At 41.4% G+C, this 144,179-nt stretch overlaps 2 protein-coding genes, 1 long non-coding RNA gene and 1 other non-coding gene across 8 annotated transcripts; 3 read left to right on the top strand and 1 right to left on the bottom strand.

Moving 5' to 3' along the window:
• Positions 1 to 8,437: 8,437 nt before the first annotated feature.
• ELAC1 (elaC ribonuclease Z 1) lies at positions 8,438 to 24,204 on the top strand. 3 transcript variants are annotated; one of them, XM_006051671.3, is made up of 4 exons: positions 8,438 to 8,589; positions 15,187 to 15,351; positions 21,176 to 21,643; positions 23,267 to 24,204. In XM_006051671.3, exons 2-4 carry the CDS (start codon positions 15,195 to 15,197, stop codon positions 23,731 to 23,733), a joined length of 1,092 nt encoding a protein of 363 aa, XP_006051733.1. In that variant the 5' UTR covers positions 8,438 to 8,589; positions 15,187 to 15,194; the 3' UTR covers positions 23,734 to 24,204. The 3 variants fall into 3 exon arrangements, with proteins under 3 accessions (XP_006051733.1, XP_044790663.1, XP_025129191.1); XM_044934728.2 differs by lacking the exon at positions 8,438 to 8,589 and adding an exon at positions 8,629 to 10,007; XM_025273406.2 differs by lacking the exon at positions 8,438 to 8,589 and adding an exon at positions 16,641 to 16,698 and having other exon boundaries at positions 15,231 to 15,351.
• A 36,166-nt stretch (positions 24,205 to 60,370) lies between these two features.
• On the top strand, positions 60,371 to 113,081 carry SMAD4 (SMAD family member 4). 3 transcript variants are annotated; one of them, XR_003105858.3, is made up of 13 exons: positions 60,371 to 60,790; positions 80,403 to 80,781; positions 81,639 to 81,813; positions 82,244 to 82,273; positions 87,064 to 87,276; positions 90,511 to 90,630; positions 90,727 to 90,843; positions 92,275 to 92,328; positions 98,499 to 98,682; positions 99,882 to 100,050; positions 109,900 to 110,038; positions 110,577 to 110,689; positions 111,547 to 111,685. XR_003105858.3 is itself a non-coding variant. In XM_025273100.3 (12 exons), exons 2-12 carry the CDS (start codon positions 80,533 to 80,535, stop codon positions 111,756 to 111,758), a joined length of 1,662 nt encoding a protein of 553 aa, XP_025128885.1. In that variant the 5' UTR covers positions 60,371 to 60,790; positions 80,403 to 80,532; the 3' UTR covers positions 111,759 to 113,081.
• LOC112581463 lies at positions 98,725 to 98,888 on the top strand. The gene has a single exon (XR_003106049.2). It is a non-coding gene; the product is annotated as a U1 spliceosomal RNA (small nuclear RNA).
• Positions 113,082 to 134,482: 21,401 nt separating the features above from the next.
• On the bottom strand, positions 134,483 to 138,892 carry LOC123331219. Its single transcript, XR_006547755.2, has 2 exons — positions 137,837 to 138,892; positions 134,483 to 135,192 (listed from the first exon to the last, which is right to left on the bottom strand). It is a non-coding gene; the product is annotated as an uncharacterized LOC123331219 (long non-coding RNA).
• Positions 138,893 to 144,179: the final 5,287 nt, after the last annotated feature.

Genomic DNA, 144,179 nt, shown 5'->3' with positions numbered 1-144,179 from the left:
TTTTTCACTTATAAAAGATTATCAAGTAGATATTTGTTCTATTATTATTTGTTTTATGATATAACTTACCCTATCTTTTGTCTTTTCTTTCTCTAAATTATCAGCCTCTGGAGAAATAAGATTCCACATTTTCCTTTGCAAAGGAGTTGCTAATGAATTAAGACCAAAGCATAATAGTTATTGAGGGGCATGGAGCATTATTTACTCTCAGATTACTGAAAAAGCCCAAGGGGGATGGCAGGGTAGTGGGAAAACTCTTGCCTTAGGAAAAGCACTTCATCTGGATGCTGCTGTTGCTTTTCCCAAGCCCATTCAGTATCCCTCAAAAATAACCTCTTCAAGCCCAGAACAGCTCCAGGGTTCTGTTAAATTGACCGAATCAGAATCAGCTCTGCTGAGCATACAGAATACTGGAGAACATTAATATAAAGCTCAAAGCTCTCTACTGGGATTCCACTTAAAGGGACTGTCCTAATGAAGTAGCACCAATATATTTCCAGCCAAGATAGGTACACGTGTATTGCTGACTTTATAGAAAACGGCAGAGATACTCCTTGTCTACTTCGGCTCTCAACCGATGTATGACTGGCATTTCGATGTTCATCCAGATTTTAAAAATATCAGTCCTCCACAGACAAGCTAAATAAGAGTAACATACATAATATTTAAAATGATCAAGACAGTTTTACTACAGAAACCTTACCCCTCATCTGAAATCAAGATGTTTTAATAGAAGTGGAGAAAAAGCTCAATGCTTTGTTCTGAATTTTATAAATTCAACTGGGCCTAATTAGGACACGATTCTTATTGCATAATTCCCTTAATCCTTGCCAGGAGTTACTCAGATAAACCAGTGATTAGATTTTAAAACAATAATTATTTTCCTTACATGGATACGGAAGACAGTGCCGCCTCTCAAGGAGAAAAAGGTCTGGAAATGTGTGCATAGTTCAGTGACATAAAATACACAAATTTAAGTCACATGACTTGGATGCTTTGCATCTTTCTGTAACAGCTTTTTGCCAGTAAACTGACTCTTTCTTTGATGTGGCTATTTAATCAAGCCTGTTTTTCCCAAATAAAGATGTATTTGCTACTTTGCTTTATGGGAAATTACCCCTACAATCAGCACACTTAAAAGTTTTAAGACAAAGGGGAAATTAATGGGTATTTATTCCCCAGTTTTCAGTATGTCCTTTTATGTTCTGGGAAAACTGTTCTCCTTGACTTTCCTAATTTTAAGTGTCATTCTAGCAAATCATTGATTCCTACATAGTCACTGAATTATCACCAACACATCAGGTATGTTCAGTTAGCAGATGATGATAAACTAAATTTTATGGATAGCACCTAGTCTGCTGGGCATTGTTCTAAGCGTCTTACGTGAGGCAGCATACTTAATCCTTATGACCACCTTCTGTCACTAGCCTCTCTCAGAGAAGGACACAGATGCACAGAGAGATTAAAAGATTTGCCCAAGTTCTCTGCTGGTAAGAGGCAGAGCTATGCCTCACCTCAGTCCTTAGTGGGGAAAAGGGGCCTCTGTGACAGGCGATTTTATCTGGATCTTAAATACCTTTTAGGAACTTATTTCAAGTGAAAATTTTTCACCTATTTTCGTAAGATTAGTCTTAGGTCCTTTTTCATGTGGTTTACTGGTTCATGTGATTTTTTTTTTAACTTTGTTCCCATTTATAATTCAAATACAGTATAAACCTATTTAATCCATTAGTCTTAAGCATTTTAAGTACTGAATGTAAACAATAGATCTGGTTTTGAATTTGGTAAATTACACTAAAACTTCCAGATCACTAACATCTTTTGATTTGGTAATCTTCAGAAATTACCACAAAAGGGCTTCCTTTGTAGCTCAGCTGTTAAAGAAATCTAACCTCTATGCAGGAGACCTGGGTTTGATCCCTGGGTTGGGAAGATCCCCTGGAGAAGGGAATGGCTCCAGTATTCTGGCCCGAAGAATTCCATGGACTGTATAGCTCATGGGGTTGCAAAGAGTCAGACAGGACTGAGTGACTCATTTTCACTCACATTTTCAGCTGCCAATCTTCAAAAAACCACCAACCGCTATCACTGTTTCAGTAGCACTTAAACACTTTGTATCTTGTTTTAACTTTCTTTTTTAAATTATAGTTGCTTAACAATGTTGTGTTGGTTTCTGCTGTACTACACTTTGTATCTTGACATCTGCCAATGTCAACGTGAATTGGGAATTGTAAGATGTATTTTTAATGATATCTATTATATGCATGTCTATAACTTCTTCCATTAAACTGTCATAATGGAAGATATTGATAGTAGCATCAAATGTATGCGGAATAAGGAATTTAGGAATTTCTGAAGCCTATTTTAGTTAAATATTTGACACTATAACATTTCTGCCTAATGTTTTATTAAACTTTGTCTAATCACCTTTAAAATTAACTGAAATTAAAACTGTGTTTTTGCAATTGATATTGTATTTCCTTTGGTAACATCTGAAGCATTCATTATTGACTTGAAGGGAGTTGCACATAGCAAAAGTCATTACCCTTTCTCACCTTTGTATTTAGAATAAGTAGTGTTGTGGTAATAGCCTATGGAAATACCAGTTTAAGGGGAAAGCCTTGTGTAGAGTGTATTATACCAGACTGACATATTCCAGATGCTTCCAAGAGTCAGTCTAAAAACTTCCTAATGGTATGAACTATTTTTTCTCATTTGTGATATATAAGTTCTACTGAAATGTGTGTATTTTCTTTTTTTAATGGAAGTATATAGTTCATTACAACATTGTGTTAGTTTCAGGTGTACAGCACAATGATTCAGTTACAAATAAATATATATATTCTTTTTCAGATTCTTTTCCCTTAGAGGTTATGACAAGATATTGAATATAGTTCCCTGTGCTATACAGTAGGTCCTTGTTGGTTATCTATTTTACATATAGCAGTGTGTATACATTAATCTAAAACTCTGAGATGTGTGTATTTTCTAAATAAATTTTTGCTATGTATCAAAAATGTGTTATGATCTTGTTTTTAAAGGCAGCTGTAAGGTATTATCTTGGTATTATCTTAAAACACACGCACTTGGTATTAAACCTTAAACGCACACCAAAATACTTGATCCCCTGAGAATATGCTGTTAGACTGAAGTTCACTGTAGACCTAGTGATTCTGCTCATCTTTTCATTTTCTTCTGTTTGTTTCCTTACCCTCTTTCTCTCCTTATTTTGTTTAATCAGAGGAGTAAAGGAATGATTTCTCACCTCTTCCCCCACCACATACACCTTCCCAGACCTTAGTGTTAGAATACTAAAGCCGAAAGACTGTATGTTGATTCTGTGATTAAGGGAGAAGATGGCATTAGAGCTCATGCTTACTGAGTGCTTCTTCAAGCCAGGCCCTATCCTAAGTACCTGATACTTTTTTACTCATTCAAGCATCACAACGAACTTCTGAAGTGTTGATATTTCCCCCATTTTACAGATGTAGGATCTGAGGGGGTCACATAGCTACTAAAATGCAAAGCCACGATTCAGAGCTCTTGTGACATGTTTGTGACAGAAACTTCAGTCCCGTTTAGACTCTCCTTCTCTTAAGCACAGCCCACCCTGCACAACAGGGCAGCTGAACATCATGGTCCTGCTGTCTTACTGAGTCAGAATCACTAACTCCAAGACAGCCTCAATGCTCCTGGCGAATCCCGGTCTGGTAACTCCGGTACCTTCCCTGCTGTCAGATCCCTGATGTTCTCCTGCATCCTAGCTCTCAAGACAGCCTTACTTCAATCTCACAGAGAAATGGGACGATCAGAAGAAGGTGTCCCCAAGCTCCCCTTCTCCTCATCTCTCCAGGAACCTTGAGAAAGTGAAAAGCAGTAGCTCCCGACTTCCAGGAGCTGACCTGATACTAGGAACTCACGGCTGAGCTCTCCTGTTGAATGGGATACACTCACTGACACCCAGAGTTCCCCCCGTGAGCTGTCCCTGCGGCAGTGAGTGATGGATATCTCACAGGACATTGACAAGGCGACTGTGACCACAATGGATTAAGACAAAAACAAGGTCACTCCAACATCACGTCTTGTTTAGTCACTCAGTTGTGTACAACTCTTTGTGACCCCATGAACTGCAGTATGTCAAGCCTCCCTGTCCATCACTAACTCCCAGAGTTACCCAAACTCATGTCCATTGAGTCGGTGATGCCATCCAACCATCTCATTCTCTGTTGTCCCCTTCTCCTCTTGCCCTCAATCTCTCCCAGCATCAGGGTCTTTTCCAATGAGTCGGTTCTTCGCATCAGGTGGCCAAAGTATTGGAGGTTCAGCTTCAGCACCAGTCCTTCCAATGAATATTCAAGGTTGATTTCCTTTAGGATGGACTGGTTTGATGTCCTTGTAGTCCAAGGGACTCTCAAGAGTCTTCAACACCACAGTTCAAAAGCATCAATTCTTCAGTGCTCAGCCTTCCTTATGGTCCAACTCACAACCGTACATGACTATTGGGAAAATCAGCATTGACAATACGGACTTCTGTTGGCAAAATGATGTCTCTGCTTTTTAACACACTGTCTAGGTTTGTCATAGCTTGTCTTCCAAGGAGCAAGCGTCTTTTACCTTTGTGGCTGCAGTCACCATCTGCGTTGATTTTGGAGCCCAAGAGAATGAAATCTGACACCATGTAGACCGTCACGTCTACACACGGGCAAAACCTGAGTATCATCCAAACCACAGAAATGACCTCCCTTTGCACCCAGAGTGATCCTTTTGTTAAAAACTAATAAACAGGGGCTTCTCTGGTGGTCCAGTGGTTAAGACTTCAAGCTCCCATTTCAGGAGGCCCTGGTCTGACCCCTGGTCTGGGAACTAGACCTCGCATGCCACAACTAAGACCTGGCACAGCTAAAGAAATAAGTAAGAAAAAGTATATATATTTAAAAAAACACATTGAGGTATCATATTTTAGAATTTGTTGTTCGGTCACTAAGTCATATCCAACTCTTTGTGACCCCATGGACTGCAGCATGCCAGGCTCCTGTGTCCTCTACTATCTTTGCTCAAATTCAAGTCCCGTGAGTTGGTGATACTATCTAACCATCTCACCCTCTCCCACCCTCTTCTCCTTTTGTTTTCAATCTTTCCCAGCATCAGGGTCTTTTCCAATGAGTCAGCTCTTTGCATCAGGTGGCTGAAGTATTGGAGCTTTCAGCTTCAGTATCAGTCCTCCCATGAATGTTCAGGGTTGATTTCCTTTAGGATGGACTGGTTTGATGTCCTTGCAGTCCAAGGGACTCTCAAGAGTCTTCTCCAGCACCACAATTTGAAAGCATCAGCTCTTCAATGCTCAGCCTTCTCTATAGTCCAACACTTTATCAACAGCCATTTTTCACCTTTCAGAACAGCTATCATCAAAAAAATCTCAAACAACAAATGTTAGCAACAGTGTAGAGAAAAAGGAACCCTCCTACACTGTTGGTGGGAATGTAAGTTAGTGCAGCCACTGTGGAAAACACTAAGAAATGTTGTGAGAAAATAGAGTTTTCTCAAAAAACTAAAGAAAGAACTACCATACGATGCATCAATTCCACTCCTGGTATTGATCCAAAGAAAAGTAAAATGTTAATTAAAAAGATACATGTATTTCTTCAATTAAAAAATAAATTAAAAAAAAAGACACATGTACTTGTGTTCACAGTAGTACTGAGAAATCTCCATATTGCTTTCCACAGTGGCTGTATCAATTTACAATTGCCAAGATATGTAAGCAACCTACATGTCCATCAACAGATGAACATACAGAGAAGATGCAGTATCTATATGATGGAATATTTGTTGTTGTTTAGTTTCTGACTCTTGTGACCCCATGGGCTGCAGCCTGCCAGGCTCTTATGTCCATAGGATTTCCCAGGTAAGTATACTGGAATGGGTTGTGATTTCCTTCTTCAAGAGATCTTCCTGACCCCAGGTTCGAACCTGCATCTCCTGTATTGGCCAGCGGATTCTTAACCACTGAGCTACCAGGGAAGTGCCACTCAACCATAAAAAGAGACGAAATTTTGTGTTTGCAACATGGACAGACTTGGAGGGCATCATGGTAAGTGAAAATATCAGAAAAGACAACTAATGTATGATATCACATGTTGAATGTAAAAAAATAAACTAATGAATATGACAAAGAAGAAACAGAACTCACATATATAGAAAACTATTAGTTACCAATAGAGAGAGGGGATAGAGAAGGAGTGAGATAGGGTTAACAGATTAAGATAACTATGTATAAAATAAATAAGTTACAAGGATATATTGTATAATACAGGGAACAAAGCCAGTATTTTATAATAACTGTAAATGGTTAATTAAGGGCTAGGTTATATTTGCAGGAGCAGGGTTCTAGGTGAAAAAAACTGGACATAATAACTATTGAAGATGAATGATGATTCTATATAGAGGTTCATTAAATGTTTTCTCAATTTTTGTGTATGTTAAAAATTTCCCATAAAGTTTTTTAAATGAACATAAAGCACTGTCTAGAATTCTCTAAAGCTATAATAACCTCTGAGAAAAGCGGTTGTAAGAAATCTTGATTGGGGTGGGCATAGGGGATGGTAGGTTTAAGCCCGGAACCTCTGGAATGGGCAGATCTATTGGGGGCACCGCTACAGGGAACCCCTAGCCGAGTTGTGGTCAAGACCTAGTTGTAGAATGTGTCTTCCTGAGCATTTCTCAGCCAGGCAAGTGTCCGAATAAACAACGTTCAAGGTCCTGTTTTTAAAATGTTGATAAACCAGTTCCCGCTTGAACAAATCCACCTTATTTCCTTATTTTTCCATTTCCAGGAGATTAATCCAAGTCTCAACCTTCCCACAAGACCCAGCTCAAGTCTAACCACCCCCTGCTTTATTTTTTTGCAAGGCAGTGGGGTCTTAGTTCCCTGCCAGGGATTGAACCGACCCCTGGCAGTGTAAGTGCAGAGTCTTAATCACTGGACTCCCAGGGAATTCCCTAACCCTTCCTTAATTTAATGATCTCCCTATTTTTGTCACTCTCTTTGTTTTCTCCTTTGCTCCCTCATTTTGTTAGTGACTCTCTGCTACTTCTTTTTCCAACCTTGGCGTATGCTCCTAAAACCAGGAACCATGACATATATTAAAAATTCATTATCAAAGTCGGATTCTCTCTCCACAAAGGCGGAGCTTAAGTAACGCTTGCATAAATAAAAGCTTTGAACAGGCCCAAAAGTAAATGATCCCACTCTCCAGGTAGTGTTTAAAACCCTCCATCCACAGCACTTCTAACCTTGTTATGAAGCTGCTGGATACTTTGACCACCTCCAGCATGTAAGCAAAAATCAGTACATCTGACACTACACAAGAGTGTGAAGCTTTGAAAGCTGGAGTTTGACCTGAATCCGTTTTTCCACCTGGGCCACGTGCAGTTTCGGCCGGGGCTCCTCACCCCACCTGTGCAGGAGGCGATGCTGTGGCTGTGCGCTCCTCTCAGCAAGTGAAAACACCGGCGACCCTGCTGCGGGCACAGCACCCGCAGCTGCGAATTTTTCAGGAGACATTCCGCGGTATCCCTGGAAGTGCAAAGTGGAATCGAAAGAAGACTTGGGATCTAGAGTAGGTTCTACTATGAACTTTGATTCCAAGGCACCGCACGCTTCCGTTTTTAGTGCTTCAGATAGATTCATCGCCATAAAATCACAGACTTTACACAAATATGCCAGAGCAAAGCATCTGGGAGAACGCTCTTGTTTGAAAACGTTCAGTTCAGTTCAGTCACTCAGTCGTGTCCTACTGAGCACGCCATGGACTGCAGCACGTCAGGCCTCCCTGTCCATCACCAACTCCCGGGGTTGACCCCAACTCATGTCCATTGAGTCAGTGATGCCATCCAACCATCTCATCCTCTATTATCCCCTTCTCCTCCCACCTTAAAACTGCCCCAGCATCAGGGTTTTTTTAAATGAGTCAGCTCTTCGTATCAGGTGGCCAAAGTATTGGAGTTTCAGCTTCAACATCAGTCCTTCCAATGAACACTCAGGGCTGATCTCCTTTAGGATGGACTGGTTGGATCTCCTTGCTGTCCAAGGGACTTACAAAAGTCTCCAGCACCACAGTTCAAAAGCATCAACGTTACATGGCAAAAAAAAAAAAAAAAAAAAAAAAAAAGCCATACAGTAGGGACTTCTCTGGCGGTCCAAGTGGTTAAGTAAGACCTTGGGCTTCAAGGGCAGGGGGTGAGGGTCTGATCGCTGGTTGCAGAACTAAGATCCCACATGCCCCCAAGCAGTGGCCAAAAAATAAAAATAAAAAAGCAACCCACACAGCAGACATTTTTCACCTCAGGCGCTCTGGTCTTCCCGGGATACCGCAGCCCTCTTAGGGGCAGTCCCACTCGCCGCGGGACAGAGCGGCGGACCCACAGCCCAGCCTCACGCCGGGGTCGCGCTCCGCGAAGAACCACCGAGCGCGGACCTCCGGCGCCTCCTAGAGCGGTGGGTCGCGGACTCGGCCGGCGGCGCACTTCCGCCCGCGCGCGTCGCCGCCCCGCGGACGGCCGGGCCTCGCCGCGGGCCTCGGGGAGTGGGTGAGTGGGGCAGGGCGCGCCTGAGGTTGGGGGCGGGCCGGGGTCTGCGCCACCGAGGCCTCCCCCGCGCCCGCCAAACCTGTCGAGCGCTCGGGCGACCCGCGGAGTCGCGGGTTGGGCCGGAAGCCGAGGACCCAAGCCGGGGAGCTAGGACGCGCCTTGTCCACCCACCGCCCCTCATCGCGCCTGCTTACCCCGACCTGCGGGCCGAGGACACCCTGCCCCGCGCCTCTGCCGCCTCCCACCCTCCTTTTGCTCGATAGGCGTGGAGGAGCTGCTGGGCCGGCCGGCGGTCGGAGACCCGGCCTCTGGCCACAGCTGGCTAGGCCTTGGCCTCGCAAAGGCCACTGTCTGTGCAGAGGGCCTCGGCCCTTGCATCTCTGAAATGGAGGATGACAGGACCTGCCCTGCCTGCACCGCTTGGGTGGATTGCAGGCTTGGCACCGCCTCTGCCTGAAAACTCCTTCGGAGCCCGACAGTCTTTAGAATCTCCCGGGGAGCTTCCCCAGTGCTGAGAACCCCAGAACCACCGGGCGATTGTAGTTTGCAGCCAGGACTGAGAACCACTAGCCCAGAGTGTCAAGTGACCCTACCGAGCTCGATCGTGTGTTGTATTCTCGCTAGGAATGTGTACTATCAGAAAACAAACGGCTGAGTTTTGTTTTGTTTTGTTGTCCAAGTAGACAAGACCCAAAACCTGGTTTGCTTATTTATTTCCTAGTGGTGCATAACGCGCACCAGTGATTAAATTTCTGGTTACTTCCCAACCTAGTGGAAGAGTTTTGGTTATTTGGCTTGCTTTTAAGCTTTTTATTATGGAAACTTTTCAAATCTATACAAAAACAGAATTGTGTACAGAATGTACCAACTCATGTACTAATCGCTAATTGATCTAGTTTCATCTGGCACCCTCACCCCCACTGGATTATTTTAAAGCAAATCAAAATGTACCATTTCATCCATTAAATACTGGCTTATGTTTATACAACACAGTAACTCCTTGAACATAACAGCATTATCAGTCTCATAAGTCTCTTGTTACTCTCTGGTGAAGTTTGCATTTCCCCTGTTCTCTCATTTTTTTTCCCCCTCCCATCATCTGGTGGTCCAAATCAGGATTCAAACAAGCTAGACATGTTACGTTTGTTTGATGGCTCACATCTCTTTGTCTCCTCTCTCTTGATTATTATTTTTCCTAGTATTTAGGTTGTTGAAGAAGTCAAGCCATTTGTCCTGTACTGTTTCTTACACACTGAATTTTGCTTTTTCCTTCCCTGTGGTGTGCTCTAATAAACGTGTTTAGAAGACAGCCTTTTCCAGATACAGGTTATATTTTTTGGCAAGAAAAACCTCATCGGTTACTGTGTGCTTCATATTGCATCACGTCAGGAGTTGGATTAGGTCGTGTCTCTGTGGTGTTAAGATTGATCACTGGCTCTTTTCCATACAAATTGTATTGCAGGGTGACTGATTGATCAGGGAATTACAGAAGGATACTAATAACTACAGAAGGAATGAGAGAATATCACCTTTTGACAACCCCTAATGAAATAATGGTTCCTGGAAAGGATCACTAATGGTTGCCAACATCAGAAAAAGAGAGACAGCCAGACAGCGAGTGCTCCCTGGTGGAACTTCCCAATACCACTTGTTACATATTCTTAGGTGGTGGATGGGGGATAAAGAGGAAACAGGATTGACCTTGAGTTGATAATTGTTGAAGCTCAGTGTGACAGTACGTTATACTAATCTCTCTCCTTTTGTATGTTTGAAATTTTGCATAACAAAAGTTTTTTTTTTTTTTTTTAATTGACTTGTTGACTAGTGAGTTCAGGTCAGCCTGATCCATCCATTATAGTTCTCCACTAGCCTTTCACTAACTGGTTCTCAAAACTGACTGCATGTTAGGATCACAAGGGAAGAATTTTTCTTATTCAGTTCTAAAACACATGTCTCTTGTGGAATTTCCTGTTGATTCTGGGATGGAGCCCAGTGGTTGATGTTTTAAAAGATCTCCAGGTGATGAGTACTTCAGGATTCTGTACCACTGGCTTAGATCACTATCAGTTACACATGCAAAGTGTTTATATTCTATTACACCTTCTGCATTTATTACCTTAAATTTTTGACTTTCTGTATTCTCTTTACTCTTCTGGCTCTTGCAAACTGCAGTTCAATCAGAAAGCCTTTGCAAATTAAACTATAGCAGTATCAGAGGAAGTCTTGATCTTGGAAGTGAAAATGTTTAGTAAGGCATGGAAAGGTCACTAGCAATAACCTAAAGACTCATGTGTGGGGTGGAGAGATGTACCACCCACCTGCTGTGTGAGGTGTGGGGTGGGAAAAGGGAGCAGACTATACCCCCAATGGAAAGGGAGATCATAGTCAGAAGAGCATGTTTAGCTTTATGACACATTTTTTTTTAAGTCATGAAGTAAATTAAATGCAAAATAAAGTCAAATAGGTAAATGCTTCTTATTGCAACTAAAAACAATTCAAGGATTTTTTTAAAAAGTTAATCTCCACCACCATCATTTTAATCACCCCCGAGATAACCGTTGTAGCAGTACGGTGTATACTGTTCCTCACCAGACTGTCTCTGTCTTGCATAACATAGATGTTTGGGCATTGTTATAAAAATGAGATTATGCCATAGCCATCTGTAACTTTTCTCATTGTCATCCCTTCGGTGCAGGAGTCACAGACCTGGCTGAACTGTAGAACAGTTGGTTCATAATATGAATGTACAATAAAATACTCAGTTGTTTCCATATTGATATTTCTATCTATATATTCAGATGGTTTCCAAATTTTAGCCACCTTAAAAGTTTCACAGTAAATATCATTGTACATAGATCCTTTATTTCTGTAAGGTAGATTCCCAATAATGGGATTGCTGGATTAAAGTACGTTGCTATTAGCAGCCTCATTATTATTGGTAATATGTATTGCCAGATTACTCTCCCAAAACATAATAGCAGTTCATGCTTCTACCCCTAGTAAAATGTAGGTACCCATTTTTCCTTGTCTGGGTTAACACTGGATAGCATTAATATTTGCCAGCCGATGTGTGGCAAATAATGGCTCTTTTTTCTTTAATTTGCATTTCCTCTCACTACTGGAGGACTGAGAGTTTTCATGCTTATTGGCCCTTTGGATTTCTTTTGTGAATTTTCTGTGTGTGTTCATTGTTTTAGTTTTCTATTCTGTACTTTTCTTTTTTAATGCATTTGCTTGAACCATTTCTTAGGGCCATTATCAAACAGTACAGTTTTTTCCAGATTCTTTTTTTTTTTTTGGCAGGGGGAGGTCCTTTGACATTAAGAGTCTTTTGATATATGAAAATTTTTATGTAGTAAAAATGCCTTTTTAAAAGCTTTGTTTCATGTCTTGCCAGTAAGGGATTTTCATCCCCAAATTTGTATACATATTCTCCTAATTTTTTTTAACACTTTTCTTTGGACCTGAAAGGTCCACATTTAAATGTGAAACATTTAAATTTCTAAACCATGTGGAATGTATTTTTATATATGATGCAAGATAATCTTGCTTCACTTTTTCTGCAAAAATAACCAATTATGTCAGTGTCATTCATTTTAAAAAGCCACCCTTTTTACATTTCTGTTTTATATTGATTTCTGTGTGTGCCTGGGTTTATTTCCAGACTATCCCTTCTCTTACAACTTTATATTTGTGGCCAACAATATATCTTTACATTGTGCGTGATTAGTGTCATGTTACTACCTAGAAAAGTAAATCACTACTCACTACTCTGTATGCTTTTCTTGCCCATTCTAGACGTACTTTTTTTCTTTCATGTGATCTTTGGGTTACGTTTGTTCCAAGACGAATTGCACTGGAAATCTGATAGAATTTGCATTAAATATACATGCATTAATTATGGAAAGATAGGCATTTCTGTGATAGTAAATCTCCTATCAGAGAAGCTAATGTATTTCTCTCTTTGAGTCTTTTAGGGCCTGTTCCTTTTTCGTTAACTTTATTTCTAGCTATAAGACTTTTTTTTTCCTCTTGTGACTGAGGGTTTTTTCCATTTTTGCAAGGACTGAGAAAAGTTTCTGATAGGTTTCTTTCCCCCTGTAGATAGTATATTTATCCAGCTCCCTGTCAAGTTTTCCTGTTTTAGTAGTTTTTCTTAAACTTACATGTTTGTTTCCTTCCTTGCCATCCATGTGGATAATCTGTAATTGGTTATATATAACTTTGGCAAATAGATGGGGAAACAGTGGAAGCTGACTTTATTTTTTGGGTTCCAAAGTCACTGCAGATAGTGACTACAGCCATGAAATTAAAAGAGACTTACTCCTTGGAAGGAAAGTTATGACCAACCTAGATAGCATATTGAAAAGCAGAGACATTACTTTGCCAACAAAGGTTCGTCTAGTCAAGGCTGTGGTTTTTCCTGTGGTCATGTATGGATGTGAGAGTTGGACTGTGAAGAAGGCTGAGTGCCGAAGAATTGATGCTTTTGAACTGTGGTGTTGGAGAAGACTCTTGAGAGTCCCTTGGACAGCAAGGAGATCCAACCAGTCCATCCTAAAGGAGATAAGTCCTGAGTGTTCATTGGAAGGACTGGTGTTGAAGCTGAAACTCCAATACTTTGGCCACCTGATGTGAAGAACTGATTCATGCGAAAAGACCCTGATGCTGGGAAAGATTGAAGGCAGGAGGAGAAGGGGACGACAGAGGATGAGATGATTGGATGGCACCACCGACTCAATGGACATGAGTTTTACTAAACTCTGGGAGTGGGTGATGGACAGGGAGGCCTGGCGTGCTACAGTCCATGGGGTTGTGCGGAGTCGGACACAACTGAGCGACTGAACCGAACTGAACTGAAGTTTGAGTTTATTTTACTTGATGCATATCTCCTGTCACAGAACTGTATCAGAGGGGTTTCCCTGGTGGTCCAGTAGTTAGGAATCTGCCTTGCAGTGCATGGGGCACTGCAGTGAGAAGCCTGCACACCAAATGAAGAGTGGCCCCCACTTGCTGCAACTAGAGAAAGCCTGAGTACAGCAGTGAAGACCTACTGCAGCCAAAAAGCAAATCAATAAATCTTTTAAAAAAGGAACCGTATCAGAGATAGATATGCCCAAAAATAGTGAAAGGAAAAAGAGATATCGGGAGTTGGCAGAAATCTACACACTCCACAGGTTGTCACTTATCACTTGTGAGAGCAGAAGCCCAAGCGCTAACCCCTCATGGACCCTCTTATCAGGGGAGTGAGACAGTCCCTCAGCGTTCCTGTGTGTTATTCACATTGCTGTCGAGTGTTGTAGTGTTTTGTTGTGGTTTCTGATGGTTCAGAGAAAGGGCTGCTCACCATGAGCAGCTCACCAGAGAGAGATCACTTAGTGAGCATAATTAAGTTCTCTGTCCTGCCCAGAACCTCACTAGAGCTGTTTATTATTAGAAGGATTTTCAAAAAAATTAATCAGCAGGAAGTACAGAGTCCTTATATACCCACTCCCCACCCCACCCCCATCAGATTCCCCTGGTGCTGACATCTTACGTTAGTGTGGTTCAACGGTGATGAGCCAGTATTGACCCACAGTTTACATTAGGGCTCATTCACGTTTTGTGTTGTATATACTATGGGTTTTGACCAATGTATGATGACATGTGTCTGTCTTTACTGTATCATACAGAATAGTTTTACTGCCCTAAAAACCCCATCCCTCCCTCCCATCCCCCCCAAACCACTGTCTTTTTACTAGCCCCATAGTTTTGCCTTTTCCAGAATGTCGTATGGTTGGAATTCAACTACAGTTTGGTTTTTTTTATATATATATAATTTTTTGTATTTATTTATTTTATTTTGGGTTGCACTGGGTCTTCGTTGCTGCACAGGCCTTTCTCTAGTTGAAGCGAGCAGGTTCTAGTTGCTGTGCACAAGCTTCTCATTCTGATGGCTTCTCCTTTTTTCCGTTCCCAGGCTCTATAATACAGTCTCGATAGCTGTGGTGCACAAGCTTAGCTGCTCCACAGCATGTGGGATCTTCCCAGATCAGGGACTGAACCTGTGTCTCCTGCGTTGGCAAGTGGATTCTTTACTATTGAGCCACCAGGGAGGGCTTCCCAAGTGGCTCAGATGGTAAAGAATCCGCCTCAGTGCAGGAGACCTGGGTTCTATCCCTGGGTCAGGAAGATCCCCTGGAGAAGGGCATAGCAACCCACTCCAGTATTCTTGCCTAGAGAATTCCATGGACAGAGGAGCCTAGCGGGTTATGGTCTATGGGGTCACAAAGAGATGGACACAGCTGAGTGACTAACACTTTCAGTTTCACCAGGGAAGCCCTCAACTGTAGTTTTTAATTATCTGAGTTTGGCTTTTTTTTTTTAATTTATTTTTATTTGTGTGAGCAGTCATACAAGGTTTGGTAATTTGTAGCTTTAACTGGTTAAGAGTTACTAAAATCTTTCTTTAGATTTCTGTGGAAAACTATTAGAGAACAGGAATCCACACTGTTCTCAATGTATAGAAGTTGGATAACTGTGAAACTCACAAGAACCTGTTTTTGGTGATTTTGAGCAGTGATGTGTGATAATCCCTAAGTGACCTTCTCGTTGCAGGGTGGAAGATGTCTATGGATGTGACATTTCTGGGGACAGGCGCAGCATACCCGTCCCCGACCCGGGGTGCCTCCGCACTGGTCCTTCGGTGTGAAGGCGAGTGCTGGCTCTTTGACTGTGGGGAGGGAACCCAGACACAGCTTATGAAGAGCCAACTTAAAGCAGGTGAGTGTACATTCTCCTTTCTAATTAGGGCTGTCTCTTGCTCGTCTTCATTTTCTTGGCTGTCCTTGGGCCTTCTACTCAGAAGCAACCCCAGCAGTTGTACCCCATTTCAGTGCTGGAGCTCTGGCAAGACTTGGAAGGCATTCAGGCATCTGGCCACACCCAGATGCCTAGATGAACTAGCTGAATGACTACCCAACTTACTTCCTCCTTCTCCTTCCTTCCCTTCAGTCCTTCACTTTTCATTCTTCCTGTAAATTGAAGAGGAAGGATGTACATAGGCTTAGGGCATGGAGAATGGAGTCGGATACATCGGACATGTTAAAAAGACACGGCTCAAGCACAGGAACATACTTACTTCCCCCAGGAGGTGGGTGTAAGTATCAAAAGAGGGCAGTAGGTGTTCTGAGGAGTGAGTTGTTCTTTTCTGCTTGGGGTCATCAGCGAAGACATCTGAGAGGGGGTGATATGTGAGTTGTTGAAGGAGGAGGAAGGGCCTCCTGGGCTGGAGAAGAAGGGCATTCTGGCCAGAGGGAACCTAGCGAGCCTCGCCCCAGGCCCACCGAAGGGTCCAGTGTTCACAGAGCCTTGGCCCAGAGTCGGGTAGACCAGGATTCCAGTCCCAGTTGTGTCTCTGCTATCACCTTAGCAGATCAGCAAGCTTGAGTTTTTCTTTTCTCATCTTTAAAATGGGGTTAAAACCCCCCTATCAGGGCTTTCCTGATGGCTCAGCTGGTAAAGAATCTGCCTGCAATGCAGGAGACCCCGGTTCAATTCCTGGGTTGGGAAGATCCCTTGGAGAAGAGATAGGCTACCCACTCCAGTATTCTTGGGCTTCCCTTCTGGCTCAGCTGGTAGAGAATCTGCTTGCAATGCAAGAGACCTGAGTTCAATCCCTGGGTTGGGAAGATCCCCTGGAGAAGGGAAAGGCTGCCCACTCCAGTATTCTGGCCTAGAGAATTCCATGGACTGTATAGTCCATGGGGTTGCAAAGAGTTGGCACGACTGAGTGACTCACTTCACTTAAACCCTCCACTTAAAAGGGGTGATGTAAGAATTGTATACAGTAATCCCTTCTCTGTGTGGTTGTCTACTTCTCATCAGTTAAATCTCAACCCAAATGTTGTCTCCTCAAAGGCTTTCCCCAAACCTCTTGGGTTAAGTAATTTCCCCCTCACCCCAGGCATTCTCCTGCTTTGTGCTGTTTCTACTGACTTTTTAGCATCATCAGTGTCTAAAATTGTGTTACTCAGGTAGTTGTTTCTGTGTTCACTGTGTGTTCCCTGTAGGACTAGACTCGCTGAGCATGTGCGCACCTAGTGGATGCCTGGTGATATCTGTTAATGCGTGAGTAAGATGTTCATCGCTGAGTACCAGGCCTCTCACTTGTTAGATCTTGATAAATGGTAGTTACTGAAATTATTCCTATGGCTCATCACAGCACCTGGCATTTAATGACTAAAAGAAAGATAGCTGTAGCATCCAAGGATCCCTTGGTCTAGTGGTGGAGACTGACATGCAGACAGTCATGGTGAGATGTGATAAGTAAGAATAAAGACGTGTTTTCTAGCTACTTTTGAAGCACAAAGGAGGAGGACACTAACTGTATCTGTGTGTTCAGAGAAAGCGACTCAGAGATAGTAACAGTCGAGCGAGGATATAAGAGATGAATAGAAGTTTCTCTGGGAAGAGAAGCAGGGATGGATATTTAGGGAACAGATGACAGAGTGAGCAGGAAGTAAGGGAGTTTCCAGAGACATGACGTGTTTGGGGAATCCTAAGCCATCCAGCACTCTGAGTACTTGACTACAGAGATGAGAGACAGGAATGCTTAAAGTGAGGGCCGGCTGTGAAGACTTCTGCGGTATTCTAAGGTATCTGGGCCTTATTATTTAGTCTGTTGTCAACAAGAAATAAATACATTTTAATCCAAGAAATGACATGGTCTGATTTGTGTTTTAGGACAGTTTTCCAATAGCAAATGTATTGGGAGAGAGAGTGGCATCAGGCCCAAGGCAGTTGCATTCACCTGGTGAGAGAGAGATGAAGATGCTGGAGCAGAAAGTAGGAATAAGGATGAATTTGAGAGACTCAAAGAGATATGTGTAGAGCCAGCAGGAGACGTGACTGAGTGAATGTCTTAGGATGTGAAGAAGTACAGAATTACTCCAAGTTGTAGGTGGTGATGTCCCAGACCTAGATAGAGGGTTAGGAAGAGAACTGTTGGAGGAAGGAACCAGGCGTATCACTTGGGACAGGTGTACACAGTTCAACCCCAATCACATACTGTCTTATGTTGAAACCCTGTGGTCAGAGCAATGTTATGCTTTACTTCCCTGGGATCACACAGGGGTTCCTTTCACGAGACCTGGCAGGGTAGGCACACGCCAGAGTGGTGGCTGTAATATTTAGAGAACAGGGGTTGGGGTGGCAGGGTGATTAAAATAGAAACAAGTGACTGTTGTATTAAGAGGTGTGGGTTTAGGGATAAGTCTCCAGTTTTCACTCAGTACCTGCGTCAGTTATCTAATTCTGCACAACGGATTAAAAATTTAGTGGGTTGCTTGCATTTATTATCTCATAGTTTCTGTGGGTCAGGGACTTCAGGCCAGGCTTAGCTGGTTCTCTGTTCCAGGGTCTCAGCAGGCTGCATCCCAGGTCTCGGCCAGTGCTGGGGTCTCATTTCAGAGCTCACTCAGGTTGTTGGCAGAACCTTCTAGGTGTTGAACAAAGGCTGCCTGCGGCAACCTGAGGCCTGCTGTCGGTCCTGGTCATGGGGGTTTCTGCTGCAGGCTAGCCTGCTTCTTTTTACTGCCTGGAAGGGAGAAGGAGACTTAAGAGCAAGTCTGCCAGCAAGATGGACTCTTAGAACATAATCGCATTGCATCCCTGTGCCGTGTTTCACTGGTTAGAAGCAAGCCCCCAGTCCCACCCACACTCAAGGGTCATCCATGAAAATCATCCATGTTTTATATTTTGCAGTTATTTTTCAACAGATCACAAAGCTCAAGCTTTTTAAAATAAAAGTTTGGCCGAAAAATAGTAATACTAAAATAAAATCTAAAGGGAACTTTTAGCTTATTAAATTTTTATTGATTTAAAAAAAGAATTCCTGGCCTCAGGGAGGAGATGATATGGTAATCCCTGAACATCAGCTAAGACACTCTAGCACTTCTAAAGCCCCAGTCTCAACCTGGAATCCTCAGTACATCTTGGTTTCTCTCAGTAACCAAATATGGACCCATCACTGTTGGAGTGTTTGAAAGTTTTTTAGCTTATACTACCTCCTGGGGTAATAATATTTTATGGGTTTCATAAAGAAGTACTTTCTGTCTGTCTAAATATACTTCTTTCAACTTTCCATGGTCCTGATATCCAAGCATCTGATTAAAAAGTGTGGGTTTGTCATATCTATTTTTTTCATAATTTTAAAGGTGAGCTTAAGCTTTTTTTCCCCCTCAAAAATGATTACAAAAAAGTATTATACAAGTATAATTTTAAAATGATTATAATAAGTATACATGCTCATTGTAAAAGTTTAAACAAAGCAGAAAAATATAAATAAGAAAATCCCAAATCTCTCTCTCTGGTCAGTGAATTTTCTATACATATAGTTATGGTAATGGTGCAGGTATATTTGTGTGTGTGTTTGTATATAATTTTGCATAAATGCAATCAAACTATATTTGGTATGACTTTTTTTTTTTCCAATTGAATATAGTATGTATCAATAATGTAGACATTTTCCTACAGCAGTAAATATCAGTGCATCATTCCTTTGGGCATAGAGGATGCTTAGTCTTCTCCTCCTATATGGATGACATTTTCCCTGGTAATTTTCGTGTTCTTAAGTGAAAGGGAACTCAGGCATTTTTCTTTTTTCATTTGATAGCTTCCTCTTACCTTTGATAATTGTGGTTGCCATTCCTTCTCCCACTGAAATCAAGTTTCTTAAAAAATGAAATGTTTGTCTTCCATGAAACTGTGATAACTGTGGAAAGTTACTTTTTCTTACCTAACATGTCTTACTTGCTTTGAGTTCACTGATTGTTTGGTATTCAGCTTTGGCTGTGCTTTGCAGTAAATAGGGAGAGGCCCGGAAAGTCTGACTTGGCAGTTTTGAGGTCAGTGTGAGACCAGGACTCAACAACTGATGTAGTTCTTTTGTCTGCTGATTCTTTAGGTCCCACTTGGGAGGATGGGGGGCTGTTGGCAGCCCAGACAGCAGAAAAGGGGAAATGAAAGGGTTCCAGAAGTAAAAAAACAGCAAAAGCAAAGACTAAACAGCAAGACAACAAAAAGGAGCATGTTGGGGAAACTTTTAGTGTGCCTCCTGGGGATTCTCAAGGTTCAAGATCAGCCCCTACCTGGTCCGTTGTTCTCTGCTACAGTGCCTGGCTTGATGTAGTAACACTGAGAAGACTCGCTTGGAGCACACTGTTACCTGGATGTCACAGGACAGATCCCATCACAATAAACTAAATAGGCGGGCCATGAGCTCGGACTGGAAGCAGCTGTTGTATTAAAAATATGTTAATTGTGATTGTTACTTTCAAAAGGCTTTGTGGTGCATCTCTGAAAAATGTTGATGTGGCATCCTGCCATGTACCAGGAGTAAATTCAGTTTGTTGTTCTGTCACTCAGTCGTGTCTGACTTTTTTGCGACCCCCATGGACTGCAGCCCAGAGGGTGTTTCAGTCCATGGGATTCTCCAGGCAAGAATACCAGAGTGGGTTGCCATGCCCTCCCCCAGGGGATATTCCCGACCTAGGAATCGAACCTGCATCTCCTATTTTGGCAGGCAGATTTTTTACCTCTGAGCCACCAGGAAAACCCATACAGTTTACCGTTGGCTAAATCAAGTTACAGCCTAAGTCAATATGCACTGGAAGAGCTGCTCTAGTAGTTCAGCCCGAAAGGAAGGGATGGACCACGTGCCCTTACGTAACACTATGGGGGGTTTACCCTCGGATATGCAGTCCAGCATCTGTTGCCTCCTCCTCCTTGGTCCTTCACCTCACTCCCTTTCTCCCTACCTCCTTCTCCCTCCTCCCTGTCCTCCCCTCCCTCATCCCCCTTGCTTTTTCCTCCTTCTCCTTCTGTCTCATCCAGGCAAGCAGGCTCTGGCTTGGTTAGTTAGTCTTTGGCCAGTGTGGAGTCCTTAAAAGGCAGTTTTGGTTTCAGGCACTGGTCCAGTCTGTTGGAGCCAAAGGAACTTTTGTTAGCATGCTGGGAGTACATACTTGCTGTTCTGAGAGGGAGCAGCAGGGGGCAGTGTAACTGCCAGATACTTTCGCACTTGAGGCCTAGCTGATTACTGAAGTGAATCATTTTGGTACACATTTTCCTTTTCTCTTTTTTCCAGTGAGAGGACTTCCCTGGTGGCTCAGATGGTAAAGCATCTGTCTACAATGTGAGGGACCTGGGTTCGATCCCTGGGTTGGGAAGATTCCCTGGAGAAGGAAATGGCAACCCACTCCAGTACTCTTGCCTTGAAAATCCCATGGACAGAGGAGCTTGGTGCAGTCTACTATCCATGGGGTCCCAAAGAGTCGGGCACGACTGAGCCACTTCACTTCACTTCTTTCCTTTTCTCATTTTTTCAGTAAGAGGATGTATAGGAAAATACTCTTAAAACTGTAACAGTTTAATTTGAAGATGTTTTATGAAAAAAGTTGTATCTTATTAAAACCTTCCAGTGAAATAATACTTGTCTTTCTTGCTTCTGGAATCATGTAGAAAAATACATGCATGTTTCAAGCAGCTTTGTGTGGGTTTTATTTCTGAAAAATTCAAAAATTTGTTTCTCTGCTTCAATCAAAAGGGAGAATTACCAAGATCTTCATCACGCATCTTCATGGAGACCATTTCTTTGGCCTTCCTGGCCTCCTCTGCACAATCAGCCTGCAGAGTGGGTCCATGGTCACCAAACAGCCCATCGAAATCTATGGCCCTGTGGGGCTTCGGGACTTTATCTGGCGAACCATGGAGCTCTCTCACACGGAGCTGGTCTTCCCTTATGTGGTCCATGAGCTGGTGCCTACAGCGGATCAGTGTCCTACAGAAGAACTGCAAGAATCTGTGCAGGTGGATAAAACAGACAACCCCCCCAAAGAGGGAGAAGGACGAACTATCCTGTTAGACTCAGAAGAAAACTCGTACCTCCTGGTTGATGACGAACAGTTTGTTGTGAAAGCGTTTCGCCTCTTTCATCGAATACCCTCCTTTGGGTTTTCAGTCGTGGAGAAGAAACGCCCAGGTAAACTCAACGCACAGAAACTGAAAGATCTGGGTGAGTGTTTGTTTGTTTTCTCCTTTCTCCTCAGTTGAGTTGTTGTGAGCTGAAACAGTTAGAAGTGTCATAGAAACCTTCCTTTCTTGCTTCCCAGGCCTAACACTTAAACATTTTCTCCACTTACTTCCTTTTCCCGAAGTTTGTTTATTAAGGGAAATCTGTAGGGCCAGAAGATGCTATTCAGAGCAAAAATGAAGTATATATTTGAAGTCTCTCTTCAGCTCTCTAGAGGCACATTCTTGATCTGCCTTGTCTTCAGCTTTTCCTATCTTGGTTGGTGGGGTGATGGTGGATGTCTCAGGTCTGGGCTTTTATTTTCTCATGTCATCTTTTTGAAGTATGTTTGAGTGGCATCTTTGGTCAGATACTTTTCACCATAGTTCTCAACCATGCAACTGCAACCAGCTGCTTTCTGAGTTTTCCTTCTTTATTGACTTGGCCTAGTCAGTCAACTTTGATTAGGTTATTAGTAATTTGGTGTTTGGAACACTGCCTCAACCAGTTTTATTTATTTATTTATTTTTTGACTGCGCCAGGTCTTAGTTGTAGCACGTGAGGTCTAGTTTCCTGGGGAACGAATGCAGGCCTCCTGCATTGGGAGCATGGTGTCTTAGCCACTGAACCACCGAGAACGTCCCTCAACCAGCCTTATGTACCTGGGTTCATCACACTTGGAAGCAAGCATTCAAAGATTGGCCTGGGGCCCAGCCAAGGCCTCGTGCCTTCTCCATGCTAGGCCATCACACTCCCGGTCCTTCAGCGCCTCTCCCAGAGCGCCAGGCGCATCAGCCCGCTAGTGTCACCTCCTTCCTTGCCATGCCGACGACAGGAGCTGTGAAAAGCATGGCAGTGCTTTTTCATGTGTTCTTTATCTTTATTTACACAATCTCTTCTTTCTTCCCCAACTAAAACAAAGCACTAAGTAATGAGGAAAACTGCCTTAGACCAAAGATATTTTTAATATCTACAAACCTGTGAAAATACCAGTGTGTTGGGAAACTGTAAACATGATCCATGTTGGAATTAGTGAACATACGCTGTTTGCACGTATTGCCCAGAGTGATCATCAGGTGTTATTCTCGATTAATATGAGATTTAAGCCCAGTTCGGTAAGCATGGAACTGCCTCTGTTTAAAACGAAGATTGATTATGTGTAACTACCTGAAATTCTCCTTGATGTTGTGATCCAAACAGTCCCCTCTAACAATTTTTTTATTACGTTAATCAGTTTGTTGGTAACTTGTCATTAAAATTTTACCTGAAGATGAGCTTATTAAATGCAGCACACAAAAACTTATTCCCATGCACAGCAGAGGATCCCAGCTGTTACCTTGACTATAATAAGGTTTTAGGGGGACTTAAGAGCTTAAACTTATCTGAAATGTGTGCTTGGAAATGTTTTCAGTACTTGGACATTGCTAATATCAATAGCCAACAATGAACTTTTAAAAAATGTATAAATATCCCAGTTTCCCACAAGTAATAAAATATTTATAACAATTACGAAAAGAATTGGATGCCTTTTCCATTTGCTATTTGCAGTGCTGTTGAAACAGATACTCTTTAACAAGTCATAAATTCCATTCCCGTGATGTTTTGGTATCTGCCTCCATCTTTTAGGTGTTCCACCAGGTCCTGCCTATGGGAAGCTGAAAAACGGAATTTCTGTTGTTCTGGAAAATGGAGTTACAATTTCTCCCCAAGATGTCTTAAAGAAGCCTATTGTTGGAAGAAAAATCTGTATTTTGGGTGACTGTTCTGGGGTTGTGGATGATGCAGGAGTAAAGCTGTGCTTTGAAGCAGACCTGTTGATCCATGAAGCGACCCTGGATGACACCCAGATGGACAAAGCAAAGGAGCATGGCCACAGCACGCCACAGATGGCAGCAACATTCGCAAAGCTGTGCCAAGCAAAGAGGCTGGTTCTGACTCACTTCAGTCAGAGGTACAAACCAGTTGCCTTGGCCAGAGAAGGAGAAGCAGATGGGATTGTAGAACTTAAAAAGCAAGCTGAATCAGTGTTAGACCTCCAAGAAGTGACTCTCGCAGAAGATTTCATGGTGATCAGCATTCCGATCAAGAAGTGAAACCAGTATTCCTGAATGCATTCTGATGTGTCTGTAAATATGTTATTGAACCAACAGTCACATTTGGTTTTTTTGTTGTGGTGGTGGTGGTGGTCATTGTCATTTTGGTCTAAAATTATTTGAGTCCTCATAATCCTGAAAAGGATGGAGCTGCATTGCTGAACTAACTCAGCATTGAGAGGGAGCAAGCTTTTTGATAATAAATCACTTTAAAAAGAATGAAACCAGCATCCTTCTTAAAGTCCACATTTGACAAAATGATAGGCTATTCAGGTATACATGCTTTGTGGCTGCTGCTTCAGAGATTAGTCAATGCACCATGCAATCCTGGGCTTAGCTTCTATCTAGCTTTATTGCTGTTGTTGGCAAAGTATGCAGGACTCGGCCTTCCTGGCTAAAAATGGTATTTTGGCAGTTTGTGTTGAATCTGTTCATGTTATTAATAAAAGAGAAATGTAATGAGATATTGGATATGCAGAATTGAAGCTGGCACGTTAAATCTTGAATTCTTTGCTAGAAGACTGAAGGCAGGGTCAGGATAGGTATTTAGCCTTCAGTTAATATTTTATTAAACTTTGCAGTTTGCTCTAAACCCAGAGTTCTCGGAGGTGATACTGCTCCCTTAGATGGAAGTTTGAAGTTGTGGGATGTTTCTTGTCAAAACTAGAAGGGGTTACTACCAGCAGTTAGTCAGTACAGGGCAGGGTGCTGGATCGTAGGGAATTCTGGTCAGTCCTAAACAATGAAGAATTATCTCATCCCACAATGCATATTGCAGGTCTGCTGAAATACACATCAGGTTAAAACTTACACTCCTACTGTGAACATACTTTATAAAAATTCAATGACATAGGAGTTCAGGTGTTTTGGGGGCATGAACCACCAGTCTCCTTGCATGGTCCTGCAATAAACCTTTCTCTGCTCAAAAAGAAAAAAAAGAAATAGTGATGTAATGAGTTGAACTACGAGGTAAGTCAAATTCTGCAACAAATCCTAAAAAGCTAGCTAAGTGAATGAATATATTGGAATGTCACATCAAACATTATTTGTCAGAAATGAGCTGGGAGCTGGAGCTTGTGAATCTGGAGGTTAAAAAAATGACTGTCTGTCCAACTTGGGTTTAATTTATGTGTTCTGATAAATAATTCTTTGAGCACCATTTTAGTAAAATGTTCTTTCTAGAATAGCTTTTCCTGCTGAGTTGCCTTCCACATCCCTTCTGTCTGTCATGGGGTATCTCGGACTCATTTGCCCACAGTATTTCTCAAAATGTATTACATGGAAAGGTAGTCTCAAGTACTGATTCAGTCAAAAAGGTTCCCTAATCAGACTGGTTTGGGGACTGCTGTATACTGTGGGTCCCTCTGGCAGAGCTGTAATGCCCACCAGTGTATTCACAACAGCACCGCTTCAGTGATCACCAGGGCCAGTCTGTGATGCCAGAAAGACCTGAGTCCAGAGTCCCATTCTGCACCTCATGACGGTCCCTGTGTGCTCTGAAGCAGGGTCCTTAGATCTGCTGATCTTTAGCTTGCTCATCTCTAAAAGTGAGGAAAATAATAGTAAGACCTACCTCTAGAAGTGCTGTAAAGATTAAATAAAGACAGTGTATAAAAGGAGCATAGCACGTTGCTTCAAGGCACGAAGTCCTAAAGTACAGAGGCTTGTCAACTGAACCCCTTTCTAAAGTCCTATTTCACCATATACTGTCCGTTAACATCTTAAGAAGCTAGAGAGTTTTATAGTATACTTATTCAGAAATACTGTCATGGTGTATAGTACACTATTGGATTCCTCTGGTCCTGGGGCTTTTCAAATTGACTCCCGGAGGGGTCTGGAATCCCTTAAGTAGTGATGGTCTAGCTACTCAAGATCTCAGTCATTCTGAAGCAGCCTCCAGAATGGGCTGATTCAGCCCTGCTTTAGGCTCCTGGCCTGCCAGAGTACCAAAGTGGACCAGAACTAATGCATATCTTGATTTCTGAACTCAAGTCAAACCAGCATTTATTAACCTACTGTGTGCCTAATGGGCTTCCGCGGTGGCTGAGAAGTGAAGAATCCGCCGCGGGAGATATGAATTCAATCCCTGGGGTTGGGAAGATGCCCTGGAGGAGGGCATAGCAACCCCCTCCAGTATTCTTGCCTAGAGAATCCCATGGACAGAGGAGGCTGGCAAGCCATAGTCCACAGGGCCACAAAGAGTTGGGCATGACTGAAGCGATTTAGCACACAGGCACTCAACGTGTGCCCAAACCTGTACAAGAGGGAATGGCTAGTATTAGTACCTCTAATGCCTGGAGCTCTGGTCTGTAAAGATTGTAGTTTGGTCACCTCTACATTCTTGGAAATACCCACCCATACTATGCCCTCAGAAATGTATATTGAATGAAACAAGATCACAAGATTTAAGACCTAAAGTTTAGAACCTGTGCCTAGCCCATTTTACTGCTGGGTTTGTCCAAAACTGTAACTGCCTGATTGGTGGTATTCCATTTACTGTGTTGGGAGTAAATGAATACAAGACAAAATTTCAAGCTCGCTGTCTCAGTGGTAGAGACTAACAGGAAAACTCAAAGTGAATATGCAGTTCTTTCAGATCTTTCTGATCTTACAGCCTGTCACTCAGTTTTGCAGTTCCTGAGCATTATTTGATAGCTGACATGAGCTGTGCTGTTAGAATCTGGCTCTATTAATATATGTGGGCTAAGCCCTCAGAGAACACGGGAATGTGGAACAAATTGATGTGTTGGATTAAGTGTGGGGTATCAGTTCATGGCGAGAATTCTTTCTTGGACCCTCTTCTGGCCTAGAATTTGTTCTTAATGATAGGACACATTCTAAGAATTTGTGGAGCTAGAATTGAGTGAATTTTTTTTTTTCCCCTGTTAGGCTGGGCCATGCAGCTTGAGGGATCGTAGTTCCCCACTCAGGGATTGAGCCAGAGCCATGGCAGTGAAAATGCCAAGTCCTAACCACTGGCGTGCCAGGGAGTTCCCGAGTGAACCTTAAATTGGACTTCCCAGAGCCTATAATTTGTTCATGGTTATATGACTCTCTAGATTAGAATATGTGTTGTGCCCCAAACTTATTTGATCACTGAATCCTCTTTTGCCGAGGAGCATCTTATAACACGGAGAAATGGTGTTCCTTAATACTATTGAAAGTATTAACAGTCACCAACTATGTCTATCACCGACTTGATGGACATGAGTTCGAGCAGGCTATGGGAGTTGGTGATGGACAGGGAAGCCTGGCGTGCTGCAGTCCATGGGGTCGCAAAGAGTCGGACACGACTGAGTGACTGAACCGAATACTGTTGAAAAGCATTTTATTTATATTTTTTACCTGCAACTTTATTGAGGTAGTAAATTCCATGTCTACACCAAATATAGTATTTTCTTTGTCTTAAGCCAACTTTCCAATTGTCAGAAATTCATACTCCTGCTTATTTAGATAAAAAATAGGCACTTTTCTGTTTCTCAAAAGGTATTTAGACTTGCCCACATAGACCCCAAATCATCTGTTTTCAAATACTCATGCTTCATTAGTATACTTTTAATAAACTTTTAAAAGCAGCATATGCCCAGTGATTTAAAAAAAAGATTTCAAGAGAATAAGATGACTACTCATAATTCTGCAGGGGGCTTCCCAGGTGTTGCAGTTGGCAGGAGATGCAAGAGATGTGGGTTCCATCCCTGGATCAGGAAGATCCCCTGGAGAAGGAAATGGCAACACACTCCAGTATTCTTGCCTGGAGAATCCCATGGACAGAGGAGCCTGGCGGGCTACAGTTTATGGGGTCGGAAGAGTCAGACACAACTAAGCGACTGAGCATGCTCACACTCATAGTTCCACCAATTCAGAGAGTGATCCTGAAACTGAAATGTGAGTCAGCATCACTCAAGGTGGTACACAGGTGGACAAGTGTGCATAGGTAGACACAGATCCTTGGGTTCTAATTCCAAAGACTAATTCAGTATGTCTGGGATAGACCCCAAGAATCTGCATTTTTAATAAACCCCCCTAGGTGATTCTGAAGTATGTGAGTGGTAGGCCACATGCGGAGAAAAAGCTGTATTTAGGCACTTAGAAAAACTGAGGTGTACATAAATATATTTTATGTATTTAAACATGCTTATAGATGAATGTATATTACACACACGCATATTTTTACATGTAGGTTGACCTCAACTGTTTTTCTCATTTAACATGAGCATTTTCCCACAGCATTAACTGTTCTTTGAGAGCATGAATTTAATGATTTTAGATTATCCCATTCTATAGATGTAATATATGTTTTCATACTTTTGAGGCATTTGAGGTTGTTTTCCATTGTTATAAATAATACTGTCGTGAATATTCTGAGGCATAAATCTTTGTTTCTCTGAGTATTTCCTTAGCATTGATTTCTCTGGAGGTCAAAACATCTAACTTATTTTTCTGGACTCTGGTCAAGAATCTCTCACTTGTTTTCTAGCTCACACTGCGCAGCTGCAGGAGAGAGGCCTGTTTTGCTGCTCCATTGATAGATGATATTGAATATCTTCGATTAATGACCTTTCTAACACTTCTCTTCCCAGACATTTGTCTTATAAAGATTATTCTTGCCTGCTAGTGAAAACAATTTTATTATGTCTTGCAACTAGCACGTATAATTCAACTGTGATTTCCTTGAATATTCTTATGTCACCTTAAAAATGCAGTTCTTACGTAAAAGGTAAAAATCCCTACTGCTTCAAATATGCTCATGATAGATGTACAGTGAAGGTACTTTTGTCTTCACAAAGTTATATATTATGGTGAAATATATTGATCCTGTCATCACTGATTGATGGATTTTTTAGGTACTGAATGAGTCAGAGTATTTTTTTTTTTTTAACATGGGAAAAATAAAAAGGAAATGCAGGTGATGCTCATTCTTTGGCAGGACAAGGACAGAATTTGAGGGGGCTGTGGTGGGATGTGAGGTAAGATTGAGGAATTCTTTTAAACAGTGTTTAAAAACTAAAAAATAGTACATTAACCACACTACGTTTTTAAAGGGGGTGAGGTGGGGGATGATAGTGAATACCAGATGAATGGTTAAGAGTGGAAGAAGGGATCCTTAGCAAGGGCTATGGGAAGAACAGTGACGAGGACTGTCTTACACAAGCCTAATGGCGCTAGCGGCTTCCCTGGAGGCTCAGACAGTAAAGAATCTGCCTGCAATGCTGGAGACCTGGGTTGGATCCCTGAGTCCTCAAGATCCCCTGGAGAAGGGAATGGCCACCCAGTCCAGTATTCTTGCCTGCAAAATCCCGTGGACAGAGGAGCTTGGCAGGCTACAGTCCATGAGATTGTGAAGAATTGGACACAATTGAGCAACTAACACATGCGGTATTTTGAACTATTTGTGTGTGTGTGTGTGTGTGTGTGTGTGTGTGCATGTTCATTTAGTTTAAAAATTACATTAAAATACCTACACAACAGATGAAATGCTGCTCCAAATAAGTATGTCAATTGGGGTTTCCTTATGGGTGCTCCAGGCAGTTAACTGTTCCTTTCAAGACTTTTTAACATTCCAATCCAGTCCCCATACTGCAAAGAGGTTTTTTCAAAATGCAAATCTGAACCTAGTACCCAGATCTGAATGACCTTGCCCTACCCCCCTTTCCAAGCTAATCTTATTCTGCTTATTTTTGCAGCCCCAGCCATGTGGGCCTTTTAGTCCTTTGTCAGAGGTTTCTGTTGTTGCCCAGTCTTGGCACCGACCGCTCCCTGGGCCTGGACCCTGCTCCCTGGGCCTGGAATGCTTTCTCCTCTCCCCAGGTTAACCCTTTCTGAGCCTTCTGCTCACAGCTCTGCAGCCACATCCTCTTGGAAGCCTTCCCAGACTTCCCCACTAGGTAGCGTGTGACTGCACCCCACATTCCTGTTGCTTGTCACTTCGTATTCTCATTTTGTTCCTGTGAATATCCAGCTGATGTTTCTCTTTGCCTCCAGCACCGTAAGCTTCACAAGAGCAGAACTGTGTCTGCCTGTGCTTCCCTTTGGGCCCCAGCTCCTAGGTCAGTGCCTGGAATGTATTAGGCACTCAATAAGTAGTGGTGACTGGTTCCATTTTCCTTGCCTTCCTATTATTCTATACCGTGCTCTCCTAGGGATTTTTCCTGATTAATATTAAAAACAAAAAAGCAAAAATCCTCCCCTTAATCTCTAAACTAAAAACCAGGAGGAAGAGAATGGTTGCCTATAACCTTCGTGATGGTGGTTTAGTTGCTAAGTTATATCCAACTTTTGCGACCCCATGGACTGTAGCCTGCCAGGCCCTTCTGTCCATGGGATTCTCTAGGCAAGAATACTGGAGTGGGTTGTCATTTCCTTCTCCAGGGGATCCTCCCAACTCTGGGATCGAGCCCACGTCTCCAAATGAGGCAAATTTTTGTAAATACTAATTTTAAAGCTTTAGCTTGGTGTCCTAAGGAATGCAGGCAGATGCCTAGAATTGGAAAGGGCTGGAAAAAGGAGTTTCTCTAAGAAAGTGGGATATTGGCTTTCACTATGCAGAAGTGTTATAGCCACGTGTTCCGGGAAGCAAACTCACTCAGAAGGACAATGCAGATAGTGGAGTGCAGTCTATTACACCGGCGGGACCAAGGCAGAGTCTCTTCTTAGCCAAGGACCCTGACCAGTTTTTGTGAAAACCTTATATACCCTAAGTGTACGTGGCCAAACCCACCTCCCCAAATTCCCTGAAACTAGTCTGAACAAAGGAAAAGAAAGATACAATCAAAGTTAACCTGTGATTCATATGCCTTAAGCCTAGGTAGTTAACAGTGGACAATTATCAATAGGCCTGTGGTCATACCCCAATAAACATGGCTCTATTCAGTTACACAGATAAAAATTAGGGTTTTCTTTTAGGTGGAGAGTCTAGATATGAGCCTAGACTAGGTATGAGCCTACACTAAGAGCCTAGGCTCTTCCTTCCGGGGGCCTGGCTTTCCAGTTGGTATGTTGTTTCCATAGGTACTGGGCATAGAGCTCAAAGTCCACAGTCTGGCCCTAGATGGAGTCCTGCTTTCAAGATGGAACCTGTTCTGTCTGTTTCCTCCTTCATAAGAAAGTCAGGAAATAAAGAATGAGAGGAGAAGGCCAAGCAAGCCCATGCAGGAGTCTGGAGCCCTGTGCAGGGTAGGGAAATGGGGGGATAGCCTTCAGAACACAGATGTCTGATGTTCAATCTTGCGGTGGCTGTGTGGATTGAAAGTGAGTCCCTCTATTTCCCTCAAATTTTCTTTGAAGTCTGCTGGACACTTAGGATTTCAGGATCTCTCCTCAACCCTTGACACCACCAGACAAGAGGAGGTCCTGAACTCCACCACTGGGTTGACCTGGTTGGGAAATGGGCAGCAGGAGTGAAAGAATGAGACAGCCCCAAACCGATACGGTTCAGAGCTGTGGAGTCAGGTGACCACAAGGACCCGTCTCCCAGGAAGTTACGGGAGTCGGTAAGGAGGGCACTGACCCCATGTCACCCACCAAATGGGGAGGTAATAAGGACAGAGTAACTCTAGGTGACGTCTCGACACAGATATTTATGTGCCCTTGACATATTTTTAAGGATTAAAAAGCTGTCATATTCAGGATAAGGAAGTTGAAGTGGGGTGCTTAAGTTTATCCCAAGTAACAAATATTTCCACTCCAAAATAAAGCTAGCTGAGAAACACTGTCGCTCTGATGTCAGCATGCTAATTATACTCAGCAGACATGGCAGGTACAAAGATTAAATTCACCCATGAGAAAGTAAAAGGGGAAAGGCGAAGGATCAAGTTTCCCTGCTATATAAATCCCCCTGTAACTGACAAAACCGTGAGGCAGACTCAGGTAGAGCTAAGGCACACCGAGCTCGGTGTCACGAAATGAAACCGTGGCTATTTTGTCTAGCTCATTGTTGTGACTGCCAGATAGGCCTGTCTGAATGACGCCGTATCTCCATCAAACGTCCTGGACTGGAGCTGACCTTGTAGACGTACCCATGTCTGGGGCAGCAACCCAAATGCTGTTCCTGACTGGCTTACAAAGGGGCTTGCGTGGAACACACTGTCATACAGCGAGTAGACACTGGAATGTGATTGATCCCCTCTCTCACGTGCCTACACTGAGAGGCAGTATAGCCTACTGCAGTAATCTTCAAACAAGCCTATTTGTGCCCCTGAATAGCCGCAAAGACTTTTCTAAGGATATACAGGCATGCTTTCACATGAAATGTTTCCTAAAACCAATCTCCCTGAGCACTAGCATAGGCAAAGTATCTTATTGGTTCCATTGTACCATGCTCCAGGATACCAAAGAAGGGGATAATTGAAATACTGGTATTGGGGTGAAAACATGGATGATGAGGTAATAAATTCTTTTCAAGTTGGGTAGTTTCCAATATGTTACTTTGATAGAATTGAAGGAGGATCTAACCAAGTTCAGATCAAGGAGTAGTTACTCTGACCAATAATAGATTTTAATTGCTTTCTTGAGATATAATTCACATGCTACACAATTCAATGGGTTTTCACATATTCATGGGGTCAGGCAACTATCACCACTATCAATTTTAGAACACTTACTTTATCCCCAAAAGAAACTATGGTGACTTCCCTGGTGGTCCAGTGGTTAAGACTCTGAGCTCCAAATGCAGGGGGCACAGGTTCCATCCCTAGTTGGAGAACTAAGATCCTGAATGTCATGTGTGCTGTGCCAGCCAAAAAAGGGAAAAAGAAACTCCATACCCTTTGGCAGTCACTCTCACTTTCATCCAAACCCCAGGGTCTTAAGCTGCTTTCTACCTGCTAATGTACTTTCTTCCAAGGAGTAAGCATCTTTTAATTTCATGGCTGCTATCACCATCTGCAGTGATTTTGGAGCCCAAAAAAATAAAGTCTGACACTGTTTCCACTGTTTCCCCATCTATTTCCCATGGAGTGATGGGACCGGATGCCATGATCTTCATTTTTTGAATGTTGAGCTTTAACCCAACTTTTTCACTCTCCACTTTCACTTTCATCAAGAGGCTTTTGAGTTCCTCTTCACTTTCTGCCATAAAGGTGGTGTCATCTGCATATCTGAGGTTATTGATATTTCTCCCGGCAATCTTGATTCCAGGTTGTGCTTCTTCCAGCCCAGCGTTTCTCATGATGTACTCTGCATATAAGTTAAATAAGCAGGGTGACAATATACAGCCTTGACGTACTCCTTTTTCTATTTGGGACCAGTCTGTTGTTCCATGTCCAGTTCTAACTGTTGTTTCCTGACCTGCATACAGATTTCTCAAGAGGCAGGTCAGGCGGTCTGGTATTCCTATCTCTTTCAGAATTTTCCACAGTTTATTGATGGATGTGAGAGTTGGACTGTGAAGAAGGCTGAGCGCCGAAGAATTGATGCTTTTGAGCTGTGGTGTTGAAGAAGACTCTTGAGAGTCCCTTGGACTGCAAGGAGATCCAACCAGTCCATTCTGAAGGAGATCAGCCCTGGCATTTCTTTGGAAGGAATGATGCTGAAGCTGAAACTCCAGTACTTTGGCCACCTCATGCGAGGAGTTAACTCATTGGAAAAGACTCTGATGCTGGGAGGGATTGGGGGCAGGAGGAGAAGGGGACGACAGAGGATGAGATGGCTGGATGGCATCACTGACTTGATGGACGTGAGTCTGAGTGAACTCCGGGAGTTGGTGATGGACAGGGAGGCCTGGCGTGCTGCGATTCCTGGGGTCGCAAAGAGTCGGACACAACTGAACTGAACTGAACTAAACTGAATGTACTTTCTGTCTCTATGAAAGAAAGAGAAAGTGTAATTGTTAGTTGCTCAGTCATGTCCGAATCTTTGTGATCCCATGGACGATAGCCTGCCAGGCTCCTCTGCCCATGGAGCTCTCCAGGCAAGAACACTGGAGTGGATAGTCATCCCCTTCTCCAGGGAATCTTCCTGACCCAGGGACTGAACTGGGGTCTCCCACATCGCAGGTAGATTCTTCACTGTCTGAGCCACCAGGGAATTTGTCTATTCTGTACTTTTCATACAAATTGAATCATATGGTATGTGGTCCTTTGTGACTGGCTTTTTTCACTTAATGTTCTCAAGATGTTTCCATGGTATAACTTAGATCACTAGTTTGTCCTTTTTATGGCCAAATAATATGTTATTGTATGGACACACCAACGTTTATTTATCCATCAGTCAATCCAATAATAGATTATAAAAGTATTTGTTTACAATATGCCTATAAAAGAATGCAAAAGGAGACATTGCTACAGATCTTTTAATAAGTCAAAAGAAGATAATATAAATAATTTTAAATAAAATTACTAAAACAACTTCCTTAAAAACACAACTTTCTATGACTGACTGACACAAGAAAAAAGTATAGGACTATTCATGTTTTCTATTTATTAAGGAAATTGAATTTGTAATTAAACCCTCCTTACAAAAACAACAAACAAAACTCCAGGCCCAGATGGTTTCACTCGTCAATCAGTCTAAACAATTAAAGAAGAAATATACCTTTCTTCCACAGATACGTCCAGAAAATAGAAACAGAGGGACCACTTCCCAACTCATTTTATCGGATCAGCATAACCTTGATGCCAAAACTTAAGGACAGGAAAATCACAGGCTAATTTCCCTCACAAAAACCCCAAAGAAAATAGCTAGTTGAATCCAGTGACATAGAAAAAGAATAAAACATTTTGACAAAGGGAGTTTTGTTTAACACTTGAAAATCAATGTTATTCACTATGTTAACAAAATAAATGGGGGAAAGTGGTAAAATAATCTACATAGGTGCAAAATTTTCTTTGGTAAAATTGATTACTCATGTGTTAATATAATAAGGACACTTAGTATATTAAGAACAGAAGGGGACTTCTCTGGTGGTCCAGAGCTTAAAAATCTACATGACAATGCAAGTTTGATTCCTGCTCTGGGAAGATTCCATCTGCCTCAGGGCGACTAAGCCAGTGTGCTACATTTACTGAGCCCACGAGCTGCAACTCCTGAGCCAGCGAGCCTCGGGCCTGTGCTCTGCAACGGGAGAAGCCACCAGAAAGAGATGCCTGGGCCCTGCACCTGGAGAGTAGCCCCCTCTCCCCGCAACTAGACACAGCCTGAGTGCAGCAGCGAAGACCCCATGCAACCAAAAATAAACACATACTTTTAAAAAAAGAAAATCAATTTTATTTCTATGTTTCAGCAATAAACAGATTGACATTTTTTAACGTAACACCATTTGCAGGAACATTGAAACCATCAAAAAGCTAGGAATAAATCTAATGAGAGGTATGTGAAACTCCCCCACTGAAAACTACAAAACATTGATATTTATTAAAGAAGACTCAAATACACAGAAAGGCATACCATCTTAATGAATTTGGAAGATTCAGTATTGGAAAGATGTCATTTATTCCTAAATTTAACTGTAATAATTCCAGTCAAAAGATCCACAGCATTTTATGTGGATATATATATGATGGAATTGATAAGTTATTTCTGAAGTCTATATGGACATGCAGAGGACCAAAAATAGCCAGAAAAATCTTGAAAGAAGAAAGAAAATTTAAGACTTAACACTAGCAGATATCAAGATTTATTGTAAAATTGCAATCATTAAGACAATGTGATATTGCTTTAAGGAGGACAAATCAACCAAAGGAGTATTAATAGTATAAAGCCCAGCAAAAAAAACTCCTCACATATATGGTCATTTTACTCATGACAAATATGGAATTCCTGTGCAATGGGGAGAGGATTGTCTTCTCAATAAATGGAGAATCAATCAGATATCTGTAATGAAAAAGTTACCTTTGGTACCTACATTAAACCACTCTATACAAAAATCAATTACAGATGGATTTTCTATATAAATGTGAAGATAGCATAGAATAGCTCCTTGACCTGGGAAAAGCAAAGATTTCTTAAACAGAATACAAGCACTAACAATAAAGGAAAAGATTGTTAAACTGGACCTTAAAATTAGGAACTTGTAATTATAAACAATATTATCAAAAAAGTGAAAAGGCAAGCCACGGAATGATAGAATATTTACTGATACCAGCCATGAAATTAAAAGACGCATACTCCTTGGAAGGAAAGTTATGACCAACCTAGATAGCATATTCAAAAGCAGAGACATTACTTTGCCAACAAAGGTCTGTCTAGTCAAGGTGATGGTTTTTCCAGTGGTCATGTATGGATGTGAGAGCTGGACTGCGAAGAAAGCTGAACGCCAAAGAATTGATGCTTTTGAACTGTGGTGTTGGAGAAGACTCTTGAGAGTCCCTTGGACAGCAAGGAGATCCAACCAGTCCATTCTGAAGGAGATCAGTCCTGGGATTTCTTTGGAAGGAATGATGCTAAAGCTGAAACTCCAGTACTTTGGCCACCTCATGCGAAGAGTTGACTCATTGGAAAAGACTCTGATGCTGGGAGGGATTGGGGGCAGGAGGAGAAGGGGATGACAGAGGAGGAGATGGTTGGATGGCATCACTGACTCGAAGAATGTGAGTCTCAGTGAACTCCGGGAGTTGGTGATGGACAGGGAGGCCTGGCGTGCTGCGATTCCTGGGGTCGCAAAGAGTCGGACATGATTGAGTGACTGATCTGATCTGATCTGATCTGATAGCTGATAAGGACTTCCTTGGTGGCTCAGATGGCAAAGCGTCTGTCTACAATGCGGGAGACCTGGGTTCCATCCCTGGGTCGGGAAGATTCCCTGGAGAAGGAAATGGCACCCCACTCCAGTACTCCTGCCTAGAAAATCCCATGGACGGAGGAGCCTGGTGCAGGCTACTGTCCATGGGGTTGCAAAGAGTCAGTCACGACTGAGCGACTTCACTTTCACATTCATAGCTGATAAAGGGTTTGGATCTAGGATTTAATAGAGGTTATATGTTGCTACATAACCAATTACCCCCAAACATTGTTATTTAGTATCTCACAGTTTGGTAGGTCAGGAATCTGAGCACAGCTCAGGTACGTGCTCCTGATTCCTGATCTCTCATGGGGTTGTAGTCAAGCTGCCAGTTAGAGTTGCGGGTTCATCTAAAGACAGCTGACGGGGTCCATAGTTCCTACACAAGGAAGCTTGTCAGCAGACCTTGGTCCCCTGCCTCGTGGGCCTCCCCACGGGCTGCCTCATGACAGAGCAGCTGGTTCCCTACAGGGCAAGCAACCTAAGAGAAAGCAAGCACTCAACACAGAAGCATGGTCTTTTTTACAATTCAGCTTTGAAGATGATATCCTATCACTTCTTCCATATTCTATTCAGTAGAAGTAAATCAGTCAAGTCCACACTCAAGGGAAAGGCATTACGCAGGACAAAAATACCAGGAGGCAGGGGTCATTGTGGGGGGCCATCTTAGAGGCTGCCTATGACAACAATACATTATGAAACTCTTTGAAGTCTTGTCTTAGACGGAGGTTATATGGATATGTTTCTGGAGTGAAAATAATCGAGCTATTCAGTTGTGACTTGGGAATTTTTCTGTATGTAGGTTATACATTAATGAACATTTGAATTATAAGAACATTTTTGAATTATATGTCAACTATATCCAACAAAGGTGGTAAAAAAAGAAAACATTTTTGTTGAAAAACTCAGGCAGAATTCTAAAGACTCTTATTCTCTGGCTATGCAGTCTAGCACCGAACTTAGGCTAAAATGGATTTTGCAAATGGAATTAAAGTCCCAAGTCAGTGGATTGTAAAGTACATATAAAAACTTTTTGTTACAGAAAAATATGATAGAGTGATCAATAAAAGTATGACAAAAGGAAAGAATACTATCAATAAAGGGAAGTAGAATGGAAAACAAGTGAGGGAGAAAAGGAAGAGTGAAACATTTCACAGGGAGGACCAGTACTGGTATAGTAGATTGGAACACAAACTCTGAAATCAGACTGTAGCGTGGGCTTGGATAAATTATTTCATCTCTCTTTGGCCCTAGTTTCTTCATCTGCGAATCTGAAATAGTAATAGGATTACCATGAATAAATTGTTATTAAGATGAAATGATTTAACATAGATAAACAATTAGAACTCAAAGTGTTACATGTAAGTTATCATTGTGAAACCTCCAATCTGAGCCCGGGGTGTTCCCTTATCATTCACTTCAGTCTTAATTCCCAAGGAGTTTGGAAATTGCCCTCCGAGTGCTTCACCAGCCCAGAGGGTGGCAAGGAAGTGCCGACAAGCCCCTAGTTTGGGAAGGTTGGGGCCAGGGCACGTTGCTTTGGACCTGTTTAGGCCACGAGCCGTATGTGCTAGTGAGTACCTGAAATGTGACTAGTCCAAAATTACTAGTTCATTTTGTCTGAAAATATTCCCTGGATTTCAGACAAAATGAGAAAAAGAATGTGAAATATTTCAGTCATTTTGATTATGTGTTGAAATGATATTTTGGACATATTAGGTTAAATATAAATAAAGTACATTATTAAAGTTAATTTCACCTGTCTCTTTTGACTGTTTTATATGTGTAGGGGCTTCCCTCGTAGCTCAATCAGTAAAGAATCTGCCTGCAAAGCAGGAGACCACCTGCAGCACAGGAGATCTGGGTTGGGAAGTTCCCCTGGAGAAGGAAATGGCAACCCATATCAGTATTCTTGCCTGGGAAATCCCATAGACAGAGGAGCCTCGTGGGCCAAAGTCCATGGGGTTACAAAGAGTCGGACACAACTTAGCAACTAAGCCACAGCCACAATAAGCAATTTAAAATAACATATGTGGTGCTCATTGCATTTCAACTGGATAGTGCTTCTTCACACAGTCTGCCTCAAGGTCAGCAATCAGAGTGATCCTTTAGAAAGATAATTCAGGTCACATTACTACTCTGTTTAAAAATTCCCAATAATACTGCATCTCACTTAAGAGTAAATGTCAAAATCTCAGCCAAGGTCGACTAGGTCCTCAGTGACCAGCTTTACCCACTGCCACCTCCAATCCCTCTGGTCTTGGGTGAGACCCAGGTTTTGCCGAACGTGAAGCTTCCACCATAGGTGAACAGGAGGGAAGGTCAAGAGGGACTCGGGTCTTCAATAAGGAAAAGAATACAAACTACAAATATAAAACTAAGTACAGAATTGAGAGCTAATTTAGAGTGAGAATAAATCTCAACAGTAAGTCCCTCTCCTTTGATATTCCTTTAGGCGATTTATCAGACACATGTACACGGAAATGCCTCCAGATCGCAGCCTGGCTCACCACCCCACCTAAAACTCCCCGCAACTCCAAAATCCCCCACAGGAGCAGAGGTCCAGGCAAGTGTTATTGGCCTCACGGTAAAGGCCACTTTGCTCCAATCTCATCTCCTCATATCTGCCACTCTCTCTCTGCCTCCTTGCTGTCCCTCACACCAAGCGTGTGTCCACCTTAGGGCTCCTCCACTTGCTGTTTCCTGAGCCTGAGACATTCCATCACCAACTGCCCTCGGAGCTTGCCCTCTCATATCCGTCAGGTCTCTGCTCAGATGTCATCTCTTCCGAGCAGCCTGGCCCCACGCTGCTCTCCTCACTTCCTCTTCTCTTCACCCTGCTTTGTCTCCAAAATACTATCACCAACTGACATAACATGTATTTACGTGTTTATTTGTTATCAGTCTCCCTCCTAGAGAAAGGAAAATCCAAGAGAACAGGAACTTTGTTTCTGATAGGTATACTGAGCACCGAGAAGAGTACCTGGTCTTTGATAGACACTCAAAAAATTTTGATGAATGAATGAACATATATAAATCGAATGACAGGGAAGCCCTATCATTTTTCAATATGAAATAATTTCTTCCAGGAAATAATTAACTCTGCACTCCTAACTCATATCCTCAATCATCACTGGTGGTGGTGGTGGTTTAGTCACTAAGTCATGTCTGCCTCTTGTGAACCCATGGATTGTACCCTGCCAAGCTCCTTTGTCCATGGGATTTCCCAAGCAAGAATACTGGAGTGGGTTGCCATTTCCTTCTCCAGGGGATCTTCCCAACCCAGGAATGGAACCCAGGTCTCCTGCATTGCAGGCAGATTCTTTATCGTCTGAGCCTCCAGGAAAGCCCCTCAATCATCATTACTTAGGACCTACTAGGTATATGGTAGCTTTTGTTTTTTTTGTTTACCTGGCATGCTTCCTACTCACATCATCCTACTCCACGTGCTACATTCAGCGTCTACTTGGTAGCCTACTCCCCAGCATCCAAGGATAAGCACACATCCTAGGTCTGGCCAATGGGAGTGCTCCAGAATGATTGGTCAGAGATGAGTTTGTGACCTGAGCTCAGCCAATCGGAGTCTTCCTCAAGATTGCTCTTACTGGAGCTGAGGGAGAGGAAGTAAAGAAGCCCAGATTGTTGTGTCTCTTAGTTCTGCTAGAAGGCTGTGAAGTAAGGGCCCTGGACGCTATATTCTCTCCCCAGGCAGAGAAGAGATGAATTGAAAGGAAGTGAGCTCTGGCAGCACGGAGTCCTGGGTGATCTTCTACTTTCTGCAGCTCTTGCTTTCCTCTGTCTTCAACCCACAAGCTCCCCCAGCATCCTTGCAACACATTTCTTTCTGCTTTAACAAATGCCAGTTGGGCTCTGTCACTCACAATTAAACCTCCTCAATAACACAGTGCATCAGGCGCTGGGCTGCTGGCTGAGGATGCAACCATGATTTGGACACTATATTTGTCCTCAAGAGGCTTACAGCCTCCAGAGAGAGACAAGGTGGGAAAACAACTTGCAAAGAAGTGCAAACATCATGGGATTGGAACTCACCAGAATTCAAGGCACATCTTTCATGACATTGGTCAGATCCTTAAGTTCTTAGGATGATTTTATGTTCAAAGCAATCTAGGTATCTAAGATAATAAAGCCCATGATCAAATCAATAAATACCACCCAAGCCCCTACTATATGCAAGCTCAGCGTGAAGTGCTGCAATACAGGCTTAGAAAGCACTCTAAGAGGAAGGTGCATTTGCAAAAACAATAAAGCATATATAGTAGAGGAGGTTCAGGAAGAAGGGGATATATGTATATCTATGGCTGATTCCCAGGGATGGCGGAGCCTGGCGGGCTGCCATCTGTGGGGTCGCACAGAGTCGGACACGACTGAAGCGACTTAGCAGCAGCAGCATGGCTGATTCATGTTGACGTATGGCAGAAACCAGCAGAATATTGTAAAGTTATTATCCTTCAATTAAAAATAAATTCGTTTAAAAAAGAATATATAGTAAATATGAAGTGAAGTCATAGGATGTTTTATTCCTTCCTATCTGTGTGTTTGTAAAAGACCAGTTTAGCATGGTGGCTAAGAGTATAATTTTTAGAATCTTTGCTCTGTCTCTAGCATGCAATCCTGGGCAAAGACACTGTTTCTCTGAGATTCAGTGTCCTCCTCTGTAAACTGGATAATATAACAGTATCTATCCCACAGGTTGATGGGAAGATTAAATGGGTTAACATGAGTAAAACACTAAGAATAGTACCTGGTATATACTAAGTCCTCAAAAAATGTTAGCAAACAATAATATATGTAAACGATATAGATTATAAACTCCTGGAAAGCAGAAGCCCTGGCATTCTTTGTGCTCAACTAACATGTAGAGCCCACTCAAGATTCTTCCACTGCTTTGGCTCAGCGACATTAATTTATTAGCAGATGCAGGCATTGTCTTGCTTGTTGGTTTCTCCATCTGCTCAAAGTTTATTACTAAATAAAAACAGTTGTGGGGTGGAGAAGGTTTTAGACATCTCTGGTCCAAATCCATTGGGCTTTTGTTTTGTTCGAAAGCTCTAATCTAGAGAGAATTTAGAAGCATCTGCTGAAGACTGTTTTTAGGCATATTTTGCAGAATTTGTAGCATCTACTTATATTGTTATGTGCATCCATACTTGGAATATTCAACCGTTTACATACGGTAATATCCTAACTGATGTTCCAAATTTGATGCTACTCTATGTATGAGCCTGCACATAGTTCCTAACTCTTTATAAGCTATGGATGTTAAATCAAGTTGATTTATGAGAAGCTGTACACTTTTTCACTCTTAGAATAGTCACAATTCTACAATCCCAGGTTTGAATACAGATGTCCAGGAGTAGGGTCCCGAGATTAAACTTTACATTTGTTTGGTGCATAACAATGTCTTATGTCCGTATTATACCTTGTTTAATGGTTACAGTCAGTCAGTGAGGTAGGCAAGAGGGGAGTGTCATTTCATAGATGAAGAAATTCGAACCAAGAGGTGTTAACAGACCTGCCTAAGTTTGTTACTTAGCAATTCACTTTTTCACTCTTAGAAGTACAATAGTCACAATTCTACAATCCCAGGTTTACTAAGTGGTAACAAGTGGCAGAGCCAAGACTGTGCTGTTTTCTAACCACCAGCCAGCGCCCTTTTCTACTCTGCTGGCAGAGGGAAAAGTTAGGAACTCTTCCACCAAGTTTTACAGCCAACTGTACAAAGGACCTGGCAGCACTTGCCAAGCGTGGCCTGTGTGTGAGCCTTAGTAAATCCTGGGCTTCCTCTGCTTAGCCCCAGTAGGTCCCAGCCCCTTGACAACAAGGATTTATCCGAGGCAAATGTTGCAGATAACTGTTTTTGTTGGTTTGTTTGTTTTGTTTTGAAAGATTTATTTTTTAATGTGGACCATTTTTAAAGTCTTTACTGAATTTGTTACAATAATGCTTCTATTTCACGTTTTGTTTTTTTTTAGCCATGAAGCACATGGGATCCTAACTCCCTGAAAGTGAAAGTGAAACTCGCTCAGTTGTGTCTGACTCTCTGCTACCCCAGGGACTATACAGTCCATGGAATTCTCCAGACCAGAATACTGGAGAGGGTAGCTGTTCCCTTCTTCAGGGGATCTTCCCAACCCAGGGATCGAATCCAGGTCTCCCACATTGCAGGTGGATTTGAATCCAGGTCTCCCACATTGCAGGTGGATTTGAATCCAGGTCTCCCACATTGCAGGTGGATTGTTTACCAGCTGAGCCATCAGGGAAACCCCCTAGCTCCCTGACCAGGGATCAAACCCACACCTCCTGCATTGAAAGCAAAGTCTTAACCATTGGACCACCATGGAAGTCCCAACAGTATTTAACTCCATCTGCTAGAACTGAGGAACTCTGGAATTGAAAGATCAAAAACAATCATCGAAGAAATAACTTGAATCATGGTGGAGAATCTTCCAGTCAAGTACTCAACCTTTTTGCTCCTTACTTTAAGCTAAAGCAGCCCATAAAACCCCACATAATGTAGCAGCAGAAGGTATTTTTGGAAACAGAACTTTTGAACAAAAGCAATCATAGTTTTGCAGAGTCTGTTTTCATTAAAAGAGAGAGCCACCACAGTAGAATTTTTTGTCACTAAATACATGGGAGGCAGCAGGGTTAGAAGTAGAAAGAGGGACTTCCCTGGTGGTCCAGCGGTTAAGAATCTGCCTTACAATGCAGTGGCTGGGATGCGGGTTTTATCCCTGGTTGGGGAACTAAGATCCCACATGCCTAGGAGTAACTAAGCCCATGAGTCACAACCAGAGAATCTGTGCACTGCAACGAAAGATCTTATGAGGCAGTGAAGATCAAACTGGCGTAGACTGGTGCTGAGCATTTGATGTGAGACGTGGAAATGGGTGAAGAGAAAGCCAGACAACGTAAAGGATCTATTACATACAATAACCCCCTTTTTAGAGAAAATGTTCCTACTCCAAAATTTCCAGTAATATTTTTCTATATTTCCTTCTCCTGGTGTTATAATATTGCTTTTCAAAGTTAGGACTTTAATCTTGAGGGTTTTTATTATACCTATGTTGTGAGATTGAACTTGATTTTTCTCCTTAAAGTGAGGCAACTGTCCCAACTGTGCACTGAATAATTCACTAATTTCCCGCTGAGGAGTGATGTCTCAGTCCCCTTTGTTACCAAGGTTTTGCTTCTGACCTCCTTTGGTTCACTGCTCTACTTGCTGTTCTTGCATCAGTACTGTCCTGATGATTCTAGCTTTGCAGTATATCCTGTTATTTGGAAGGGCAGATACCCCTTCTGCCCTTCTTTTGAGAAGTGTCTTAACTATCAATAGATGTGCTTTTCCCACATATAGTTTAAAATCAGAATCTCTTCAACTAGGATTTTGATGCAATTACATTTAATTTGTAGATTAATTACTGTGAGAATTACTATTTTTATAATGTTAAGCTCTTCTACCAACATAAAATGCGCTCTCGATTATTCAGGTTTTCTTTTATGCATTTTAATAGGCTTTTACATTTTTAATCCAGATATAGTCATCCTTCAGTATTCATGGGAGACTGATTTCAGAAGCCCCTCAGATAGCAAAACTGCAGCTGCTCAAGTGTCTTATATCACATGGTGTAGTATTTGCCTATAACCTATGTGCATCCTCCTGTATACTTTTAATTCTTTCTAAATTACTTATAATACCTAATACCATGTCAAAGTTATGTAAATAGTTGCCAGCATGTGGCAAATTCAAGTTTTGTATTTTGGATCTTTCTGGACTTTTTCCCCCAAGTATTTTTGATCCAGAGTTGGTTGAATCAGAGGATGTGGAACCCATATTTCATGGGCATTCAACATTTTTTTTTTTTTTAGTTCTACTAGTTTATTGCTACCAACCCATCTCCCTCCACCCTCTTGCATGCAGGCTCAGTCATGTAACCCCATGGACTGCAGCCTGCCAGGCTCCTCTGTCCATGGACTTTTTCAGGCAAGGATATTGGAGGGGGTTGCCATTTCCTTCTCCAGGTCAAAGTATGTTTAATTTCAACATATGCTATAGTTTTATGGCTATTAAATGTAGTATCTTATTTACTGGGTTTTGAAGGTGTATGGGAATACTACTGATTTTTGTATATTACCTTGCTATCTAGCAACCTTCCGGAACTTTGGTGGTGGTTTAGTTACTGAGTCGTGTCTGACTCTTGCGATCCCTTGGACTGTAGTCTACCAGGTTCCACTGTCCATAGGATTTTCCAGGCAAGAATACTAGAGTGAGTTCCCATATCCTTCTCCAGGGGATCTTCCTGACCCAGAGATTGAACCAGGGTCTCCTGCACTTCAGGCATATTCTTTACTGATTTGAGCTATGAGTGTAAGTGAACTTTATTTAGACATAATAATTTGTTAATTCTCTTGGGTTTTCCAGATAAATGGAAATGACATTTAAATGTCAAAAACAACTTCTCCAGTTTCCTCCAGTTCTTAGTCTCTCTTTCGCATGGCAATATATTGGTAGTCCTCTATTATAAACCAGAGAAGGCAATGGCACCCCACTCCAGTACTCTTGCCTGGAAAATCCCATGGATGGAGGAGCCTGGTGGGCTGCAGTCCATGGGGTTGCTAGGAGTTGGACATGACTGAGCGACTTCACTTTCACTTTTCACTTTTCACTTTCATGCATTGGAGAAGGAAATGGCAACCCACTCCAGTATTCTTGCCTGGAGAATCCCAGGGACAGGGGAGCCTGGTGGGCTGCCATCTATGGGATCGCACAGAGTCGGACACGACTGAAGCGACTTAGCAGCAGCAGCTATGATAAACGGCAGTGGTGGTAGCAGATTCCTCTGTTTTCTTTCTGAATTAAAAGAGATCAATCTAAGGGCTCACTGTGTATAGTCTCTGACTTCTAGATCCTCTTTTAAAGAGCTGCTTGATTAGGTCAGACTCACATAGGATAATCGCTCTTGATTTATTTAAAGTCAACTGACTAGGAACTTTAATTATATCTGCCAAATCCTTTCCTATCCTATCCCTTTGCTATAATAAAACCTAATCACAAGAATTGCATCTCGTCAAGTCACAGGTCCTGCCCACGCTTAAGAGAAAGCAATTATACAAAGGCTTGTCCCAATGGGAATCATCTTAGAATTCTGCCTACCACATACTTTCAATTCAAATTCAGGACTACCTAACTTCTTCCATCTTCCACCATTATCTCTTTTCTGCATGTTAAAATCTCAGTTCTCAGTAACACCAATACACTTATTTCCTTTATCTTGCAATACACACTAACAGTCTCAGAATGATAATAAAACCAAAACTCCACCACCAATGTGATTCCAAAAAATTTTTTAAGGACTTACTTGGTGGTCCAATGGCTAAAGCTGTGTTTCCAATGAAGGGGGAGTGTGTTCCATCCCTGGTTGAGGAACTAAGATCCCACATGCCCTGTGGTATGGCCAATAAGTTAATAAGATAAAATAAGTAAAATTACTTGGAAATGTTTAAGACTTTATATGTGTGTTTGTGTTTGTGTGTGTGTGTGTATGCACGTGTTACCATTCTTTCATCCTTTGGGTATATCCCACCAGGCATGTAGAGTCCAATTATTTGTTATAAAGTCACTTGAAATAGCAGCTCCCTGTGAGTAATCAACTTGATGCACAGTTAGGTTTTATTTGTTTTAATTTGTTTTCACTTTTTAGGGATTGCCTTTCAATATAAATTGAATTTTTTTATGTTAAATGTTTACATAGTTCTACAATAAAATCTGCAGAACAGATATATTTAGAGAATTTAGCTTCTCTATTATTGGCTCTTCCTCATAGGCAGCTTTTAAGTATTTTTTTTTATGATTTAGTCTCCCATTATTTTTTAATATAAGCTGCAGCTGCTGCTAAGTTGCTTCAGTCATGTCCGACTCTGTGCGACCCCAGAGACGACAGCCCACCAGGCTCCCCCATCCCTCGGATCCTCTAGGCAAGAACACTGGAGTGGGTTGCCATTAATATAAGCAAATATGTATATATGTTTGTATCTGATGGAGTGAGGGAATCACATTATGATTGCACAATTTTTAATGGTTATTTTTCTATTCAAACTTGTTTCTCCTTGTGTCATTAAGTATTTTATGTTTTTCCAGCTTTGAATTCCTTTCATTTAGATTTTCCAATTTATTAGCATGCCCACTCCAGTACTCTTGCCTGGAAAATCCCATGGATGGAGGAGCCTGGTAGGCTGCAGTTCATGGGGTTGCTTAGAGTTGGGCATGACTGAGCGACTTCACTTTCACTTTTCCCTTTCATGCATTGGAGAAGGAAATGGCAACCACTCCAGTGTCCTTGCCTGGAGAATCCCAGGGACGGGGGAGCCTGGTGGGCTGCCGTCTATGGGGTCCCACAGAGTCGGACACGACTGAAGCGACTTAGCACAGCAGCAGCAGCAGTTCATAATCTTTCTAAAACTATTTTGACTGTAAATTATTTCCTCATTATTTTTTGCATTGTTTACTTGTATACCTTTCTACTTTTTCTTGGTCTTACTACAGAATCATCTAGTCTTTTCAACAAATTGTTTTTTATTGTTATTCGTATTTATTGCTTTTCTTCCCTCTCGCCCACCATCATCAAATATCATTGATTTTTTTCTCTTATCTTTTGCATTGAACACTTAGCTCTTTGGTTTCAATATATCTTGTTTGTCAAATAAATGTGTGTGGTGCTATAAATCCCTTTTAAGTACTATCTTACACACACTTTGACACTTGGTGTTCTCATCGTATTTTGCATTACAATTTCTCTATTCTAGTATGTAATAGTATTTTTTACATTTTCAGATTTTTAGGAATTTTAAGCTACCCTTTTATTATTGATTTCTAAATTTATTGCATTATGGTCAGAGAGCATGGCCTACATGATGTTAATTCTCTGGAATTTATTGAAGGGCATGACCAGTACATGACTGATCTTTGTGAGTATTCCTTATATTCCTTGGAAAGAATATGTATCCTTTATTTGTTGAGTATAAAGCTCTCTATTAGAGTGAACTGACTAACTGAGTTATTAAAATATATTTTATCTTCACTTTTTAAATATAAACTATTCAGTCTATCAGCTTCTAAGTCCATATACACAGTTCTTGACTTACGATGGTTCAACTTGAGATTATTCGGCTATATGGTGATGGGAAAGTGATACACTTTCAGTAGAAACTGTACCTTGAATTTTGATCTTTGATCTTTACCTGGGCTATCAGTATTCAGTACAGTATTCTCTCCTGATGCTGGGCTGTGCAGTGAGTCACAGTTCCTAGTCAGTCACAAGATCACCAGGGTGCACAACCGATGCATTTACAACCATGCTGTACCCAAACAACTGCTTTGCTTTTCACTTTCAGTACAGTATTCAATGGGTTTCCAAGGTGGCGCTAGTGGTAAAGAACCCGCTTGCCAATGCAGGAGACATAAGAGATGTGGGTTCAATCCCTGGGTTGGGAAGATCCCCTGGAGGAGGGCATGGCAACCCATTCCAGTATTGTCACGCCTGGAGAACCCCATGGACAGAGGAGCCCGGTGGGCTACAGTCCACAGGGTCGCAAAGAGTCCGACACAACTGAAGCGACTTAGCATACAGCACACAGTATTTAATAAATTACATGAAATAGTCAACACTTTATTATAAAAGAGGCTTTGAGTTAGATAATCTTACCCAACTGTTGGCTAATGTAAGTATTCTGAGCATGTTTAAGGTAGGCTAGGCTAAGTTACGATTAGTAGATTAAGTGTATTAAGTGTTCTCAGTGTTTTAATGTTTCAATGTTGTCAAGTGTTTTCAAGATAAAACTCCTTCGTAAGTCAAAGAAGATCTCTATATTAAGTGTCCAATTATGCTTGTTGATTCTTCTATCAGTTGTTGCTTTCTATTTTTTGAGGTGATATTGTTGGGTGCATATAGTTTGTAATCTTTATAGCTTCTCAGTCTTGTACTGCATATGAAGTCCTCTTTGTCCCCTATGAAGGTTTCTACTTTAATGCCTATTTTGAGTGATATTAAATGGTTTCTTTTGATTCATATTTATCCTGTATCTCTTTTTCCATCTCTTAATATTCGAATAATGATTCACTGGGCACTCTCTTTGGCAGTGTCATACAATAGCATGACAAACATCAGGATGCCCCCGAGTCCAAGTTCAGCTCCTCAAGTTGCAACAGGTAGCCTCAGCTGTCTCTGATCCTGCACTCTACCCTGCTAATTTTCTCATCATTTTTTTCTCCCACAACGGTCTTGTTCATTATTATATTCCTATGTTGTAGCACTGTACCTGATGTTTAGTAGGCACTCAGTAAATATTTGTTCAGTATGTATGCCCTCAAAGAACATACAGCCTTGTTAGGGAAATAAGATCCCTTTAAGAATAATTGATGGAACACTTACTATCTGTGAAATCTTTCCCACACATATCCCCTCTCTGATCTCATCTCCAACCTTCCCCTTCCCTCTGACTCTGTTCTCTCTGCACTGATCCTACTGTTGTTGCATTTACCACGCTCATTTCTGCTTCAGGATATTTATACCTGCTCTCCCCCGACTTTTCATAGCTCAATCCTTTACACTTCAGGTCTGCTTGGATGGCATATCTTCAGACAACCTTCCCTAATCATCCTATTTAAAATACTACCCTCTCTCCCAATCTAGTCATTCTCTGTGGTCGTTTTTTTCTTTTTAAGTAACTGTTATTACTGTATAATATTACATTATTTGTTTGGCTACATGCTTATTGTCTCTAGAATGTAAGCTCTTTAAAGACATCTAGAGCAGTGCCTAGCAAAGAGTAGACACTCACTAAATTTTTGTTGAGAGAATTTTCAGTTAATTCTAAAGGAAAAAGCTTTAAAGAATTGTGAGGATACCTATTTTTACGGATGAAGTAAATAAAGCTGCAGCTGCTGCTGCTAAGTTGCTTCAGTCGTCAGACTCTGTGCGACCGCATGGACTGCAGCCCACCAGGCTCCTCCATCCATGGGATTTTCCAGGCAAGAGTACTGGAGTGGGTTGCCATTGCCTTCTCCGAAAATAAAGCTGAGAAGTTTCAGTAACTTGCAGGAACACAGCGATGGAGGAGGATGTGAACGTAGGTCCCTTTGACTCCACAGCCCATCCATAATCCCCACCACCGTGTTACTGTCTCTTAATGAAGGAGATGCAAACACACAAGACCGTAGGGAATCAAGTGCGAGCTGGGGGATTGTGGTTTTTCTGATGAGATCAGCTGGGATGAAGTCACTGCTCGGCAGAGGGCTGGGCGCTTTGGATGACTGAGAGTTGGAAAGGTAGGGACGGGAGTGAGGGCAAATCCCTGGCTCGGTCCATGATTGCCCACCGTAGCCTTTTCCTTGGCTAAAGAATCGGTTCTGATTTGCTCCTTGGGGGAGCAGGGAGGTTAGAGGGTAGGCTGGAGGGGAGAAGGCATGAGCCTGCCTTCCGGGGCCTTTGGGTCAAACACTTCAACAAAGAACCCTTACCAAGGAGCTTTGTGGACTGTGGTTAGGAGGGTGGAACAGATGCGAATTCTAACAAGTGCAGCCTCGGTTTAAATTCAGATCAAGTCTAAACTCCCCTTTGAAGCCGATTATCTGTGTTGTGGGGGAGCGGTTGAGGGGCAGGGGGCGGGCATCCAGGCTGGAGGGGGCTTCTGAGCCAGAGCTTTTATTTATTAATTTATTATTTTTGGCTGTGCTAGGTCCTTGTTGCTCCATGGGAGCTTTCTCTAGTGGCAGCAAGCAGGGCTACTCTCTGGCTGCGGGGCATGGACTTCTCATTGCAGCAGCTTCTCTTGTGGAGCACAGGCTCCAGCTGTAAGGGCTTCAGCAGCTATGGCGCACCAGCTCAGTAATGGTGGCCCATGGGCTTAGTTGTCCTGCAGCATATGGAATATTTCCAGCTCAGGCATCCAACCTGTGTCCCCTGCACTGGCATGCAGATTCTTAACCATGGGGCCACCAGGGAAGTCCCAGGGTGTCTTATTTAGAGAAGATAGGGGTTACTGTTGAACCGGGTAGGAGCTAACCTGATAATCAGCCTCCCCCAGAAAGGATGAGGGTGAGGAAACAGCTTTGACCACAGTGGCGTCCAGGGCCTTCTCATTTCCAGCGATGGAGGAGGTTCGCTTGGCCTGGGAGAGGGCTGTGGCCCCCGGACGTCTTAGGAGTAGACTGTGGCTCCTGCCACGCTTCCTCATGGGGGTCACCTTGTGGGCCAGGCTCCAGCCAGTTCTGGATAACCAAGGCAAGGAGAGAGCAGAGGGCAGGAAGCGTGTAGGGACAGTTCAAAGGCAGCAGCTGGGGGCAGCTTATCAGCTGTGCTTGGGAAGTGAAAGTCAGCCAGGCAAAGGAAAAGGGAAGAAGCAAAAGCAGAGAGGCATCAGCCACCACTGGGAGAAAGGGAAAGAAAACTCTCAGTGGGCTCAAAGTGTTCTGGGAGCCTCAGAGAGTGAGGGTCCTGCTGGCCACTTCTTTTTTTTAATTTTAATTTTAATTATCTATTGGCTACCCTGGGTCTTCGTTGCTGGGTGCAGGCTTTTCTCTAGTTGCAGAGAGCATGAGCCATGCTTCAGTTGCAGTCTGCAGGCTCCTCATTGCAGCGGCTTCTCTTGTTGCAGAGCATGGGTTCTAGGGTGCAGCGGGCTCTAGAGCAGTTGTGTGCATAGGCTCAGTTGCCCCACAGCAAGCAGAATCTTCCTGGACCAGGGATCGAACCTGTATCCCCTGCATTGTCAGGCGGATTCCCAAACACTGGACCACCAGGGAGGTCCCTGGCCAAAGGTTTTCTTGGAAGAAGGGGACTGAAAGGCTGAGTCTTGGAACCAGGTATCCTTATCCTTTTCAGGGTTCCTTCCTGAAAGGTAGATGTGAGGTGTATGCTGCTCAAATGCTCACAGCATCCTTCTTCTTCAAATTGTTGTTTAGTCGCTAAGTTGAGTCCGACACTTTGCGACCCCACGGACTGTAGCCCGCCAGACTCCTCTGTCCATGGGATTTCCCAGGCAAGAATACTGGAATGGGTTGCCATTTCCTCCTCCAGAGGATCTTCGTGACCCAGGGATCGAACCCGCATTATGGCTCCTGAATTGGCAGGCGGATTCTTTACCACTGAGCCACTAGGGAAGATCCTTCTTCAAATGCCTCTTCCCTAAAAGGTGACACTTGATTATCCTCAAACCTCTAAAAAGGTAGTAACTATAATTTTGGTCCTAGGTAAGGTCAGTTGTTTCCCTCAAGGTTGTCTCCCAATAAAAATGTTTTAAAAATAATAAAAGATGTTGGCGATGTTAAGGTAAGATACCTTCCCCCTCAGGGCTGAAAGCTAAAATTCCTTTGTACAAACACTCATTATAAAATTCTTACGTCACTAAAATGACGCCACAGCACAAATGCCAAATGTTTTTTAAATGTTTTGTTTTTGCTTTTGATGAAATCATCATTTACAGGGCTCCCTGCCTGCAAAGTTCTCTCTTGTGCCTTTGAGGCGAAGTGAGACTGTTGGATGACAAGTTCACTTGTTGGGCTAAAAGCTGTCTAGATTTAAGGCTGATTTGGACTCTCCTAGGACAAGGAAAGACTGGATAAATTATAACTCTTTCAGTTAATGTTAATCATCATTCAGTTCCTTACTCTAAAGTATGGCGCCCTAGTAGGCTCACTCTGTGTCTTTATTGAATGACAGAATGTTTGAAAAATGAAAGCTTTTGGTTGAAGAGCATTTAAAGTACATAGAATCACAACCGTGGACAATCTCCTAAACGTTCCTTTCTATTCCTCCCCTCCCCCATAAATTTTGCATTTTAGGCCCTAGAGTTCTGGGCCTCACCTTTGGAACTCTGATCCAGGGACCAGCAGTATCTGCCTCATCTGGAAACTTGTTAGAAGCACAGACACTCCATCTCCACCTTGGATCCACTGAAGGAGAGTCTGCATTGTAACAAGACCTCCGAGTGATTTGTGCGCGTTCAAAGTTGGAGAAACACTGCTCCAAGGCACCTGGGCCCCCTCCTTCCTGAGGCATCAGGTCAGGAGGCCCTGCTGGGCCCTGGCTTCAGCAAACAGCTATTAGGGTCACTGGGTAGCTCCACAAAGCAGTGTGTGGAGGGCTGGAGGCTACAGAGGGTTCAAATCCCAGTGGTACTGCTGAAGGAACTTTATCACATGGGCAAGTGGCTTAAAAATTTTTAATCTTACAGAAAACTTGCAAGAATAGTACAAAGGACTTCCATATAGCCTTTATCCCTATTCACCGATTATTAACATTTTGAAGAATCCGCTGATGTAAGCTCAATCCCTGGGTTGGGAAGATCCCCTGGAGAAGGCAATGGCAACCCACTCCAGTATTCTTGCCTGGAGAATCCCATGGACAAAGGAGCCTGGCGAGCTATAGTCCATGGGGTTGCAAAACAGTAGGACACAACTTAGCAACTAAACAATGACAGCACAATATACTACTACAAAACAATAAAAAGGAACTAGGTACTGATACACACAATAATATTTTGGATCTCAAAAACAACATGCTGAGTGAAAGAACCCAGTTACAAAAACCGCATACTGTAAGATTTTATTTATGTGAAATTCTAGAAAAACCAAAACCTTAGCAACAGGAGGCATGTCAGTGGTTACCTGCGGTCTGGAGTATGGAGGTGAGGACTGACTGCAGAGGGGTAGAAGGGAACATTCTGGAGTGATGGGAGTGTTCTAAAACTGGGTCATTGTGGTAATTGCACGATGTATACATTTACCTAAATTCATTCTCTACTTAAAAAAAGTTAATGTAGATTATAGTCTAATGCAGATTATGCCTCAATAAAACTGTAAACAAAACCCAAATGTATCCGTCTTCCTCTGGAGTTCAACTCATGAGCGTGTCTTCCTTCATAGCCTGGCTCCAAACCTATCTTCCCAGTCTTAGCTCCCACCTCTCCCCTCTGCGCATTCACTCAACAAACATTCGAACATTCCATGAATGGCCCAGCGTTAGACGTTCTGCAGAGGGCCAGAAAAGACAACCTCTGTCCTCAGGGAACTCACAGTCCAGTCTAGGAGCAGAAACAAAGGGTGCCCAACCCAGATAAACACCAGGGATCCTAGAGGATCACTGAGTCTTAAAGGAGACAAAGAAGAAGATACATTCTAGTCACTCTGAATTTCAAGTTTCAATTTAATCTTTTGAACAGAGACTATGGATTCACACTCCATTCACATTCCCCTCCCCACCCCATCCCCATGCTCCACTCTGGGATTCTGTCAGCTTCTGTTCACAGCTGCTCTTGTGGCCCTTGATGGATCTGGCTCTTACAGGCATTTACTAAGGAAAGAAAAAAGAGAGAGGGAGGGACAGAGGAAGGAAGGGAATGGAGCCTTGGCTCCATCCGTCTACTCTCTTCCTCATTGAACCTGGCTTTGGCCACCTAGAAAGCTAAAAGAGGGCTTCCCTGGTGGCTCAGTATAAAGAATTTGCCTGCAATGCAGGAGACACAGGTTCGATCCCTGGGCTGGGAAGAGACCCCAAAGAAGGAAATGGCAACCCACTCCAATATTCTTACCTGGAAAATCCCCAAGGATAGAGGAGCCTGGTGGGCTGCAGCCCAGGGGTCACAAAAGAGTCAGACTTGACTTAGGGACTAAACAAAACAAAGCTAAAAGAACAAATCACTTGAAAAGTCAAATGCACGTCAGTCATACTTTAAGTCAAAGGAGATGACAGGGTTTACTATAGTGCTTTTAGGAATGTGGGAATCACTTATAGTATTTAGGTTAATCAAAGTCAAGTGATTTTGCAAAAGCAACTTGGATAACTGTAAAAATAAAACAAAACGCTGGGTTAACTCTAAAATCTCTATGTACTAACTCTTGCCTGGAGCTGTGAGCTGTTAACTGCTAGGCCATTTCCAGAGGAATACTGTATTATCCTATTCCTTCCTAGGTGGGCAGTGCAAGAGGTGAGAGCTCTCTGTCTCCACTTCTGGGATGAAAAAGTTAAAGCTCTGGATTCTCCTTACCCTGTCGTTGTTCAGATGTTAAGTTGTGTCTGACTCTTTGGTACCCCGTGGACTGCAGTATGCCAGGGTTCCCTGTCCTTCACCATCTCCCGGAGTTTGCTCAAACTCCTGTCCGTTGAGTCGGTGATGCCAACCAACCATCTTGTCCTCTGTTGCCCCCTTCTCCTCCTGCCTTCAATCTTTCCCACCATCAGGGTCTTTGGGGAAGTTCCATTTCACAGGAGGTGGAGCCATCAAAAAAGACAAAAGAGGAAGAAAGCTTTCAAGCCTTTGTCTGCCCAGGACAGGATGGATCTGGGAAATGAGACGTTTCATTCAGGGAGGTTTCAGGAAAGGTGGCAGCTTAGCTCCTCTGCGGCTGTGGTCTTCAAAATTTCTTACTTACCTCCCAAAAGAAATTTGACAAATTATGTTTCTTCTTGTATTTTTAAAGGTCATATGTAAAATGTTTCATCTTAAGTTTAAATAATTTCTGGCATATTATAGGTATTGCCATTAAAAATAAGCTTGTTACATCATTCTTTAAATGTATCCAAAGGACTCTAAATACCATGATGCATCTAGCGTCCATTTAAAAAAACATGAACAAGCAATTCTTTAAGAGAAATTTAACACAATTCTTTTTCTCCTTATCTTGTATTTCTATTCCACTTGCCCCTGAACGTTTTAATGTGATATTTTAGGCTGCAAAGTCTTTTATTGATCAGCCTATTGTATTTCCTTATAAAAAATTGAAAAAAGCTCTGAGTCCCTAAGTTTAAAACATTTATCTTGATCATATTACCAATACAATTTTGTTATTTTTGGTTCAATTTTGAATATCTAATTTATCTAAATTACATATCATGAATTTTGATCAACTGTTAAAATCACAGCAGAAAGGAACCCAATTTTGTAAAGCAATTATCCTCCAATTAAAAAAAAAACAACTGTTAAAGTGTAAAATATTTTTGCTGGAATAAAATAGGGTTCAGAGTCAACTCTATTTCTAGTTTACACTTGTAAGGATAGAAGCATGAAACAGTTTGTTCATTCATTCAACAAATTTTTATTGAGCGCCTCCTACATGGCAATAGGAACTCTAGGCACTTGGGATAAACTAGTAAACACTACAGACAAATCTCTGCTCTTGTGGAGCCTACATTCCAGGGGAAATGATAGACAATAAGCAGTACACGTAACACATAAGTAGACAGTACAGTCTGTTAGAAGATAAGAGCTATGGGAGGACTGAGCAGGGGAAGGGGGACCTGGGGTTTAGGGTGAGGGTTCAGAATAGGTTGTGATTTTAAAAAGGTCAGGGTGGGCCTCAGGGAGAAGATGGCATTTGACTAAAGTAGGTGAGGGAGTTAGCAGTGCAGATACCTGGGGAAGTGGGTGGCAAGAAGAGGGAACAGGTAATGCAAAGTCCTACCTTGAGAGCTTGGCTGGTGTCTTCTGAGGTCAGGCAGGAGGTCAGTAAGGCCACAGCAGAGTCATCCAGGAGAGGAGGAACAGAAGATGAGATCAGAGAGGTGAGGATCAGAAGCGTGGCCGTGGTACAGGATATAGACTTTTAGGCTGAACAAAATGAGGAGCCACAGGAGGGATTTAAGCAGACGTATATTTTAGGAGGATCACTCTGGCTGTTATGCTGAGAATAGACTCTAAGGGGCAAGCATGAAAGCAGAGAGAGCTTTGAGAAGACTAACTATAGCATTAGGTGATGGTGGAACGGACCAGGGGCCAGTGGAGGTGCTAAGGGATACTTTGGCTCTGGACTGGACATGGGATGGATAAGAAAGAGGGAAGTCTAGCACGACTCCAGGGCCTTTGGTCTAAGCAACTTCAAGGATGGACGTGTCATCAGCAGAGATAGGGAAGTTGTTGGGCTGAAGAGATCTGAGGGAGAAGACCTGTAGCAGGCTGCTGGTATCATCATCTGGAGTTCAGATGAGGAGTTGGAGATAAAGGTATAAATTTGGGAGTTGTCATCCTATATGATGATATCATATATCTTACAGGGTACTGCAAGTCAGGAGACCTGATTAGATCACTAGTGAAATGTGAGTAGATAAAGACAACAGAAGAAATCCAAGGAATGAGCCCTGGGCCATTACGAGGTCTGGGAGAAGAGACAGAATCAACAAAAAAGAAAGAAGTCAGGGAATGAAGGATCTGATGAAGTGATGAGGAGAAGCAAGAGGGGGCAGGTTTTTTTTTTTTTTTTTTTTTAAGGTGAATCAAGTGGTTAGCTGTGTCAGCTGTTACAGACAGGTCAATTTAAGATGATAATTGAGAATAGGTCATTGGACTTAGGCAATGTGAAGTTCACTGTTGACCTCAGTAAGAACAGTGATAAGGATGAAAGCATGAATGGAGGGGGTTTAAGAGTGTGTGGGAGACCCTCTTGGCTCAAAACATAAAATACACACGTATGTAATCTCATGTGTGTTGATATGAGTCTATTACATATGTGTACAGTCATAACATTATATTTGGCATGCTTTTGATCTTTATATTAATTTATATTAATTGTACCATACGGTATATGTTATGTTGCTCTAGAGTGGGAGAAGAACAAGAGACAGCACAGGAAACTCTTAGGAGTTTTGTTTTAAAGGAAGCAGAAAAATGGGAAGGTTATTGCTAGTGGAAGTGAATCAAATAGAAGATTTTGTAGGACCGGAGAGATAAGAGCTGTTTATAAGCTTATGGGAATCAGCCAGTAGAGAGGGAAACACTGATAAAAGAGGAGGGGGGACAATTGGTGGAGTCATGGTGATAATCTTGATCAAACAAGACAAATATTGGGGTCTCCTGCCTTTAGCGAGGGCACTAGCTTTAGTTCGGAGCATGGAAAATTCACCTGTGTAATGGAAGGGAGGGCGGAGAAGAGGTTACAGAGGCTAGCATGAGGTTTATGGGTAGATGAGATAGATTCTGTGGAAGTTTTTGTGTCATTGGTTCAACGTTCTCAGTGGAGTAGGAAGCAAGGTCGTGAATCAGTGAGGATGGGAGGGAAGAGGGTACAGGTTGGAGGACAGAGAAGGTCTGACATCTAGAAGAACAGAGGAGGGAAGGAGGATTCCCGGGCAGCAAGCACTAAAGGCCCACGTGCAGTTCACGGTGATGAAATCAAAGTGAAGCCGGTTAGTGACTGTGTTCTTTAGCCACATTCAGATGCACAGGGCCGACATGAAACAGATGGAGAGTGGGCTTGAATCAGGGCTGTGGTTTTGCCCAGTAAGCACGATGAGGCAGGAAGAGGGGAGAGGGTTGAGAGTGTGTGCAAGAGAGCGACTGTGGGATGACTGGCCAGGATTTAAGTTGGGCAAGGACGGGACTGGCTCAGCTGATAAAGAGTCTGCCTGCAATGCGGGACACCTGGGTTCGATCCCTGGGTTGGGAAGACCCCCTGGAGAAGGGAATGGCTACCCACTCCACTATTCTGGCCTGGAGAATTCCATGGACTGTATAGTCCATGGGGTCTCAAAGAGTGAGCGAGTGACTGAGCGACTCACTTTTAAGGATGGGAAAGAGTGGTAAGTGGGTTGCAGAACTGTTGGGGTTAGAGTACTACAGGGAAATATGGAAACGGGAGGTAGTGTTCAGAGTGAGGTGTTTGAAATTGTGATGATGAAGAAAGTTGCCAAGTTTGATGAGGCTCCCGTGATTATGCCAAGGGAACGAGAGGCACAGTGAGGGTAGGACTAGATCCTCGGAGGAGAGGCCAAGGAACTGAGAGTTTAGGGAAGGCGGATGATCATCGGAGTATACATGCTATAGGATAACTGGCTGAGATTAGGACTGAAATGGTGTTGGAGGGCCTGATGAGAGCAAATGATGAAAAAATGAGGGGGAATGTGAGCAAGGATGAGGGACACTGGATGACAAGACTTAAAGCTGCAGGTGAATCGGGAGGAGAGAGGATGGTCTCGAAACACTGTGCCAGTGCAAGCAGGATGCTTACCTCACCTCCAAGGCCAAGTCTAGGAGGCTCAGGGGTGAAAAAACAGGACCTACTACTTGAGGGGGGAAGGGGAAACGGTGCCCCAGGGAAGTCAGGTTTTCCTTAAACCAGGACCTGAAAGGAATCCGAAGAAATTCTGGGGAGGTTGAGCTTATAGGAACTGTCCCTTGCATGAGTGAACAGACAGACTCTAATGTGGCCCCACAGGATCTGGCCTCCAGGAATACATGCCCCGTGTGGTCTCCTTCCCTTGGATGGGGGTGGGACTGGTGATTTGCTTCCAATAGAGTATGGCAAAGGTGACAAGATGCATGTGTATAGATAACTACTAGAGATAGGAATGGAAGAAGTTTAGATTTAGCAATATTACTCAATTCTCTAAGTTCTTCCAAGTATACTGCCCAAGAATCACATGGTGATCTGTTATCAAGTCACGTAAAGTTTCCTTCAATGTTGTTGATAGCAAAGAATTGGAAGCCACCTGACTTGTACAACTTATAACCCATTTGTTCTGAGTCATTTTCAGCAGGACACAAATTTCTGAACGTTCCTCTGAATTGTCCTAGAGGTTTTCTACATCTTGCATCTATGCGTCTGAGTAATGGGTGAGTTTTTACTTGGGTTTGTATGGTGGGAGTTGAACAGTTTTGAAAGGGGATGCTGTGTCTTCAGGTGCTTTCTTAAGCTGAGCAATTAATAATAATAAAAAAATCTCTGGTCGCATGCAGGATCTTAGTTCCCTCACCAGGAATTGAACCTGTGTCCTGGAGGCTTAACCACTGGATGGCCAGGGAAGTCCCAAGCTGAGCAGTTTTAGACCACAGAACACACGCTAGTGAGGCATCTGGAAATGAACACCTTAAAACTAGTCTTGGAAAGCCTTCATAAAGCCCAGGGAACACCAGTTTGAAGATGACAGTTTTAGAGGCTGTTGGACAGAAAAGGAAAGAGCACAGGATGGGGTTAGGGGCCTGGGAGTAAAACGTGGTTGGGGGAGAAGACAGATTCTGAGCGACAAGACTTCCCTTCCGATAGTAATCTTGGTGGGACCCCCAACAGAAATATTTCCTGGTTGGTGAGAAAAAAAAATATGTAAATAGTATGTGTTTTCTGAAACTTTAAAAACATCGAGTAAATGCATTCATCTTGTAAACTTTTCAAAAAGCACAAGTATAAGGTCAAAAGTGGAGTTTACACCTTTCCTTTACCCAGCAGGTAACCTACTTAACAGGTGTGCTGAAGGACCCGAAAGTCCCATCCAACTCCGAGGTTCCGCCTAAACCTCTTCCAACAGGAACCATTCAGGAACTACAATACCTGTTCAGGCTCTCAAATCTGTGGTTCCATGATCTGTCCTGCTCAACCGAAGAAGGCATCTCGTGAGTTTAAACACCTCTGGATCCAGGGACCCAGGAATGGCGGAGAGGGAAGGTACGGTCACTCCAGTTTCTTTCCCAAATAACCCGCTACAGCTACGTTCTCCCCAAAGCAAGCTGTTAAAAAGTCTCATTTTTTTGCGGCCACGCACGTCCTCAAATAAAAAAACACACAAAAAAACCCGAGGCCCTCCTGATCGTTGTTTATAAACTTACTAGAAACCCACTAACACGCCGAGCTCTCCGGCGCTGTTTGGGTACTTTGTGGCAAAGGGACGCCCAGGAAGCAGCAGTTCCCGCGATCTCTGCGGGCAGCGCACCCCGCCGGGGTCCGGGACCAGGCCAGGATTCGGAGCTCCCGGCCGCCGGCACTGGCCCGCGGGCGCCTGCGCAGAGCGACCCTCCCGTCACTCCGGCGGAGGGTGCGGGGCGGGGGCAGCGAAGAGAAAGGAAAGCAGCGCGGGGAGGCGGGGAGGGGGGAGAAGAGGGCCAAACCCTGAAATTACCCGGATGTGGTCTCCCCGCGCGCATGCTCAGTGTCCTCCCGACAAGTTGGCAGCAACAACACGGCCCTGGTCGTCGTCGCCGCCGCCACCGCCGCGGTAACGGAGCGGCTCGAGTGGCGGAGCCCGCGTTCGTACGCGCCCGCTGTCCTCCGGAGGCTCCCTTCCCGCCCTCCCCTCGGCTCCGCGGCCGCCCAAAGGGGCGGGAGCGGGTGAGGGGAGCCGGGCGCCCCGAGAGAGGGGCAATCCCCCTGCCCCGGCCCTGCCGCGGGGCGGCCCGGGAGCTCGGAGGCGGCCCGGCCCGCGCGGGCAGCGGCGCGGCGCCGAGGAGCGGGCGGCCTGGCCCGGACGCCTCGGGGCGCGGGGCGAGGAGCGCGCCGGGGCCCGCCGGGCGGAGGGACGAGCCGCGGCGGGAGAGCGGAAGCCCCTCGCCGTCGCCCGGGCCCAGGTAACGCGCCATGTCCCCCTCCCCTTCTCCCGGGCTGGGCCCGCGCGCCCCCGCCCGCGGCTTCCCCGCCCCGGGGCGGGCTCCCGGCGGCGGCGGGGAGCGCGCGCGGGAAGCCGGCGGGCCCGGCCCGGAGAGCCGGCGCGGCCGCCTGACGGGCCGGGCCGGGCCGAGCCGGGCCGCGGCGCCTCGCATCTCTCGGGCTCTGTAGTCGGTCCTGCGGCCCCGAGCTGCCCGCGGGGTCCGCGGCGGAACCGAGTGGAGCCCGCGCTGGGCGTGCTGCCGCGGCCGTCGCCGCTCTTTGTTGTTCTGAGGTAGTTCCCCCGTCCCTCACGGCGGAGCGTGTTGGCCCCGGCGGGAGTGGGCTGCCTTCGGTCTGAATGAAAGTTGTGAATGGTCTCTTCTTCATTTCTTTTCTCGAGCAGTTGTTTTTTTTTCTCTTTGTCCCTTATTTTCTCTTCCTGGTTGTGTCACTCCAGTTCGTGTTTCTGGCTTTGGTTTGTTGACTTTACTTTTTTGAGTACCGTGGGTGATGGCGGCGTGCAGGAAACAGTATTAGCACCTAACTGACCAGCCCGCTTCCACCCCCCCGCCCCGCACTCGTAATGAAAAATAAGAGCCAACTTATTTTATTGCTCCGACTGCAAGTACCTAGCGCGAAATCGGTGTAGGCTGTGTAGGGCGGTGGCTCCATCTCAAGCCCCAAACTGTTCTTATGATTTCTCAAGCTGAGTTTGAGATTTTCGAAGAAGTGGGTGTGTTTCGTTAACTTGAAAGATTTTGAGGGGGGGGGGGGGGTGCAATATAGAGAGGTTTAAAAAAAAAAAAAACTACTGAAAATGGATGATTATTAATATTTCCCCCTTGAAAACCGTAGTAAAAATTTTGAAAATAAGTATATGTGCCTGTTTCCAAATAGTTTATTTTGAATTTAGTTTCTTGATGCCTTTAGTTTTGGGGCTGTAGTTTAAAGGTGAAACTGCTAGTTTATTTAGGAATAGTAAATATAATGGGGAGTCATTTTAATTAGTCTGAATTGACTTTCTAAAAGCACGTTGTCTTGGCTGATTTTAACAGCCTTTGACTTTTGCAAGACTTAGCATCCTTTCAGTTTCAGAGTGCTTAAAAAGAAGGTTCAGTACTTTTTTTCCTGGTAGAAACTATTTAGTCCTAATAGAAAATACAGAAATAAAGACGTTTACGAACTTTACTAGATTTAGTCAATTGCATTTCAGTGATTTTTATTGCAGTTTTCATACGTTGTCTTTGCTGTGTTGTACTTAGACCAAATTTATTTCAGCTTGGGGAGTGCTAGTGTGCAGCTTTTCTTTTTCTGCTAAAGGATTTATTTTCTCTTTTGGAAAGCTCGGATATGAGTAGTATTTGACATTTCAAGTTGTAAATGATTGATACCATTATCATCTTAAAGTATGATTTTTTAAATTAATGTTTCTTCCTTAATGTTATGGTTTTACTTTGGGTTTGTTACAGTACAAATATAATAAAGGTAGGCCAGGTGTTTAAAATTTGGAGTCTGTTTAGGTCTAAGGGTGGTGATGAATTATGTAGGTTTAAGTTGTTGGAGTTAAAACTAAAACCCTTTCTAGAGAAAATTGATAATAACATTTTGTGAGTCTGTTAATAGAAGTGGCTTTTTCTTTGCTTTCCAGGTTTTGGGGGGAACTTGCTTTAAAGAGATAAAATTGCATCTTAATTTTTTAATTAAATGCCTGTGTAGAAACTTCTTTGTTTAGTTAAGTTCCTTAGTTGTATATCTTAAGCTTAGAAAAAACTGCAAGACGGTTTCAGATGTAATGAAAACCTGTGCTGAGAAAGTCACTGTGAAGTTTTTTGAAATAAGTTTTATATGCATCATTGACCTTTTTCGATGGCTTTGCTGTTCGAAGCAATTTTGCTTATACTGGGAAGCAGCAAGTCTTACTTGCTTATAAAAACCTGTGCTTCACTTTCTTAAGCTACATTTTAGTTGAGCTGTTTCATTATTTGTGTGTTAATTTATTTTTCTGCATTCCCCTTCAGATCCTCCCCTCCACCCCCCACCCCTTGCCCAAGTGTTAAACTAATTTATGCTGTCCAGTCACACTCCAGCTCTCTGGCTTGGAAGTTGTTTTTTTTTCTGATTGAGCTGGTGGTATAGTAACATCATTAGACACTGTTCTAATTGAGCCGTGAATTGCTGAAGCCTCTACTAGGGCAGTTAACCCTACAGGATCTGCCTCATTATATGTAAAATGCATATTTAGTCTCATCTAAAATTTTGTCCATTTTGGTGAGAACATACATTATTTTTCTTATGTGTAAACTTAGTTCTATTGTGTCCCTCTCTAGCTTATGCTTCTTTCTTTTTTTTTCCCCCAGTTTTTTTCATTCAGTGAACATGTTAGTCATTTTAGTGCTCTTTGTACATGTTTGGATTTCCTTTATTTTTGTACCCTACAAGATTGTGTAGTTAGGCAGAAATTTTTGTTTTGCTTTAGTGATGATTAAAAGTGACTATTATGTGTAAAACTAATCTGATGGAAATGGTTTCAATTGATTTCATTGTTTTCTACACCAAAGTTAAAGGAGTTAGATAAACCTAACCCAGAATTTAATGCCATTTTGTTAAATTATTAAATTTTGGATTTTTTGCTCCACAGTTGATGAAGATTTAATTGTTTTAAAAAAAGAAATTAAAAAAACATCAAAAAAGAAAAGAAAAGTTCAAGCAGTTGACAAATATGTCTAGATATTATTCATTTGAGCAACTTTCAGTACTGTTAGCACAGATAATATGCCAAAACATATGCTTAGTAATGAGTCATATTTAGAGTTTTTGGATTTTTTTCCCCCTCATCCTAAAATGTGTAATTTTGGTGATAGGAAATGTGGCTAAATTCCAGCTTCTCAGGAACAAAGTATTTTAGGTTGTGTCACCTTGACACTATTACATGGTGTACTTGGCATCCAGGAAAATTTGTTTTAACCGTGAGAGTGGATAAAAAACTAGGGTAGCACTTACCTATATAGAACTGAGATGGTAGATCATTAGAATCTTAAAACTTAAGTTTTGATTATTTACTACTGTGAATTATATCATGGGTCAGATAGCTACTACATACTGTAAAGAGTCTGTTTTTACATCTTAATTTAAAGTTGGTGATAATTCTAAAGACCTTTAAATTTAAAGTGTATACTTCATTATTTACATTTTAAATGAGAATTGTTTGCATTTTGGAAAACTTGTTACTGTGTGGCGTTCATCTTGTTGTTGTTGTTGTTGTTTTTTACTCTTAAGGTTTAAGACAGTGATTCTCAACCTTGGTTGTGTTTTGATGTCTCTTGGGGAGTTTTGCAAAATACTGATGGCTGGATCGCACTTCCAGAAATTGTGACTCAGTTGGTTTGGGGTGCAGCCAGATCAGAGTTCCAAAATGGTTGAGCTATAGGGTCCTCTGACTTCTTTTTTAAAATTTTTAACTGTTTCACTGTGTCAGCTTTACATTCTTTAATACAGTGATATACACATTCACATGGTTCCTTGAAGGTATTGCCATATTTCTTTTGCTTCCAAGTCTGTCCCTCTGTCTCCTGTTTGAACCTTTCTTCATTTTTCAATTCATTTGAGTTGTCTGGTAGCAAGTTTTAGGAAACTGTATTTCCCCTGCTGAGAAGTTGGTTTATCATTGCTATCCTAAATAGGAAGTTGATGTTTTAACATATTCTAAAATGCTTACTTGGGTTCCTTTTAAAGACTAATGACTTGGGTTAGGTGCTGAACTTTGCATCTAAACTCCCAGTGGGAATTTGGTCTTCATAGGGGGTTGATCTGCTTGGAAACCATTGCATTTTGTAGGCAACAATTAACTGGTCACTTCATTGGTTCCTGAGAAGGGAGTTGCATTGATTTAGATTTTACTGTCAGAGGTTAACTTACACACTATGAGACGGTTGTTCAACAAGCCCAACTAGTGAGTTCTTCTTTTAAAAAAATGAATTATTTAGTTTTGGCTGCGCTGGGTCTTTGTTGCGGGGCCCAGGCCTTCTCTGGTTGTAGCGCAAGGGCTTCTCGTGGCCGGGGCTCCTCTTGTGGCTGAGCTCAGGCTCTAGGCCTGGGCTTTGGTAGCAGTGGCACATGGGCTTAGTTGCCCTGCAGCTTGTGGGATCTTCCTGGATCAGGGGTCAAACAGTGTTCCCTGCATTGCAAGGCAGATTCTTATTTAACCACTGGGCCATCAGGGAAGCCCCATTAGCAGTTTTTTAGAGATCATCCAGGAGAGCATGATCAGTTCTCCATTTACATTACCTGAAGTAGTTCACAAGTGCTGGTTTACCAGTAGTTGCATCTGGACGAGCTATTTTAAAAAAATAAAACAGAATATTCTCTGTCCCTTCTGTATGTCCCATCCCCCAAACACACGGATTCAGGATGAGAATGGAGTGGAGGAGGCATGGGAATCTATATTGTTTAAAAAAAAAATAAAAGAACCTCTTGATTTTAAAGTGTTTGGATATGTTAGTATGCTTATCTTCATTGCTTCATCTGTTTTGATGCAGTATAAGCTTTATTTTGCAGTCCTTGATGCACTGGAGTAATTTACTTAAAATTCATCAAACCCCAATCTTCTTTATGATGTTTTAAAAAAAAAGGACTTCTACTGAATATTTGTCTTTGGTATGAGTAAGGTATAATTTTTTTAAATCTTAATGTAGATGAATGTGTGTAATTCAGATCTTTTACATTTTTCAAAATGTATTTCTCAGTGTAAGACTGGGTTAAGGTTATTTATCTGTGGTATTCACTAGTGAATTCTGGAGCATCTGATATCAGTAGGTGGCCAGTCATTGTAATAATTGAATCATCTGATGAGAGGACAACTGAAAGTAGTGCTTAATGTGATGAGATAAAGAGGAATTATTGTTTAAAGTAACACTCAGTGCATCTATGTCATACAGGTCTACTAAAACTAGATGAAGGAAGAATTTTATGTGTACAGATGTTGAAATCAAGCAGCTGGCTAATAATAAGAAAAATGGCACAATTTCTATGTAATTAGTCTTTTTACTAGTTTCATATATCCATGACATTGCAGTTTGTTCCACTGTCTTTCTGGTAATTTGTAAAGTGAAGCATGTAGACTAGTACAGACTACATCAGTGCTTTGTGAAATTGATAGCACCTCAGACTCTGGGTGCTTTTAAAGTTAGGGCCCCACTCAGTATAGATTTAGTAGGGCTGGTGTGACCTGCGGGGGAATTCTGATATAGCCCCTGTTTGAAAGAATAAGCTTGATGACTTGATAGTCTTCAATTATGAGGTTTTATGAAATGTATTTTTCAGTTTCCAGTTATTAAAATCCACCCTACTTCACAGTCTTTTAAAACAGTGTTTTCCAAAGTGTGATTGACAGACTCCCGGGGATCTCCATGTCCCTTCTAGGGGTTCATGAAACCAAAATCATTCTTAAAATAAAACAGACATTATGTGCACTGTTGCTGTGTTGGCATTTGCACTGATAATGAGGAAGCAGTTGTGGGTAAACTTCTGGCACCTTAGTTTGAATCAAGGCAGTGGTACCAAACACATGATAAGCATTTGAAAAAAAAAATGCCAATTTCAGTTAAAAATTTCCTTGGTAAAGCAGTAAAATGTTTTAATTTTTAAAATCTCTACCCTGGAGTGCATGTCTTTTCAGTATGATTAAATAAATGTGTGGAGACTTCCCTGGTGGTCCGGTGGTTAAAAATCTGCCTTGCACTGCAGGGGACACCGGTTTGATTCCCTGGAGAGGAAACTAAAATCCACCGTGCCGCATGCTGTGCACAGAGCAAGTAAAACCCACCTGCTGTGGCTGCTGAGCCCACGCGCCACGAGTCTGTTCGCCGCAGCAGATCCTGCATGACGCAACTAAGACCCAACACAGCCACATAAATGTTAAATAAGTTAATAAATTGGGCTTCCCTGGTCAGTGATAAAGAATCCGCCTTCCAATGTAGGAGACTATAGAATTCGATCCCTGGGTGGGCAAGATCCCCAGGAGAAGGAAATGGCAACCCACTCCAGTATTCTTTTTGGAGAAATCCCATGGACACAGGAGCCTGGTGGGGCTACAGTCCATGGGGTCGCAAACAGTCGGACATAACTTAGCCACTAAACAACATCAATAAGTAAATAAATATTTAAAAAATTGAGGTGTGCATAAAGTTTTTCTGCACATCTATGTACAAAGTTCATCTCTAGGAAAACCGCTCGCCACTTTTTAAATGGAACACCACTTTTATTTTTACTTAAAAAAATAATAAACTGTCAGTACTTAGACTTGGATATTTGGCAGGCATTTTCCTTGAAAGTGAGTGAAATGAGCCTGCCATTCAAGGATAATAACTGGTTGCTACCAGTGATAAGAATCTAGTCTTTTAAGTGAAAATTAGATTTCTGGAAAACATGTACCTGTCACCGTGGGCTTGCCAGCTTCCCCATACTTAAAAGATTTTTCTGATGAGATTGGTGATGATATTTAGGAATGTGATTTTTAAAAAATATATTCTATAAGAAATGTGTCAACCCTGGGAAGGTCTGTATAACTCATTGAACCAGTATTTTTCTGGATGACCAATGCATGATGTTACAAATCATGTGTGGGTAGGAGAGCCATTCAAAGGGTAATATGGACCAGTGGATTTTTGTGTAACAGAGCCAAGAAATTCACTGATACAGTTTCAGATTCCACATTGCAACTAACTTTTAGGAATTGCCATTTGTTGCATTTTGCGTTGCATAAAAGATGAACAGCCATCATTATATAAAAGGGCCATTAAAATATTCCTATCTTTTCTAGTTATTTATCTGTGTGAGGTGTATTTTCTTCATAAACATTAAACATCACAATACATTGAATGCAGCAGCACTTATGAGAATCCAGCTGTCTTCTCTTAAGCTAGACATTAAAGAAATTTGCCAAAACAAAAATGATGTCATTCTGAATATTGACTTTTTAAAGAAAATACTTATTTTTCATAACATTTATATTAATATGTAATGGGTTTATTAAGTTAATTGGATAGAGTAAACATTTTTAATTTGTGATATGGTAAATATTAATAGGTGTAACCCATGTAAACAAAGGTTGTTTGGAATTCTCAATAATTAAGCATGTAAGTAAGTGGACTGGAGACCAGTTTGGCAACTGCTATTTTAAAGTAACTCGTTATCTATGTTACTGACAAAATTATTGGTTATTATTGTTGATATATGTGGTTTGTATTATATTACTCTTATCTCTGAGAATGTTATTAACTCAGTTTAAAAAAAAAATTGAAGCATAGAGTTGATTTACAATATCGTGTTAGTTTCAAGTGGACAATGCAGTAATTCAGATACATATATGTTTTTTCAGGTCTTTTTCACTTATATATATGAGTATAGTTTTCTGTGCTATACAGTAGGTCCTCAAGTCAATTTTTGTTCAGTTAATTTGGGAAATATGTTGCAGTCAAGTGAAAAGGGAATTCATTGATTTGGTCTGAAGCAGAGCTGGGCTCAGAGTGCTGGATCTGGGGTCACAAGGAGCCAGTATCTTCAGGATTCTGTCTTCTGGCTGTGCTTCCCTTTCTGTTAGTTTAAGTCTCAGGCAGGGTCCCAGGTGGTGCTAGTGGTAAGGAATCCATCAGCCAGTGCAGGAGACATAAGAAAAGTGGGTTTGATCCCTGGATCAAGAAGATCCCCTGGAGTAGGAAATGGAAACCCACTCCAGTATTCTTGCCTGGAGAATCCCAAGGACAGAGGAGCCTGGTGGGTTACAGTCCTTGTGGTTTCAAAGAGTCTGACACGACTGCAGTGACTTAGCAGGCAGGCAGGCTCCAGACTGACGACTCCCAGCTTCAAGTTCAGGTCCAGCAAAGAAAGGCCTTTTCTTCTTTTTTCTGTCTGTAGTTCCAGCAGAAGTCCTAGAGCTGTCGTTAGCCTGACTTGGGTCCTCTCCCATTTTTTGAAACAGCTGATACGTCATGGAGGTGACTCTGGTTCGGCACAAGTGGGATTATCCTACCTGCCCAGGTAGATTCTCCTTGGGAAATCAGAGTACTGTTACAGAAAGGAAAATATATGCTGGCAGACAAAAAAGCATGTCAGCTAGAGGACTTTATTGATACTTCTTTTAGCAACCTTTAATATATTCATTCAGAAAATTTAATTTTACAATAAGATTATTAATTATTAAATTATTTAGGAAATTGGTACACCAGTATGACATTTAAACCTAAGCCCAGAGGGTGAACAGCAAACATTTTAAAATTTGTCCCTTGTAGTTCATCTTAAAAGTTATCACAAAAATGTTCTTTTTGTTTCTTTGTATTATTCTTATCTTAAATCTTTATAATCATTGAAAAGGGTTAGTCACTCAGTTGTGTCCAACACTTTGTGACCCATGGACTGTAGCCTGCCAGGTTCCTCTGTCCATGGGATTTTCCAGGCAAGAATGGAGTGGGTTGTCATGCCCTTTTCCAGGGGATCTTCCCGATGCAGGGATTGAACCTGGGTCTCCTGCATTGCAGGCAGATTCTTTACCTTCTGAGCCAATTAATACTGTGCATATAAGTCCTTGTATTCTTGGAGGTTTTCCTCCAGCTGCCCTCATTTTGATGAGGCTCAGTCTAGGCTGTAACTTGTGCTTCAGGTAACTTGGGTCTTCAGGTAATTGAATTAAGCTTGCGCCCTCTCCCGCCCCACCCCTGGTGCAGGCTTGTTTAGAATTCTTTCTAATGATACTTCACCAGGCTAGGCTGTTTTTTTTTTCTTGTTAAACTTAAGCAGTTTCTCAAATATTCCCATACTTGATCCTTGACTAAGATATGTATAACTTCTAGAAAATATGCCTCTGTGTTTGTTTTACAAATGTAATCATCCAAAAGTAAACAGACTTCTGAGAAATTAAAAAATGGCACATTCATTAATCACAGTTCATGAATCTCCATGAGAGCCTCTCCAGGCAGCACTCAGCCTGTTTAATTTTACTGAGTATTTTAATTATTGTGGGTTTATACTTCATGGAGTTGCTTCTGGATCTATGGTCAACTTCAGGTGGCACCTTATGTTTAATAGCAAGGCTAGGGACAAAACAGAAAATAGGTAGATGTAAGAACATACCTCTGTCCCATTTGCTGACTTCCTGCTTCCCATTAATTACCCCATTGCAATGGGATTGTTGTTCTATTACAGTGACTATCTAATATCTGTGTGTTAGAGACTTTCACATAGGCTTAACGTCTTTAATGGGCTGTTAATATAGCATATTTAAAGCTGATTTTGTTACTTAACCACTTTTAAATCTTTTATTCATCTTTCAGTAAACCTATCTAGGAAATGGGCCATCTTTTGACTGTTTTCTTCTTTTCACTCCTTGTATGCAGTTGACTAAAAAAATTCTCGTTTGTTCTGCATAGAAGTGTCCTGTTGGTTTCCATTGCCCATGCCCCTAGTCTAGGCCCACTCATCACTGTCTCTTAACTGGTTTTCTTTTCCTCTTTGCAAAGCTATCTTCTTGCTGCCACGAAGGTTTTCTTTAATGCAGATCCAATGCTGTTTCTCCTCCCCCTACCCTTCCTACCATAAACCTGCTCAAGGTGGAACATCTACACTCCTGTCCCTCTGCTTTTTCCAATGATTTTCCTTCAGCCTGGCAAATTCGTATTCACATGTGGTAGTACTATTTCATCAATATTCTCAAGGCTCTTCTGGTGCCTGGTAATATTGTATTTCTTTCTATCTCCCTCCCCGACCTTGAAATTAGCATTGGTCCTGGGTTTGTCAGCCCTATTGACATTTTGGGCTTGGTAAATTTTTCTTACGGGGTGCTGTACTGTGCATTGCATGATGTTTAGCAGTAGCCCTGGTCTCGACCCACTAGATACCCAGTAGTACTCTGCCCTCCACCACCGCCACTGCCCCCACCTCCCCCATTCCAGTTGTGGCAATCAAAAATGTGTCTAGACATTTCCAAATGTTCCTGGAAGGACAGAGTTGCTCTGGTTGAGAAGCACTGGCACGGCCATATGACTGCCCATCAAGTGTGAGCAGAAGCAATAGTCAGCCTTTAAAAGCCAGAGTATAAAAAAAAATAAAAGCCAGAGTATGAGTTATCCTATCTTTCATCCTGCTTATTTAACTTATATGAAGAGTACATCATGAGAAACGCTGGGCTGGATGAAGTGCAAGCTGGAATCAAGATTGCCGGGAGAAATATCAGTAACCTCAGGTATGCAGGTGACACACCACCCTTAAGGCAGAAAGTGAAGAAGAACTAAAGAGCCTCTTGATGAAAGTGAAAGAGGAGAGTGAAAAAGTTGGCTTAAAGCTCAACTTTGAGAAAACTAAGATCATGGCATCCGGTCCCATCACTTCATGGGTGACTGACTATTCTTTTGGGCTCCAAAAATCACTGCAGATGGTGATTGCAGCCTTGAAATTAAAAGATGCTTACTCCTTGGAAGAAAAGTTATGAACAACCTAGACAGCATATTAAAAAGCAGAGACATTACTTTGCCAACAAAGGTCCATCTAGTCAAGGCTGTGGTCTTTCCAGTAGTCATGTATGGATGTGAGAGTTGGACTATAAAGAAAGCTGAGCACCAAAGAATTGATGCTTTTGAACTGTGTTGTTGGAGAAGACTCTTGAGAGTCCCTTGGACTGCAAGGATATCCAGTCAGTCAGTCCATCCTAAAGGAAATTAGTCCTGAATGTTCATTGGAAGGACTGATGCTGAAGCTGAAACTCCAATACTTTGGCCACCTGACGTGAAGAACCGACTCATTGAAAAAGACCCTGATGCTGGGAAAGATTCAAGTTGGGAGGAGAGGGGGACAACAGAGGATGAGATGGTTGGATGGCATCACCAACTCAGTGGACATGAGTTTGGGTAAACTCCGGGAGTTGATGATGGACAGGGAGGCCTGACGTGCTGCATTCCATGGGGTTGCAAAGAGTTGGACACAACTGAGCGACCGAACTGAACTGAACTGATCTTTCCCCCTGTCATTTAAGGACATGTAGAAATGGAGCTTTCTTAGCCTAATCTGTGAGAGATGAACATTGCTATTCTGGGCATATGTTTGTGATTGACGTTTAGTTTATGCAGAAAACAAAGCTTTGTTTTAGGCTGCTGATTTTGGGGAGTTGGTTGTCACTGTGACATAGACTAGCCTCGCCTGACTGATACATCATGCTAAGACTTAGCTAACTTGTGGATTTTCCATGTTTTCCTATTTCCAGATCACTTTAATTTCTACCTCTTTTAGGCATCTGTTACTTAGTATAATGATATGTTTGGATTGTCTCAGTCAGTGGTTCTCAGTGGAATAAATGCTGAAACTCCAACACTTTGGCCACCTGATGCAAAGAGCTGACTCATTTTAAAAGACCCTGATGTTGAGAAAGATTGAGGGCAGGAGGAGAAGGGGGTGACAGAAGATGACATCGTTGGATGGCATCACTGACTGCATGGACATGAGTTTGAGCAAACTCTGGGAGATGGTGAAGGACAGGGAAGCCTGGTGTGCTGCAGTCCATGGGGTCACAAAGAGTTGGACATGACTGAAGGACTGAACAACAACAACAGCTGTTGTTTAAGAGATGTTGTGGAAGTTAGTGGGAGGAACTTTGGTGCATGGGGAATGAGCATGACATCCTGCATGGGGGAGACTGTAAAGAACCCTTTGCTTTCCACAGTGCTTTCAAATGCCCAGAATATTCATGCAGAAGGAAAACATATTAGTCTGGACCCTAGCTCCATCTTAATATATATTCAGTTTTGGGGAATTAAGTTTCTCTGTTATTGTTTACTTTTTATTGGAGTATTGTTGGTTTACAATGTCATGTTTCTGCTCTAGAGCAAAGTGAATCAGTTATACATATATATACTCTCTTTTAGATTCTTTTCCCATATAGATCATTACAGAGTATTACATAGAGTTCCCTATGCTGAACAGTCAGTTCTTACTAGTTATCTATTTTATATAAAGTAGTGTATACATGTCAGTCCTGTTAATTCAGTTTCTTAACTGAAGTTGTTTGGAACTTTATCAGCAGTTAACATTTGGAAAATCCATGTCAGTGACTACAATGCCATTGTGTCAAAACAACATAACCTGTCTTGGAAGGTCTAAATTCATAGCTGTCGTATTTATGGTGATTTACCATATATGTCCTAGCATCTAACCTCTTGATTATACTTTCTAATTTTGTTGATATGCTTGAGCATTTTTACTGAAATATATACTGCATTATATATTAATCTTTTCCCCCTTTTATATTAGGGTATTGTTTATTTTAAAAATTGTAAGTAGGTTAGAACTTTGTTTCAGGATAACTAATGAGGTGATATAAATTGTTACAAAAATGGGATGTTCTAGGTAGAGCACCATTTTCTGACTACCTGTTACTTGTTTCTGAATCTGTAAGTGCTTTGTTCAGAGGGGATACAGTGTTTGTTGAATTGGCCAATTTATGGTCCCCAGGTTGCTTTGATGTATACACTGTTGCATTTGATTACCATAGCCAGTCTGTAAACTTGGCAAGGCAGATACTGTTTCCATTTTATAGACTAGAGAATTTAGAGAGATGTTAACTTATAGACATGCTTCTAGAACTTTGGTTAAAATCTATGCATTTGTTTATACCTCTTAAATGCTCTTATCTACTGTCATTCCATATCACTCTTTAAAAAATTGTAATCTAGAACTGTTTAATTTAAGAAAACACCTGTATGCCCCTGCTGGTACTATTTTTTTATACTAGCAGCTTTTACATTATGTTTCAGACACTTGTGGTCATAGGAATATTTCTACTACTTTTCAGAGAAATGTGCAATTAAAACGTTTTCTGAGATATTGTTAGGGCCAAAAATAGCTTAAATTTTAGAGGTGGTTACATCTCTGATAGTGAGATTGTGATGAAATAGTTGCACTCAGGTGCTTGGTTGTTGTTTTTCAGTGTATCTGACGCTGCTGCCCCATTGACTGCATCACGCCAGGTTGATCACTTCCGTGTTGTTCACTATATCCCTGAATTTGCTCAGATTCATGTCCATTGAGTCAGTCATGCCATCCAACCATCTCATTCTCTGTTCCCTTCTCCTCCTGCCCTCAATCTTCCCAGCATCAGGGTCTTTTCCAGTGAGTCCGCTCTTCACATCAGGTGGCCAGATTATTAGTGCTTCAGTTTTAGCATCTGTCCTTCCAGTGAATACTCGGGGTTGAGTTCCTTTAGGGTTGACTGGTTTGCTCTCCTTGCAGTCCAAGGGACTCTCAAGTGTTTTCTCCAGCACCACAGTTCAAAAACATCAATTCTTGGCGCTCAGCCTTCTTTATGGTCCAGCTCTCACATCTGTACATGACTGCTGGAAAAACCGTAGCTTTGACTATACAGACCTTTCTTGGCAAAGTGATGTCTCTGCTTTTTAATCCACTGTCTAGGTTTATCATAGCTAACACCACCCCCCGCCCCCACCAAGAAACATGCATCTTTTAATTTCATGGCTGCAGTCACTGTCCACAGTGATTTTGGAGCCTGAGAAAATAAAATCTGTCACTGTTTTCACTTTCCCCCATCTATTTGCTGTTGGAGAAGACTCTTGAGAGTCCCTTGGACTGCAAGGAAATCCAACCAGTCCATTCTAAAGGAGATTAGCCCTGGGTGTTCTTTGGAAGGAATGATGCTAAAGCTGAAACTCCAGTACTTAGGCCACCTCATGGGAAGAGTTGACTCATTGGAAAAGACTGATGCTGGGAGGGATTGGGAGCAGGAGGAGAAGAGGATGACAGAGGATGAGATGGCTAGATGGCATCACTGACTCGATGGACGTGAGTCTCAGTGAACTCCGGGAGTTGGTGATGGACAGGGAGGCCTGGCGTGCTGCGATTCATGGGGTCGCAGAGAGTCGGACACGACTGAACGACTGAACTGAACTGATGGGACCAGATGCTATGATCTTAGTTTTTGAGTGTTGAATTTTAAGCCAGCTTTTTACTCCTCTTTCACTCCCATCAAGGGACTCTTTAGTTCCCCTTCACTTCCTACCGTTAGAGTGGTATCATCTGCATATCTGAGGTTATTGATATTTCTCCCGGCAGTCTTGATTCCAGCTTGTGCTTCATCCAGCCCGGCATTTTGCATGCTGTACTCTGCATATAAGTTAAATAAGCAGGGTGACATTATATATCCTTGATGTACTCCTTTCCCAATTTTGAACTGGTCTGTTGTTCGATGTCCAGTTTTAATTGTTGCTTCTTGACCTCCATTCAGGTTTCTCTGGAGACAGATAAAGTGGTGTGGTATTCTCACCTCTTTAAGAATTTTTCCACAGTTTGTTGTGATCCACATAGTCAAAGACTTCAGCATAGTCAATGAAGCAGTAGTAGATATTTTTCTGGAATTCCCTTGCTCTTTCTATGATCCGACAGATGTTAGCAATTTGATCTCTGGTTCCTCTCTCTTTTCTAAATCCAGCTTGTGCATCTCTAAGTTCTCAGTTCATATGCTGCTGAAGCCTAGCTTAAAGGATTTGGAGCATTACCTTCATAGCATGTGAAATGAGTGCAATTGTATGATAGTTAGAATGTTCTTTAGGATTGGAATGAACACAGACCTTTTCCAGTCCTGTGGCCAAGGCTGAGTTTTCCAAATTTGCTGACATATTGAGTGTAGCATTTTAACAGCATCATCTTTTAGGATTTGAAATAGCTCAGCTGCAATTTCATCACCTGCACTAGCTTTATTTGTAGTAATGCTTCTTAGAAGGGCCCACTTGACTTCACACTCCAGAATGTTTGACTCTAGGTGATTGACCACACCATCGTGATTATCTGGGTCATTAAGATCTTTTTTGTATAGTTTTTCTGTGTATTCTTGCTACCTCTTCTTAATCTCTTCTGCTTCTGTTAGGTCTTTGCTGTTTCTGTCCTTTATTGTGCCCATCTTTGCATGAAATGTTCCCTTGGTATCTCCAATTTTCTTGAGATCTCTTGTCTTTCCCATTCTATTGTTTCCCTCTATTTCTTTGCATTGTTCACTTAAGACTTTCTGATCTTTCCTTGTTGTTCTCTGAAACTCTGCAATCAGTTGGGTATATCTTTCCCTTTGTCCTCTACCTTTCACCTCTGTTCTTTTCTCAACTGTTTGTAAAGCCTTGTCAGACAACCACTTTGCCTTCTTTCATTTATTTTTCTTTGGGGTGGTTTTGGTCATCGCCTCCTGTACAGTGTTACAAACCTCCACCCATAGTTCTTTAGGCACTCTGTCTACCAGATCTAATCCCTTGAATCTGTTGGTCAACCTCCACTGTAATCATCAGGGATTGGATTTAGATCATACCTGAATGGCCTAGTGGTTTTCTCCACTTTCTTCAGTTTAGGTCTGAATTTTGCAGTAAGGAGCTCATGATCTGAGCCATAGTCAACTCCAGGTCTTGTTTTTTTCTTACTGTGTAGAGCTTCTCCATCTTTGGCTGAAAAGAATATAATCAGTCTGATTTCGATATTGACCATCTGGTGATGTGCATGTGTCAAGTTTTCTCTTGTGTTGTTGGAAGAGGGTGTTTGCTGTGACCCATGTGTTCTCTTGGCAAAGCTCTGTTATCCTTTGCCCTGCTTCACTCTGTACTCCAAGGCCAAACTTGCCTGTTACTCCAGGTGTCTCTTGACTTCCTACTTTTGCACTCCAGTGTGATGAAAAGAACAGCTTTTTTTTGGTGTTGGTTGTGGAATGTCTTGTAGGTCTTCATAGAATCTTTCAACTTCAGATTCTTTGGCATAAGTGATTGAGGCATAGACTTGGATTACTGTGATGTTGAATGGTTTGCCTTGGAAATGAATTGAGATCATTCTGTTGTTTTTGAGATCGCACACAAGTACTGCATTTTGGACTTTTGTTGACTGTGAGGGCTATTCTGTTTCTTCTAAGGGATTCTTGCCCACAGTAGTAGATCTGATGGTCATCTGAATTTAATTTATCCTTAATTACATTATAAGGTGGAACAAGTCTTTTGGGTGTAATGGCAGAATGAATTCAGCGACTTAAGTGTTTGCATTCTTCCAAATTTGTTGCAAGGTAATGATACTGAATTAAAAAACTATAGTCAGCTTGTAAGCATTTGCCTAGTATATGAAAGGAACAGGGCATTGTACTGGGAATTTCTAAGATGAGAAAGTATTGCCATTTTCTAAACTTTGGCAACACGGTGTGAAGCAAATACATAATCAAATAACTACAATATAATGTGTTGAGTTGTAATTGGGGTGTGGTTTTGAGAGTGGTGTGAAGTGATATAATAGGGCACACAGTAAACATACCAGGGAAGTAGTTCTCCTTCAGGATTGCGGTGAGAGGAGACAGTGTGTTAGGGGAAACTCTTGGAGGCATTGAGACATTTGCCCTGTGCTTTGAAAGGTGGCTAGGAATTTACCGAGTAGATAAAGTGGGACTGGATATGGGACTGTTAGGCAAAAGAAATAGCCTGGACATGACTGCATTCATTTAATAAGAAGAAGCACTTATATGTCCTGTGGGCATATAATGATTAGTAAGACAAGTATTACTCCCTGTCCCTGAGAGCTTTCAGTCTAGAAATTAAAATTGTTATGAGGTTGGTTTTCTGAGTTTTCAAACTAATGATTCTCTTGGGACAGATTTGAGTTGAAGGTGTGTTTGGTTTGGCATTCACAGTAGTTTCTCTTTCTCATTCCTTCCTCCCCTTTCCCTGCAAGTAAGTTGCCAGTACTTATTTTTGACATACAGATGGGCTTTGAAAATGTGGCAACTCAAATGCTACTTCTGCTGGGATTATCGGCTGCTCACTTTAGATGGACGTGCACTTGCTTGCCTGGTACTTTTCTTTACACCTGCCACATTTTATTCATTTATATAATTGCCTGACTCCTGTATTCCTTTGTGTTGTGAGTCCTGGATGGGTGGTTTACTGCTGTTCCTGCCCTACTAAATTTTCTTGGACAAATTTTAATAAGAGAAAATGCAGAAAAATGCATAATGTAGGAAACTCTCTTTAAAACAATTAAACATTTTGGTATTCAGAAAGTTCTCCTTTTTACTCAGCATTACGTGCTAGACACCTTTATATAGATTTTTCCACTTTGAGCTCTGTATATTCTCCTTTTAATCCAGGTTCGGAGAGAGAGTTTAAGTAACTTAATCTGTCCCACTATTTAGTGTAAGACTTGGGATTCTAATCCATATCTCTTAACTTCAGAACCCACCAGGCAGGTAATCTCTGGTTATCTGAAAAGTACACCTTCAGCATGTATTTATTGAATGTGGGCAAGTAGCTCAGTAACCAAAGATACACGAAAAATGTGTTTCTGTTTGCCTGGGTTAGGTGTTTATATAAAATAGATAACAAAAGGAGGGAGCATGTGTTAAATATCAAGTAATATAAATTTAAAGGAAGCCCAGAACTACATCAGTGTCTGATAGAATAGGAATTGGTGGAAATGACCAAGGTAAAGAATCATGTAACTTTATGAGAGAATGTAGGGGAGGTCGGAGACAGATAGGTCAGAGATGATTTACCAGGCTTTCCAGAGCTGTGTAATTGAGTGGTGGTCAAGCTGTACATGGAGAAGGAAATGGCAACCCACTCCTGTATTCTTGCCTGAAAAATTGCACAGACAGAGGAACCTGGCAGGCTACAGTCCAGGGGATCGCAGAGTTGGCCACGACTGAGCACATCAGCAAGCTGTGCAAGTAAAGGTTGTCAGAAGAGGAATCGATTTTGGCAGACTGATGAGTTAGTTTTATTAATTTGGTAGTGGAGAATGAGTTTTTAAAATTCAAGTAAACAGCCAAAGAAAATAAAAGTAAAACAAGCATGGGACACAGCAACATTAGCAAACGCGTGCAGAACAACCCGGCGTGAGAACAGCCTCTGCTCCTGCTTCATTGCCTTTGTTCTTAGGCTGATGGCCTTTTCTTATTTCACGTGAGATTTTGAGGTTAGATAAGTTAGTTTGTGTTATAAATGTTGAATGGATTTTTAATGAATATTAATTTCCTATACTTTAATTTCTTTTGAAAGGAATTTACCTTGTTGCTTTTACGGGTAAAAAATCTTCTGAGGAGTTTAGTGGTGTCTCTTTTTTAATAATAACTGTTGATGTGTTAATTCACATACTATAAAAGTCTCCCTTTTAAGGCCTATGATTTGATGGTTTTCCCTGTAGTGATAGAGTTATGCAGCCACCACAAGTATCAATTTTAGAACATTTTCATTACTCCTGAAAGACTAGTGGCTCAGTGGTTAAGAATCTGCCTGCAGTGTAGGAGACACCGGAGATGTGGGTTCGATCCCTGGGTTGGGAAGATCTCCTGGAGAAGGGCATGGTTACTCACTCCAGTATTCTTGCTGGAGAATTCCATGGACAGAGGAGCCTGGCATGCTGTATAGTTCATGGAGTCGAAAAGAGTCAGGGCTGAGCGACTGACACAAAGGAAACTCCATACGTATTAGCAATCAGTACTCACTCTCCCCCCCTAAACCTTTGGCAACCACTAATCCACTTTTTTTTTTTTTTTTGGTGCTTTGCCTGTTCTGGATGTTTCATATAAATGGGGTTATATAGCAAGTGGCCTTCTGTGACTTTCACTTAGCATGTTTTCCAGGTTCATCCATGTTGAAGCATGTACCAGTACTTCATTCTTTTTTATGACTAGATAATATTACATTGTATATATTTATACATTCATCAGTTGATGGGCATTTGAGTTGTTTTGGCTATTAGAAATGATACTGCTATGAACATTTATGTACATATTTTTGTGTGGACATAGGTTTTTGGTAATTTTGGATGGAATTGCTGAGGGTATGATTGCTGGATTATATGGTAACTTTGTGTTTAACATTTTGAGGAATGGTCAGAGTCCTTTTCCAAGGTGGCTGTACCATTTTGCAATCCCACAGGCAGTGTATGAGGGTTCCATTTTCTTATGAATGCTTTTTGTCTATTCTTTAGACTTATCCAGCCTAATGAATGTTAAGTGGTATCTCTTTGTAGTTTTGATTTGCAGTTCAGTAATGATGAATGATATTGAGTATCTTTCATGTGCTTATTGGCCATTCTTTGGAGAAATGAGTATTAGAATTCTTTGCTCATTTAAAAATTATTCATCTTTCTGTTGTTGTCGGTGGTCTCATAACAAAGATGGCTGTTGCTGATGGATAAACAGCGTTTGGTGCCAGGTGATGGCGAATTTTTCATGTGTATTAGTGGTTGACTTTTAGCTTTAGCTAGTTGTTAATCAAGAATGTTTTAAAGTGCTGCTCTTCAGAAGTAATCCATTTTGAAAGTTCTGTTAAGATTTTACTTTAGGGTGACTAGTACAGTCAACAAGACTTGATTGAACATGCCTCTATAATAATAAGGTCTAACTTTAATATTTTGGGAATGTCAAAAATGGCAACATTTTAAATTAAGTCATTTAAAACTCTCAGCACCACGTTTAATTATGTGCATTGAGTCTTTGACTCAACTGAAGCAATTCCATCTTTTCCAAAGTAATTGAATCTGCTTTATGAAATGTGTTCTGATATCTGTGTCTCTTTTTTTTTTTAGATTATCCTGAATACTACATGTCTAACAATTTTCCTTGCAACGTTAACTGTTGTTTTTCGCTGCCTCTGAAAGATCAAAATTGCTCCGGAAATTGGAGACATATTTGATTTAAAAGAAATAACTTTAACAAATGGACAATATGTCTATTACGAATACACCAACAAGTAATGATGCCTGTCTGAGCATTGTACATAGTTTGATGTGCCATAGACAAGGTGGAGAGAGTGAAACATTTGCCAAAAGAGCAATTGAAAGTTTAGTTAAAAAGCTGAAGGAGAAAAAAGATGAATTGGATTCTTTAATAACAGCTATAACTACAAATGGAGCTCACCCTAGCAAGTGTGTTACCATACAGAGAACATTGGATGGAAGGCTTCAGGTTGGTCTTGTTCCAGGGTCTCTTCTGTACTCTGTAGTGGCAGGTTTCTACAGATCTTGTTTTCTCTCAAGTTACTACGGAAATTTCATGCTTGCTCCGTGTCTTTAGATACTGTAGTACATCCTATAGCACAGATATTTCCATTATGTGGAAATAAATGGAAGGATGTATCCTCTTTACAATAGAGGTATAGCTTAAAAGTTTTTAAAAATGTTTTGACTAAAAAAAATGTTCGGTATAGAAAATTTGGAAAATAAAAATCAGAAGAAAACCTACATCTTTAGCCCTTTGGTATTCCTCCTTGTAGCCTTTTTTTTCTTTTTTGGTATTATATGTACAACTCAGCTTTTTTTTTTTTTTTTTGTAATTTAGAAATCTGGTATTGTATGTCTGGTACTTTTATGTGAAAAACAATCCAGAAGAATTCAACAATATTTTTAAAACTTACGGAGTTAACTTAAATTTACAAGTCTTTACCTTTTGTTTTCAGGGATCAGATTTTTCATGTAGAATTACATAATCTCATGTGTTTGATATTTTTAAAGAAACACATAGAAAACATATTGTTAGGTTTAAAATTTTTTATTGCTAGATTTTGGGTATTGTTTCTTCATTAAATGCATACTTTTTTGTTTATTTTTAAAACCTGAGCCTAAGCCTTGAAATCATTCTTAAGTTTACTACTTTGTGATCTTGTCCAATTAAGTTATTTTGAACTTTAGTTTTCTCGTTTAAGAAATAGGAATCATAATACTGACTTTGTAGTATTGCAAGGATTAAATGAGAATGTATCAAGTGCCTTGTATAATGTGTGATGCATAATTGATGCTCATTAAATGGTCATTTACTTTTCTTAGGTGGCTGGTCGGAAGGGATTTCCTCATGTGATCTATGCCCGTCTCTGGAGGTGGCCTGACCTTCACAAAAATGAACTAAAACATGTTAAATATTGTCAGTATGCATTTGACTTAAAATGTGATAGTGTCTGTGTGAATCCATATCACTATGAACGAGTTGTATCACCTGGAATTGGTAAGTAAACTTGACTTTTATGCTTAGAAGCATAAAATAAAGGGAAAAGATATCAATAGTATTTTAATTTTTCTAAGTTAAATTGTAAATTTGGAGATAGCCCAGGATTTCAACTAATGTTAAAAGTCAGACATTTTTAATGAAATATGTTTATTTAAATTTGAATTTTGAGCAAACTTATATTTTGACTACTAAAACTAAGTGTACATACTTGGTATTTTGCCTGCTTAGAACACTGTTCTTGAAAAATAAGATGGAAAGCACTTTTGCATTGTTAGATAGCATTTATATTACTATGCTTGAATTGAAATGGTTCATGGAAGTTTTGAATCCCTGGCTTAAATTTATATTCTTTAATTTTAAATATGATGGAAATTATTTTCATGATAATGATTAATATTTTATTTTTTTCCCCCTTTAAAAATTTAAGATCTCTCAGGATTAACACTGCAGAGTAATGGTAGGTAATCCCTTTCTTTTAACTTTCTCTCTTCCTTTATTCCATCCCCTTTATTTCTTATTGACCTAGAACTAGTCTGTATGGCTGGGTGCTGGTAACATTTACAAGAAAAGTACTTACTGCTTTGAAAATGTACATTTTGCAGGGGTGGGGGGCATGCATCAGGATTTAAAACTGGATTTAGTAGGCTGTTGACTCTTTGAATTTGAACTGCTATTTATAACTGCAAGTAGTCTAAAAAATGTGATGGGGAACATAAAACATACACAGAAAGAGTAACTTTTGAATTGGTAAAAACTGGCTATTTTAGAAGTAAATCTCACAGAACCAGTTTCAGTGGGTATAAATAATGTGTTTGATAATTTAGAATCATGTGTAACATAGTTTAAAAACACCCACATTCTCATTTTTCTTCATTTCAGCTGAACTTATTTTTATGATTGATAATTTTCTGAGTGACTTAAAACTGTATACTGTATTAATTTTTTTCAGTCTTGTTATATTTTGAGTAAATAAAACAAGGCTACTTTAAAGTATATGGCAATCACAGATGTTCTAAGCCTATTTTTAAAAGGAGAAAGTTTTGAGATAGGAAAATGAAACAAATAAGAGGGTGTTTTTTATTTTTTGTGTAGTATTTGAGAACAGAGATCTGTTAAAACTTGAGTTCTGTTTCTTGGAACATGTTAAGGAGCTAAAATTTCTGTAAGAACTAGTTACTTTGAACAGAAACTGATAAAAAGCCACCATCACCTTAGAAGGCTTCCCTGGTGGCTCAAATGGTAAAGAATCTGTCTGGAATACGGGAGACCTGGGTTTGAACCCTGGGTCAGGAAGATCCCCTGGAGGAGAAAATGGCAAACCACTCCAGTGTTCTTGCCTGGAAAATCCCGTGGACAGAGGAGCCTGGTGGGCTACAGTCTGGGGTCGCAAAGAGTCAGACACGACTGAGCAACTAAACCAGTACTATGTCACCGTAGAAAGGTGTGCCGTTGTTCTGAAGTGTAATCAGTGGTTCAGCAGTACTTTTGCTACAGAATCCTAGAAATGTGTCAGAAGTATCACCTGACCTTAAAATTTGGGAAGAGCATGAAAGGCTACTTGTTTTTATTCTCCACTTCTCTTCCATGTCAATAATAATAAAGGAAGACTAGTGCCTTTTGGTATTTGTTAAGGGTTAGTTGGTTTCTGAGAACAGTGGGTTAATAATGGAAGCTGTTGTGGTCTGAAAGGGTAGCTTTAAGATTAATTGGGTAAAGCCCAGCTTATTCATCACCCAGACATTGATATCATGTCACCTCTTTTTGAAAGTAAACACCCTTTAGATATTCACTATTCTCCATCTGCATTTTTGGAGAATGGAAGCTTTTAACTCAATGGGTGTTAGCGGTGATAACTGTATTAGAATCCCCCTAGGGAGCGGTTGTGATGCGATCTACTTCTGAAGACTCATTACACTGCTTCCTGTCCTAAACTATTGCTGTTATGAGTTCTTGTCATTGATGGACTTGTGTGGGTTGATAGCCCCTTTTCAGGTGCTCTAGCCCTGTAATCAGCCTTATGGATCCCCCTAGTGGTGGCTGTCTATAAAAAAAGGCTGGCCTCAGTGACTTTCCTCAGAAAATGACAGGTGTTTCTCACAAGGTCCTTTTAGATTTGGACTTTGGACAAAGTTTATAAGGCCAGGTAGCTAAAAGTTAAGCAAATGGGATAATTCCTTCACTTTTGAGTTGGGATCTTGGTGGTAATTATTTCCAGCCTGTCTCATCTCTTTTATGAAACTTTCCATGACCACATCCACTTGTATTGATTTTAACAAATATTTAATGAGCATGTATTGCCTGGTACTGTGTTAGGTTCCAGGGACGATAGGATAAATAGGTAAGTTTTTTCCACTCGAGGAAGCACATAGTCTAATGGAGGAAAGAAAAGGTAAATAAGACAGTGGCAGTTCCATCAGACAGGCTGTGCCCTGCTTGCTAGTGGTGTTAAAGAGCAGAGGCCTAGGATGAGCTCAGTGTCTTCAGCTCTTCTGTCTGCTGTGAGTTCTTTACTCCTCACAGAGCATTTTACAATCTATATACGTGTATGACTGCTCTAAAAAGACGGTTAAATCGTAATAGCTAACACTTGCTGGGTACCTACTCTGTGTCAGAATGATCCGCAGATACTGTGTCGTCGTTGTCATGACACTCCTACATGGTAGGTGGTGTTATCCACATTCATCAGATGCGAAGAAACTGGTTCCTGGGGAGGTCAGGGAACTTGCCCAAGATTAAGGCAGCTGGGAGGGGCTCACTATTGTTTAAATACCTAAGTGTCATAAAAGACTGTAAGCCCTGCTAAGGCAGTGAGCTTTCTTTTGTTTATTGATGTATCCCAAGTATTAGAACAGTACCTGGAACATAGGTGCTCAGTAAATATTTTTTTCAATGAATTAATTTGTTGACTGCTAGTCCATAAAAAGAAATACTTAGTAGTTTGATGTCTGTTTCCTGGACTTTAAAAATATATACTATATGTTTTTTTTAATTTTTTTTTGAATAGGCAATACATGGTCCATAAAATCAAAATACTATAAAAAGGTATACAGTGAAAAGAAGTGCTCCCACCCCTGTCCCCATTCCCCCCTACCTCAGGTAATCACTTTTATTAGTTTCTGGTGTTTCCTTCCAGGGTTTCTTTGCGCAAAAATACATGTATTATTTCCCTCTTTTCTTACACAAAAACATATTGTGCACTTTTCTGGACCTTGCTTTTTTACTTAGAGTATATGATTTTTTGAAACGTAAGTATGATTATAGTGTACAGTAGTGTTTTTTAACCAACTTTTTTGCTCTTTGAAAAAATGTGTTACAGACATCGCTCCTTGTTGATACCCAGTTTTACCTAAGAAACTTGTTTTAAATTACTTGATTAAAGACACTTGTAGACTGGTAGAAGTTCCGAACTTACACTTGGGAAGGTTTAGTCAATGTGTTAGGCAAGAAGAAGTTATGAGACGTAACTTTTTAAAAGCAGAATTCAATTATTTTCATATCTTTTTTTTTTGGCTGCGCTGTGTGGCTTGTAGGCTCTTAGTTCCCCAACCAGGAATTGAACCTGGGCTATGGCAGTGAGAGCACCTAGTCCCAACCAGTGGGCCATCAGGGAATTCCCGTAATTCAAGTGTTAAAATTACACAGTAAGCCAAAGTGTCAGTTGGAAAGCAGAAGCGATGAATATCAAGTTAACCAGCTGTATCTTCAAATTAGTAACTTTCTCCTTAGGTACTAGCAATAACAATATCTTGATAAAAAGATTCCAGTCACTGTAAACAACAAAAGCCCTAAAATTTCCAAAAATTAAATAGAGATATTAGGATCTTATGGAGAAAATTATAGGACTTTGTTGACAAGTGTAATTTTTAAAAAATTGAATAAATACAGTCATATCCACATGGTTTTTTCTTTGCATTTTTATAATTTAGCCAACGTTAGTGATGAATGGTTAGATCCACTCTTTTTTTTTTTTTTTAACTGACATACAATGATATGTTAAGCTCCTTTTGGTTGTCTTTTTGTTTCCATACAATTTTCTAAACAGAAACCCTTTGGAGTAGAATTTATGGGTCTTAAAAATACCAATGTCTTCATTATGATGCATGACAAAGTCCTTTAAGAGATTATATGTCAACATTTGAACAATAGATTATTCTTACCTCTTTGAAATGTTCTAATTTAATAAAAATAGCCACGTTGTAATGAATTAGTATTTATGTGTAATAGATTTTTTCAAAGATTGACGTAGAGAAAGATAAGGAGCATTACATGCTGATTCTTAATGGAAAAGAGAATGGCTATTTGTGGACTGTTGACTGCTGTAGGAACAGAACCTAGTGTTAAGAGTTCAGTAGATTGTAAAATTCTAGGGTAGTGTTCAGGTGCAGTAAAGGGTTGCTTGCTAAAGATAAAAAGCAAACCCCAAAACTATTACCTAAAAAGAAGTGGGAAGTTCTGGGCAGAGCCACTGATACTATAAATGCAATTTCAGTTTTCTTTTTTTCCTCACAGTAAAGCCGACTAACTATTCCTGGTTTGTTCAAGAAAAAGATGTTGTATCAAGTAGGGTCAGTTTACAGGGTTACATTAAGGTGTAACTATGTAGGAGAAAGATGTTGTTATATTGAGTTTTTCCACACTACGTATTTATAAAGCATCATAATTTGGGTTGGGTTTCTAGAAGGAAATTTCAGTTTGACTTACCATTTGAGATTTTTCTGCTCCTTCTAATTTTTTAGGGGACATTTAGTATACTTCACTTTCAAAGAATACATTACTTAATAATGCTAGATCCTGGCATTGGGTAGCTGTCAGATCCCACTTATATTTTTACACTGTGAAATTAGCAAAAAGATGAAAAAAATTAATTACTCGATCTCAAATTTGGTCTTCTTAATGAGGTAAACACTTTCTTCAGCCACTTGATTTTTGCCTATGTTATATATTTAAGGTGATAATTACGTTTAGATTATTAATTGGGAAGCTCAGAAATACCTTTTCAGGACCATAGCTGAAGGTTGTTGGAATTTAGTAGCCTTCAAATTTCAAGGCATTAATCAGATTGATCTGATGCCACTATCTCTAAATAAATAGCTTTCGCTGATAAAGTAGAATGCTTTTAAAGTAGTATGAGAAAATTCTGAGTTACACTAGAGTTGATTTTAGGTGTTGTTATGTTACTTACAAAATTTTTTTTTCCTGGGAATAAAAGCTTATAAGATTTTAAAATATGTTTGTTTTTCTGTGTAGCTCCACCAAGTATGTTGGTGAAGGATGAATATGTTCATGACTTTGAGGGACAGCCATCATTATCCACTGAAGGGCATTCAATTCAAACCATCCAGCATCCACCAAGTAATCGTGCATCGACGGAGACATACAGCACCCCAGCTCTCTTAGCTCCATCTGAGTCTAATGCTACCAGCACCACCAATTTTCCCAACATTCCTGTGGCTTCCACAAGTGAGTTGTAGAGTCAGATGTAGTCAGCAACATGAATTTTCCTAACCATTGAATATTTATAAGTAGTTACTTGGAGGGGATCTCCGAGTAAGTGAATATTAAAAGTACTGTGGTTATCTTTCATGGGTTAACAAGCATCAGATAGGTTTTTGAGTTGTCCTGGAAAAAAAAAGATATATGTAATTTAAAAAAATTTAAATTTATATTAATGTAACAGAACATAAACCGTCTTATATTGATGTATAGTCCCTTGGAATTTAAGTAATGCTTTAAATTAGTGGTCTAATTTGTACTTTATTACATGCAGAAGAAGTCTTTTGAGCTTTCACATAAATTTTAGAGAAATGTTTAAGTAGAGAACAAATAGTTTTGAACCAAGATGTTTATAGAAATCTGTATTAATGGAATTGCAAACTTTCCTCTAATCAGTGTTTTATTTTGCTTTATCTGGCAGATTACTTTATAATTGTCATCTCAGTCTCCAGTTGTACAAGCTTATTAGAAAAAAGGATCTTGACAAATTTGTTTGTAGCATAGGACCCTCAAGATAGATGTTAAGTGTTCTGGTCGATTTTGGAATAAAGCTAAATTATATGTATCTTTTTTTTTCCTAACAAGAAGTGTATTTTAAAAAGATTGTTTCCAGCTTAGAGGTACTGCCTTCTCTGCCGTGTCATGGAAGCAGAGGGCTATTAGGTTCAGCTTTTCTTGGGGCCTGGTCAAGGCAATAATGACCTTATGTTGGACAGTTTTCAGCTTGGCAAGTGGAGTGGCCTTTTTAAAAAAAAAAAGAAAATGGGGATATAGTTGCTTTACGCCGCTGTGTCAGTTTCTGCTGTGTAGCAGAGTGAGTCAGCCATATGTATGTCTATCTCCTCTTCCTTGGATTTGCTTCCCACTGAAGTCACCGCAGAGCACTGAGTGGAGGTCCCTGTGCTGCACAGTAGCTTCTCACTGGTTCTCAGTTTTATACATTGTAGTGCATGTGTGTTAGTCCCAGTCTCCCAATTCGTCCCCACCCCGCATCGTTCCTTTTTTAAAATTAATTATAGAACAGGGTCTTTTGGCATTTGTAGTACTGTGTTATTTGTATGTCGGTGCTAAGGAGATCGTATCTCAGCCCACAACAGCAGTGAATTGTTGATGCATCTGGACTGATACTTCGTATATTGATATCAAAGGAAGCATATTCTGTTTATTTTAATATCAGATCAAGTTCAACATAGAAATTTGATCTTTGGAAGAAATAGAGGATTTATTTCTACAGTTGAATTTTAGATAGAGTACACCAAATTTCCCCTGGTTTAATTTATTTTACCTTTTCAGATAATATCCTTTGTATTTCCTACACAAGATGACAGTCTTCATACAGACAGTATATTCCAAATAGGTTGGACCATATAGGTTAAACACATACTTTAGAGCCTGAACCTTTAATCACTTGGTGCTTCTGTTATCTCTGTATTAACCAGTTTGGGAATATAGTTGATAAAAAAGTGGGTAGGGAAGGAAAATAAAAGAAGGTACATTATAGCCACTTGAGCATAGATGAGTACCACTTACCTCTGTTGATACTATCTGAGGATTGAATTGGCATGCCTTTGTTGATGATTGCTCATGCAACTTCATTTTAACCATTAATGTTTCCTGGGACCAAGTCCTAGTCAAGATCAGAAAAAGTGGTATGAATGAAATATGGGTAATTTTGTCTTGGTGTTTTTTGGATGTGTTTTCACAATGAGTAGTAATTAACTGTAAGTTTTAGAATTTGTTGCAGAATGTTTCCTTAGATCTTAAAAAGTATATTGATAAAATTAGAAAAAGGAAAAGAAATGACTAAAATAGAGGAATTGAAAGACTTCATGAGTTGTTTAATTTCATTTTCTATACTTGGAATTGTGTAATGAAAGTATTCAGTATAGATAACTGTAGTGGGCGTTAGGTTCAGTTGGAACCTGAATATCTTCAGGGATTCTTTCTAAATTAAAACAGTTCAATTTCTCCTGTGTAGTGACAATTTTTATAAGATAGCTAAGAGTATATAACATGTACAGTTGCTAAAAATAAGAGCAAATATGTAATTAACCTTTAAAGATAACCTGTAAAAATTTGAGGGGGATGAGTAGGAAGGGAGGTTGCTGAAAACATCATCTTTAAAAAATAAACTGTTTAGGGAGTATTGAAATAGTCTCTTTAGCTTTTAATTTTATAATCTTAGCCTTACAGAAATCTGATTTGTAGCAGGAAGAAAAATTTTCTTTTTCTTGATACATTGAGCTGTTTGCATATTTGGGCAATGGTGTCATTTACTCTCTTCTATCTGATTATACTCCCATATGGATGAGAAAAGATTGAGGTAATGCCAGTAACAATAATTATGGAATTTTAGTGCTTTCCAAGTGAGATGCACAGTTGACTTAATACTTGATTGAAGAAATTTAGCTTTTTCCACACGAAAGATAAAGCCTTAAAAATGTAAGCAATTTCATAGAATGGTTTTGAATAGAATAGTTTTCCTGTTTTATTACATATGAGAGGGCAACTAATTTCCTGTAAATCCAGGAATATGATAGTGTTCTTAGAGGCAATTCTTGATTTTTAAAAGTACATGAGAAAATTTCAAAATAGACTTGAGTTTTTTTTTTTTTTTTTTTTGGTTTGTTTTATTTATTAAAACTTGCAGATGCTGCGTTGACTGGACAGTGGAGCTTACCTTTTTTCCTTTAACTTTCTCACCTTACCCATTACATTCCATTTAAAATACTTGCCTGCTCTGCTTTTTTATTGAACTTTAGCATTCTGCCATTACTAGTACCATTGCTGATACTAATGAACTTTCCAATTTTCAACATTTCCTTGAGCCTGGACTTTTGGAATCCTAACAGAAAGATGCAAAAGCTAGATGGAGTGGCTGTGGGTGAGCTAATGTACTTCTGAAGAAGTTATTAGGATAGGCTGGACCTGTACTGGGGTTTTGCTGGCATTTGGAGAATATTTGTGAAGAGTGGGCCACTAAAATTAGCTAGATATTAGAATAATTTTGAACTTCTTCAAGTGATGATTTGCCTTTATGGATGACTGTAGGGTTTTTATTTGATAGGCCATGGGCGAGTTCCACTCTTTGCTCATCTTTATAGTTGTGACTTTCAGGTGTAATTAATCCTTCATTTACTGTATAAAGCCATAGGATTGCATCTATAAATGTACCATATTAATGTCTTCTTGTTCCTCTAGGTCAGCCCGCCAGTATACTGGCAGGCAGCCATAGTGAAGGATTGTTGCAGATAGCTTCAGGGCCTCAGCCAGGACAGCAGCAGAATGGATTTACTGGTCAGCCAGCTACTTATCATCATAGTATGTACATGCTTTTTAAAATCTTTTAAGTAGTTGAGAAAAAATAGGCAGACTTTATATAAAAGCAAATTAATCCATGTGGGCCTTAATTTTTAGACAGCACTACCACCTGGACGGGAAGTAGGACTGCACCATACACACCTAATTTGCCTCACCACCAAAACGGCCATCTCCAGCACCACCCGCCTATGCCGCCCCATCCCGGACATTACTGTAAGCTCTTGTTTTTGTTGTAAGGGCCTTTTCTTTTTTGAAGTTTGTTTTCTTTCTGTTTTTTAAAAAATGTTTTTACATCTTTTGTTCATCTTACAATTTAGTTTCATTAAATGATTAATGCTTTTCAGTTTTTCATAGTTATGTTATCATACCTTTGTTTTAGAAGATTGATATTTACAAAACACTTTTATTTCTTCCTTGCTGATGTTTCATTAACACCACATTGATTGCCATTCATTTGTTTGTTTTGTATATGTTCTTAGATCTCATGTGTATTTGTATATCCATCCTGAGTGGACTGAAACTCCTTGAGAGTCACGGTCTCAAGGTTTCTCTCACTGTAGAGTTCAGCATACCATAGACACACGGATGTTAAATCTGTCATTATTCTGTGCAGGCTTGATTGGGGTACCCTACTGATAACCAACCGTAGCTTGTAGTTTCAGGCAGAATAGGAACATTGTTCATTTGGCTTAATAAAATCCAAAGTATAAATCTTTCATATATATTAAACCCTTTTCCTCCATTATAAGAGCAGTAGTACCAAAGGAAACTTGGAAAATAACACAGAGGAGTGAATAAGAAAATAAAAATTACCCAGAATTCTACTACCCAGAGATATCTACTCCTAATATTTTGTCACATTTTTCTTTCCAGTCATATAATTGGTATATGTGTTAATTTAGGGGGAGGAGGCTATCAGACTGTGAATATGTTACTGTACCTTGCTTTTTTATAGTTATGTTACTATGTTTCCCTGTCTTATGAGAGTGTAACTTTTACTGGCTGCGTGGCCAGCATAGTTGTTAAGGGTGCTGAGTGTGGATGCTTAACTACCTGTGTGACCATTGGCAAGTTATTTAACCTCCCTAAGCCTTAAGGATATTAACAGTAGTATATGTCTCAAGGGACGCTGTAAGAATTAAATGGATTAATTCATGTGATTCGTTTAACACAATGTCTTAACACATAATCTCACAGTTATTGCCAGTTTGTAAATATTCTTAATTTAATAAATCATAAACACTTATTTTAAAATGGATCTAATGGTTTGGATTATAATTCTATCTTACAGTATGAAATATACTGTATTACATGTTACATGAATAATTTACTTAATAATTTGCATTGAAGTTTGCATATATTTAAATTGCATGTATAGGTATTATAAATTAATAGTTGGCATATGGCATTAAAATGTTGGCTATTAAATGTCTACAAAAGCAATTCAAGAAAAAAGTGATTCAAGAGTATTTGCATACTATAATTTTAAAATAAACCAAGTTTTTAAGTTCTTAGACATTGTATAAACTTGATCTAAACAATTCCTAAGGTATAATAGTTATATTTAAAGGTTTATTAAAAGTTTCGGCACTGGAAAACTTTTAATAAATAAAAATGGGATTTTTTTTACTGTCTTTTCTTTAGGGCCACCAGTTCACAATGAGCTTGCATTCCAGCCTCCTATTTCTAATCATCCTGGTAAGTGTATTTCAAAATAAATTACCTACATTTAGTTTTTCTTAATGACAATGAGACATATATGCACACAGATTTTAATATAACTGCAGAATAACTTAACTTTTCAGAAAAGTATGATATTCATTATGGCATTAGTTAATTGACAGTTTATGAGTAACGGATATAATCACACATAAACTGTTCACATTTGATTTTTTTTAACTGTCTGAAAGAAATGACAAGATTTCTGTTTTTGGCTAAAATATAAAGTACCAAAATTCTGCTTTTAAGACAAACATTTGATACATAAATGTGCAGTGGAAGAAACCAGGTTTCAAAATAGAACAGCTGTAACACTGTAGCTTAAAAAGCCAGGAAGACTCTTAAGTAGATGCTGAACAGAAAAATAATTCACTGTATCTATCTTAGGTAGACTCAGGAATCTCTTCTTAACTGGAATTTAGAAACTATTTGCATTAAATTATGTTCAAAATAGTAGATTAAATAGCTCAGTAGATTTCAACTATAAACATAATAAAACAGAAAGTTTGGAAATAAAATACTGAAGGCTTCTTAACATAAACATAGGATTTTGATTTGTTTTTCTTCCCTCAGTCCTATTGTATCTGTTTTTCTTTGCTTAGAAAGATGCAGATACATAATTTCATCACCTTAGTTTTTCCCCAGTTAAAAAAGTTTTGTTTAATTATGAAGAATTTCAACATATACCAAATACCAGTATAGAAAATTCTCATTCCTCAGTTTCAGCTGGTATTAACTACTGGCCAGTCTTGTTTCTTTCATACCCTCACCTACTTTTCATACCCTTACCTGTTATTAGGGTAGAAATCCTATATAAGCATTTGATACATAAATATTTCCATATTTATTTTCAGTGAAGATTTTTTAAAAATATAACTACAGTAACCATAAGATCAAATTAAAGGGTAACTCATAGTTTCTCAAATAGATCTACATTATTTTCTTAAATAGTGTTGTTATCTATTTTTTTGTTGGTTCTGACTTCTAGCTATTAAAAAAACAACCAGCACCCAGACTGAAAATTTCTTTAATTAGTCTCATATTTCAGTTTAGGAGATTTAAAGAATTTCTATCTCAAAAGGTCAAGTTGCTTTAGTGATCACATCAGAGTATGAGAACCATTTTACCATGCTCACCAGTAGTAGATGTGATACTTTCATTAGCTTTTACTGATTTTTGAGAGGCAAATGTTTGTTTTGATAAGGAGAAGAACGCTGCTGGCAGGACAGAAGTATTTTTTAAACATACGTATTTACTAGTTGAGCAAACTCCAGGAGATGGTGGAGGATAGGGGAGCTTGGCGTGCTATAGTCTCCATGGGGTCACGAACAGTCAGGCACGAATAGCGACTGAACAACAGCAATGATTTAGTAGTTACATATATACATTTTTTAACCATATATATTTACTGAATTATCCTTTTTAGTGGATTTCTAATCTTATTTTCACATTTTTGTGAGTCAAGGGGTCTTGCCGTTCTGTAAACATTTAATTAAGAAATGTAATAAACAGAGAAGCACATAAAACCAGTATACATATAGTCTAATGAATAATGTGTAAGCCAGCGCCTGTGTAACCAGCACCCAGGCTGAAAATTAACACACTGCAGCGCCAGAAATCGCCCTGCCCTACCCGTTGCCTCAGTCAAAGGCTTTCTCTCCCCTCCTCTGGAGGTAACTGTTGTCTTGCTTTTTATGGATTTGTATTTCATTTACGATGAATGCATCCCTAGACAATCCAGTTTAGTAGTTTGGTTTTACCGCTTTTTGAAATTACATAAATGGAATCATTGTATCAGAATCTTACTTCGTGTTAATAAATATATTGTGAGAAGCCAGGAAAATCTAGAGGCTTAAGAATGAGAATGTTGCTGGTTTCAGGCAGCATCACTGAGAGTCAGTTGTGGCCCTGGCAGCTTGGGGGGTCTCAGTGTTCACAGGGCTTGGTGACCGGCGGTCTACAGGGGAAAGGGTAACGAGGGCCCTGAACAGAGCCTACCCTGGAGGGGCGGTGGCAGGGAGCTAGGAATGGTGGCATGGAGCTAGTTATTTGGGTTCAATTTTGGATTCATCTATTGCTTTGGCCTCTTGATGGATTTACTTCATTTTTCTCATTGTAGAACTGATGTTGAGACTTAACACTTCCTGATGATTAGGGAATAACATTCATTAGTTACTAGGATATGCATCTGTAGTGCCCTGCACTGGCATTAAAGCTTCTATTTTATGAGTAGAATGGGAAATGACCAATTAGTATTGGTGTAAAGGGTATCAAACAGGACATCTGCTTGGTGAGTTATGTGCTTTGACTTTGATGGCTAAGTTGAAGAATATTTTTGGAAAAAGCTGATCTTTCATTTCTAATTTCTTTTGACTGATGCTCTTTTCCTTTTTTATGAAACTGAGATAATACTCATTAAATATTGATTGCAAATTAAAGTGAAGAGTTTTCCTCAGTGTCTTGAGGTGGTTTTAGTCATTGATACATGGATACAGAATTCACAGATTTGCAGATCCAGATTGTATTCTAGTACTCTGGAACTACCATTTAAGAGAGTGATTTTATGTGTTCATAAAAGATTCTCACAGGACATCTCATTCAGATCTAAATAACAAAAAGTAATTCATAATGAGCCACTTAGGTTCTTTAACCAAATGATTAACTTTCTCTTGAATAACTTTTGTTTAAGAAATTAAAGATAATGTCTTGGAGACATATTTTCTATTATAATTGAACAACATTTTTTTGATAAAGCTGTGCTTTGTAATACATTTCCCCATTACAAAAAAATACTTAGCTGAGTTTTTAATATAGTGTTAAAGAAATTCATGTTGTTAAGTCAGTCTTTCAAAACCTTTCCCCTGGTCAGTGATGAGCAGCCTATAGACTTCACGAGACCAGTTCAGCCTCACTAATTTAAGGAACAAGAAACTAAAAATAGCTATGTCAGCAGATACTAACAGTCTCTCTCCCTTTTAGGTGATTTGGGACATTAAGAATGCTCTCTTGGAGCTGAATAAATTCTGTCTTGCTATTGCTGTTAGCTTTGAGAGGCTGCAGGCTTGTCACCTATATGGCATTTGGTTCTTGGAGCAAAAGAGCACAGAGAGATCCAGAAAGGCTTAATGCGTGTTTCCTATTACCTTCTCCTGTTTTAAAAATAAGAATGTTCGCTCCTAGTTGTATAGTAGGTTTAAGTGGACTAGAAAATGTTTTCACATGGTATTTTATATCCTCACACCACCAAATTCTCTGGATTGCCTTTTAGGTTACCTCTAGCACCCTCCCTCCTCACAGATAACCCTTTTGCTCTTGCTTTCCTGGGCCTTAATAATCCTGTTAATTAGATGGTTGTTTTTATCCCTGGTTTATGATGCAACTCTGATGTCAGTTTCATTTGAGCCTCACAACAGCCAAAATGCAGCTTTATTGTATGGTGTCGTTGTATTGAGCTCGGTCGCTTCAGTTTTGTCCATCTCTTTGTGACCCCACGGACCATAGCCCACCAGGCTCATGGGATTCTACAGGCAAGAATACTGGAGTGGGTTGCCATGCCCTTCTCCAGGGGATCTTCCCAACCCAGGGATCAAACCCACGTCTCCTGCGTTGGCAGGCAGGTTCTTTACTGCTGAGCCACTGGGAAATGTGTGGTGTGAAATATTAAGCAAACAAAAATCCCTTTGGTGACTTGGAAATAGTAAAGTAAGGTTTAAGTGTAGTTGCAGATGTTGTAATTTATGATGATGAAAGTATATTTTTCTTATTTAAACATGAAGATAATACAACTCTCTTTTCCCCCCTCAGTTGGCTCTCATGGAAAAAAGACTGCTTGCTATGGCACTTTCCTTGCAATAGTGTTCTTTAGTAGGAGCTAGGAAATGCATGTTCTTGGATCTCATTTTTTAAGTACCATTGAAAACATTCATGACTTCAGGATATTATTTGTAACAAAATTTACTCTTTGAGCTGATTATTTAAAGATCTTTTTTAAGTGCTGTTACCATTTTTTGCTGCCAAAACATTGGGTAATTTTTATGTTGTCTTAGACTACCTCTTTAGTTTTAGCTTCAACCAGTATATCTACCTGTTATGTTTGATGAAGCTTCTTTGTCTATAGCATAATATAATGCTTTTAGTAAATAGTTTTTTTAATTTAATTTTATTTTTTAAACTTTACAGTATTGTATTGGTTTTGCCATATATCAAAATGAATCCGCCATAGGTATACATGTGTTCCCCATCCTGAACCCTCCTCCCTCCTCCCTCCCCATACCATCCCTCTGGGTTGTCCCAGTGCACCAACTCCAAGCATCCAGTATCGTGCATCGAACCTGGACTGGCGACTCGTTTCATATATGGTATTATACATGTTTCAATGCCATTCTCCCAAATCATCCCACCCTCTCCCTCTCCCACTGAGTCCAAAAGACTGTTCTATACCTCAGTAAATATTTACTATATAAATATTTATAAAGTTTTACTATATAAATATTTATAAAGTTTCACTTTATAAATATTTCAAAACTAGCTTTTTAAGAAGACACTTTAATATATTGCTAGTTTTCATGTTATTATAATAAAAAATATTTAAAGGAGTGTTTGTGACTAGTTGGTTCTTCTGTATGGCAGAACATTTGCATTATTCAGATTTTGAATTACCCAGTTTTCATGTGGTTGTTTTTATTAATACTTCATTGGGAAGTACTTTTTTCCTTGACAACATTTTGAAAAGCAATTAGATACTTATAGACTTGATAAGAACTTTGTTTTTAATACATTTTAAGCATTTATCATATTTCATTTTAAGATCTTTTGGAAGGTTTAAAAATTTTTTTTTTTTTTTTTTTGGTCATTCTGAGTATCTTTTCATCTTGTTGAAAGTTTTATTCATATTCTAGTTCAGCCAAAGTTCATAAATAAATGGCACAGTAATATGCAGATAAATAATTGGTTTATCATAGAAAACTTTAATCCTCTCGTTGGTGGCACTGGCCTTTTCCCGCCTTGTGTCAGACTCCTTTCTACTCTCTAGACTTTTGCTTTCCTCTTGAGAGTTACATTTGCAGTCTCCACATACGCACATGGTCTTCCAGGTCTGACTTCTTCAGACAGGGTGTACCCCTGCTGTCTAGTTTGAAGGACCTTCCCACTCTTCTGTCCCATACCCTTCTAAATTTTCTTCATAGTGTTTGTCATTACCTGAGTTATCTTGCTAATTTATTCACTTATTTGTCTGCTGCACCTCCATGAAAATAAGGACAGTAGCTAACAATAGCTGCCTTGTTCACTGCTGTATATGTAGTGCCTACAGCAATTCCCATGTACCCCATAAATACTTGTTATTTCAAAAAGGAAAATAAAATAATTTCCATGTATGTGGGCTCTGTGTAATAATTGTATTCTAACAAAAATTAGAAATACTTGGTTAGCTATATTTACATACCAAACTAGATAGTGGCTTTCTTTCCCCCCAATCATTTAAAATTATTTAAAATCATTTATTGTTGTTAAATGAATACACTACACACATTCTCAAAGGTAAAATTGTAGTAGTTATGAATGGACTTCACCAAAAATACAGATGGGACAAATGACCTTTCATCCCAGAGACAGCTGAAAATTCGTGCTCACAGAAGCTATGTAGTTGGAGTGTAATTAACTTTGACTCTGTAGCGTTGAATGTCTAACTTGGTTATGTACCTTCTCTCATTTAGGGATCTATAAATATATACCATAGACTGATGTTACTCAACAACACTTCTCTGAAATACGTATTAGAATCTGTGTGTTGTTTGTTTTTTTTTTAAAGTTCAGACTACATAGAAAAAATTATGTGCAGTCAGATGAAACATCATGGGAAAAATTTTATGATTCTAATTGTTTCCGTTCTTTAAATTCCCTGAGTACTTTGAAGTAAGAACAAAATTCCGGATTTTAAAAATGATATGTTTTATTAACTTTAAGAATGCTAGGTAATAAGCTGAAAAATAGAAGACCTGGCCGTGCTTACTTTGTAATGCATTGTCAGTTCTTCTGGATGTTCTCCCCTTCCTTTAGCCTATAAGAAAAGCTTTGTCATATGCAGTGAAAATGAGAGCCTTGTACCTTTCTCACATGAGTGACTGTCTTCTCCCATTTGTCTCCTGTAGCTCCTGAGTATTGGTGTTCCATTGCTTACTTTGAGATGGATGTTCAAGTAGGAGAGACATTTAAGGTTCCTTCAAGCTGTCCTATTGTTACTGTTGATGGATATGTAGACCCTTCTGGAGGAGATCGCTTTTGCTTGGGTCAACTCTCCAATGTCCACAGGACAGAAGCCATTGAGAGAGCAAGGTATTGCAGTATAGTTAGTTCATTTTAAATACTGAACTTCTAATACTTACCTGGCAAGGGAGATACCATGATCACGAAGGTGGTTTTCCTAGAGTGAGGCTTATCCATTGCACTCCAGATGTGCTGACCCTTGCAATTTCCCCAAATGTGGGAAACTCGACTGCATAATTTGTGGTAGTGGGGGACTACATTTGCGCTTTCCCCTATTTAAAAAAAAGAAAAAAAAAATTAAAAACTGAACTTCTATTTGAAGCTATATTTTTCAGTGTAAATTATGTTTTTGAATATAAAGGAATAAAGATGATTTTAAACATTTAGAACTTGTAAGCATTTCATTTTAAGTGTAGATGTTTGTTATTTGATAAAATGCAGTCTCTTTTTAAAAGTTTATGAGGTTTCTATGTTTTGAATAGTAACTGGACCCTATGGAACCCAGTTTGAAAACTAGTTTTTATTTCCTCTGATTGTATAGTATTTCTACAAATTTACTGAGAGGAAATAACATAAAACGAAGACATGTTTCTGCAAGTGTTATTTATAATGAAAGACTGATAAAAAAAGAAAAATGCTTAAGTAAATGTTAATAAACTTTGTTTTTATGCAGTCATTAAAATATAAAAAATTTATATAATCAAATTAAATACTTATGAAATATTACAGGAAAACTTACACAATTTTAAGTATTGTGTGACCTCAACTCTTTAAGGAAATATGTGTGTGTATAAGCAGATAATCTTGATTCTGTCACTGTTTGTGTGCCTTTGGCAAATTATCTGCTCTCCAAGCCAGTGCTGTCGAGTAGAATTTTCTGTGACAAAGGAAGTGGTTTACCTGTATTGTCCAGTATAGTAACTACTGGCCACACGTAGCTATTGAGCATTTGGTTCATATGATTAACTGAATTGTAAAATTAATTTTAATTGAATGTGAAGGTTAAATGAGAATTTATATTAAATGTTTCTGACACATAATAAGCATTATGTGAATGCTCATCATTATTAAATGTGACTAGGATACTAAAAAAAGAAACAGAAAAATGTTAACAGTGGCTATCTATCTTTTGGCTATGGTTTATAACCAAAATATAATGTCCTTTATTCTTTAAAAATTTTCAGTATTGGGTATGCTGTATAGTCTGAACTAAAATTTATTTTTAAATACCTATCAAAATGAAATATGACTCACTTTTTCTTCCTAAGGTTGCACATAGGCAAAGGTGTGCAGCTGGAGTGTAAAGGTGAAGGTGATGTTTGGGTTAGGTGCCTTAGCGACCACGCGGTCTTTGTGCAGAGCTACTACCTGGACAGAGAAGCTGGGCGTGCACCTGGAGATGCTGTTCATAAGATCTACCCAAGTGCATATATTAAGGTTAGTTGTAATTTTACCCAAACATTTTAGATTTGGAAAGCTCTATTTGTTATTTAAGGAATTGAGATGGATGTGGGAGAGATGTAAAAATGTCTTATGTATTAAAGAAATTATGTTTGTATTAGAAAATTTGTTAAATGTTTTAGAGAAATACACAAGTTCTTGGAAATACTGAGTGAAACCTCCAAATTTGTGTTCCTTTGATGTTTAAAATATGTAAAAATAAGCCTCTGAAATTTCATCTTAGCCAATCTTCAGGATTTTATGGAAGAAAATTCTAAAAGTAAAAGCTTTTTGACTTAAGAACTGAGAAATGAAAAATTCTTCAAAACTATGTTTTTTTAAAGATTAGTTATTTTGTTCTTTGAATGAGTGTTATTTGCTATATCATTTTGCAAATTAAACCTGAGGTATTTTTCATTACTTGTTTCATGTTCAACCCATTTCGGTTTGAATTTATAACACACACTGTTTTTGAAAGAGAAAGATAGTTGTAATTAGATAGCCTAAATATATTTCTTTAAAGAAAACAAAAACATTTTCTTTTCTTTTCAATAAAGAACTTTATGTATTTATTTGACTGTGCTGGGTCTTTGTTGCTGCGCGCTGGCTTTCTTTCGTTGTGCGGAGTGGGGGCTGCTCTCCAGTTGCAGTGTGCAGGCTTCTCATGGTGGCGGCTTCTCTCGTTGCGGAGCGCGGGCTCTAGACGGGCGGGCTTCAGTTGTTACCGCACATAGGCTGAGGGGGTCCGGCTCCCGGGCTCTGAGCGCAGTTCAGTAGCTGTGGCACACAGGCTTTGTTGTCCCATGGCATGTGGGATCTTCCTGGACCAGGGATCCAACCAGTGTTCTCTCATTACAAGGTGGATTCTTAACCCCTGGGCCACTAGGGAAGTCCTGTATTTCTAATTTAGATTTTTCACATTTTTTTAAAGTCCTAAAGTGTCTTTAAGGTTAGTTAAAAAGCAGTTGTAAGTTAGTAGATTTAACTCTCACTACTTAGTCCTTAGGAAATTGCTTAGCACACAAATAAAATTATCTTTATTTGCATTTTCTCATTTTTCCACAAGGAATTTTAGTTATTTGTGCTTTGTTATTATTTTTAAGTGGTGCTGGATTTCCTCATATACTTAGTAATCTATTTAGTATTTGTTGGCAAGTTTGTCTCAAGAGGTTTTGTTTTTTCCTCCTTGTCATTGTTTCTCCCTGTAGGGCAGTTCTGCCTTAGTCTGGCACGCATTGAGATACACATCTCAGAACCAATTCTTATATTTACAAGGCAGAGGGATTTTGTCCCTTGAGAAAATTGAGTTAAATTTTCCCCAGGTATGCTCAGGGCTAAATCCTGTTGCATAGATTTCTCTGATGCTTACCCGTGCCATGGACAAGAGTTTTATTCCTGGATGCATTTCTGAGTTAGCTGTCAGACTGTCTCACCAGCACTTGATTCATGGTCAGGCATCCAGTGCAGCCCTCATAGAGCCTGCCTGCTTTCTCTTTCCTTGTCACTTCCTGTCCTGTACACCTGCTGTGTGGTGCTGGTACCTTAAGTAGCTTCTGTCTTTAGACCCTGCTGTCCACTGGGGATTGTGTTTATCCATCATCAGTTAAGGGATCCACGGGTTGTTGCTCTACTTTTTTTGGCTGTTAGAATAATGCAGCTGTGAATATTCCTAAGTTTTTAGGTAAATGTATGTTTCTGTCTTCCTGAATGTATTCCTAGGAGTGGAATTCCTGAATCAAAAGATGACTCTTATGTCTGTCTACTTGAGGGACTGCCAGACTTGTTTTGTAAATGGCAGTGCCGTTTTACCTTTCCACCAGCAATGTACATGGAGGGCTTCAGTTTCTCTATATACTCATCAACACTTGTTCTCATCTGTCTTTTTTATTTTAGCCATCCTATTGGATGTGAAGTGGTATCTACCTCATTGTGGTTTTGATTTGCATTTCCCCAGTGGCTAATAACATTGTACTTCTTTTTTGGCCATATGTGTCTCTTCTTTGGAGAAGGTCTGTTCCCATCCTTTCCCATTTTTTAATTGGGTTTTTTAGTCTTTTTATTATTGTTGTAAGAGTTCTTTGTATATTCTGGGTATCAGTCCTATATCAGATACTGCAGCACAAAAGTTTTAAATTTTGTTGTAGTCTATTCTTTGGTTGCTTGTGTTTTTTGTGTCATGTCTAAGAAATTGTTGCCTAATCCAAGGTTATGAAGATTTACACCTGTGTTTTCTTCTAAGCATTTTATTTTATTATTATTTTTTTTCTTCTAAGCATTGTATAGTTTTAGGTTTTGCATTTAGGTCTGTGATCCATTTTGAGTGCATTTTTGTGTGTGCTGTGAGGAAAGGATCCCACTCTGTTTTTTGTCATGAGAACCAGTTGTTTGAGTAACCATTTATCTAAAAGACTGTTTTTTTCCCCTTACTGAATTATCTTGACACCTTTGTTGAAAATTCAGTTGACCTTAAATGGTAAAGATTTATTTCTGGGTCATCAGTTTATTTCATTGATCTATATATCTGTCCTTGGGATAGCACTACCCTGTCTTGATTGCTGTAGCTTTGTAGGGGGTTTTGAAATTGGCGAGTGTTAGCCCTCCAGCTTTGTTATTTTTCAGGATTCTTTTGGCTATTGCCATCCCCTTGAATTTCCATGTGAATTTTATGATTGGTTTAGAAGATACTTACTTTTAATAGTTTTTTTTAGCCTTTTAACATGTTTGTACCTGTGTATCCATCTTGACTAGAAGTCTCTAGATTATTTGTACAATTAGAAGTCGATGGACAGAGGGCTACAGTGTTGAATATATACTTTGTGCCAGATAGTAATTATGAACTTATCAGATATGAGGTAGTATTGAAAACATTTAAGCTTTAAAAATGTGCTGTCTTGTATAATTTATTTTTTAGGATTGTCAAATAATGTAATATCTCTATTCTGGTACAAATGGTGCTTGAAAAGTCCCCCAGATATGAGACTTGTCATCACTTGATAAACCACTATATCGTGGATAGATTTTAATAGAAAACTCAGACTTTTGCCTTGAACAATAAATTATCTTCTGGTACATTTTCGTGGCATAAAAGAAATCCCAATTTTGTTTTCTTAACTAAGATTTTGAAATAGTTATTTTTAATTTACTGTTTATTAAGTATATTATTCTTTAGAAGAGTCTTATTAGCCAGAAGGAGATTCAAGTATATCCTAAATCTGGCCCTTTGCATTTTCTTCACTTACTAATTTAGGGGGCACCAGTAACCTAAAGCGGAGAAGGTAATGGCACCCCACTCCAGTACTCTTGCCTGGAAAATCCCTTGGATAGAGGAGCCTGGTAGGCTGCAGTCCGTGGGGTTGCTAGAGTCGGACACGACTGAGTGACTTCATTTTCATTTTTCACTTTCATGCATTGGAGAAGGAAATGGCAACCCACTCCAGTGTTCTTGTCTGGAGAATCCCAGGGACGGGGGAGCCTGGTGGACTGCCATCCATGGGGTGGCACAGAATCGGACACGACTGAAGCGACTTAGCAGCAGCAGCAGTAGCAGTAACCTAAAGGATCTGTATTTTAGTGTTTTAGATTGTCACATAGACTTTTACCAGAGGTGATGTTACTGGGGTGAGTGCATATATATGAACCCGTGGAAAGAGTGCCTTTACATGGGGGAATCCAGCCCAGGCCCAATCACACACATATACACAAACATATTTTTTCTCTTTTCAGTTAAAATGAAGAAAACATAGGTTTGGAGAGCCATTCTTTCATTTTATAAACTTAAGAAGCTAGGACTAAATTGCATTTTTTGTTTTCTTCTATGATACTGATTTTTTCCCCTACTTCTCTCATGACATAGCAGTCACCTTACATTTATGAAAATTTGATGTAATAAAATAGCATTTTACAAGCTTTAAATGGAGCAGATGTTTGAATTCTTTTCAAGTGTCATTGCTCTTTTGCTTTCAGAAGTAAGATCTGTTCCTTTGTGTTGCTTAAGCACTGGACACTCAGGTTAAGAGCTTTATTGAGATACAGAAATAATTCACATACCATATAATTCTCCCGTTAGACGTGTACAGTACAGTGATTTGTAGTATATTCACAGAGCTGCAACCGTCACCACAGTCAGTTTTAGAACATTTTCATTACCCTAGAAAGAAATCTTGCACCCGTTACGTGCTACCTCCCAACCCCCTGTACCCTCCAGCCCTAGCCAGCTACTAATCTACTTTTTCTCTTTATGGATTTGCCCACTCAGAACAGTTTTTGTAAATGGAATCATCCAATTTGGTCTTCTGTGACTTCTTTCACTAAGCCTCATGTTTTGAAGCTTCATTCATGTAGCATATATCTGTACTTCATTCTTTTTAGGGCTGAATAACATTCCAAGCATTGCATTTTGTTTATTCGTTCATCAGTTGATGGACATCTGAGTTTTGGCTGTATTATGAATAATACCACTGTGAACATTCATGTACAGATTTTTGTGTGAATGTACATCTTCATTTCTCTTACAAATACCAAGGAGTGGAATTTCTGGATCATAATGTAACTGTGTGTAACTTTTTAAGAGACCGCCAAACTGTTTTCCAAAGTGGCTGTACCATTTGATATTTCCAGCAGCAGTGTATGAAATTTCTGATTTCTTTACAGTCTCATGAATATTTATTATTATCTGTCTTTTCCATGTTAGCCTTCCTAAGGGCATGTGACGTGGTATCTCATTTATGGTGGGTTTTGATTTGTATTCTCTGACGCTGTGTCAGGTTTGTTGTTGCACACATATATGTAAGGGACGGGGCAGGCAGTGCTTCTAAATCACAACAGTACTTTGGCCACCTCATGCGAAGAGTTGACTCATTGGAAAAGACTCTGATGCTGGGAGGGATTGGGGGCAGGAGGAGAAGGGGACGACAGAGGATGAGATGGCTGGATGGCATCACTGACTCGATGGACGTGAGTCTCAGTGAACTCCGGGAGTTGGTGATAGACAGGGAGGCCTGGCGTGCTGCGATTCATGGGGTCGCAAAGAGTTGGACACGACTGAGCGACTGATCTGATCTGATGATCCACTTAAATTTATTCCCAGTCACTAGATATTATGTCTCTTACATCCCCAGGTCAGATAACTTAGCAGGTCTTTAGTGCAGTCTTCTGTTCAGGTGTCCAATGTACCATCAAAACAGTGACCTGTTTCTCTTCCTGGATTACTGTTTCTTGGTGTTGATATAAACAGTGTACTATAATTGAGCCTTATGAAAAAAGAATGCCAAAATTTGACTACTGGTTGAAAGAGAATATCCTGAAGGTGTTGACAGTGATCTTTATAAGACACCTTTGTTAAGTAATGGGTTTGTAATAAACTTAGAAGAGAGTAAGGAAATATGTTTAAACAGATGAAATCGGAGGTAAATTGTTGATTAACCCAGGGATGGAGATCAGGAGTATCTTTTGGATCTGAGCCAAAAAGAATATTTAAAACCTTTGGTTACTTTGAATTGTCTTTATCAACAGCTCAGATTCTGAAAGGAAGACGCTTCCTTTTCAGTGGAAGCCTTAATTTTACCATCCAGTATAACAGATGCAACCTGTTACGGTATAGACAGCGCACAGTGAGGAGGCAGCCCGGGCTTCAGTTTAGCAGTGTAGTCAACAGTAAGTCTTTTGGTGTGAGTGCTGTAATTACATAAATAACCCATGTGGAAAGGAGATTTGCTGAGGTGTTTAATGAATCATGTTTACTACGTCTGTAGATAAGAGTCACTGTGTTTTAAAGTTTCATCTTTGTGGTTATCTGTGATATGTGCTCCTGGTGTTAGCATAGATCTAAAGACCATCATAATTACGATTGTTTATAACATATTGTAAAGAACCCGTGTCTGAAGATCTCTTGGTTAATTTTTAATTACTCTTGGTGGAGTTGGGGGTATGTTGAGAACATATTTGAACCCAGGAAATTATAAGTAAGTTGTATTCCCTCCTCCCAGAGGACATAAGATTATATATGGGCCATACTAGGTTAATGATGGAGAAGGCAATGGCACCCCATTCCAGTACTCTTGCGTGGAAAATCCCATGGACGGAGGAGCCTGGTAGGCTGTAGTCCATAGGGTCACACACAGTCGGACACGACTGAGCAACTTCACTTTCACTTTTCACTTTCATGCATTGGAGAAGGAAATGGCAACCCACTCCAGTGTTCTTGCCTGGAGAATCCCAGGGACGGGGGAGCCTGGTGGGCTGCCATCTATGGGGTCACACAGAGTTGGACATGACTGAAGTGACTTAACAGCAACAGGTTAATGATGGGTAAAAAAAATTTTTTTTAAGTGGTTGTACTTAACCTAAATGTAAAATGTAAAACTCCTAGAGGATAATATAGGAGAAAATGTACATGACCTGGGGTATGGCAATGACTTTTTAGACATAACATCAAAGGCAGAATCCATGAAAGAAACAGTTGATAGACTAGACTTCATTAAGATTTAAACTGTCTGCTCCATGAAACATGGTGTCAAGAGAATGAGAAGATTAGCCACAGACTGGGAGAATATATTTGCAAAAGACACATCTGATAAAGGACTGTTATCAAAAGTATAGAAAATACTTAAATTTAGCAATAAGAAAACAAACAAACCTAATTAAAAAGGGGCAAAAGACCCAAATCAGTGCTTCAGGAAAGAGGATATAATGATAGCAAGTAAGCATATGAATAGACTTTCAGCTTCATATGCCATTATGGAATTGTGAATTAAAACAGCACTGGGACACCACTGCATACTTGAAGAATGGCCAAAATCCAGAAAACTGACACCACCAGGTGCTGGCCAGGGTGGGGAGCATCAGACACTGATTCCTTACTAGTGGGACACTTTGGAAGACAGTTTGGTAGTTTCTTACATTCCCACACATTTTCTAACCATATGATCCATCCGTCAGCACTCCTTAACATTTACCCAAATGATCTGAAAGTTTATGTCCACAGAAAAACCTGCACCTGGATGTTTATATAGCAGCTTTATTCACAGCTGCCAAAAACTTAGAAGCAACCAACACATCACAGAGTGGAATGTTACTCAGTACTGAAAAGAAATGAGCTATTAAGTCATGAAAAGACACCGAGCAACCTTAAATGCATATTACTAAGTGGAAGAAGCCAATCTGAAAAGGCTACATATAGTCTATATGATTCTAACTGACATTCTGAAAGAGGTAAAACTATGGAGACAGTGAGAACATGAGTTGTTTCCAGGCATAGAGAGGAGGGAAAAAACGGATGGATAGGTAGTTTTCAGAGGATTTTTAGGGCAGCGAAAATACTGTATCACGTGTGTGTGTGTGTGTGTGTGTGTGTGTGTGTGTGTCCCCACCGGGTTCATCTGTCCGTGTGTGTGTGTGTCCACCAGGTTCATCTGTCCGTGTGTGTGTGTGTGTGTGTGTGTGTGTGTGTCCACCAGGCTCATCTGTCCGTGTGTTTGTGTGTGTCCACCAGGTTCATCTGTCCGTGTGTGTGTGTGTGTGTGTCCACCAGGTTCATCTGTCCGTGTGTGTGTGTGTGTGTGTGTGTGTGTCCACCAGGTTCATCTGTCCGTGTGTGTGTGTGTTTGTGTGTGTCCACCAGGTTCATCTGTCCGTGTGTGTGTGTGTGTGTGTGTGTGTGTGTGTCCACCAAGTTCATCTGTCCGTGTGTGTGTGTGTGTCCACCAAGTTCATCTGTCCGTGTGTGTGTGTGTGTGTGTGTGTCCACCAGGTTCATCTGTCCATGGAGTTCTCCAGGCAAGAATACTGGAGCGGGTTGCCATTCTCTTCTCCAAGGGATCTTCCTGACGCAAGGTTCAAACCTGACTCTCCTGCATTGCAAGCAGCTTCTTTACCATCTGAGCCTCCAGGGAAGCCCACATATCACTATACACTTGTCTAAACCCATAGAATCATAAAACCAAGAGTGAGACCTAATGTAAACTGTGACTTTTGGTGATAATGTTGTGTCAGTGTAGGCTCATTAATAACAGGTGTGCCTCTGTGGTGTGGGATATGGCAGTGGGAGAGGCTGTATCTGTGTAGAAATAGAGAACTCTTTACTTTTTTGCTTAATTTTATCATGAACCTAAAACTCCTCTAAGAGATAAGTTTGTCAGTTTCCTTCTTTAAAAAAAAGTCATTGTGGAGCTAATTGGCTTTTTAGATATTTGCATCCCTGTTTTGTGCTGTGCTGGGTAAGGCATTCTAAGAGGTCAGAGCACAGTGGAAAAAAATCAGAATCTAATGGACTCTTGAAAAAACAGCAGTTTTTGTTCTGGGTGTTGTGGGATTTCTGATTTCCAGACCTTCGTCATGCTTCCTGTCCCTTTTAGGACCAGTAGCTTGGTTAGGTAATAAGTACATCCATATTTGACAAACTTCGATCCAGAGACTGAGGTAGTCTTAAGTTTTGTCCATTGTTGATGCTAGAGGATAGGCACTGAGTAGAAAAATAATAAATAGGAATTTGGTTTGCCATTTGGAGAGGATTCTTTTGTTTATTATTGTTGTATGCTCTTATGATTCATGTAAAGACTGTGACTAAAGACAATCAGAATTTTTTCAGGAATCTGAAAATTACTGGCATGGGTTTCAAACCTGTTCTTTATCTGATAAAGTTCTGTGTTACGCATTCTTCTATTTCTTTTATTGTTAAAGATAATTATCCTCACTCATATTTGGATTTTGTGCATAGTTGGATTGTTTTAAATTGTACTTTACTTTTGTTGAAGGAGTATAGTCACGTGGTTCAGAAATTAAAATGCTGTTTAAAATGTGCGTTGAGCAGTCTTGAGCTTCTACTCTGTCCTTGTCTTCCTTTCCTGCAACTAACTTCTCAAGGTGACCACTCTACTTGTGTAACCTTCCAATGCTTTAAAAAATGCCAGCCCTTGGCATGGTTGGTAAAGAGCATTGAAATTACTTATAAGCTCCTTAACTCATCTTGCAAGGTTGGTGGCTACCTGGGAGACCAAAACAAAATAAAAAATAATAAATAATGTTTATTGAGAGCTTACTATATACTATGCCAAGTTTACAATAATACGAAAAAGCATTGCATACTTAGCATTCCCGTTTTATAGATAAGAAAGTTGAGGCTTCAGAAAGGTTAAGAAATTTAACCCATGTAAGTAGCAGATATCAATGATAGGATTCAAAGCTAAGCAATTTTTTAAAAATCATGAGCATTTTTTAAATTAACGAGAAACTAGTTAATGGAATCCCGTATATCCATCACTGAGATTCAGTAGTTAAGATTTTACATTTAGCTGATCAGTTCTTTTTCCTTTGTTTCTAAAGTATTTAAACAAGACCTAAATATCTTGTTAGATTGCTTCTGTGCATCTCTGAGATATGCCCTTATTTTGTTACATAGTGACAATGCCTTTTATTCATTCCTCCAAATAGTTAGAATGATAAAGAAAAGAAGCTGACCATATGACCTAGGCCGTCAATTCAACCTACAGAAAACTCTTCATTTAGTTATGAAAGGGTGGGATGATTTCTTATCTTCATTTCACACAGTGGTGTGGTTTTTCACAGAGGCACAATGGCTGACCCACACTGAACTCAGATGAAGGATACAGAGGCCAGTGGCAACCAAAACTGTCCTAATAGTGAGCTGTGCCTCTTTGGTGAGCTTCATTCAAGCCAGCTTTCCTAAGAACTTACCATCTACATAAAAAAATTAAACAATTGAATTAATTCTTTAATCCTGAGAGCTAAGTCAAGCTGGTAGTTTTAAGTAGATTGTGCATTGGTTTTTGACATACGGAATATTTCTGCTGGACTCATGGCATGAAACTTACACTTAATTTTTTCTCTAAGGTCTTTGATTTGCGTCAGTGTCACCGTCAGATGCAGCAGCAGGCAGCCACGGCACAAGCTGCAGCAGCTGCCCAGGCAGCGGCCGTGGCAGGAAACATCCCGGGCCCAGGGTCAGTAGGTGGAATAGCCCCAGCCATCAGTAAGTATGCTTTTGATTTTTTTTGTTTTTCAAGTGTAGTAGTTGGTGCTTTATCTTGATTGACTCAGTTAATTAGTTACTTTAACCAGTAATAGAAAGTGAAGTTCTTTTTACTGGGATAATAACATTTTTGAATTTGTACAAAAAAAATTTAAAAACCTGTTCATCTATAATAGTTGCCCTTTGTTTATGGCCCTGTGTTCATTCTTTTTGTATCAAAAAAGGGACTGGGATAAAGAAGAAAGGGGGTTGTTATTATTATATTGATCAGTCTCCCCTGTTTTTGTTGATGCTTTTAATTCTTGCCTCACCAGCCAGGGTGGGTTGTAGTCACTGATGTGCTTTGCTTCGTTCTAGAAGGAAAGCATATTTCAATTTCAGAATTGGACGTCTCTCCAACTTTTTTTTAAGTGTACTGAGCACGGAGAGAAAACCAAGCGAGGGTGGCGTTTGGATAGCGTGTAGACTTGTGTTTAATTTTGGGGTAAAATTGAACTGTGTGCCAGGTTTCACACTGATGGGGAATTTTTTACTGCAGAGTTAAACTCCTGACTATAGACTTTTATGATGGAAACACGTGGCACCCATCTTCCACGTCTGAAGGCATAACTAGTGATTCATTCAACCCCTGTTCTTAACCTCTTCAGTGTGGTAAGCAAATCACACTGGCTAAGAAAACTGCAGTGGCCCTGCAGGTTTCTCTACAGTACATGCAAATTCCTCCCATTAGTTTCATTGTAATATTGATGAATGCAGATTGACTATATGACTGTATGTTCTGACTGGAGAATTAGATGCAGAGTCTCCGTTGTGACTTATGCTCAGGAGTTTACAATTTCGAGGTAGATAAGGCATACTCATTTATAGAATTTGATTTTTTTTTTTTTTAATTTGGGCATCTAAACCATTAATTTGCTAGTTTTGATGTTACAAATATGCTTTTACTGAAGAATCCAGAGCTGTTACTAAATTTCTCCTTCTCGTCTACTGCCCATCCCCACCCCATCGAGTAATTACATACTATCTCTGTTACATTGTGAAACTGAGAGACAGACATCGTCTGGGTCATCCAAGAAGTCTTAGTGGAACCAGGACTATTTTCTGTCTCATTGTTAGTCATGTTTTACCCTGAACTAGATAGTTTAGACAGAGAGTAAAGTTCTTAGAACCAACGTGTAGACATGCACTGCCTCTTAAAAACAAGTTATTTCTTATCCCTTCACCTCCACTTCTAAAGAGAAAAAACAGATGGGGTGTTGGTGGATTATGGTAATTTATAATTGTTGGTAGCTAGAAGACCCATGTGGAATATACATTGTCTTAACCAAAAGTTTTCAGTCCCTCTTGACAAAGTATAGATCTATGCTTACTTTTTGGCACTTTGGCAGAGAAGTCTTGTGCTGGGGAGAATGCAGTAAAGAAAGCTGGTCACCTTGTTAATGTAAGATTTAGGGGGGATGGAAGGGGTCAGCCTGTCCCGCTGACGTCTTCCAAATCTTTTCTGATAGGTTTGTCGGCTGCCGCCGGGATCGGTGTGGATGACCTCCGTCGTTTATGCATACTCAGGATGAGTTTTGTGAAAGGCTGGGGACCTGATTACCCAAGACAGAGCATCAAGGAAACACCTTGTTGGATTGAGATTCACTTACACCGGGCCCTCCAGCTCCTCGATGAAGTCCTTCACACCATGCCTATTGCCGACCCACAGCCTTTAGACTGAGGTCTTTTAACTTAACGTTGGGGCCCTTACCATTATCAGGATGGTGGACTATAAGATGCAATCCTGTTTATAATCTGAAGATATATTTCACTTTTGTTCTGCTTTATCTTTTCATAAAGGGTTGGAAAATGTGTTTGCTGCCTTGCTCCTAGCAGACAGAAACTGGATTAAAACAATTTTCTTTTTCCTACTTAGAACTTTTCAGGCATGGCTCAGAGCTTGAAGATTGGGACAAATACATTCTTATTAAATCTTCACCAGTTATGTTTGAAGGAATCATTCCAATGCTGGAAAATTTAGCCCTTTGAAATGTTTTAGAGCCTTTTATATGCAGAACATCAATATGTGTGTTACTCTACAGAATAAATTTAATATTGCTGATTTTAAAGGCAGAGAAGTTCTCAAAGTTAATTCACCTATGTTATCTTGTGTGTGAGTTGTTACTGTTGAACATACTTTACTCCGAAATATTGTGCCATGTGGGTGAGTTAATTTTACCAAGAGCAACTTTACTCTGTGTTTAAAAAAGATAGTAATGTATTATAACCTTTTATCCAAAATATTTTTTTTTCAAGTTAAACTAGTGAAGATGATTTTAACTCAGATTGTCTTGCAACCCAATTTTTATTTTGCCAAGGCAAAACACTAATCTGTGTATATTGAGAATTCCTTAAAATTACCAGACAAAGGAGTATCATTTAAAATTACATTTGTTATTTTTGTTGGATAACTATTTATCAATAAATATACTTTTGCCCTGTTAAACAGTAGATGTATTCTGTATTTCTAGGCACAGGGTTGGTTACTAAGGAGCCTAGAAGAGGAATTTCTTTCCTTCCTTAACATAGGGAAAGATTTTATATTTTTAAAAACACTAAAAGCAGTGTCACTCCATCTAATATCTTACCGTTCTGCACAGGTGGCAATGCTAAGCTAAATAATGAGTATTTTGGAAACTGCTAAATTCTGTGTTAAGTACTGTGCAGAATAATAGAAACATTACCATTCATTGATAGGTAGTTTGGATATTTTTGTACTTGATTTGATGTGTGACTTTTTTTTTTTTTCGTATACTGTTTAAATCATGTATGTTATGACAGTGTTTAAAATTCAGTTTTTGTATCTTGGGGCAAGACTGCAAACTTTTTTATACCTTTTGGTTATTCTAAGCCCTTTGCCATCAATGATCATATCAATTGGCAGTGACTTTGTATAGAGAATTTAAGTAGAAAAGTTGCAAATGTATTGACTGTACCACAGACACAATATGTATGCTTTTTACTTAGCTAGTAGCATAAATAAAACTGAATCTCAACATGCAAAGTTGAATTCTAGGTTTGATTTTTAATTTTTTTTTCTTTTGCACTTTTGAGTCCAGCCTTAATGGTGAGACACCTTCTACTAAATGGCAGGCAACAGCTGGTGCTCTCAGGCAGCTCTGGCTTTCTTCTCCACTCTACTAGGACTCCCCACGGACGTTACGTATCAAGTGTAGGGGTGGTTACTTTTTTCACTTTTATTTTACTGTAGCAAAGCTAGGCCTGATTGTCTATAAGATAAATAGGTTATCTGCAGGATAAATAGTGTGAAATCAAAGATGATCTTTCAGGTGTTTTTGCTTTTTTCGTGGAGGGCCTTTCTTAGTGTAATAAGATTATTTCAGGTGTGTTATAAGTTTGAGACTTGAGAAATACTTAGGCATGATAGTCATCCTTATACCAGTTTAAATCAACAAATCTTCTACTTCCTTGCTTAGGTCTTCTTAATAAGACCATCCTAGAAACCACTGAGTTTGCTTATTTCTGTGATTTAAACATATCTTGATCCAAGCTACATGTCTTTTGCTTTTTAAAATAACATTTCTACCAACTCATTTATATTCTTGAGTTCTTACAAACACTTCTGTTAAAGACCTAGTTCTAACCTGTAAAAATGTGGTGATTTTATGCTTTATTGGCAGATTTTCTAGAAAGGTATCTTCATTCTCTAGGAATTTTTGACTTTAGGTCTGTTTTACTGTGAATGAAGAGTAGGAGCGAGAGGAGAGTTTTAGAGTAACAGTTTTTTTTTTTTGTTTTTTTTTTTTAAGAGTAACAGATTTTAAAAACAGGTTATTTGATTAGAACTATAAGCATGCTATGATATAATACATTGCCTCCTTTTCTACTTTAAAGAAAGTTTGCGTGTTTAATCATCTGGGGGAAGTATTGTGGAAAATATTTGCTAAGTAGTCTGTCTTTGCGGAGAAGGCAATGGCACCCCACTCCAGTACTCTTGCCTGGAAAATCCCATGGACGGAGGGCCTGGTGGGCTGCAGTCCATGGGGTCACTAAGAGTCAGACACGACTGAGTGACTTCACTTTCACTTTTCACTTTCATGCATTGGAGAAGGAAACGGCAACCCACTCCAGTGTTCTTGCCTGGAGAATCCCAGGGACGGGGGAGCCTGGTGGGCTGCCGTCTATGGGGTCGCACAGAGTCAGACATGACTGAAGCGACTTAGCAGCAGCAGCAGTCTGTCTTTGAGGCTAGGCCACACACCTTGATTGCTTTTTGCAAAGAGCCATAAAAATCCTACAAATACATAGAAGTACGTCTAGTTATTAATTGCTTTATATTTGTGCCTAGGTTCAGTCACATGCTTTTAAGAAAACATTTAGTATATTATAATCAGTTATTTCTGAGGTCTTAGTTGTTGAACAGTATTTACATTTCTTAGAGGTAGTCATCTTTGATGAGTAAGACTAAAAGAACCACTAGGTTTAAGATTTTATGGCTATTTTAAGAGTAGAATAGTTTCCACATTTCTTGGAATCTGATTGTTATGAGGATAGGGTTCTGGGTGGGTTTTCTCTAGCTAGTTCATATCTCAAAAATGCTCAGAATGTTGAGTTTTGGTGAGAACTGAGTGAGAGTTGAACCAAGTATGTACCTTTATAATCCAGTACGAGACCCCTTCCACTTTGTCTAGTGCCTTTCAGTGCATTATCAAAAGGAAATCCTTAAATCCAAAACGGTGTTGTTGCCTTTATTTTCCAGGGGGTAGGTTCTTTTGTGGGATATAGTCTTATCTCATTTTTTGTAGTATACTACCCCTGTTATACAAAGATAATGATAGTAAATCACTGCCATATAACCTTTTTTTTCTAGAAGCATGGCTCATTTGTATTGACCTAACCACTAAATAGGTTGCCTATCCCATTCCTCTTGTAAACATTGTAGGTTTACAGTTTAGGTGACCTGGCTTAAGGAGAACCATACTCAAAATATCCAGATAAACTGAACACGTATTAGTTGTGTTGCATTTCAAAGTAAAAAATCCGCTTTCATGAGGAAGGGTGTAGTGTAAAGAACGGGTATTTGTGATAGAACATTTGACGGCAGAATAAAAGGTCCTGTCTTCCAGATGATAAATATCTTATTTTAAAAGCTTAATTGCAGTTGTCTTCTTGACCATGCCCACCTAAAGAAGGGAAATTTTGCATTTTTCCCATGGTGCTCCTTAAGTATCTGTGAAGGTTAAAGAATATATGGTAAAGTATTTCTATTCTTGATTTGGTGTTAACTAGTTAATAGTTACTAGCGATTATACAAAATCAGATTAGTTCTGAACCTTTTTGAGAGCCTTTTGGAAGAAACAGTGTTATTCTGAGTAAGGCAGAATCCTTTTTGTTGATAGTTTCTAAAGGTTGTTCGCACCATCACTGAGTCATTTTACTGGCTTTGTGTTTAATGACAGCAGATTGGGAAAATGGAGTGTTTAAGTTACTGGGGTAAATGAGAATATGAAAGTAATTACCTGTAAAGTCAGTTAACAACTCCTGTGGATGGGCTTGGCTAAGACTTGCAGATGGAAGAAATGCTTTTTTTCCTTCCTAAAGGCAGGACCCCTCTTGTTGCAGATAGCTATCTGTAAAATAATTGCCTAAACCCTCCTTTGCAGTATGATAGAAAATGGGATATGAGAACCTTGTGTGCAACCTTTCCATTTTTTCCTTTGGACAACTAGGTAATTTCTTTTCTCCTAAGATACATTAGGAAGGACGTAAAAAGCTAGTGACCTTATTCATAGCATCCTCAAGCCCAGCCTTGTCCCTAAGCACTTGCCCCAGTGTTGCTAGAGTGTTTATCTTACTCTTCTGCTATCACCACAGAATGGAAATTTTTGCATAATCAAAATTTACCTTGTTTAAGCAGTAAAACTTTTTTTTACTGTGCTCATTTTCTGGGGTGGAGTTATTTGATATGTGTGTCAGAGAACATGTTGGATACGGTGTTTCTCTTGGGCCTCCTGGCTTGTAGACTTGAGGGGCTGCTGAGACATGTGGGACAGTTTTACCTTCACTAAATGGTCGCAGGCTGCTGTGGTTTGGAATGTTTGGTTTTGTTATACACAGACCCCTTCCTCCCGCCAGTTAATGACAGCAGCCACTTCCTGTGTGTTGTCAGTATACCTCCCCTTTCCTTCTCCCCTTTCTGATTGATTTTCCTGACTGCTTAGGCAAGAAAACCCGATAACCATACTTATTAGAACTTTCTTTAAAACACGGGCAAACTGGGACAGGACCCAAGAAATTTTCCTGTAAAGTGTTGAAAGGACTTTAGGGCTTTGGCATTTGATATCAGTTTGACTACTGAGTGTGCTTCCTGATCCTTGCTGAGTTTCAGGTAGTTGAGAATAGAGAGAAGTGAGTCATATTCATATATTTTTTCCCCTTTGAAAGGTTTTGTTGCTTCCACTTGAGTGCTGCTCAGAACAAAAACTGGGGTTACAAGTGTTGGTTGGTTACGAAATGAGCATCAATAGTCAAAGGCAGCATCACTGCCTGGAGGACACCAGCAAAAAAAGAAAAAAAACAGCAAAAAACGAAAGCTTGGGAAATGAGAGGGTTATTTCTGTTTTGTTTTGGTGTCCCTTTTCGAGTCCTGTCTTCTGGCCTTCCTCCTCGTGGATATTTTTGACCTTTAGGTGCCTTTATGAGAATTGAGGGTCTGATAACCTGCCCCAAGGAGTAGCTAAAGTGATTGCTGATGTTTTCAGGGATTTTAACATCAGCTTTGAATGAGTGAATGAACCTTTTTTCTTCCCCTTTCATCATCATTTTTTTTTTTTTTTTTAATGTAGGAAGAACTAAGGAGAAAACTGGTGAAGACAATCATTTCTCTTTACTGATGTGGATAATTTTCAGTTTATCTCAGATGCTTTCTCAAATAGGTCTCAGAACCAGTGTTCTTGCTCAGCCTGAAACTGGTGGCTCTGGGCTGGGGCCAGAAGCTGCACCCTCTAGTTTGCGCTCTGCCACTGAAACTTGATGTATATGACCTTGGGCAAGTCGTTTCCCTTCTTTGGGCCTCAGTTGCCTCATCTGTAAAATGAGGGAGTTGGACTAGATGAGTTCTTCCAGCTCTGAAGTTTAAGTGACCTTGCCTACCTTGCAGCAGTTTGGGAGTGCTTCCTTACTTTGGTCTGCTGTTTGAGGGGGCTTTTTACTTATTTCCATGTTATTCAAATGAGACTAGGCTTGATATTTTATTACTGTTCTGTGGACAAGAAGTTACATAATATGTCCTTTAGACTTAAATTCAACCAAAGGCCTAGCACCACCTTGGGGGCTGCAATAAATACTTAAAAAAGAGGGAGAAAAGCCTTCATTTTATTTTCCCATCATCTGTTTTCATGGTGTATTAAGGCTTCTTTTGAGTCATGATATTTTTACCTTTTGGGTATGTGTGTGACACCATCATCTTAGTGCTGTGTGCTGGTAAAATTTTTTAAAACTAAAATGAGTTGAAAACTTACTGTAAATGCCTAGTGATATTAGAGGTCATTGCTTTGGGTCTTTGGTTTCTTAACTCTTCTCAAAATAGGGAAATTCCCTTGAACTGTATCAATTAAAATGGTTTATATGACTCAAGAAAACAATACCAGTGGATGATTATTCACTTTATTTTTGGCTCTTGTTAGGTCCATTTTGATCAGAAAACTTGGCTGGAGCATTCCTTTCAGAGTTCTCTTCCAGCCCATCCTTGGATTAGTATAATTAATGGACTTGGCTTTTTCAAGGATCAAGCCTTCTTTGGGGGTGGGTCAAGGGTAGGGGGTTGGGGAGTCCTGGTAGAGGCCAGCTCAGTGGTAGCTGGAAAGGAACGGATGAAACCAGCTGCTGTTGCTATGGCTGCTTGTCATTGATAGAAGGACTCAGGGCTTGGATCGGTTAAAAGGCTAAACACGGATTCAACAAACTTCTTCCAAGTATTGAGTTCTGGCCAATGCCTTGGACGTGTGATTTAAGGGAAAAGTGTGAAAGCTTGTAGATGATGAAAACCTGGTGGGCTGCAGAACCATTTGGAAGAGGCGACTAGGGGTTGGGGACAGATTTGGCGGTAGTATCTGCCAATTCTGTCTCCTCTCCTGAAGTCAGAGGAGCCATGCCGTAACTCAAGAGACGAGCCACACTTAGCTTCTGCTTTGGGGAAAACTGATCAGCTAAGGGCTCTGGTAGGTCCTTTGTGGCTTTCTGTATGCTTGTGCCTGGTTGAAGTCTGTGGCTAAAAAACAGTTGAACCTTTCCTGAGAACTCTGTAACAAAGTATGTTTTTGATTAAAAGAGAAAGCCAATTAAATCATTATGTGCTCATTCTTTTTCTTAAGCTTGTGGGTGTTTTAGATCTAAAAATAATTCCTAATCACTGAGTCAATTCTTAGACTTGAGGACAACATTTTACTTTATTGCTTTGTGACCATTGAAATGGAAACTGAAGCATTTCAAATAAGACCATGGGAGAAGAAGCCCCATTCTTATTTCTAAAAGGAGAGAGTGAAGTGGTGGTGCTTGAAGAGGTGGCTGCTAGGGAATTAGAACCAAGATGCTTAAAGTGAAAGTCACTCAGCTGTGTGTGTCTCTTTGTGACCCCATGGGCTATAGTCCATGGAATTCTCCAGGCCAGAATACTGGAGTGGGTAGCCTTTCCCTTCTCCAGGGGATCTTCCCAACGGTCTCCTGCATCGCAGGTGGATTCTTTTCCAGCTGAGCCACAAGGGAAACCCAAGATGCTTAAAGGAGAGACGGAAATTGGGAACCCTATCATTGCCTATCTAAAGGCAAGGAAAGCTATTCCCCTCTAGCTGCCTCCTCTATGAAATGAAGGGTCCGTATGGGGCAGGGGGTGGTCAGGTAAGGTGATCCTTTGGCAGTGACTTGTAAAAAAAAAAAAAAATGTATGACCAAATCAGGATTTTCTTTCTGAACTTGCTGATGTAAGTTCTAGAGGTGTTTATCAGGGCAAGAGACTTGTCCTCACCTGACCTAAAGTTTATAGTATTTTAAGCCAGAACTTGAAGAGGGTTGTCAGTTGGCATTCTCTTGAGGGCAAGAAAAGCCTTTCTTTGTGGAACACTTCAGGAGAAAGGGCAGTTTTATGTATTTGTCTCTTTCTGCCCCGTGCTTTTGACCCTTGACTCTTTGTGCTTTATTCCATCTCCTGCCTTACCACGGCTCCCCAAAAATGACAACCTGAAAAGTCCCAGCTCCTCTCAAACCCTTCTCACTCCATCTTCTGTGATAAATTGTAGTGCTCTTTACCCCTCAGCCCTTTCTGTTCAAAATGAGCAATTCTTTTTGTTCTGGCCCTGCTATGGGGATGGTATTTTGATGTAGTCCTTTTGGGCCATTGCTCAGGCTCAGACAGATGGACAGAATGGGTTCAGGGAATTTTCATCAGCAGATCTACCCTAAAAGAATGGCAAAAGAGTTTCTTCAAACAGGAAATTATAAAAGAAGAAATTTAAAATATGGTAAGCAAAAAAATACATACAGTAAGGAAAAATGTGTAAATCTTGAGTTTGATAGTTGAAGCAAAATTGTAACACTACCTAAGGTGATTCTAAATGTATACAGAGTAAATATTTAAAATTGCTGAAAAAATGAAACAAAGAGATGAACTCAGAGTACTAATAGATAAATCAAGATGGAACTCTAAAGTATGTTCAGGTAACTCACAATGAGGCGGGTGAAGGGGGTGGTCAGGTGGAATAAAACAAGCAAAAACAGAACAAAGAAATATTTTTTAAAAAATCAGACAAGCTCTAACATATTAATAAATGGTCTAAATATACCAATTAAAAGGCAGATATTAGTAGCATGTATTGAGAAACATGACCAAACTATGTATCTACAAGAAACTTCAAATATAATAATATCTGAAACAAAATCTGAAAGAAAGCTTATAGGAAAATACATATTAGGTAAACAAAAGCAGGAATGGCTATATTAATATCAGATGAAGATATCAGAGCAAAGAAAAATACCAGAGATAGGGACATTATATAATGATAAAAAGAGTTTGATTCATCAAGACAGTTAATCCTAAGTGTGAGGAAAATATGAGAAGCAAATTTTAAAGAATTGAATGGAGAAATATAGCCACTACCATAGTTGGGGACTTCAACACAGCTTTTTAAACAATTGATAGAACAACCACACATAAAATCATTGAGGGTATAGAAGAAGTGAACACCACCATCAACCAATATGATTTATAGAACAAGTCATCCAACAACATAGTACCCAAATATACTATTTTGCTTTTTTAATGCAAACAGAACATACACAAACCATATCCTGGATAGTCTCAAAGCCCAGCAAAAATTAAATCATGAATGTTCTCCAACCACAGGGGAATCAAACTGGAAATCAATAGTAGAAAGATAACAGGAAAATCTCCAAGCCCTTATAAACTAAACAAAATATTTCTAAACCATGGGATTAAGAGGAAGTCCTGAGGGAAATTAAAAATAATGCACTGAACTGAACAAAACTGGTTGTCTGAGGTGGCCTTACAAATAGCTGAGAAAAGAGAAGCGAAAGGCAAAGGAGAAAGGGAAAAATATACCCAACTGAGTGCAGAGTTCCAGAGAATAGCAAGGAGAAATAGGAAAGCCTTCTTAAGTGAACAACGCAAAGAAATAGAGGGAAACAATAAAATGGGAAAGACTATAGATCGCTTCAGGAAAATTGGAGATACCAAGGGAACATTTCATGCAAAGATGAGCACAATAAAGGACTGCTGCTGCTGCTAAGTTGCTTCAGTCGTGTCCGACTCTGTGTGACCCCATAGACAGCAGCCCACCAGGCTCCCCCGTCCCTGGGATTCTCCAGGCAAGAACACTGGAGCGGGTTGCCATTTCCCTCTCCAATGCATGAAAATGAAAAGTGAAAGTGAAGTCGCTCAGTCATGTCCGACTCTTAGCGACCCTATGGACTGCAGCCTACCAGGCTCTTCTGTCCATGGGATTTTTCAGGCAAGAGTACTGGAGTGGGGTGCCATTGCCTTCTCCACAATAAAGGACAGAAACAGCAAAGACCTAACAGAAGCAGAAGAGATTACGAAGAGGTGGCAGGGATACACAGAACTGTATGAAAAAGATTTTAATGACCCAGATAACCACAATGGTGTGGTCACTCACCTAGAGCCAGACATGCTGGAGTGTGAAGTCAAGAGGGTCTTGCTGCTGCTGCTGCTGCTAAGTTGCTCAGTCGTGTCCAACTCGGTGCAACCCCATAGACGGTAGCCCACCAGGCTCTGCCGTCCCTGGGATTCTCCAGGCAAGAACACTAGAGTGGGTTGCCATTTCCTTCTCCAATGCAGGAAAGTGAAAAGTGAAAGTGAAGTTGCTCAGTCGTGTCCGACTCTTCGTGACCCCATGGACTGCAGCCCACCAGGCTCCTCCGTCCATGGGATTTCCCAGGCAAGAGTACTGGAGTGGGATGCCATTGCCTTCTCCGCAAGAGGGCCTTAGGCAGCATTATTACGAACAGAGTTAGTGGAGGTGATAAAATTCCAGCTGAGATCTTTCAAATCCAAAAGATGATACTATTAAAGTGCTGCTCTCAATATGCCAGCAAATTTGGAAAACACAGCGGTGGTCACAGGACTGGAAAAGATCAGTTTTCATGCCAATCCCAAAGAAAGGCAATGCCAAAGTATGCTCAAACTACTGTATAATTGTGCTCATTTCACATGTTAACAAGGTAATGCTCGAAATGCTTTTAAGCTAGCTTGAGAAATTCCAGATGTCCAAGCTGGATTTAGAAAAGGCAGAGAATCCAGAGATCAAATCGCCAACACCCACTGGATCATAAAGAAAGCAAGGGAATTCCAAAAAACCATCTACTTCTACTTTGTTGGCTATGTGGAAGTCTTTGTGTGGATCACAACAAATTGTGGAAAATTCTTAAAGAGATGGGAATACCAGACCACCTTGTCTCCTGAGAAACCTGTATGCAGGTCAAGAAGCAACAGAACCAAACATGAAATAACAGACTAGTTCAAAATTGGGAAAGGAGTACGTAAAAGCTGTATTGTCACCTTGCTTACTTAACTTCTATGCAGAGTATATTATGCAAAATGCCAGGCTGGATGAATCAAAGGCTGGAGTCAAGATTGCTGGAAGAAATACCAACCTCAGATATGCAGGTGATAACTCTAATGGCAGAAAGCAAAGAGGAACTAAAGAACATCTTGATGAGGGTGAAAGAGGAGAGGGAAAAAAAACTGGCTTAAAACTCAACATTCAAAAAACTAAGATCGTGGTATACGGTCCCATCACTTCATGCAAATAGAAGGGGAAAAAGTAGAAGCAGTGACAGATTTTATTTTCTTCGGCTCCAAAATCACTGTGGATGGTGACTGTAGCCATGAAGTTAAAAGATGCTTGCTCTTTGGAAGAAAAGCTATTACAAACCCAGACAACCTATTAAGAGACATAACTTTGCCAACAAAGGTCTATATAGTCAAAGCTGTGGTTTTTCCGGTAGTCATGTATGGATGTGAGAGTTGGACTATAAAGAAAGCTGAGCACTGAAGAATTGATACTTTGAACTGTGGTGTTGGAGAAGACTCTTGAGAGTCCTATGGACAGCAAGGAGATGAAACCAGGCAATCCTAAAGGAAATCAGTCCTGGGTGTTCATTGGAATGACTGTTGCTGAAACTCCAATACTTTGGCCATCTCATGTGAAGAACCAACTCATTGGAAAAGACCCTGATGCTGGGAAAGATTGAAGGCAGGAGGAGAAGGGGACAACAGAGGATGAGATGGTTGGACGGCATCACCGACTCAATGGACATGAGTTTGAGCAAACTCCAGGAGATAGTGAAGGACAGGGAGGCCTGGTGTGCTGCAATTCATGGGGTTGCAAAGAGTTGGACATGACTTAGTGACTCACCAACAACACTGAACTGAATGAGAAATGAAACTAGAATGTTTATATCTGTAGGATTCAGCTAAAGCAGTACTGAAGGGGAAATTTATAGCACTAAACGCAAACATTAGAGAAGAAGAGGAAAAAAATCTCAATACTCTAAAGCTTCCACATCAAACACCTAGAAAAACTCAAAGCAAGCAGAGGAAGAAAATAAAGTTGGAGCAGGAATCAATAAAATTGAAACAAAACCAACAGAGAAAAATCAATGAAACAAAAGCTGATTCTTTGGAAAAGTCAGTAAAATCAACAAACCTCTAGCAAGACTGACAGAAAAAGACAAGACACAAATTACCAATATAGGGAATTGTTCAATCACTCAGTCGTGTCTGACTCTTCATCCCCATGGATTGCAGCATGCCAGGCTTCCCTGTCCTTCACCATCTCCTGGGGTTTGCTCAAACTCATGTCCATTGTGTTGGTGATGCCATCCAACCATCTCATCCTCTGTTGCCCCCTTCTCCTGCCTTCAGTCTTTCCCAGCATCAGGGTCTTTTCCAGTGAGTTGGCTCTTTGCGTCAGGTGGCCAAAGTATTAGAGCCTCAGCATCAGTCCTTCCAATGAATATTCATGACTGATTTCCTTTAGGATTGACTGGTTTGATCTCCTTGCTGTCCAAGGGAGTCTCAGGAGTCTTCTCTAACACCGCAGTTCAAAAGCTCTTTTTTAGGGAATAAAATGGGATATTACTGCAGCCACTATAGACATCAAAAGGATAACAAGTGAATACTGCAAACAACTTTACACTTGTAAGTTTGACAACTTAGATGAAACTGACCAATTTGCTGAAGTCACAAATTATTAGAACTCACCCAATATGAGATAGGTTATTTGACAGCTATTAAGGAAATAAGATTAATTTTAAAATCCCTGAAAAGAAATCTCCAATCCCCAGAGTTTCACTGAAGATTCTACTACAGAAGAATTAATACCAATTACACAATCTTATCCAGAAAATAGAAGAGAACACTTTCTAATTCATCTTATGAAGCAAGTATTACCCTGATACAAAACCAAAGACAATACCAAAAGAAAAAGAAAATAATAGACCAATAACCTTCATGAATAGATATACAATAATCCTTAACAAAATATTAGCAAGTAGAATTCAGAAATATACAAAAAATTATACACAACCAAGTAGAGTTTTTTCTAGGAATTCCAGACTGGTTCAATATTTGAAAGTCAATTAGTCTAACTACCACATTATCAGACTAAAGAAGAAAAAAAAGTCTCATTGTTCTAGCAATTGATGCAGACAAAGCATGTGACAAAATTCTACACCCATTCACAATAAACTCAGAAAATAAGCATGGAGGGGAAATTCCTCAATGCAATAAAGCACATCTATAGAAAACCTACAACTAACAATATTTAATGGTGAAAAAATGAATGCTGTCCATCTTAGATCAGGAACAAGTCAAGGATGTCTACTCTCACTACTTATTCAATAGAGTGCGGAAAGTTTTTGCCAGTGTAATAAAGCAAGAAAAGGAAATAAAAGGCATACAGGTTGGAAAAGTGAAAGTCTTTCAGTCGTGTCTGACTCTTTGTGACCCCATGGACTATACATTCCGTGAAATGTGGAGTTGGTAGCTTTTCCCTTCTCCAGGGGATCTTCCCAACCCAGGGATTGAACCAGTCTCCTGCATTGCAGGCCGTTTCTTTACCACCTAGCCACAAGAGAAGCTCAAGTATACTGAAGTGGGTAGCCTATCCCTTTTCCTGCAGATCTTCCCGACCCAGGAATCGAACAGGGGTCTCCGGCATTGCAGGCGGATTCTGTACCAGCTGAGCTATCAGGGAAGCCCTACAGACTGGAAAGGAGGGAGTAAAACAGTCCTTATATGTAAATGACATGATTGTCTAGGTAGAGATTCCCAAGGGATGTATTTAAAAATTCTCAGAACTAATAAGTGAGTCCAGTGAGGTCACTGAATATAAGACTTACATACAAAAGTCAACTGTAGTTTTATCATAAACAATGAACATGTTGACACTGAATTTAAAATACAATACTATTTACAATCACTTGAAAAAGAAACAGATATAATCGAACAAAACATGTAAAGGACTTGTATGGTGAAAACTACAAATGCTATGAAATAAGTCGAAGAACATCTAAATATTAATAAATGGAAAACCATGCTGTGTGTTCATGGATTGGAACGCTGTACATAGTAAACATGTCAATTCTCCCTAGACTGGTAGAGATTTAATACACATCCTGTCAGAATCCAAGCAAGATTGTTTTTTGTATATATAGACAAGATGATTCTAAAATGTACATGGGAAGGCAAACAGAAGGTAAGACAGTTTTGACAAAGAAGTAGGAAGAGTTAGTTTACTCAAATCAAGATAATATAAATATAGCATATATATGTGTGTGTGTGTACTGAATGTGTGTGTGTGTGTGTGTGTGTGTGTGTATAGAGAGAGACACAGAGAGAGAGGGCTTCCCTGCTGGCTCAGATGATAAAGAATCTACCTGCAATACAGGAGCCCTCGGTTCCATCTCTGGGCCAGGAAGATCCCCTGTAGAAGGAAATGGCCACCCATTCTAGTACTGTTGCCTGAAGAATTCCATGGACAGAGGAGCCTGGCAGGCTACAGTCTATGGGGTCACAAAGAGTCGGACATGATTACTGTAATCGAGACTGTGGTATTGGAGGACAGACACACAAATCAATATGATGGATGGGGATTTCCAGGTGGCACTAGCGGTAAAGAACCTGCCTGTCAATGCAGGTAGATGTAAGAGACACGAGTTTGGTCCCTAGGTCGGAAAGACCCCTGGAGGCGGGCATGGCAACCAGCTGCAGGCAAATGTTCTTGCCTGGAGAATCCCGTGGATGGAGGAGCCTGGTGGGCTGCAGTCCATAGGGTCGCACAGAGTTGGACATGACTGAAGTAACGTAGTACACACGCAAATAACCCTGAAATAGACCCACAGAAATATGCGCAACTGACTTTTGATGAAGGTGCAAAAGCCATTCAATGGAGAAATGATAGTTTTTTTTACCACGTGGTGATGGAGAAGTTTGATACACACAAAGAAAGAAACTTTGACCTAAGTTTTACCCTTTACACATAAATTAAGATGAATCATAGACTTACATGTGGAACCTTAAGTTATAAAACTTTTAGGAAAAAAAATTTAGCATTTAAGATCAAGCAAGAAGTTCTTAAATCCTAAAGTTTTTTTTTTTTTTCCTCCTAAAAGAAGTTCTTAGACTTGGCACCAAAATCAAGATCCATAAGTGGAAAATTTGATACATTTGATTCTGTCAAAATTAAAAATATTTGCTCTTTGAAAGACCCTGTTAAGAGAATGAAATGACAATATCTAGAATAGATAAAGAAGTCTCAAAAGAGTAAAAAAAAAAAAAAAAAAAACACCCCACAAATAATCCCATTAGAAAATGGGCGTAAGACATGAAGAGACATTTCACTAAAGAATGCCACTAAAGGTGGCATTTAAGTATTAATACATGAAAACATATTCAATATCACTGGATCTAAATTAAAACCACAATGAGATATCGTTATATACCTGTAATGGGTAAAATAAAAAACAGTGACATCATATGCCAAGGGAATGCAGAGAATGGCCACGCGTACATTGCTGGTGGGGATGTAAAATGTTACGGCTGGCTCTGGAAAACACTTGGGCAGTTTCTTAAACAAACAAAAAATATGCAATGATCACAGAGCTCACCAACTGCACTCCTGGGGATTTATCTCAGAGAACTGAAAACTTATGTTCACACACAAAACCTGTCGTACCTGAACGTTTATAGCAGCTTTATTTGTAATAGATGAAAACTGGAAACAACCCAGATGTCCTTCAACAGACGAATAGGTTAAACAAACTGGGATGTAGCTACATCATGGAATACTGTGTGTGCGTGCTAAGTCGCTTCAGTCGTGTCCAACTCTGTGTGACCCTATGGACTGCAGCCTGCTAGGCTCCTCTATCCATGGGATTTTCTAGGCGTGAATTCTGGAGTGTATTGCTGTGTCCTCCTCCAGGGGGTCTTTCTCCCCCAGGGATTGAACCCATATCTCTTATGTCTCCTGCAGTGGCAGGCGGGTTCTTTACCGCTAGCACCACCTGGGAAGCCCCGACTCAGCCATAAAAGGGAGCAAACAGTTGATACATGCGCATCTGGGGGAAACTCCAGAGCATGCTGCTGAGTGAAAAAAGACAATTCCCCCAGATTACAAATTATTCCAATTGTAGAACATTCCTGAAATGACAAAATTACAGAAATGGAGAGCAGAGGAGTGGTTTCCAGAGGCCAAGGTGGGAGGTTAAGGGGTAGAAAGTCGAAGGTAACAGAGGGATCCTTGTAGTGATGGAAATGCATACCTTGACTGTACAGTGGACCTTGAACAACCCGGGGGTGAGGGGTTACGACCTTTGAGCAGTGGAAGATTTGTGCATCACATTATTGTTCCCCTGGGTTCCACATCTGCGGTTTCAATCAACTGTATATAAGTGGACCAGCACAGGTCAACCTGTGTTGATCAACGGTCAGCTGTATTAATGTGGACAACTTGGTGTGGAATTGCTGTATCATTTAGCAAGATGTTACTGTTGGGGAATCTCTCCAGGAGTCAAGAGCACACTGTCCAGTGCCTGCGACTCGTGTGTGTCCCAAGATACCTTAGAACTTTGCAGACATCCCATTTGCTCTAGTGCGTGTGTGCTAAGTTGCTTCAGTCATGTCCGACTCTTTGCAACCCGATGGACTGTCCCACGCTCCTCTGTCCATGGGACTTGGCAGGCAAGAATACTGGAGTGGGTTGCCACTTCCTTCTCCCGGGGATTGAAGCCACATCTCCTGTTGGCAGGTGGATCCTTTACCACCAGCGCTGTGTGGGAAGCTCCATTTGCTATAGTGTTTGCCTGTAAAACTTTTAACCAAATTAAACCCAATGAAAATGAATGACCATAATACACAGGATGTATGGATTATAATGAGAAAATGAACACCCACAAACTCACTCCCCCTCTTCAGAACTAGCACACTTGTGGCATGAACAACCTTTTACATGTCTCATGTGGGTTTGAACGCCCAGAGCTGCTGGGACCTTGGGGGAAACCTTTCTTCGTTGAGACGACCCTGCAGAATGGCCGTGGCACACAGCTGCCACCCTAGACAGCGCGGGTCACAGAAACGCGGGGTGAGGGGGGCCAGGACACCTGTGAGCACCGCTGTCCCCTCTGGGGTTCCCGTAGGACACAGCTCAGGGAAGCCCACGTAGGCTGTGAGGGTCCCTTCAGCCCTCCCGTCTGCTAGAGGAGACTGTCCTGCGAGCCGGCAGTCTCTCCAGGTCCTCACAGCTTATGCTGGGTTCCGCACACGAAATCTCTTGTTTTAGATGCTCAATCTGATGTGCCGATGGGAGGACTGGAAATCTGCTGCTTACATTGGAGGCTGATCTCTAGGAGCTAGGACTTGCTCCCGTTGGGCTGTACTCCCCAGATGATGTCGTCAGCGGGTTCTCCAGGACACCCTAGGACTACTCGGGAGTGAGCCCAGAGAAACGCTCTTGAAGTCAACCCCAGCTTGTCACCGTGCTGCCCAGGGGTATGGCTCTGAAGAGAAAGGGGTGCTCTGATCCATCCCTCCAGACTGGAAACAACCCTGGGGAACAGAGCATTCTGGAACCCACAGGTCTCACAGCTCCGAGGCCCTGGGGCAGGGCACCCCTCACTTCCCACATTATGGTGGCTCTTCCATGCCGTCATCCATGCCCTTCCCAATCCCTGAGCAATCGCCCTGGCTCTGAGCTTCTAGCTTATTCTACTCAGTTTAACCCTTGTGTAATACTGTCTTTGTTTCACTATCTTTGTTCCCTCTTGTTTCAGGAAGACTGTGTAAATGTCTTGTCTACAGCGTGAAATTCTTAAGGACCTGGTTTATCTAGTAAGCAAAGAAACCAACTCTGGCTGAGTAGAAAATGAATGTATTAAAAAGATGTGGCTTAGTAAGTAGAATCCTGGCTAGAGAAGGCTTCCCTGGTGGCTCAGGTCCATAAAGAATCTGCCTGCAATGTGGGAGACCTGGATGCCTGGGTTAGGAAAATCCCCTGGAGCAGGGAATGGCAACCCCCTGCAGTATTATTGCCAGGGAAGTCCCATGGGCAGAGGAACCTGGTGGGCTACAGTCCATGGGGTCGCAAGGAGTCGGACACGACAGAAGTGACTTAGCACTAGAGCAGGAGATGCGAGCTTGGAGCCCACAGAGCCAGGCACTGCCCTCGTCACATGGCAGAGCCAGTCTGCTGGGTCCTGCAAGGGCAGCAAGCTTTGCCTGTACTGTACACACTGGCCTCTAACGTTGTCGCTGGCCCTGGATCCTGGAGCGATCTGCCCCTGCCACAGCCCCCCTCACCGGCACGGATCCTGCACCTTTCCCACATCTACTGTGGGTGGCCCACCACGTCTGCATCGAGATCACATGATTGGAGAGCCTAGATCACTGTGTCCATGTCTTGGCTGCAGGAGAAGCTGGGAGAGCAAGTATTTGTCAGGTTCTGATTCGATAGTGGGAGGTGGGCTCTGCCTGGCAGGTGGGAGTTCCCCAAGACTAGATAGAGCGTTTAGAGGCTAAGACAGGGACCCTACTTTGCACTGCTTTGTGCCTAGAATGTACCTGTCATATGTAGTCGGTAGGTTGTTCCCAACTTGTGATCAGGGCAGGACTCAACTAAACCCTTGCCCAGGAATGAATCATAAAGTAATAGAGGGAGCATGGCATTTGTCACTATTTGTGGTTTTTGACTTAATTGAACCAGCCCACCTGGAGGTATTTAAGAATGTTAGAAGCCTAATATTTTGGCATAATATCAAGATTGTCTTAGTTTTTCACTATTACGCATCAGCTGCTATGAACATTGATGTACAAGTTTTTGAATGGATATCTGTTTTTATTTCTCTCAAGTGAACACCTCAGAGTGAAATTGATAGCTTGTATATACATAATTTTTTTGTTGCCTTTTTGTACCACAAAAAAGAAAAACAAACAAACCAAAAAAACACCAGAAAACCCTTATGGGAAGAGCCAACTCCTTGGAAAAAACCCTGATGCTGGGAAAGATCGAAGGCAAAAGGAGAAGAGGGCGGCAGAGGATGAGATGGTTGCATGGCATCACCGACTCAGTGGAAATGAATTTGAGCAAACTCCGGGAGATGGTGGAGAACAGGGAAGCCTGGCGTGCTGCAGTCCATGGAGATGCAAAGAGTTGGACACAGCTTAGCGACTGAACCACCGCAACAATATACATAGTTTTAGAAAATACCAAATTCTTTTTCAAAGTGATTGCATCATTTTACTTTCCTACCAGAAAAGTATGAAAATTCCAGTTGCTTCACATCCTCACCAACATTTGGTATTGTGAGTCTTTTTCATTTTACCCATGCTAGTGAGTATGGGGTGGTATCTCATTGTGGTTTTAGTTTGCATTTCCTTGATGACTAATGATGTTGAACATCTTTTCATGTGCTATTGGCCATTTATATATATATATATATATTTTTTGGTGAGTCTGTTTAAATCTTCAGATTGTTTGCCTTCAGACTGAACTATAATATTCTAAAATACATTCTATAGAAAGATCTAGATCAGATATACATATGGTGACTATTTTCTCTCAACCTGTGACTTGCCTTTTCGTGTTCTTTTTTCCCAAAGGGAATGTATTTTTTAAAATGATTTGATCTATTTATTTATTTTTGGCTGTTTGTCTTTGTTGCTGTATCGGGCTTTTTCTCTAGTTGCGGCAAGCAGGGCTTACTCCCTAGTTGCCATGTTCGGGCTTCTCGTGATGGCTTTCTTGTTGCAGAGCATGGGTTCTAGGGCACACGGGCTTCAGTAGTTTTGGCTCAGGATCTAGAGCACAGGCTAAATAGTTGTGGCACACGGGGTTTGTTGATCCACGGCATGTGGGATCCTGTGGGATCAGGGACTGAGCTGGTGCCTCCTGCATTGGCAGGTGGATCCTTTACCACTGAGTCACCAGGGAAGCCCACCATGTCCTTACTAGTGTCTTTCAAAGAGCATTTTAAAATTCTAATTAAGTCAAATGTATCAAGTTTTTCATTTATTATTTATGCTCTTTGTGTCCTAAGAATTCTTTGCCTACCTTGTCATGAAGATGTTCTCCTGTGTTTTCTTACAGAAGTGTCGTATTTGCCGGTTTTACATTAAGGTGTAGGATCCATTTCAAATTGATTTTTATGTGTGCTGTGAGGTAAGGGTCAAAGTTTTTTCTTATAAGAATATCCAACTGTCCAAGCACCATTTATTGAAAAGTCTTTCTGTTTCACCCATTAAATTATTTTGACATCTTTGTAAAAAATTAATTGACTTTTACAATAGAGAAACTCGACAAAATTTACCTCAGCCATATGATCAAAGTTCACATAAATATTGATAAAATCATGTGCCCTTGATGTAACGTGATGAAAATGGGACTTTACACCTTTGATCTTCCTAGTCTCGTTAAGAAAAAAACATCAAAAATCTCAGTTGAGGGACATTCTACAAAATACCAGTACTCTGCAAAACTGCGAAGGTCACCAAAACCAAGAAAAGTCTGTAAGAAGTCACAGCCAAGAGGAGCCTAAGGATACATCACAAGTAAATAGAATGTGGGATCCTGGGTGGGAGCCTGGGTGTGCTCCTGGGACAGAAAAGGGACATTGGATAAAAACCTAGGAGATTTGAATAGGACTTCCCTGATGGTTCAGCTGGTGAAGAATCCGCCTGCAATGCAGGAGACCTGGGTTTGATCCCTGGGTTGGGAAGATCCCCTGGAGAAAGGAAGGGCTACCCACTCCAGTACTCTGGCCTGGAGGATTCCAGGGACTGTATAGTCCATGGGGTCACAAAGAGTTGGACACGACTGAGCAATTTCACTTTCCCTGGTAGCCCAGTGGTTGGCAGTCTGCCTTGCAATGCAGGGGACTCTGGTTCAATCCCTGGTCCCGGAAGATCCCACATGCCTTGGAGCAACTGAGCCCGTGGGCCACAACTACTGAAGCCCATGTGCCCTGGAGTCCATGCCCCGCAACAAGAAAAGCCCCTGCAACAAGAAGCCTGTGCACCGCAACCACAGAGCAGCCCCTGCTTAGTAAGCCCACGTGAGCAGCGAAGACCCAGCACAGCCAAAATAAATAACTTTAAAAAAGGAAATCTGAATAAAGTATGGGCTTTAGTTAATAATAACATATCAATATCATTAATTGCAACGAATGTACCATTCTAATATAAGATGCTAATAATAAAGGAGAGGGGGACGACGGAGGGTGGGATGGTTGGATGGCATCATTGACGCGATGGACGTGAGTTTGAGCAAGCTCCGGGAGTTGCTGACGGACAGGGAGTCCTGGTGTGCTGCAGTCCATGGGGTTGCAAAGAGTCAGACAGGACTGAGTGACTGAATAATAAAGCAAACTGGGGTGGAGTACATGGGAGCTCTTTGAACTAACTTCACAAACCTTTTGTAAATCTAAACAAAAATTTTACCACATGCTTTCTTTTCACTTTATAATTTTTCTTTTACATTTATTGGAAGAATCTTAGACTTATTTACACAAAGGGTTTTTTTTTTTGGTATTGTATTCCATGTTAATACCTGAAATACATATTTTACCTGAAATACATATTTTAAATATAAATAAGTTGGTTCAGGTGTCTGCTAAAATTTCTGAGTGTTCAGAATCTGACTCTTAGGAATCTCTTCTGACCCCAATGGCCCATGACTATCAATACATATACTGTGTCCTCTTCACACCATCAAGAGTCTTGGATGCAGCATTTCTTAAAAGACCACCTCACTACTGTCTCAGGGAGTTTCTTCTAAGTTGTTGACACCCATTCTGCAGTTTTTGAAGCTGTCACTCTCTTAATCTTATGAGATGTTTAACAGAAAGTTTTCAGACAACAGACACGATTCTTGTTTCTTCGCCCAACAGCCCTTTAATGACGTGACGGAAATTCTGAGAGCTCTCGTGTACTCAGGCGCATGGCCGCTGGGCCAGCAGCGCTGTACATGCGGTTGATTGTGAGGTGACTTCTCATTTTCAGAGATGCTGAAACGTGATAAAATGTGGGTCTCAGAAACAATAGAAAATATATGTCGGTATTCTGAAAGCCCCTGTTTTCATCTACTGATATATACACATCTTTTTATGTTAGTCTCTATAGACCTGCCTTATTTTAACATAATAACTGCAGTATTCCACTATGTGGATGTCCCACAATTTATCTAACCACTGTTCTATTATTGGATATTTGACTTTTCTCGATATTATGAAAATACTACAATAAATAAAAATGCCTTTTAAAATATTTCTCTAGGATAGACATTTGGAGTAGAATTGTTGGATTAAAGAATTTGCCAATTTAAATTTTTAAATTGTCCCCTAGAAGGCCTTATCATTTTGTAGTCCCAACAAATGAGCATTAGTGTATCTGTATTCCCTCACCCTTGCCCACTTTGGATATTATCAACTTAGAAATTGTGCCAGTCACACTGAGTCAAGAGTGATGTCTTACTGTTATTTAAGTTTGGCTTTTCCTGATAACTAGTAAGTTTAGAAGCTTTTCATATGTTTATGACTTATTTACTTCCTTGGTGAATTGCAATTTTTTAAGTTTATCAGTGTAAGCTTTTATATATTCTGGACCTAGATATTTATCCTTTGTTGCATGTGTGCTCAGTCACCCAGTTGTGTCCAGCTCTTTGTGACCTCATGGAAAATAGGCCACCAGGCTCCTCTGTCCGTGTGACTGTCCAGGCAAGAATACTGCAGTGGGTCGCCATTTGCTCCTCCAGGAGATCTTCCCAACGCAGGGATCGAACCTGTGTCTCCTGCATCTCCTGCATTGGCAGGCAGATTCTTTACCACAGAGCCAGCTGGGAAGCCTTACTTTGTCTGTTATGTATGTATAAACGATTTCTTCCAGCCTGATTCTTGCTTTTAGTTGCGTTATTGGTCCCAGTGTCTACATGAGGGTTTGAATTGATGTAGTTAAATTTTTCAGATATTTCCTTTACAGCTTCTGTGTTTTATGTTTTGCATAGGAAAGCCTTCCTTACTCAAAGATTATAAAAATATTCTTCTACAGTTTTGTAACACTGTAGTATTTTACAGATTGTATGGTAGTTAAATTCTTTATTTTAGTCATTTAATCCAGTTTTAAATTATGTGATCTGTGGTTGAAGGATCTAACTTAATTTTTCCAAATGGATACCTTAGTGGTCCAACGCCATTAATTAAACATTATTTATTCACTAACTTGGTTCAATGGATACATCAGTGATCCAACACCATTAATTAAATATTATTTATTTGCTAATTTAGTTCAGTGGATACATCAGCAGTCCAACACCATTAATTAAACATTATTTATTCACTAATTTATTTCAATGGATACATCAGTGGTCCAACAGCATTAATTAAACATTATTTATTCACTAATTTAGTTCTTGATATGCCTCTTTTATCAAGAACAAAAGATTTCATATTTAGTTCTGGGTCCATTGTATTGCATGATTGGATTAATCTACCCCTATCCCCGAGCCCAACGCCAGGCAATTTTGATTCTTCTGGCTTTAAAATATACTTTAAATACCTCATAGGGCAAAATTTCTCCTGATTGCTTTTCTTTTTTTAAGTTGTGAGGAGAAAGTGCCTCCAGCCACTAGTGCTCCCTACCTGCAGCAGAGTCGAGAAGCTCTGCCCTGGGAGGGGCCCAGGGGTCAGATCAGTTTTCCACTGCCGTGCGACAGATGACCTCACCAGAACAGAGGACACGGCAGCTTTCATTGGCTCACGGTTCCCACGAGTCCAGCACATTTTAGCTGGCCCTCTGCCCAGGGTCTCTGAGGCTGAGACCAGGGCCTCACCAGCTGCATCCACATCTGCAGGCTTCAGGAGGGAACGAGTGGCTTCCCAGCTTCCAAAGAACTAACTCCCTGGTGGCTGTAGGACTGAGGTTCCCCCCGTCTTGCTGGCAGTTGGTGTGGACGGCTCTCGGCCCCCAGAGGCTGCTCTCAGCTCACTGCCACGGGGCCCCTCTGGTCTCGAGTCAAATCCTTCTCACACTTTGAGGGCTCTCGGACTTCTTGTTGTGTGACCAGCTGAGGAAGACTCTGCGTTTAAAGGACTCATGTGATGAGGGCTGCCTCCACCCAGATAACTTCCCTATTTTAAGGTCAGCTGTGCCATAGAACACAGCCTCATCACAGGAGTGAGAGCGGCATGTCACAGCCCTGGGGATATTCAGTGCACGAATTTCCTGGGGTGCAGGAAATCTTGGGGGCCATCTTAGAACTCTGCTTACCACACCACCTAAAGTGAAAGTCACTCAATCACGTCCAACTCTTTGCAACCCCATGGACTATACAGTCCATGGAATTCTCCAGGCTGGAATACTGGAGTGGGTAGCCTTTCCCCCCTCCAGGGGATCTTCCCAACCCAGGGATCAAAGCCATGTCTCCCACATTGCAGGCAGGTTCTTTACCAGCTGAGCCACAAGGGAAGCCCAAAAAAGGGGGACACAAAAGAGAGACCTTTTATATTGGGTAGGAGGTTATATTTGAGCACTGGTCTGTGCTGGACACAGGTGTGTGTGTGTGTGTGTGTATAAAGGACCTCCGAAGAAGTCCAGGTATAGGTTCTACAAGGATCTCATGGTCTGATAGAATCTTAGCAGCTGAAAGAAACTTGGGGCACATGACCCAGGGAAGTCTACTCTTTTCCAAGGAAAACAACAACTTCAGTTTATTCCTTGTATGATATGGTCTCTAGACGCCTCTCCATGACTGCTTAGTAGGAGTAGGGGGAGTGAAGGAAATACATAAATTTGCTTCAAAGCAGTGCCTTAACTGAGGGCCAACTGAGGAGGAGCTGGAAGGTCAAGAAAGCTTCCTGGAGGAGGTCGCCTTTGAACTTTGCCTTTAAGGCTAGGGGGAAGCAGACTTCCCTGATGGTCCACTGGCTAAGACTTTGTTTTCCAATGCAGGGTGCCCTGGTTCAATCCCTGGTCAGGGAACTAGATCCCACTTGCCACAACTGAAAAAAGGTTCTGCATGCTGCAATTAAGACCTGGTGCAGCCAAATAAATAAATAAGAATAAATATTAAATAAAAGAGAGACCGGGGGAATGTCAACATAAAATCTGGGTATGGGAAGGGGATTCTGGGAAGGACAGCAAAGCCATGGATGTGGAGGCCCGAGAGGCATTTCTGGGAAGGGCAAGCAGCCATGTGCAGGGAGCTCCATCAAAGGGGAGCTGGGGCTGGACTGCACAGAGCCTTAAGGACCAGCAGAGGCCTCTGGACTTCAGTGAGTGCCCGAGGTCAGTCTGACCTATTTGGACATCAGAATGCTTCTTGCCACGGCTGGGGAGGGAGAGGCTATATTCTAAATTAATATTCCATTGTAACACCTAACGTGAAAGTGAAACAGGCATTTAAGCCTGGAGTAAACACAGTCACTGTGCCGTGTGTTTAGTTACTCAGTCGTGTCTGACTCTTTTGTGACTCCATGGACTGTGGCCCGCCAGGCTCCTCTGTCCATGGGATTCTCCAGGCAAGAATACTGGAGTGGGTTGCCATGCCCTCCTCCAGGGGATCTTCACGACCCAGGGATCAAACATCTCCCACCTTGCAGGTGGATTCTTTACCGTCTGAGCCACCAGGGAAGCCCCAACACAGTCACACTTGACCACAAAAGCATCGCAGACGGACTAATAAAAAAGGGAAAGGAATCACGCGTGAAAAAGGTGCCTCTCGGCAGTGTGCAGGGCAGCACCCGCTCACAGACACCAGTGGCCTCTTACTGGCTGTGGCAAGCCAAACCCCAAGAGCTTTAGTTTTCCTGGAAAATCAGACCACAAGAAAATTGCCCTTCACAGTTCTTTGGGGTTGCAGCATATTCAAAACCAGAGACATTACTTTGCCAACAAAGGTTCGTCTAGTCAAGGCTATGGTTTTTCCTGTGGTCATGTATGGATGTGAGAGTTGGACTGTGAAGAAAGCTGAGTGCCGAAGAATTGATGCTTTTGAACTGTGGTGTTGGAGAAGACTCTTGAGAGTCCCTTGGACTGCAAGGAGATCCAACCAGTCCATTCTGAAGGAGATCAGCCCTGGGATTTCTTTGGAAGGAATGATGCTAAAGCTGAAACTCCAGTACTTTGGCCACCTCATGCGAAGAGTTGACTCATTGGAAAAGACTGATGCTGGGAGGGATTGGGGGCAGGAGGAGAAGGGGACGACAGAGGATGAGATGGCTGGATGGCATCACTGACTCGATGGACATGAGTCTGAGTGAACTCCGGGAGTTGGTGATGGACAGGGAGGCCTGGCGTGCTGTGATTCATGGGGTCGCAAAGAGTCGGACACGACTGAGCAACTGAATGGAACTGAACTGAACTGTGTCTTCCATAAAGATATGCTATAGTTCTAATCCCCTTACCTGTAGACATGACCTAATTTGGAAATAGGGCATTTAAGGTGAGGTAGGGGGTGGTGCTCTGTAGAGACCAGCCAAGGGTCACCCCCACTGCCCCTCCACCACCAGAAGCTGGAAGAGGTGGGGAAGGACCCTCCTCCTTGGGAGGTGGGAGCATGGCTGTGCCCACACCTTGATTTTAAACTTCCAGCCCCCAGAGCCACGAGAGAAGTTTCTGCTGTTTTAAGCCACTTGGTTTGTGACACTTCATTACAGCAGGTCCAGGAAATAAGGCAACATTCATTTCTAGATTCTTGAAACAGGTAACAAGTATCCACTCACCGGCCGTGCTGGGGCCTCATGGCTCTTGGATGGGTGAGATGGGGGCAGCACAGGACCAGTGGATTCTCCAGGGAGGAGTCAGCTGGAGGCCAGTCCAGGACAGGTAGCAGTGTCCCTAGGGGGGCCCTCTGAGAACCGGAGACTCAGTCTGGAGGACAAAGTCTGAGAGGCAAACTCTGAACGATAGCACATTTGCGCATCTCCCAGTTCAGGGTTAGGGCTGGGGGCGGGCAGGCTGCTGATCGCCGCCTGGGGTCCTGGAGGCGCCTTTCCTTGGTACGAAGAGGACCTGCAAAGAGGAGAACTCAGAAAGGAGCGGAGGACGTGCCAATCTCCCGCCGAGGGTGAGAACACTCCAGCGGCGGTACCCGGTACTCGGTGCACTCGTGGCTGGCGGACACCCGCAGGCCGGGAGGTGGTGCTTCGAGGGTCTTTGGCATCATCAGGCCCGCGGTTACTCACCATCGCACCTTTGGCAACTTCTCTAACTTAAGCATCAGTCTCTTTATCGGTGAAACACTGACAAGCATAGTGAGGGTCTTAGGTTTGATGTGAGGATACATTGAGAAAACTCATGTGAAGTACTTAACAGAGCGCCCGCTGCCAGGAAGGGGTTGCTGGAGCTTAGCCATCACCATCACCATCACCATCATCAGAGCCTTGACGCAAAACCTGTGTCTGGGGGCTGCCCCTCACCATTGAAATGCCCACCGCGGGAGGTGGGCTGTTGGGGGTCTTCATTCGGCCCCGGGGGGCTCCCGTCCTCCCCCGCACATGCCCTGCCATTTCGAGGGGTGTCCCGGGAGTGACCCTGCTCCGGCCTCAGCGGGGTTCACAGTCCGGGGAGGCAGAATTTCGGGTCCGCAGAAGCCAGGCGACGACGTGGAGCCGAGGACACTGCGGTCCCCCTGGGAGGCTCTCCATCAGTCCCGCGCCGCGTGCCCAGAACGGTCACCAGAAGCCGCGCGCACCAGGAGGAGGCCGGCAGGTGGTCGGGGACAGGCGTCCCGGGGGAGGACTGGCGTCCCGGTGCGGTGAGTCCTGGCCCGCGGGCCGTCCGGACCGGGCCCGGGAGGGGCGCGCATTCGCGGGGAAGGCGGGGCCGAGGCGGGCCGGAGCCGCGGGGACCCGGGGCCCGGGGCCGGGAGGCCGCCTCCCTGGGACACCGCCAGGGGCCGCCATCGCCCCGCGCAGCGCCCCGGCTCCTCCCGGCTCCTCCCGGGCGGAACGCGGGGAGGACGCGCGGGTCCCAGTCCCGAGCCGCTCGCCCGATACCCGAGCCCGACGACGGAGCCGGGAACCGGACGAACCCCGGCGCGTCCGCCCCTAAGTTTCGGGCATTAGGAATCTTTAATTCGATGGCGCAGGGACTCCGGGAGCCAGCGTGGGAGCCAGCGTGGGATGGCTCTCGTTTTCCTCCGCCGGAGCCTCGGTCTTGCTGGGCTTGCTTGGACCAGGCCCTGGTTCGCTGGGAAGCTGCAGCCTGAGCGCGCAGGGCACGGGCCACCTTGGAGGTCTGAGCCCCTTCCCTTCTTCGGTCCCTTCCCGAATGGAGCCCCCCCCCCCCCAATCCCCCATGCTGATGGCTTGCTGGACTCTTGAACATCGGAAGGAAAGTTGGTACTCATCGCCACCCCCCAAAACGTTCCCGTTACTGAAAGGTTAGGGACCGCCACACCGCCCCCCCCTTCCCCGCCGCCACCCCGCCCCCAGCCCAGGGAGCCGAAGAGGAAATTCTAGGGCCAGGCCCCAGAGGCATGAACATAACAGCAACAGTAATAATAGTAATAGCTAATGACACTGAGTCAGCACTTACTACGTGTCAGGCAAAGTTCTGAGCTCCTTACCTGCAGTTACTCATTTCATCCTGACAAGCATTTTCCATGGGAGTATCATCGCTGGTTTACAGATGGGGAAAGTGAGGCCCGGAATCTTCAATCTCTCTGGGTCTCAGTTTCCTGAAACTTCAACATTTGTGAAACAAAGTGGCCCACCAGGTTAGTCATCAATTATTTTTACTGAAATAGCAGCCAATTCATGGTAAGTGGCAAAGTGTAGGGGTGAGACCAGGAGAATGTGTTTTCTGAATGCACCGCTGGGGGACAATGGGGCTAGAAAAATTGCTGAAGGGCCCAGAGGAGAAACGGCTTGGAAATGAGCCACCCCTGAATTTTTCTCTTAAGGCAACCACCTGGTGGAAAAGGCGGGCAAGGCCACCACCTTGACAAGGTTCCTTGGAGGTCGGCCCTTGAAGGGATGTTGATGGAAGTAACCAGTTTTGCCCCGAGTGTGAGAGCCTCACGGTGTGGGCAAAGGGCAGGCTGACGTGAAGCTGGAGGGGATGGTCACTGAGTCACTGTGCTGACTGATGGCCCATTGAGAGGGAGCAGCTACGGACAACCAGCTCGGGGCTGAATGAAGGACTGGGCCCCTTATTTGTGGCATGTGAACCATGTGGCAGAGGCCATGTCCCTGCAGAGGTGGACCTGGAGGGGGTGGTAAGCAGCGGCTTGAAGCTCCACAGCCGTCCCAGAGCTGCTAATGCCGTCAGAAGCTCCAGCCCTGGAGGTGGCACAAGGCTGGGTCCCAATTTTGCCCCCCTTTGAACCTAGAAAATTCTTCCCGGTGCTGAGACAAGGCTTGCCTCCCAGAAACTGCCTCGCAGGCCCAGAGCCCTGCTTCCACAGAGAGGGCATCTAATGCCCCAGGAGGGATGAGCTCATTGGATACCTTCTAGGGTGCGGCTGGGGGGACCCCTGGGACAGCCGGAGAGGGGTGCTGACCTGTTTCAGAGCTGCCTCTGTAGTGAGAGCTCAAACCCTCCCCAGCTCCTGCCTTGGGTGTGGCCGTGGGAGCACTGTTGCAGGAGTCCTCACACCCCTGTCAAAGAGCTGTTGGGTCCACTTATAGGGAAAGATTGAGGGCAGAAGGAGAAGAGGGCGTCAGAGGGTGAGATGGCTGGACGGCATCACAAATGCAATGGACATGAACTTGGGCAAACTTCGAGAGATGGTGAGGGACAGGGAGGGCTGGCATGCTGCAGACCATGGGGTCACAAAGAGTTGGACACAACTGGACGACTAAACAACAACCACTTGCCCTTGAGACTGACGTGCCCCCGTGGTAGGATGAAGGGACATTCAAGGCTGTTACAGAAGAGCAGGCCCCCTAATATGATTGCCAGCTCCAGGGCACAGGGGTCCCATCTCATGCTGCTGCCCTAATGGTTGGGGAATCTCTATTCAGACCACCTGGTATGGTTCTCACCCAACCACGTGTTGACTCCAGCTTCTGCCCAAAGAAGCTGCCTTGTTTGGGGCCAGTTCCCACCCTCGAAGCTAGTCATCAGCTGTGCAGTGTCCAGCACTGGGTGGTATTTGAAAATGTCTATTTGTAACCTAGTCGAAAGAGCGTGAGCTTTGAAGTCAGATGTGATTGTAAATCTTACTGTTTATCAGCTAGAATATCAGAGCAAGTTTCCTCATCTCTAAATGGTGGCAGTGGTGATGGGGGGCAATGAAAACTGTCTGACGGAACATTGAGAAGATGAAATGAACACCCATGGTGGGATTTTGCAAACAGGAGATGGGGGCAATCCAGGTGTCCAAGTCTTCAGGGAGGGTGTCTCCCGCAGGATTTCGGATTCTGCCCCCTAACAGCCCCCTCCCCTGCAGGGCTTTTGGTCTTGGAAACACTCTGTGATACCCCATTGCCGCAGGCCTCCGCCTGACCTGGTTCCAGAACAAAGGCCCTCAGCTGTATGGGATTTACACAGGGGGCTGCGTGGGAGGCAATTTAGAGGGAAAAGAAGATTTTAAAGTAATGACAGCTCATATAGTTGATGGAAATCTAAAAAAAGTCAGACAGTTAAGTCTGGGGAGGAAAAGACTAGGAAGAACTGAATAAAGAGACTGAGAGATCAAGTCAGACACAGGAGAATTTCCTGTGAATCGAAGCATCAGAGGAGGGGGTCAAGGCGCTCAGCAGTGGTCATCAGCAAGAGCTCTGCAGCCAGACTGCTTGGATCTCATCCCAGCTCTTTTTTTTTTAATATGTACTTTGATGTGGACCATTTTTTTAAGGTGAAGTCTTTTAACCACTGGACCACCAGTGTGTGCATGCTGTCACTTCAGTCCTGTCTGACTCTGTGACCCTATGGACAGTAGCCCCCGCCAAGCTACAGTCAAGAATACTAGAGTGGGTTGCCGTGCCCGCCTCCAGGGGATTTTCCCCATACGGGGATTGAACCTGCATCTCTTATGTCTCCAGCATTGGCAGGTGGGTTCTTTACCACTAGTGCCACCTGGAAGCCCTGGACAACCAGGGAAGTCCCTAAATTTTATGTATATTTTGCCACTATTTTACTTTTTTTTAAATCTCCTCTGTCCATGGGATTTCCCAGGCAAGAATACTGGAGTGAGTTGCCAATTCCTCCTCCAGGACATCTTCCGGGTATCGAACCCGAGTCTCCTGAGTCTCTTGCATTGAGGGCAGATTCTTTACCTCTTGAGCCATCAGGGAAACCCAGGTCTCATCCCAGCTCTTGCACTTACAAGCTTGGCCTTCAAGCATCTGTGCCTCAGTTTCTTCATCTGGGGATGGTCATACCCCTCGGAGAGCTGTTACAAGGATGAAATGAGTTCATGTGTGTGAATCGCTGAGCAGTGCCTGACTTGTGCTGAGGGCTCTGTGAGTGCTAGCTAGTGTTATCTTTCCTTTGGAATGAAAACTTAGAGAATTAGGGAACGTGAACAGAGCGGCCACAGAGACCCCGAGCCTAACCATCTCTTCTACAGGTGAGCAATCTGAGCCCAGAGAGCTGCTCTCCCCACGGCCCCTGTGTGGATGCTCCAGCCTCACGCCCACCACCAGCTCCTTCTTTGCTGAACCGCTAGGTTTGCCTCCACAGCACTCTGGGGGACTGGGTCTTGCTGAAACGCAGCACCTGGGCAGGGTCACCGTGGCCTGCTGTGAATCAGTCACGGTGCTTATGATGGACACCCTGTCCATGGGATTCTCCAGGCAAGAGTACTGGAGTGGGTCGCCATTTCCCCCTCCAGGGGGTCTTCCTGATCCAGTCTTCAAATCAAGAGTCTCTTAGATCTCCTACATTGGCAGGCGGGTTCTTTACCACTAGTGCCAGCTGGGAAGACTTGGGATGGACAATCCAACTCAAAATAGGTTAAGGAAAAAAAGAAAAAGAGATGATTGCTCCTGTACCAAGGAGTCTGAGGTACCTTTCAGGCACAGGGGAACCTGGGTGTGAAGAGATCCCATCGGCCTCTGTCTCTCCTTTGTGTTTCTGTAGGGGGGCTTCCTCCTCAGGTGGGCTTTCCGTGTGGGAGGTATGGGGGACCACCTGCAACTCTAAGCTCACATTGTCCTTGCGTTTAAAAGGTAGGCTTTGTTTTTTTCTTTCTGACTTACTTCACTCTGTATGACAGACTCTAGGTCCATTCATGTCTATTAACACATATATGTGGAATCTAGAAGAATGGAACAGATGAAGGTATTTGCAGGAACAGAGATGCAGCTTTAGACAACAGACCCATGGACGTGGGGGAGGATGGGACGGATTGGGATATTAGGACTGAACATATACACTCCTGTGTATAAAATAGCTAGCTAGTGGGAACCTGCCATAAAGCCCAGGAAGCTCAGCTCGATGCTCTGCGGTGACCTAGAGGGCTGGAGAGGGTGGTATGTGTGGGAGGGAAGGGGTATGTGTATACACAGAGCTGATTCACTTCATTGTACAGCAGAAGCTAACACAACATTGTGGAGCATATATACGCCAATAAGAAAAATAAAATATGTAGGATTTATTATTGGATATGGGGAGGCAACAGATCCCGCCACAATCACTGTTGAAAAGATACGTTGTTTCTCACAGCTCCTAAGAGGAGCTTCCTGCATCATACAGGACCATGTGGGGAAGAATCACGTGGGTCAGGAAGACACCTTTGCAGTGTCTACCCTGTTTGTAGCCGGAAAACAAACATGAGAACAAGAGCCTGTATTCTGGTGTTTGTGGGAACGAATGGATAACCGGGGTGAGCAGGCTAAGCAAGCACTGGCTAGTTTGAATAACTTCAGAGGGGCTGCCCCTGGATGTCTGACACCTATCCTTGGGATGATTAGAAGAGGGACCACAAGGCCCCGGAGTGTAAGAGCCAGTGAAGGAGGTGGGGGTAGGGTGGGCTCTGGTTAATTTGCATATGAAAGGCACACCGGTTAAACCATCTCTCGGAACTGGCTAGCCCTGGGAGAGGCAGTCATGTCAGGGTCAGCAAGGCCCCAGATGTCAAAGCATCAGAAATATGAAAAGGAAAAAAAACTCTAA

This window comes from Bubalus bubalis, chromosome 22 (assembly GCF_019923935.1).
Source record: "Bubalus bubalis isolate 160015118507 breed Murrah chromosome 22, NDDB_SH_1, whole genome shotgun sequence".
Taxonomy (NCBI): domain Eukaryota; kingdom Metazoa; phylum Chordata; class Mammalia; order Artiodactyla; family Bovidae; genus Bubalus; species Bubalus bubalis.
Note: the sequence above shows the minus strand (reverse complement) of the source record. Positions and strands in the feature narration are given on the sequence as shown.

What these genes read in the sequence shown, in the direction of transcription:
- ELAC1 (XM_006051671.3), top strand. Translation starts at nt 15,195, where the DNA reads ATGTCTATGGATGTGACATTTCTGGGGACAGGCGCAGCATACCCGTCC. An exon ending in GAAGAGCCAACTTAAAGCAG is followed by an intron (nt 15,352 to 21,175) that starts GTGAGTGTACAT and finishes TTCAATCAAAAG; the next exon opens with GGAGAATTACCAAGATCTTC. An exon ending in ACAGAAACTGAAAGATCTGG is followed by an intron (nt 21,644 to 23,266) that starts GTGAGTGTTTGT and finishes TCCATCTTTTAG; the next exon opens with GTGTTCCACCAGGTCCTGCC.
- SMAD4 (XM_025273100.3), top strand. Translation starts at nt 80,533, where the DNA reads ATGGACAATATGTCTATTACGAATACACCAACAAGTAATGATGCCTGT. An exon ending in CATTCCTGTGGCTTCCACAA is followed by an intron (nt 87,277 to 90,510) that starts GTGAGTTGTAGA and finishes TTGTTCCTCTAG; the next exon opens with GTCAGCCCGCCAGTATACTG. An exon ending in TGGAATAGCCCCAGCCATCA is followed by an intron (nt 110,039 to 111,546) that starts GTAAGTATGCTT and finishes CTTTTCTGATAG; the next exon opens with GTTTGTCGGCTGCCGCCGGG.